At 36.0% G+C, this 120,046-nt stretch overlaps 3 protein-coding genes and 1 non-coding gene across 5 annotated transcripts; 2 read left to right on the top strand and 2 right to left on the bottom strand.

Annotated features, from left to right (window-relative positions):
• Positions 1-34,757: 34,757 nt before the first annotated feature.
• Positions 34,758-34,839, top strand: TRNAS-UGA (transfer RNA serine (anticodon UGA)). The gene has a single exon. It is a non-coding gene; the product is annotated as a tRNA-Ser (tRNA).
• Positions 34,840-53,576: 18,737 nt separating this feature from the next.
• Positions 53,577-63,746, bottom strand: LOC129262586 (E3 ubiquitin-protein ligase TRIM56-like). Of its 2 annotated transcripts, none has more exons than XM_064099609.1 (3): positions 63,420-63,746; positions 58,222-60,161; positions 53,577-58,013 (listed from the first exon to the last, which is right to left on the bottom strand). In XM_064099609.1, exons 2-3 carry the CDS (start codon positions 60,084-60,086, stop codon positions 57,854-57,856), a joined length of 2,025 nt encoding a protein of 674 aa, XP_063955679.1. In that variant the 5' UTR covers positions 60,087-60,161; positions 63,420-63,746; the 3' UTR covers positions 53,577-57,853. The 2 variants fall into 2 exon arrangements, with proteins under 2 accessions (XP_063955679.1, XP_063955680.1); XM_064099610.1 differs by having other exon boundaries at positions 58,222-60,127.
• A 9,809-nt stretch (positions 63,747-73,555) lies between these two features.
• On the top strand, positions 73,556-76,885 carry LOC129260607 (5-hydroxytryptamine receptor 1D-like). Its single transcript, XM_054898570.2, has one exon. The coding sequence runs from the start codon at positions 73,561-73,563 to the stop codon at positions 74,959-74,961; it is 1,401 nt and encodes a 466-aa protein (XP_054754545.2). The 5' UTR covers positions 73,556-73,560; the 3' UTR covers positions 74,962-76,885.
• Positions 76,886-77,568: 683 nt separating this feature from the next.
• Positions 77,569-102,577, bottom strand: LOC129262587 (uncharacterized). The gene is made up of 10 exons (XM_064099295.1): positions 102,560-102,577; positions 97,150-97,375; positions 96,733-96,777; positions 95,859-95,945; positions 94,682-94,965; positions 94,243-94,257; positions 93,116-93,178; positions 91,724-91,796; positions 90,123-90,369; positions 77,569-80,971 (listed from the first exon to the last, which is right to left on the bottom strand). The coding sequence occupies exons 1-10, from the start codon at positions 102,575-102,577 to the stop codon at positions 80,713-80,715; spliced, it is 1,317 nt and encodes a 438-aa protein (XP_063955365.1). The 3' UTR covers positions 77,569-80,712.
• Between the last annotated feature and the right edge of the window lie 17,469 nt (positions 102,578-120,046).

The raw sequence follows: 120,046 nt of genomic DNA, 5'->3' as shown, positions 1-120,046 counted from the left end.
ATAAATGGTCACAAGGCACTCAGGAAGCGAACTACATTGGGAAAATGCACGTATCACATTTCTTATGTCGCATTCTAATGAATATTATGAATTTAAAATAGCCCTTCCATTTTACCCAAACCGTTTCGGATTTCTGGAGCGTGTGGATCGCATCATACATGCACGTACGCCACCACGATGCACTTTTATATAGGAAAGGGTGAGAAGAATCAGAAGATAGTTCGGAAGAGATGATGAGAGAAGAGATGATGATGGAGAATAGAAGAGCTGCTGGTGACCTTTGTAACTTGCAAGAGAAACAAAAATGAAGGAGAGGAAAATGTTTGTTTAAAGTGAGAGAACGATAGAGGTAGATGAATTTGAAAATTCTAGATTAGAAATTCAATCCCAGATAACCGGTGTATGTATAATCATCCGAAATCGATTTTAAATCAGAAAGTATACCAATATGAATAATTTAAGTAGAATATGACGTTACATTGTCCTTATTACATAGATTAAGGATTTTTTTTATAATCTTGGTAATTATGTTGTAATGATAGAAAAGCAAAGAAAAGGGCAAGAAGTATATAATGATTACTAGATGGGGATATATTTTGTAACGTTAGAAAAAGGAAAAAATTATACAAATCATTGAAGGGGGCAACTGTTATATAGTTTATTCAATAAATATTGATAGAAAAATAGATAATGGAGTCTGATAGAGAGAGATTAAAATGTGTGTGTGTGGGGGGGGTAATGGGGAGAGAGATGGGATGAGAGTGGATATAAAAGGAAGAGTAACGGGATGTATAGCATGAAAATAGACATAAGAAAAATATGATAAGTCAACATTTACTTTTAAACATGGAAAGGGCCCAATGGCGGAAAGAATAAGGTTTCACAAATCATTTATATTAACATGATTCAGGCCATGTTTGCTTTAACCAAGGCAACTTTGATTATTAGAGATACAGGTTAGAGACTGGGCTACAAAGGGTGAGATAAAGAAGGTGAGATATAGGAAAGGGGAAGAGGGGAAAGAAGAAGAGATATAGTGGGATAGTGATCATGGGGGTGAGGGGAGAAAGAGATAAATAGATCGTCAACATCGTCAGTGATGTGCGTATAGATACACAAATAGGATGCAAATAGACAGAAAAAATAAAGAGTTAAACTCGAAAATGAGTCGATGATGGAGGAGTAAAAACTAAAAGGAAAACACGTATGGAGAGAAAGGCCGCCATATTGTGACAATCGAGAAAACATAGCAAACATTTGTGTACCAGTGAAATTGTTTGCTGAAACTCAACGTAAAATGGTTTCTGATGAGCTAGGAGAATGATGATAGGAATTGGGACGATGATGAGAATCCTGATGAAGGTGGTGAGAAACATGATAAGGGAGATGATGAGGAGGGGATGATGGGGAGAACGATGAAGAGGCGAATAAAGAGGATGATGAGGAGGGGATGATGGGGAGAACGATGAAGAGGCGAATAAAGAGGATGATGAGGAGGGGATGATGGGGAGAACGATGAAGAGGCGAATGAAGAGGCGAATGAAGAGGATGATGATGAGCCTGATGGAGTATTCCTTGTTGGATGATGATGAGAGAGTGATATAAAATTAGGGTCAAATCGATAGTGATGGAGCAATGAAATCGCTTTCGACATTATGTGAAATAAACACAGCGAGAGAGACTGTATACAGGGCTGGGGATGTAATGGGATGCAGAGGGGTTGGGGATGATAGAAGGGAATAGATATCTTATGAATAATTCCAAGTTGCAGTATATATATTTTTGGTAAAATTATTACGTCTTTGAAATCTGATTATCTTTTTGACAAAAGTGTGAACAGTGACGTCAGCTCTATGCTATTCTAAAAAGTGAAATCTTTCGTAATTTATAGGTCAGACTTCTAATCTACAAAGTGATTGGTGTTACAGTGTTTTGATGTCATTTTGCTTGATGTAATTTCCACATTCGTATACAGAGACTTCATGATATTATAATCAGTAAAGGTAATGAGATCACTTCCACTCACAGTAACACAATCTTACATTTGTCATCCACATTCGTTACCATGACTTGTTTACAGAAAATGGACGCGGAATTAAGCATTTTCTTCTGATGCTTTTTTATGGTTTTTAAGTATGAACATATTGACATTTCAGTAAAATATGATATGTTGTCTCTAGTCGCAAGAACTCTCTTTCTGTAAGCTGGATGAGACCCTTCTACCCAAGGGAACACCGGCGAAAGGTGTGCTGTAAAGTGACTGTAGACGACCGTGAATGTGTTTGATTTAATTATATTATTTGTGGCGCCAAACCGAGACACAAAGCCGTTTTGCTATTTACTTGAGTTCGAAGGACCTTTAATCCATCAAAAGGATTATTTTTGTTATCTCCCGAGACGTACTGTGAACTTGAACTTTTAGAATAAGTGGGGATTTTACAGACAACATGTACTGTTGGGTTATCTTAACATGATATCTGTCAAAACTTGGTCTGAACTTTTAACAAGGTATGTTTATCAAAAAACAAAATCAATTTTTGTGTTTAATTTATCATTTCTTTGGTCATGTTAGTAGAAAAATTTGGCGTTTAGTGGTTCCATTGAACCATCCAATATCTGTAATATATTCATTGAAATAACCATGTCAAACGAAATGACAATTTTTTTTTAACCAAGTCGGATTTTACTTTGTGAGCAAATACTATATTTTAAGAATACCCTAATTACTCTTACTAGTAAAAAAAAATACTTTAACTTTATGTTGATGAATCAGCCAAGATTTTGAATATCACCGAAACGTTACCGAAGGAAACCCATATCATTTTTTCTTCATTTCAATATTTCATATTTTAATTAAACAGATTCAGTAACCACAGTATTTCAGTTACTTTGGGAATTATGGGACTTGTGACCTCCTCTCTGGGACCTCATAATAAACGGTAATATCTAGTTTGTAACCCCATGATGTAACACATCAATTAATTTTGTTCTGCCGATATAGCCTCCGCGGACGAGCCTCGATAAAGAAGCTGCCCCTAAAAGTAATACCGGGGAGCCTCTATTTTAAGGACGGGTGGACTTGAGGGACTACTGAGGAAAAGTCAATGACAGTTTGTACTCAACGAATGTATTCCGATGAGGACACTCCACCAGATAGACGTTAAGTGATGACGTCATAATTTATTATTTGACACGTGACCTGGAAAGTCTGTTTAATGAAAAAAGAGGAATGCTTTACACCTGTTAAAAGAAAGAGGATATAGAGTGACAAAGAAACACAGTGAAACATGCTTTTAAATAGACAAAAAAAATCAAAAAGTGAGGAAAGAAAGTGAAATAAAGAGGACGAGTTGTATGCTTTGAGTTGTTATATAGTTTTGATTTCAGTTTTGTTTTGTCATGGAAGCTTTCTTATGAAAAAAAATGCATCTCTTAATTTAACTGATAAACCAAAAAGCAAAGAAAGGACAAGAGAAAGTGCATTTTGGGGAGGATAGGTTATTTCATTTTTAACAAAATGAACTATATTTCTGATAATAAAACTTTTGTGTTTACTTCGAAACGCATGGTTAACATGTTCTTTCTTATTCCAGTAAATCAGCTGATTAAAAATTTTATCATTTTTGCTATGTTGCTAAATGAAAGAATGTATGGTTTGTACATGGAAACTATAATTACACAAACGTTTGTTTTGTTTAATGATTTTGATTTATGTTCCGTTTTAATGATAGTGGGATTGTTTTAACAGAGGAGTAGTTTTATCTGGGACCTATAATATCAATTTGACGCCAATTTGCAAATAGACTTACATAGTAATAGATGACGAGGTTAAGCTACCTTTATGCTTTGCAAATTAAAAAAATCAAAAGCAGCGAATGTTACCATGCGTTAATTAAAGAGTAATATTGCCAAGCCTCGCCGAGGCCACGTCTTTTCACAAGTAAACACTAGCATAATTGCACAATGAATAGAGGTTTGCTCAAACTACAATCCTTGCCGCTTTACTCGATACAAATCATTAAATAGATTTTGATACTTAATAACTCGGATGCCTTTTTATGTCTATTATTGCAAGTCCGTTTTCCCGTTTGTGTGTGTCCTCCGTGAGCAGGGTGTGTATACAATAATCATGATAAAGCCGAGAGTTTAAAGGAGAGGGACTGAGTGAGAGAGGGGAGGGTGGTGGATGCGAATAGTGAACCTTTAGAGATTTATATGGTAGTTACCTCCAAAAAACGCTTCATTCCAAAACAAGCATTGCTTATTGCAATAATCATCATCATGATAGCCTAAACCGGAAAGGGATATTGCCGTTTAGTGGATAGATTACATGTTGCAAAGTACGAGGTTCAAATCCTACTCCGGCACCATGTAGTTTGTAAAGAAATTTTCGGCCTACTTCTTGCCACACTTGACCCAGGAGAGATAAATGGGTACATCACAGGACTTTACACTTGGGTTTAGAGACCATCATTTCAAGCAATACTCTGTCCATGGGGCCATTTTCATAAAGAGTTGCTATGGAACTATGGATACTATATTATGCGCAGCTTGATTTAGATTGACTGCTGAACCTTGTTACCATGCAATTTACCATAAACACCTGTATCTTTTATGAAACGGGTTCCAGATCATGAACGGGTCCTAGGTCTGCACCTTTACCAGTAAGGTGTAAAATTACACTCGTAAACATGAGTAAAAGCTGCACCCTTGTAACATTGCTATGGAGAGAGATGCTGAAGTTATTTTTTTTCTTATCTTAGTGTAATGATTCATCTCTTATTAAAACCAAGGTAATATGGAGACTTAAGAGTTTAATCTGGTAAATGTAAGCCCCGATGTCAGCGTTATATCAAAGAGTCCACTTATCCTCTTTAAACATGATCAATGAACTTGGACTTACCTGTCTGAACTCAATTTGAATAATCTTTACCATGCTTTTTTTTAGACAATACACTCTAAATCTTAAAAAAAATCCTTGGGAGCATTTCATGAGGCAAATATTGAGGGTTTTTTTCAACGGATATTTGACCACACTAAAAAAAAATATCGAAATTTGCACCCGAAATGCAAAAACTGATATCATTTTCTTGTATGCATTCATGCCGCCCAAATGAAGAAAGTGCAGAAATACATATTTTGTTTCTGTGTGCTTTAAAAAGTGCAACTTCGCACCTTTTAATAGCGCTCAAAGAGATTTAACAGATTCTTAATGTAACTGATTAGCTCAGAGCAAAATGGTAAAAGCACTTAATGATCGGCACTAGCTAGTGACCAGCCCAAATCTTGCTTAGATTGAAACCTTACAGAATTCAATTTAAATCTAAATTTAAATTTAAATCATTTGCGATTTGTTATTAAATAAACATAAGCCAAAAATTCTATTAATCAGGATTTTCTTAAATCCATGTAATTTATAGTGTACTTGCTCAGTCAGTATAAATGGTAATTCTTGAGAATTTGACTTCCCATCCCAGACCTTCAGAGACCCAGACTAGTCATGTCGCACGTAGCCTCTTTTAATTTAACAATTGGTGGAGCACTGCGTTTTCTGACCGTATTTACCCTTCGATCGTCTAAGTTTCTCTGAACTCCTAATTAGATTGGCATGGCGAAAAATAGAACTGAATAAAAGAATGGAAATCTGAGACAGGTCACGTGATCACAGCGAGAGTCACATTAATGTGGGTGGTATGAGTGTGTGTGCGTTAAAGTGGGTGTGGGTGTGTGTGATTTAATTTGTGACTGCCGAAGGGTGAGAAAAGTGCATCGCCTTACGTGCGTGAGTCCACAAGCCTGGAACACGGGAGTGTTTCATAAAACGTCTTGTTAGTGATTTTCACCGAGAACTCTTTTAAGCTACTGAAATCATTGCATCTGATTGGCTTATAGCATGTTTGTCCGTGATCACCGATGAAGAGATGTCTTATGAAACTCATCTACGGTAGATATGAAAATACTATAGCAGGATTGTTGGGTATAGGCATGTTGAATATCTTCTCCGGATATCTGTTTTTTTTTTTTTTTTTTTTTTTTGTGTTTTTTTTGGGGGGTGAATTATGAAAACATTGAATCCCTCAAAGTATCCAGACAATCGGAGTGGGGGTACATACGTATGAGGCGCCGAATGTACCAATATTGTATAGAAAAATTATTTGTTATATAATCATTATTTATTAAATAATAACTATTATTTATATATAATTTACATTTTATTTGTAAATAATAATAGTTCGACATTCCATTATTTATAAATAATGATTATTTGTTTTTCATTATTTATAAATAATGATTATTTGTTTTTCATTATTTATAAATAATGATTATTTGTTTTTCATTATTTATAAATAATGATTATTTGTTTATCATAATTTATAAATAATGATTATTTGTTTTTCATTATTTATAAATAATGATTATTTGTTTTTCATTATTTACAAATAATGATTATTTGTTTTTCATTATTTATAAATAATGATTATTTGTTTTTCATTATTTATAAATAATTTGTTGAGTTTTCCATTTTTTATAAATAATGATTATTTGTTAAATAATGAAAACGTCTACTTCATTATTTATAAATAATTTTTTCGAGTGCACCATTATTCTCATTATTTATAAATAATCATTATTTAATGTTCGAGTTTTCCATTATTTATAAATAAAGATTATTTGTTAAATAATGAAATATCTACTTCATTATTTATAAATAATAATTTTGTTTCAATATCCCATTATTTATAAATAATCATTATTTATAAACAATTTTTACAGTTTGCCATTATATACAAATAATCATTATTTATATACAAATAACCATTATTTATTAAATAATGCCATTATTTATTAAATAATGCCATTATTTATTAAATAATGCCATTATTTATTAAATAATGGAAAACTCGCTATAACATGCAAATGTGGGACCGCCCATGATATGAATATTCATGATGCGATTTCCTTTTTCGTGATTTTTCTTCACAAATTTTTGTCCATTTCCTCTTCATAATGACATTTCTTGAAGCAATTTTCTAGGGATATGGTCTGATTGTAATATTCTTCATTTTCTATATAACTTCGTCTTCGTAGAAATATCAAAAAGTGTAATTTTATACGATTTTTCCTACAGTTCACAATCCCCATAGGCGCGCGTGTACGGTAGGGACAACCGGTGAATCGACGGAGTGCTCTTCATCGAAATACTACGTTGGTTGGTCCCCGGAAGTGGCGGGCGGAATTTAGCCCGAATCCTCGATGGAAGTCGATCAAGTGCATATGAGCTGAGAGAGTGAAATATCAGTGTACTTGTACAGGCCCTTCTACTTTTTATAAATATTTCTTGTTGCTTTTTTTGTTAAGTTAATTTTTCCTGGTGTAGAGATAAGTTTCAGTTCTAATAATGCACTTCAAATACATTTTGGAGTGTCTGTTTGAGGCGTTTGGGGCGATTTCACACTGGCCCCAAAATGCTCGCAACGACAATACGGGGGCATGATGACCCCTAAATTTATTAAAACTTATTTTTCTATTGAAAATTATCACAAAATTCACCAAAAGTGTGCACGAAAGCCTTCGTATTTCACTTTTAAAACTCCGAAAAGTGCCCAAATGACAAGCTTGGTCGCTTCGCTGTGTCGCTTTCAACTTGAGAACGTTTACGCGTCTGCTCCCCCCCCCCCTCCTCCGAAAGAAATTCTGTATACGGCCATGCTCTAAAGAGCCTGGCACATTGATTTATGTATACTTTCATTTTCATTATTTTTATCTCATTATCAACATGGCCTTACGCATAATTTTTTCCAGGGGGGCCGGGGCCGGAGCATGACGCGCGTAAACTTTCTCAAAAAAATCTTGAAAGCGAGACAGCCACGGGACCAAGCCCAAATGACAAGCTTTGTCGCTTCGCTGTCTCGCTTTCAACTTGAGAACGTTTACACGCGTCTGCCCCCACCCCCCGAAAGAAATTCTGTGAACAGCCATGCTCAAAAGAGCATATGGCACATTGATTTATATGTACTTTTCATTTTCATTATTTTTATCACATTATCATCATGGCCTTACACAGAATTTTTACCGGGGGGGGGGGGGGGGGGGCAGCTAGGACGCGCGTAAAGTTTCTCAAAAAAATCTTGAAAGCGAGACAGCGACGCGACCAAGCTCAAATGACAAGCTTGGTCGCTTCGCTTTCTCAAGATTTTTATGAGAAAGTTTACGCGCGTCATGCTCCGGCCCCGGCCCCCCTTGAAAAAATTCTGCGTAAGGCCATGTTGATAATGAGATAAAAATAATGAAAATGAAAGTATACATAAATCAATGTGCCAGGCTCTTTAGAGCATGGCCGTATACAGAATTTCTTTCGGAGGAGGGGGGGGGGAGCAGACGCGTAAACGTTCTCAAGTTGAAAGCGACACAGCGAAGCGACCAAGCTTGTCATTTGGGCACTTTTCGGAGTTTTAAAAGTGAAATACGAAAGCTTTCGTGCACACTTTTGGTGAATTTTGTGATAATTTTCAATAGAAAAATAAGTTTTAAAAAATTTAGGGGTCATCATGCCCCCGTATTGTCGTTGCGAGCATTTTGGGGCCAGGGTGAAATCGCCCCAAACGCCTCAAACAGACACTCCAAAATGTATTTGAAGTGCATTATTAGAACTGAAACTTATCTCTACACCAGGAAAAATTAACTTAACAAAAAAAGCAACAAGAAATATTTATAAAAAGTAGAAGGGCATGTACAAGTACACTGATATTTCACTCTCTCAGCTCATATGCACTTGATCGACTTCCATCGAGGATTCGGGCTAAATTCCGCCCGCCACTTCCGGGGACCAACCAACGTAGTATTTCGATGAAGAGCACTCCGTCGATTCACCGGTTGTCCCTACCGTACACGCGCGCCTATGGGGATTGTGAACTGTAGGAAAAATCGTATAAAATTACACTTTTTGATATTTCTACGAAGACGAAGTTATATAGAAAATGAAGAATATTACAATCAGACCATATCCCTAGAAAATTGCTTCAAGAAATGTCATTATGAAGAGGAAATGGACAAAAATTTGTGAAGAAAAATCACGAAAAAGGAAATCGCATCATGAATATTCATATCATGGGCGGTCCCACATTTGCATGTTATAGCGAGTTTTCCATTATTTAATAAATAATGGCATTATTTAATAAATAATGGTTATTTGTATATAAATAATGATTATTTGTATATAATGGCAAACTGTAAAAATTGTTTATAAATAATGATTATTTATAAATAATGGGATATTGAAACAAAATTATTATTTATAAATAATGAAGTAGATATTTCATTATTTAACAAATAATCTTTATTTATAAATAATGGAAAACTCGAACATTAAATAATGATTATTTATAAATAATGAGAATAATGGTGCACTCGAAAAAATTATTTATAAATAATGAAGTAGACGTTTTCATTATTTAACAAATAATCATTATTTATAAATAATGGAAAACTCAACAAATTATTTATAAATAATGAAAAACAAATAATCATTATTTATAAATAATGAAAAACAAATAATCATTATTTGTAAATAATGAAAAACAAATAATCATTATTTATAAATAATGAAAAACAAATAATCATTATTTATAAATAATGAAAAACAAATAATCATTATTTATAAATAATGAAAAACAAATAATCATTATTTATAAATAATGAAAAACAAATAATCATTATTTATAAATAATGAAAAACAAATAATCATTATTTATAAATAATGGAATGTCGAACTATTATTATTTACAAATAATGAAGTATTACTTGGAATTATATATAAATAATTAGAAATGATATTTTATATAATAGTAGTTATTTACAAATAAAATGTAAATTATATATAAATAATAGTTATTATTTAATAAATAATGATTATATAACAAATAATTGTTCTATATAATATTGGTACATTCGGCGCCTCATACATACGGGTGTATTAGCCTACAACCAAAACTTGATTGCATGCAGTTTTGGATTTCGTCAATTATTACCTTTGAATATTTTCACTTTGGTGATTTTCCTCGACAATGATTCTAAGCTACTGAAATCCTTGCATCTGATTGGCTGAGAACTAATTGGTCAGTGAAGAATCACTCACAAGATGTTTAATGAAACACTCACTAGATTATGGTAGATAATGCCTTCTAGCTCCAATTCAGAGACATGGACATGCTTGTCCCAGAGGTACTAATTTGCAGACGACGACATGAATTCTATATCGCGGAAAGATTTCACCTCCACAACTTTCTTAAAACACACAACTGTTGGTCAATTGATTTAATCGATTATTGCAGTTCGTTATCCTTGGTTAAAACTGGTTGGAATGTATCTAGGGTATTATAAAAGAACATTCAATAATGCGGAAACATGCTTCAAAATAAGATGGGCGCGTATGCAAGCATGTTCAGCAAAGAATCAATGTTTAATGTAGGAAAGGCGCCTTGAATCTGCGTATTGTGCAAAAGATTGAAGCCATGAAATGGAGACGTGGTTGAAATTCGAAAATCTATTAAAAAAATTCTTACGGTTGTTTAAGAAATCATGGGATTTCACAAACTCTAATTTCCAAAATAACTATTTGGTGGTGAATTGGAGAAAAAAATTAAATCTATGAAAAAGAGGTAAAATTTAAAGGGCAAAAGCAGAAAGTACAATTAGCGAGGGGAGTGAAATGGGTATTTAATATTAATATTATAAGGGACACTTTATCTAAGTAACAGATTGTCTGTGTCCCCGAAAAGGTTGTCTAGCAGGCAATTTTTTTCCCCGAAAGTATTGTCAACTCTTGTAAAAAAAAAAAATTGTCCCCTTCCTCCTCCTCCTCCTCCTCCTCCTGCCCCCCCCCCCCTCCATCACACACGTAAGCTAACACGTAGTTTCCGCAAATTGAATAATCAACATCGCATGACTGTTCAAACAATCCTATTTGCGGACGGACCTTTCGTTATCTGAAGTTTGAATGATGACTTGATTGTAGTGGAGAAATAAGTCGCGTACAATCAGGTAAATTGGTGCCATTTAACAAGAATTGGTTAAAACATGATTGATAACAAATTTCAAGAACACGAGATCAATTAAAGGAAAGTCGTGACGCAGCGTTTTGATCACTATACCACCCATCCCCCCAAAAAAGAGAAAAGAATAAGAAAAACCCAAACACACACACACACATACATCGAAAAGAACTATAACAGTATTAGAGCGTATGCCTATCTCTTCCTGTTGTCATGATGTATACCTATTTTTCTTACACGCAAATTTAATCTTCTACAGAAGCTTTTTAGTTAGTAAGAAAAACCCAAACCCAAACACACACACGCACACCCACCCTCAACACACATACATCGAAAAGAACTATAACAGTATTAAAGCGTATGCCTACCTCTTCCTGGTGTCGGGGTGTATACCTTTTTTTCTTACACGCAAATTCAATCTTCTACAGAAGCTTTTTAGTTAGTAACTTGAAACATGTTTTTCAAGATGAGATAGTTCCAAGTCACATTAGATCACTCCGAATAATACCAGGTAGTATCATGTACAATTACGGCTCACCTACATTTTGCTATTAACAATCTGGATTACTGTTTTAAATAAATATAATTAAGAACAGTCAAGTTTATTAATTCACAAGAAAAAAACCGGATACTTACGTATACAGTAGGTGTTAATATTACAGAGTCACGTGGTTCAGTCAGTAAAATGTTGCAATAAGCAGGGAAGTATAAATTGAACCTCACATTACATGAAGGTAAAGATATCCGACAAAATCAAATAATAAATAATAATAGTGACAGGCATTTATAGGCCTATCATGCTTATAGCACATTTTTCTAGAAATCTCGCTATATTGTTACTATTTAGTTTGAGCAGTCGGATACCCGTTCACCTCACCTGATTTGAATGCAGGATAGTGTGGGAATTTTCTCACATAGTCATGTAATATGAAGTATTTACTAAGTTAGGTAATAATTTTTTTTTCACCAAGCAACTTTATCAACTTTATTTATAAACATGATAAAAAGTGCGAATGACATCGGCATTCAGCTTCTCTATTCGTATGATTTAGGCCAGCGCTTCTCAACCGGTGGGCCGCGAAGCTCTCTCAGGTGGGCCGCGCGAAGCTCCAGAGGAAGAAAAAAATAGGGGAAAAATTATAATATATTTGACAAACCTGTCCAAAAATGTTATGTTCGATCGGTCTACGTGGGTCGAACAAAGCTAAAGCACGCTAAGGTATCATGCATGCTATATGCATGCACATGCACATTGTATGATGGTTTCGATCTAACTTTGATGTGAACCTCATGCAGGCCTCATGTGCATGCATAATGTAGTTAATAATATTTTCGCCCATACCGGACCTTTGCAAATGCATTTTAGTTCCCAAACTGTTTGTTTCGAATGTGCTTCAGAGCTTTATGTTCAAATTTCACGAAACAAATTTTCGACAAAATGGACCTTATTTTTAAGCGAAATGGTGGGGGAGGAAACATATCTACTGTTGAAAAGTCTAAGAAAGTAATAATGATCCTGGCTGGATACATTAAATTTGGATTCATCATGACTGGGAGTAATGCAAAACCAAAATCAATGTGTCAAATATGCTGAAGTATTGTCAAAATGAGGCGCTTAAATCATAACGTTACGGACTATTTTACGCTCATTATAATTAGTGTGTATCATTTAGTCGAGACAAGTATAAAGTCATATTTATTCATTTACTTTACTTTGCTTCATTCTATTTGTCAGTAATAAAGTTATAGTGAGTAGTCATGTGAAAAACTGATTACCAACAATAAATATTTGATTATAATAATAATAATGATAACAATATTCAGTTCTTTTATAGCGCATATAAGACATAGTAACATAGCATAGATTATGGGCTAATTAAAGGTGAAAATGTTGTGTGTCGTACGGGACTCAGAAATGTCCTATACGTAGTATACGACACGCACTATTTTTACCTCTAATTCACCCATAGACAGCATGTTTTTGACGGTTGTCATTTTTTATGTGACTACCCAGTGCTACTTTATTATTATCACAAAACAAATTGAAGATCCTCATTTGTTCGGGCAGTAGGTTGATAAATATTGCGAAAATGGCTGATTTTTTCTAGCATGGAATCGCCCTAATTGTTGCATTATGGCAGCTTATAGATGTTTGTTGACTCCCACACGATGCTAAAGAAAAAAAATTACATGATCTACGAAATTTACATTTTCCCAATCATTTTGCTAACCCAGACTAATAACTTCGGTTTCGTAGTGACACATTGTAATTTCATCAGAAAGAATGTTAACGACATATAAACACGACAAAATGTGATTTATGAAGTTATTCGTTTTGGGAGAACGATGGAGAGGCCGGTCGTATTGTTTATTACACTTCCACTCATCTCGTGCTTTATGAAGTTAAAGGACCATTCCATTCAAGATGTCTGACTCACTCTAATGAGTCGAACAATCATGACAATAAACCATCTTAGTTGATAGCATGGTCAACATTGTTCTCAATTTTATTTATTTTTTAATCAAAAGAGCATTAATAAGGATAGGGGGTAGGCTAGTTTCTCATTCAATCATTGACATAGCTTGTTGTTGTTCTCATTATTTTTGTTCGCTCTCTCCATTTTCAGATGAAAAGCAAATGTTATAAGCTCCATTAACATGAAAAAGGTGAAGAATGATATCTGATGATGTGGGATTTTCCAATCTTTTGGTGAAATATGAAACGATTTCATTATTAAATATAACCATTTCGAAGACTATTGAAGGCCGGGTGTACCTACATGAATCGATTATTAAACTGTTCTTATAAAATTTCATAAATTTTTACACTAATATATATACATTTTTTAAAAAGTATCCGCGAAATCCAAATAGCGATTTTTCTTGTTTTTAAAGCAAGTTTCAATGATTCTACCGCTTACTATAATCGATTTATATTACTTATATTTACTATTCGGTTTCGAATTGCATAAAAAAATTATTTTATGGTTTTAAAATCTGTTTTGCATTTTTATTTGTCATTAATATCATGCTGGTTTGGAGACGCTGTATAGGTATATCACAAGACTACAATTGCTACACCGTATTGAGTTGGTTGGATGGCGCAAGATGTCGCCAACTTGGATATAAATATACTGCCAGAGCAATGTATACAACATACTTACTTTAAACGTAACATACTGACATCCTGGTAAATATATACAAGAGTATGTTTACAGTATCTAGGCTTGGCACCAGTCGTTAGCAAATGATATGCTGTCAGGTGAAGAGTACAATTTCAACAAAATCCAGACTAAAGATCCGGTAGATCTATACAGACGCCATTGCAAGTTAAAAGGAGCATTATATTTAGGTGGCTTCTCTACTCATGCTCTCGGTGTTAAGATTTAATTTTTTTTTAGTATTATTGTTGTTTACGAATTGAATAGTTGAGTATAGGATATCCACATGTCTGTCTTATTAACAGTGTTTAAAGATAAAATATAGAATTAAACATCATGATGGAATCAAAATGGAGACGAAAATAAAATGGATGTTATCTGAAATAAAAGCACTGTGACAAGACCAATAAAGATAATCAAACATTATTTAATCCGAAGTTTTGTTTTTTTTAGACATAACGGCTTGATAAAATTATAATAATATCAAAATGAATATCATGTAAAATCGGATGAATCATCACACTTTCAAACAGGTAATCATTTAAGAACGGACACCCACCCCCCCCCCCTTCCCGATCCTATTCCTTCATTGTTTGTATGATGTCGTATGTCGATGACTGCGGTTGTTTGTTTGATGAAGATATATATACACTTTAAAACTGTTTGACCTCTATCTTCAGGCAATGGATGCAAACATGCAAGAGTGTCCATATTGTTCTTATAGACACCTGTATCACCCATACCAGCGGTGACCGTAAAGTGACTGGTCATCAAATCATGCATGACAAATGAGCTTCACTGGCACGGGCAAACTCGTGTAAAAGCTACCTACGTGGGTCATTTTGAAAGAAAAGTCGTGTAGCTAATTTGAAATCATCTATCGGAGGTTGTCTCCTATACCTCTAAAAAAATGCCCAATATTGATTGACGAGATCAGCATGATCGGGGGGGGGGGGGGTCGTTTCATAAATACAGTTTATGGTAACTTTTATCTCATTTCATTTATTGGTTTCCGTTTCACAATTTTGTACATAATATAACGAACATAATATAACAAAGTGATATAACAAAAACATTATGTCATATATAACATAATTATAGATTTGACGAACACAATTAAATAAATTAAGCTTGTTCAGATGATTTTCGTAATTTAGAGTAAAACGGAGGGGCTTGCCAAAATGGTAAAGCTTGTATGAAAGGCAAGCCCCTAAACTTAGTTTCGCTCCATAATTTACACACACATACACAAAAAGTTCATAACAGTAATAGCAATAATTGTCTATATGCACACTATTGCAAAACAAACATTATCTGAAAAGTGCAAAAAATATAAATATTAATAATGATACAATAGGAGAGAGAGGAGGAGTGCAGTGCGAATAATAACGAAAAAGAAGGCGAGCAGCAGGAGCAGGTGCTTTGGCGAAATACATTTTAAAAAATGTAATTGATATATAAATACATATATACACATTATATTCATTGAATATATTTTTGATATTATTGCAACTACGATGGCTACTAAGCAAGGCTCTGGGAACCATTTTTAAGTGGGGATGCTGATGTAAATTTGAAAAAATAGGGTTTTACTACAGAATGTAAGTAAAATTGGGGTCCCGAGAAATTTGAAAAGCAAAAAAAAAAAGGGTTTCAAAATGAAGGTAATTTTGGTTACATTTTACAGTTTTTCTACCTCTCCCTGAATACCAGGGGGTGCTACCTATACACGCAACACCCCCAAGGAAAATAAGGTTAAAAAGGTGAATCAGTAGGTGACAGACACGTCAATAAGAAAAAAAATCATAGTAGAAGCGAACGCATTATTAAACGATGTTTTTTTTTTGGGGGGGGGTTGAATGAAAAAGTATGGCCTCATGAATTTCTGATAAGGTACATATTTAAATAATTGTAAATTAGCCTGGTTCATAATATTGCAAGAAATTACACGAATTTTCATGGTGTTTCCCCCAAATACCAATTTCAACCAGATTCTGGCTGTTTTTTTTTTCATGCTTCACCGAAGCATTGTATTCAAAACGGTGAAATATTATGACATTGCCAAATCTATCTTCTTTCTCCCCTTTCTTCCTCTGAATGATGTTCTTTATCACTTGGGGATTTATGGAGGCGATCGCATCATGATGCTATTCCTGGCACCGCGCCACTGTAGTTCAAACCGACTAACCAGGTCCTTCGGATAGGGTGTAATGCACAGGACATAGTTTCAAAGGCATATTAACTTTTTACGTGATTTGTATCATAATAAGAATAAAGTTTTGAATAACATGAATGATCTTAGTTAAAATCAACCAATAATTCAAAGTACTCGGTATTCATATCTACTGAAGATAGTACAAAATCGCTTAAACCGGTTTTTTCTTCTCTAATTGAAAATATCAAGTTCTTTTTTCCGTCTAGGGCGTTAGTCTCCGATTGCTTGGTGTCCTTTAAGTACAGGATGCAATTCAGGTGACCCGACAATTGCTCCGCCGACATCTGCTCCGCCGACAATCGCTACGCAAAATAAGACAATTGCTCCGCCGACAATTGCTCCGGACAATTGCTCCGCCGATAGTTGCTCCGTCGACACTTGCTCCGCCGATATTTGCTCCGCCGATATTTGCTCCGCCGACATGTGCTCCGCCGACATCTGCTCCGCCGAAAATTGCTCCGCCGACAATTGCTCCGCCGATAATTGCTCCGCCGACATCTGCTCCGATTATACGACAATTGCTCCGCCGATATTTGCTCCGCCGAAAATTGCTCCGATTATACGACAATTGCTCCGCGACAATTGCTCCGCCGATATTTGCTCCGCCGAAAATTGCTCCGATTATAGAACAATTGCTCCGCGACAATTGCTCCGCCGATATTTGCTCCGCCGAAAATTGCTCCGATTATACGGCAATTGCTCCGCGACAATTGCTCCGCCGATATTTGCTCCGCCGACATCTGCTCCGATTATACGACAATCGCATGAACATCTTATTTCTCCATGTTGGTCTAAGAAATTCATCCTGATACAAATTGTTTTGTCGTTGTTTTGTTCTTGTTATTCGTTAAAGGGGAATCCAGCCTTGGCCATAACATGTTGTGTTGGGAAGGAGAAAAATAAATTAAACAGAATGGCAAAAGTTTGAAAGATATCGGACAAGCAATAAGAAAGTTATAGTTGCTTTAAAATTGAGATCACTAATACTATGTAGATTTCAAATTGGCAACTGGGTAAGTAAATTATGACAAGGGGCAAGGACAACTTTCCCATAGGCCATGTACTTTATTATCAGGGATTTGTAGTTTTCTCCTAAGTACCCATTCCCCTGGGGCAGTAATCTAAATATAATCCAGGTAGTATATTGTTTTATGTCCTCATGAAAGAAAAATATAATTTGAAATAAAACTTTTGGGGAAAATGACATTTTAGCCATAATATGTATTGGAGTACATGGAAGAGTAGTCCTTGCCTTACATCACTTTGACATCCCATATGCGGCCAATTTGAAGTCTCCATGGGTATAGTGATTACCAATATTTACAACTTTTAAAAATTCATAACTTTCTTGTTGTTTGTCCAATATTGTTCAAACTTTCACCTATCAACTTGTCTGATTTTTCATTTTCTTATAAAAACAAGTTTTTATTTGGGTTGGGTTGGGTTGGGTTGGGTTTTATTTATTTCATTCTCCCCCTATCATCACAGCTTTCTGCTTAAAAAACAAAACAAATTGTTCTCCCTGCCGCTGGCACTTGACAAATTGTAACGGAGAAGGGGAATGACACACTCCCCATTGAAATTGTGAATCTGGATTTTTGTTCATATATTATTATCATTGGTTTCACTCCGGTCTTGAGCGGGGAGAGAATTTGGGGGGGGGGGGGTGCTGGACACAATATCTCTTCTGCTTTCCACCAACATTCGCGCGGGCTCTCTCTCTCTCTCTTTCTCGTTTTGTTCTTTCACGTTGTTTATTTTTTTGGTGACCGCTTGATTTATTGTATATTTATCAGTATTATAATTATTAATATTTTTATCAATAATTTTTATTTACGTCTTCGGCCTTATCTACCCTTTTTTTCCTTCAATTTGTTTCAAACGAAAGTATGATCATCACTGGCGTACATATGGGGGAGGGCGTGCTAGGGGTCACGGATCCCCCCATTCTCCCTACCAATGAAAAATAAAAGAATAAAGGAAAGGAAAATAAATGTCATCCTTGTCTCGCACGCCCCCTCCATTTTTTGTTGTTGGCTCATTACGCTACTGGTGAGTTACTATAAAACTAGACTTCGGTTGTATTTTTGTTCTATTCTGTGCAATAGCGACAATATAAATATATTATAATAAATAAATATATGTATGGAGTCTCTCTCATTACGTCTAAACAAATAATGTTATTTTTAAAAGACAATAATATATATACCAGCAATAATATAGTTACACATTCATGAAACCCAATACGCATCTCACTGAATTTATAATGCGAGCACAAAGCACGAGCTGTTATTGACATGGAAAGGGGACATTTATACGCCTTTTTTTAATTGTAAACATGAAGCATATCTCGGGGGGGGGGGGAGAGATATATCGTAAAAGAAATGAGAGCACGATGCGTTAATTGAATATTTTTTATATATTTACCAGAGTTACAATTCTATATATTTCTTTTTCTTTGTGTTATTTTTTTCGACAAACTGTAATTGAAGTATTGAAGAGTATATATAATAGGCTGTTATGCCTGCTGATCATGATAGAATGTGGATTATTTTGCTGATTCATTAGATCTTAACATGTGTTCTTTAAATTTGGTAATTTGGGTACATGTTAGAAACACAGGCATTGTGCATTCAGATGCACACTGTGGAAATGAGATTCAGTATTCCTTACAGCTAAGAAAGGTTTTGAAAATGACACTACTCTCAATTACATGTATACTGTGTCCATAGTTGCGAGTGTGTGAAAATGAAGGTGTTTGCAGTCATTAAAGTGTAGTTTTGGTTGGAAAACGTTAATAAAACTGTCGAGAACGTACAGTCTTCATGATTTCATTTATCTCATGTTCTGATCAGTAAATCAAATAAAAAAATGATAATGACAAGAACTTGTTAAGTTTATCCTTCTATTTCAACCCCATGAATAAACAGAAATCGCGATATTCAGAAATAATAAGTCATACACCTCCTTTTTTTCCTCAAGCTCTCACTCACTCCCCCTCTTTCTCTCTCTCTCTCTCTCTTTCCCTCCATCACAATCTTTTCACAATCATGTTTAATTTGATTTCCGCATAAGCAAAACGACGACGACAATGATAATGATGGTGATAATGATGCTGATGATGATAATGGTGATACAATGATAATGATAATAAGTACATGAACACACTTTTTCTTCTCATATAGTTCATTCTTGGAAAATACATAGGCGGCCATATACACATGAAGGTATATCATTTATAGAAGAAAATCTTGTTTGATTGATTTTTTTTATTTTTTGAAACTACGTGTAAAATTATATCCCCCATCAACAACAAATTGTTACTTACATTATAACATCATAATGAATATAATTCGACTATTGGCGGACCATATTTAGATTTAGATTAAGATTTATTCATTTTCCGTTCACAAAGCACAACAAAATCAAAGTAACAATACAGAGTCAAATTTAAAGTACAATATCAATCGGAATAATGCATAAGAATTAGAACGTATAAACAATGAGAACTAATGCGAACTAAAGTAACCTTGACTAATAACTACATAAAACAGAACATATGGATCTTATTTTTGGATTATTTAAAAAAAATTAATTATCCTTTTTCTATCAGTGAAGAAAACAATCATGATCAACATAAAACAAAAAAGCAACTCACATTATATACAGTTTTATCATAATCTAAAAACCTACGGTGTGTATGACATGATGTGGATGTGGAGACCAGAGTCACCAGACTGAGAGCACTGTGTGTACGAGAGGCAGGGGCGTCGATCCATTTTTCAGATTGGGGGGGCAAAATCATGAATCAACTTTCCAAATAAGGCGCTCGATCACACAAACAAACAAACTCACACACACACATATGCATATATATATATATATATATATATATATATGACTCACGAGGTGGAGACATGCACATATCCCACCAACAAATTAATGCGAGCGCGAAGCGCGAGCTGAAATATCTTTATATTCTGACCTAAAAGCTTGATATTCTAAGCATTTTTGGTACCAATAGCTAAGATGGTTATCTAAAAAAACACTAGATGCGAGCGCGGAGCGCGAGCTGAAAATTTTGATATTTCGATCTGAAAAAAATTGAGTTTAATGGACGTTTTTAATAAAGAACAAGATATAAATATCCAACAAAAGATTATTGCAAATCGAAGCGGGAGTTCTTTTGAGGTTTAGAACTGAAAACGGGACATTCTATTCACCTATTTAATCATGAAGAGTATGGGTTTTTGCTACAGAAACGATGCGAGCGCGAAGCGCGAGCTGAAATTATTTTATATTCCAATCTGAAAAGCGGACATTTTGAGCACGATTTTAATTAAACTCAATCTCGCTTACTGATTTCTGTGTAACATTACAATCTTATTTTATTTTTTGCACATGTGGAATTATTGGGGGGCAAAACGATATGTTTGCCCCCCCCCCAATATTTTCATTGGTGGGGCGATCGCCCCCCTGCCCCCCCCCCCCCCCCCCTCAGGATCGACGCCTCTGACGAGAGGATATGGAAACCAGAGTGGAGGGGTGTGCCGAGAAGGTGACACGACATGTAGCCTTTCACAAGTTGGTATTTTCTTGAATATTAATTTTTACTTACTGAATGTCTTGGTCATGTTTGTGTGGCACAAAATTTGCCGACAGTAAACATTTTGCGTGACTACAGTAAGGTGGGGTATACCGTTGAATTTCACCTGGAGCAAATGTCTCCACTTCGGAGCATATTTCGCCAGTTTGAGCGATTTTGACGCTAAGAATGGGGTATGTCTAATTTGTTTCTACTGTTATAACATGGAGCTACATGTATATGGTTATAATAATTACATGAAAACGCGTTTTTTTTTTCATTCTAATCGCCAGGCACGTAATAAAACTTACACAAATGCTCCCCCCCCCCCACCATGAATAAGCATTAAGAATATCTATCCCTCCTTTGTGCTTACCCCTTTTCTTCTATTTCTTTGTATATGCATGTATCAGGGGCCGCGGAGCCGGGGGGCTTTAGCCCCCCAATTTTCCAAAGCCGTGTACAAAAAACGTAAGAATGACCATATGATTGTGATTTTTAGCATGGACAGCCCCCCACTTTTGACTCAGCCCTCACTTTGAAAACCGTTCCGCGGCCCCTGTGTATGACATGTAATATATCATGCAAGCATAGTTTAAGTTTACTTTGTAAATTCATGGAGCTATGCTCCATGGTAAATTGACGCCTTCAGCCTGTGCTACAATTGTTATGCGTATGAAAGTACGAATAAAAAAATAAATAAATAATTGTCGCATTATCGGAGCAATTTACGGCGGAGCAGATGTCGGCGGAGCAATTATCGGCGGAGCAATTGTCGTATAATCGGAGCAGATGTCGGCGGAGCAATTATCGGCGGAGCAATTGTCGGCGGAGCAATTTTCGGCGGAGCAGATGTCGGCGGAGCAGATGTCGGCGTAGCAAATATCGGCGGAGCAAATATCGGCGGAGCAAGTGTCGACGGAGCACATATCGGCGGAGCAAGTGTCGACAGAGCAACTGTCGGCGGAGCAACTGTCCGGAGCAATTGTCGGCGGAGCAGTTGTCGTATTTTGCGTAGCAATTGTCGGCGGAGCAAATGTCGGCGGAGCAATTGTCATGGAACCGCAATTCATGTACAGATAAACTGTTACAATAATTTGTTTATAAAATCCTTCTTGCGATATATGCATTTTTAACGCAGTGTCTGAACCCAAACTTTTCCACATACTGTTTGTTTTCATTATTCATATGAGTTTTCCCAATAGATGATGTCATATACATATGTATACATGTCAATGATTACGTCCAACATGACCTAACCGCGATGTGGCTTTATCTATGTTTAATTATTCGTGGTCGTTAATCATTTTGGCCTTTGTTTAGGCTGGAGACATTTTTTTATTAGTAATGGCACTCCAAGATTAAGTCGCTACGTGCGCCTTTTAACATCAGTTATAGCCATCCGCTCGTTAATTTTCTATTCTTATTCTGTCCATTTTGAAGGAAAGAATATTCTTAGCTCTCCCATTTCCGCTTTGTATTATAATATCTTTCCTCCCTTTCTTTTGTCTATTGTAATACGTTTATTTAATTGAAAATCAAGAGATAAATTGTTAAATTGTTAAAACTTTGTTAAGTTTCCGTGTTCTCAAGTAGTTTTTTTTTTATACACAGTACTTAATTATCACAAATATGATATTCCACTAGTTATGCAATTTGTTTGCATTGAATTTAACGGATAGATTCGATCACTGTATAGTGACTATGGTTTCAAACTCAATACTTTATCTCTAATATCAAATGCTATATTTGTCTGTAAGTGATATTTGATAGGAGATTTCTAAGGAAACAAAATGGCTATATTGCCCAAGGCGAGAATTGTAAAGGCATTCAATCAACTTGTTAATCAATAGCACATTTTTATCCAGATGAAAAAACAAAGCTATAAACAATGTCATGTAATGCTATTATCAGGCACGGATCCAGGGGGGGGGGGGGCACAGGGACAGGGGCACGTGCCCCCCTTTTGAGAAGCAAAATGAAAAATTTGTAATGTAAAAATGCCGTTAAAACAGAGGTGTGCCCCTGTTTCGTAACTGAAGACTTCTTTTTTGCTTGTCAAATTTTTTCGGGTACGAAATACCCTTAATTTGTTTTTGTTTTGTTTTTGCTTGTCACATTTTTTCGGGTACGAAATACCCTTGATTTGTGGTTGAAAACTCTTTTTTTTTTTTGGGGGGGGGGGGCTTGTCAAAATTTTCCTCCGAAAATTTTGCCCCCCCCCTTTGGAAAATCCTGGATCCGCCCCTGGCTATCATTTACAATAGATTTCGAAAGGAAATTAATATCTAATTGTAATGTTAATAAGTTGCTCATATCAAGGTGTCAAACTATCTTTTTCAAAATAAAAGTGAGTACGCCGTGATAGCTCCATCTTCACGCAGACGGTCTATATGCAACGCGTTAAGATCACAATTTATAGCAGGCGTCTAAGTTCGCGTCATTTTTTGTGCTTTCTATACAGTCCGGTCGTTAACCTGTTTATTCAAGCACGCGAAGCATGGGCGTGAAATATGATATCTCTTTAATCGGTCAGCTTTAATCTGGAGAGAACGGGTGTTGAGAGATGATTGTAGACTGGGTGTTGAAATAATATCGACTGGCCCAAATTATGATCATTCTGTAGGAGATAGTTTGTTTGGGGTAGACCTTTGATAAAACATCCTTGGACATTGATGTTTGCTTGTACATCATTGTATGTGGGGGCGTGACGGGCGTCACGTCGTGGTCTAGTAGTTACGACTCTCGTCTTTCAATCAGAGGGACGTGGGTTGAAATCCCAGCCATGGCATGTTTTCCTTCAGCAAGAAATGTACCCACTTTGTGCTGCACTCGACCCATGTGAGGCGAACGGGTACCCGGTAGGATTTATTCCTTAAATGCTTTAGCGCCTATTCGGCGCCTCAGCTATACAGCAGGGGTAATGATACCAAGTATCAAGCGCAGTAGAGTATTATGCAATTACAGTATCTTTGCTATACAAATAGACCATATTATTATAATTATTGTATATCCCCGATGTTCGTTAACTCTGAAGATTTTTTAATCAATTTCACTCAGTGTCCTTGGTTTGGTTATGAACCTATATTTGGTTTAAAAAAGATTGAGGGTTTGGAAATAGGCGGTGTAGCCTAAAATGCATGTTTTATAATAAACTCTATCAGAACATAATAAACACAAAATATACCTACATCAGGATAAAGTAAAATACCTCTTAAACCTGTATATACTGTTGCAGTTTAAGGACATATTTAGTTATGAATATTTTCTGCTCACTGGGTAAAGTATTCCGAATAGACAATAATAAAACAACCTGTACGCCCGCGGGAAGCTTTATTGTAATCGGTTCATCTTCAATGATTGAAACATAAGAACAGGTGTAGGATTATGGGATATGTAATACCATGCATTTGATAGGAAGAATCCTAAAATAACTGAGCTTTGAAAACATTTGTTTCGATTTCATGAGAGAATGATGCTTCACTTTCTTTATTTGTCGTAGTAACTTCATCAAAAGTATGAAAGCAAAAATATATATTAAATCTTATAGAATCCGAGATCTTACCAACTTGCATCCCACCTATACGTAAATCACCTTCCTAAATTTCCGAGTACTTTAAATGCATATTTTTCCTGAGCGTTACCGCAATATTTCTTGTTCAGATAAATAACTTTAAAATTGTTGTGTGGGACTGCTGAATATACTAGATCCCGTATTGTATTAAGTCAACTTCAGTGTTTATATTCCAACATGTCCGATGTTAAGCGCGCAAATGAATTCAAGTTAAAGTTATTATGCGTTTCATAAATCATCGTAAGACTATCAGCCAATGCGAATGTATAATGACAGTGACCTTAATAGACATTAATGAAATGGGAAAAAATGATGCATGAATGAATAGATAAAAAAACGTACAAAAGAATATATGCATTATTGCTGATTAAATGGTTCAACTGATGTTTAAAATAATTATGTTTGCATCTTCACATTCCATGAATTAAGTGTGTGATGATGCACTCTTTTAATCTTCTTTGCTTCAGAAAGTCCCAACAGGCACCAGTAAAGGTTTATCAATGGTGCTAGAAGCGATTTAAACCTCTATTACACCTACTGTATAGGATATTTCTACTTTTCTCCCGTAAAGCATGCCTAGCAAAACAACGATTATTTAAGCTTCTATTTTCTGAGGGCATGAATGGCTCAATAGCCACCCGTAAAGGTGTCCCTGCATGGTCAATCATTTTACAGGAGTTATGGGGTTCTTGTTTACATTATGCATTCCATATCACTTTGTACATAAATTATAAGAGCAATGTCATTTTGGATCTCATATAAATTGTGAAGTCCTCAATGATCATAATGTTATAAAGCAAATATTTAAATTTTGGTCCTCCGTAGTTTCCTGACATGACTAATAGAAATTCCCCTGGTAGTATCTAACAGTTTCACATCTATATAAGATGTGATATAATATTTTTGCAGTTAAAAACAAACCCAGATATAGAGCTAAAGAAATAACTTACACTAAAAAATGAAGTGGTTATTTAGCGCTTACAGTGCTTGTTTATAATAGTGACTGCACTACGAGTGCTGATTTGTTTTATTACGGCCAGGGGAGGGGGGGGGGGGATCCATAAGCTGCTGTGCAAAATTCAAATTCCGGGGGAATCTCATGCCCCCAGGCATATAGTCTGTTATTAGGCGTTAATATAGGAATGTTTGTTCTTTTTTTCTAACTCTGAAAGCCTCTATTCATTTCAAGTATTGATCAAATTTTTTTTTTATCAGAACGAATGTCCTTCGCCGATGTGTAATACAATATGACGATATAGTGTTACAGAGAAAACCACATCAAATATTTAAATCTATCAATGCGAAGCAGCGCAAAATCATTTTAGCTATTAAAATCATTTCGATAACCAAGCCGAGGCCTTGAGGCAATTTAATGTGTCATTCTCATGTTACCTCGGCCTTTCGCGGTCACTTTAACACATTAGTTTGGCGGCTCTTCTATACAAAGAAAATATCATACTGCTTCATGCATTCTCGGCCCGTGGAGGGTGTGGGATCACCCCCATGGAAATTTTCCTTGGATGCCGAGACCATTTTCATCAGTCTAATTGCGTTACTGAAATATCATTGGTGTACCCCCATCGTCTGTCTCAACAGTCACGAAGATTAACACCATGCTTTCATTCCTGCATGTTCACATACATGCCGGCAAAGCTCAGCAGTGCTGTAATCATGTTAGACAGAAGTGTGAAGTCTACATACTTTTGTGCTAAGAATAAACAACATTGATTTGATTTTTATTGTGGAGAAGGCGTGAAGCACCGACTGCTTCTATCAATAATCCACAACCTCTTATAATGGCAAAACACCTTTTGTTCAATCTGTTATATAGCATATTAACCAGTTTACACAGATGGCATGTATGGTGTGAAAAGGTCTATTCCCCATTATTAAATTTTCTAAGAGCACCAACTCATTATACTGAATATATTTTTAACTAATGCGATAGAGGTTTACAAGAATATATTAATTATTCTTAAAGGGGATCTTGGCATAACCTTTGGCACTAAATCAAGTCGTTTGCAAATACTTACAGTTATACTTACAGTTATGTTATTATCAAGTAGCTCCATGAATCCCCACCGCCTTAAAATCTTCAGGGATTCGCGCGAACCACCCCCCCCCCCTTGAAAAGTCAATAATAAACACCGGGGAGGTATCGACATTTTGGGAGTTGATAATCTTTTTATTATATCAATCCTTATTTGTCTTGCTTGTCATTTTGGAGGAAGCTAATGTCGACCTACATTCAGTTTGTAGCATTTTTCGACAAGAACTATTTTTTAACAAAGTGAACCCCAGCCCGTTCAAAGAAAAATGCACGGGCCTGATGTAGTTGGAAATGATAATATAGACCCTTATTATATCAAGTATATCTTCTCGTAGATTGAACTGAATTGTTTGTAATGATATTGCTGTGTACTTTTACAACAGCAATACTCCATGAAGTCATACCGATACGATTTGCTAAACTTGAACAAACTTTGAAGCTCTGCTCATGGGCGGAAATCCCAGGGGGACGCGTCCCCCCTACTCAAAATAGTAGGGGGGACACAATATCAAAAGTCCCCTACTATTTTTGGTCTTTTAAGATGGAAAGAAATACATCATTCAAAATCTAAAACATGTATTTTGGTCGAAATGACCTTGCATTTGGGGTGATAACCTTTTTTTTTTTTTGCTTGTCAAATTCTCCAGCCCCTTGTCCCCCTACCTATTGGAAGAGATTTCCGCCCCTGGCTCTGCTTGAAATTAACAATCTTAGAAAGATGCCTGGAGATAAGAATGTAATCAGTGAATGTAATGTACTTTGCTTTATCAGATTACTCGTCTAATTCGCGCAGTTCAAATCACTTCAATCATGTCAGATGGAATTAACTCATCCAACATAAACACACGCAGTATTACGTTATATCAATCGGATTACGGTCGTGAGTGGCATTCATATAAGACAATTCCTATGTTTTTCAATCTCGTAGAATCACTGCAAAAAGACTGGAATTGTATTTCAAAATGTTAAACATTGAGTGTGATTTTGATGTCTAAATATTCTTTATATAATTTATCTTTAAAGATTTTACACTCTAACTTTCTTAACGTAGCACATGTGCTTGTATTCTTTTTTATCTGAAAATAATATGAAATGGGAAGAAATACATAATAAGTAACTTCTGTTATGAACTGTCCAGGACGAAAAAAATAAAACAAAAAATAAAATGAAATAAAGATATCTTTTCCATTATCTCAATGCATTTTCCTATATTTTTTTATGGTACTTAAATTGTATTTTAAAGCATAACCCTATATATCGTCGACCTCTGCGTGGAATAAGCCATAGAAAAGAAAGTACAAAATCTTATCCTGTCAAAATGGTACTTTGACAATAGAGCAAGTTAAATCCTACACGGACGTTTAGTTCATTATGATAAATTTTGAAAATAAATTTTGGTATGATTAGATAAACATCCATGGATCATTTTGGATTGTCATCGCTAGGATTTTGAAGCTTATCTCTTGTTTATTCAATTGCAGTGACGTATGCATGGAATCAAAGAAAACATGATTATCAATACATCCTGCGGGAATTCATTCATCTAGATGATTTTCAACACAAAATGATTCACAGCAGTCATAATGATTTAGGGGATATTCATATCATGGATGAGGAATTTGAATTGTATGTTTATTGTAAAGATGGTCTTTTAGTATGAATACTACGAATGATAATGCAAGTATAATGATGGTGACCCGACAATTGCTCCGCCGACATCTGCTCCGCCGACAATTGCTACGCAAAATAAGACAGTTGCTCCGCCGACAATTGCTCCGGACAGTTGCTCCGCCGACAGTTGCTCCGTCGACATTTGCTCCGCCGATATGTGCTCCGTCGACACTTGCTCCGCCGATATTTGCTCCGCCGATATTTGCTCCGCCGACATGTGCTCCGCCGACATCTGCTCCGCCGAAAATTGCTCCGCCGACAATTGCTCCGCCGATAATTGCTCCGCCGACATCTGCTCCGATTATACGACAATTGCTCCGCGACAATTGCTCCGCCGATATTTGCTCCGCCGAAAATTGCTCCGATTATACGACAATTGCTCCGCGACAAGTGCTCCGCCGATATTTGCTCCGCCGAAAATAGCTCCGATTATACGACAATTGCTCCGCGACAATTGCTCCGCCGATATTTGCTCCGCCGACATCTGCTCCGATTATACGACAATTGCATGAACATCTTATTTCTCCAAGTTGGTCTATGTTAAATGATAAGAAATTCATCCTGATACAAATTGTTTTGTCGTTGTTTTGTTCTTGTTATTCGTTAATGTTTTATTTATTTTATTCTCCCCCTATCATCACAGCTTTCTGCTTAAAAAACAAAACAAATTGTTCTCCCTGCCGCTGCTACTTGACAAATTGTAACGGAGAAGGGGAATGACACACTCCCCATTGAAATTGTGAATCTGGATTTTTGTTCATATATTATTATCATTGGTTTCACTCCGGTCTTGAGCGGGGAGAGAATTTTTTTTGGGGGGGGGGGTGCTGGACACAATATCTCTTCTGCTTTCCAGCAACTTATACACCATACATTCGCGCGGGCTCTCTCTCTCTCTCTTTCTCGTTTTGTTCTTTCACGTTGTTTATTTTTATTGGTGACCGCTTGATTTATTGTATATTTATCAGTATTATAATTATTAATATTTGTATCAATAATTTTTATTTACGTCTTCGGCCTTATCTACCCTTGCACTTTTTTTCCTTCAATTTGTTTCAAACGAAAGTATGATCATCACTGGCGTACAGATGGGGGAGGGGCGTGCTAGGGGTCACGGATCCCCACATTCTCCCTACCAATGAAAAAAAAGAATAAAGGAAAGGAAAATAAATGTCATCCTTGTCTCGCCCCCTCCATTTTTTGTTGTTGGCTCATTACGCTACTGGTGAGTTACTATAAACTAGACTTCGGTTGTATTTTTGTTCTATTCTGTGCAAAGCGACAATATAAATATATTATAATAAATGAATATATGTATGTATCTCTCTCATTACGTCTAAGCAAATAATGTTATTTTTAAAAGACAATAATATTTATACCAGCAATAATATAGTTACAAATTCATGAAACCCAATACGCATCTCACTGAATTTATAATGCGAGCACAAAGCACGAGCTGTTATTGACATGGAAAGGGGACATTTATACGCCTTTTTTAAATTGTAAACATGAAGCATATCTCGGGGGGGGGGGATATCTCGTAAAAGAAATGAGAGCACGATACGTTAATTTAATATTTTGGATATATTTACCAGAGTTACAATTCTATATATTTCTTTTTCTTTGTGTTATTTCTTTCGACAAACTGTAATTGAAGTATTGAAGAGTATATAGGCTGTTATGCCTGCTGATCATGATAGAATGTGGATTATTTTGCTGATTCATTAGATCTCAACATGTGTTCTTTAAATTGGGTAATTTGGGTACATGTTAGAAACACAGGCATTGTGCATTCAGATCAGATGCACATTGTGGAAATGAGATTTAGTATTCCTTGCAGCTAAGAAAGGTTTTGAAAATGACACTACTCTCAATTACATGTTTACTGTGTCCATAGTTGCGAGTGTGTGAAAATGAAGGTGTTTGCAGTCATTAAAGTGTAGTTTTGGTTGGAAAACGTTAATAAAACTGTCGAGAACGTACAGTCTTCATGATTTCATTTATCTCATGTTCTGATCAGTAAATCAAATAAAAAATTATAATGACAAGAACTTGTTAAGTTTATCCTTCTATTTCAATCCCATGAATAAACAGAAATCGCGATATTCAGAAATAATAAGTCACACACCTCCTTTTTTCCTCAAGCTCTCACTCACTCCCCCTCTTTCTCTCTCTCTCTTTCCCTCCATAACCCTTTTCACAATCATTTTTGTTTGATTTCCGCATAAGCAAAACGACTACGACAATGATAATGATGGTGATGATGAAGATGCTGATAATGATGCTGATGATGATAATGGTGGTACAATGATAATGATAATAAGTACATGAACACACGTTTTCTTCTCATATAGTTCATTCTTGGAAAATACATAGGCGGCCATATACACATGAAGGTATATCATTTATAGAAGAAAATCTTGTTTGATTGATTTTTTTTTTTTTTTGAAACTACGTGTAAAATTATATCCCCCATCAACAACAAATTGTTACTTTACATTATAACATCATAATGAATATAATTCGACTATTGGCGGACCATATTTAGATTTATATTAAGATTTATTCATTTTCCGTTCACAAAGCACAACAAAATCAAAGTAACAATACATATAGTCAACTTTAAAGTACAATATCAATCGGTATAATGCATAAGAATTAGAACGTATAAACAATGAGAACTAATGCGAACTAAAGTAACCTTGACTAATAACTATATAAAACAGAACATATGGATTTTATTTTTTGATTATTTAAAAAAAATTAATTATCCTTTTTCTATCAGTGAAGAAAACAATCATGATCAACATAAAACAAAAAAGCAACTCACTATTATATACAGTATTATCATAATCTAAAAACCTACGGTGTGTATGACATGATGTGGATGTGGAGACCAGACTGAGAGCACTGTGTGTACGAGAGGATATGGAAACCAGAGTGGAGGGGTGTGCCGAGAAGGTGACACGACATGTATAGCCTTTCACAAGTTGGTATTTTCTTGAATATTAATTTTATTTACTGAATGTCTTGGTCATGTTTGTATGGCACAAAATTTGCCGACAGTAAACATTTTGCGTGACTACAGTACAGGTTTTCGACAAAATAAGGTGGGGTATACCGTTGAATTTCACCTGGAGCAAATGTCTCCACTTCGGAGCATATTTCGCCAGTCTGAGCGATTTTGACGCTAAGAATGGGGTATGTCTAATTTGTTTCTACTGTTATAAACATGGAGCTATATGGTTATAATAATTACATGAAAACGCGTTTTTTTTCTTCATTTTAATCGCCAGGCACGTAATAAAACTTACACAAATGCTCCCCCCCCCCCACCATGAATAAGCATTAAGAATATCTATCCCTCCTTTGTGCTTACCCCTTTTTTTCTATTTCTTTCTATATGCATGTATCAGGGGCCGCGGAGCCGGGGGGTTTAGCCCCCCAATTTTCAAAGCCGTGTACAAAAAACGTAAGAATGACCATATGATTGTGATTTTTAGCATGGACAGCCCCAACTTTTGACTCAGCCCTCACTTTGAAAACCGTTCCGCGGCCCCTGTGTATGACATTTAATATATCATGCAAGCATAGTTTAAGTTAACTTTGTAAATTCATGGAGCTATGCTCCATGGTAAATTGACGCCTTCAGCCTGTGCTAAAATTGTTATGCGTATGAAAGTACGAATAAAAAAGTAATAAATAATTGTCGCATTATCGGAGCAATTTACGGCGGAGCAGATGTCGGCGGAGCAATTATCGGCGGAGCAATTGTCGTATAATCGGAGCAGATGTCGGCGGAGCAAATATCGGCGGAGCAATTGTTGTATAATCGGAGCAATTTTCGGTGGAGCAATTATCGGCGGAGCAATTGTCGGCGGAGCAATTTTCGGCGGAGCAGATGTCGGCGGAGCAGATGTCGGCGGAGCAAATATCGGCGGATCAAATATCGGCGGAGCAAGTGTCGACGGAGCACATATCGGCGGAGCAAGTGTCGACGGAGCAACTGTCGGCGGAGCAACTGTCCGGAGCAATTGTCGGCGGAGCAGTTGTCGTATTTTGCGTAGCAATTGTCGGCGGAGCAAATATCGGCGGAGCAATTGTCATGGAACCATAATGATAATCATAATATAGAATTAAAAAATAGTAAAGCTTGATGGCTTATACATGTTATATATGATCACGTTAGTCCATGGAATTTTTGGTGTATGAAAGTAGCACATTAATAGTTGTTTATTTATAAAAATATACAATGATGGAGTATATTAATGTTACTCTCATAACAAGCAATAAATTAATTCCATATTAGCAAATAAACGTAGGCCTACTCATCATGATTTAGTATCAAACAGTAGAGATGAAGTTGATACAAATAAAAAGGTATACTTTACTAATGAATACTGTTCGGTTTTAAAACAGTGAAGTTTATCATTCATTTGGTCTTATTACAACTGAAGAAGACGGGTGTCTCCGTCGAAACGTTGTAGAATCATGAGTTACAAATTTCATTTTGCACCTATTTTTTCGTATAGGAAATGATACCCTTCATGTTCTAGTGGAATAAATCATGGAGCATGATTATCATAGTAGGTTCATCCTATAGTACAATCATATAATTGAGATATAAAGGTTTACTTAATATTCCCAAGATGTCCTAGCCTTTCCATACCGATACTCTTGTGACCCATGTACATTTATTGTCGATTGAAGAAATTGGACCACCGATATTGGCGGAATGCCATACCGCGATATTGACCAATCGTACATGATAGAACTACATGTATATGCTGTATATACATTTTTATCTTTTAAGAGAGCAAACATTTCATTGGCACAGATTTCTTTGATAAACTTCCCTCGTCCCCGAAGACCTTTGTCGGTTTTATTACCTATATTTTACTGATTCAAGATTTGATATCTGGAAGCTATATGTTAGATATATGGCTTGATGGCTGTGCAATGTAGTCTCATGTAACAAACGGATGTCATGGGATTTCATTCCATCGACGAATAAAAAATTGTTTTGAGTAAACCGCCGATCTTAGAAATATGTCAGGTGATATGCACGTGCCAACTGATGACGTCAATATAAAACAAAATTCATACTCACCTAGCTATTATCAACAGCATATCCTGTTCTGTAATATGACACTTCATAACATGAAAAACAAAGAAGAATAATCACAAGCATTGCATATACTCCGGAGAGATCATAATTCTTGCAGAAAGAGCGAGAGGGGGTGGGGGAGGGGGTGCGGGTAGATGAGGTGGGATAAGGAGGAAAAAAAGAACAATCAAGAAAGCGAATAAGAGAGAGGGGGTATAGACGTGATATTTGAGTTCATTTTAATTCATTACATTTCAATTATTTGATTATAGCTGTGGTAGCAAAACCGCACTTCTGTATATTGTATGTGTGATAAAGCTATAAACTGGTACTTCCAAAAAGAAATGCTTTATTTTGGTCATAGGATCAAAATCGGGACAGCGTCCTCCCATGACACTGCTATCGAGTAATTTGTTTAGAATCTTTAAGAAAATAACAGACTTTAGACATTTAAGTAATCACCTTGTACTTAATGTAATCATCGTGATGAATTTTAAGCGTCAGTGACGTTCTATACCATGTATTTGTTTCATATTTACTAATCATTTTCAGTGTGTGTAAAAATAGAAACCTTATGTTTTCTCGGCTGGCGTGTTCAACTTAACACATTGAGAGCTTGCTTTATTAAACTGAGTGGCTGTTATTCTACTTGCATTATTGACAAAAAATAGATTCCAGACAAAGATAATTGAATAAAAGCTATCATATACAAGTTTGAATCTCCTTGATTCCTTGATGAATATAGTGACTAAATAATTTTTTTTCACATCCCAGAACTGAACGCTCTCATGAATAAATTCAGATCATCCACTCTTGTCTTTATTTTAGCCACGTTTACGAAATGAACTCTACACCTGGATTTATTATTATTTTGTTAGAAACCTGTTTGACCTGATGTTAGAAGTCTGCTTATTTGATTTAAACCAAAATTAGGACAACGGCCTCAAATTACACGAAAAAGCTAGACGGTGGACACTTAAGGCCCTGGAGTTGTCTTTGGTCTCATACGATTATGATGATGATCTATTTCGCATACAGTATCTTGTTCCATGCTAATGACTTTTCAACACAATCATGACTACGGAGTGATATAAAAAGATGTCTCTCTATCTTCTTCAGTGTTTTGCTTGTTAATTTCTTAAAAACAACTTGGAAATTATTTTAAGAACTAAAAAAAAGGAAATGGGGGAACAAACTCTAAACTTGACAATTATGGACATCGTAGAATTTGGTTGACATGATTGATAAACAATGGTGCATTGGGTAAAGTACTGGAAATACAAAATTTAAAAAAATGTGACAATTTTGAATAAATAATCATGATAGCGAATTGTTTGTGTGAAGCTGTGATGGCCGAGCGGTTAAGGCGTTGGACTTGAAATCCAATGGGGTCTCCCCGCGCAGGTTCAAATCCTGCTCGCAGCGATTGTCATTACAATTTTATTTTTTGTTCAGTTATATGTTGTCTACTGATACTCATTCAAATTGTAATCCTTTTGTGTTTCGTTGTTTTCAAAGGAGAATTATAAAAATTCTTCCTTGAAATACACACCTTAACAGAACCACAAATTACCCTTGCATAATCTCCTTTGAAAATACGATCTATCCTATGAGATAGTTTCTATTTTCACAATAGGCCTACATTGTTTACCATTATTTCGGTTCCATTCCACGAACCGCACAACGGAGGAGATTTTTTTTCAATCAATAATTTGTTCATCCTAATATCCGCCCAGCAAGTAACTAGTCAAGCAGTCAACGTCTTATGGAGTCACCTCTTGACGATCTGAGTTTGGAGTGTTGCAATTTTAGATGCATTAAAGAATAATTGGGTCAGTCTGTGTTAGAACAAAGAAGTGAACATCAGTGTACATGGTGTATCGATTGCATTGGGAAGGCGCCACAGGCAAAGGGTTGACGAGCGTTGTGTTTCGTGTTGCATTATGGGATCGGTAAGTTGGTACTCGCTTCACCTTTTCGTATCCATTACAATTTGCTCAAAAATGAAGCGAATATTTGGAGGTAGAATTTGGTTGCATCGGTTTTTTTTTATCATACTGGGCCTAAGTGTTATTTGAGATCTGCTATATATAGATATTTAGCTTAAAGTCGAAAGTTCTACTATAATGAAACATATCGCAGACATTAAGCATGCCAAGAGCTACACAGTGCATTCTTTTGTCGAAATATAATGCAAAATTGCATATCCAATCATATTAATTTAATGCTTTATTGTAATTTTATGTCATGCATCATGGTGTATCACACGAAAATGAGATTAAAAGAAGATGATAAAATGACAATAAAACGAAATGGGGGAAAAACTAATTATACCAAATAATGTTCAAATAAAGGAAATCATATCAAATATAGAAGGGAAGGGGAGAAACCAATCAGATAATGTAGAAGAAAACTATATATGGCTGCAAAATAGAATAAAATCCAATCTGCTAATATTTTCTCTAGATTTTTTTCTGAGCGCAAACATTTAGGCGCCCCTTTAATACCTTCCATCCTTCCTAATCATAACATAATGAAAGAGAGCAGATAAACACCCCGATTCGTTTGAAATTATTGTCTATTTTTAGTTATCAGAGATTTGAAGACTAGATTGATTGGAAGTAAATGAATGTTTAATCAACCTAGACAGCTGACTATCTTGAGAGATTAAAGTGATTAAACATTACTTTCTATCATTCATTGTTCAACCATACCTTGATTTAGCTAACAGGCAGGTAACATGTGCTGACCTATTATATCTATTCATCTCAACTCTTGATAACTAATTGATGAATGAGACCATATGTGTAATAATGCGCTCGCAGTATTTACAAGGAAAACGTGGATATAAAGGGGAAAAAAGAAGCTCGTTATTGATGACATTGCACCATCATGTTTTTAAGACAAAATTATCAAAATGATCATGTAGAAGACAGTGCAGTTCGACCACCCGGCACCCCCCCCCCAAAAAAAAAAAAGAAGTTGAAGGAAGGAAAAGGGGTCTGCAATGAAACGTCGTTTTCTGATGTTATTCGTATATTTTCCTGTACAGGTGTGAAATGCAAATACCAAGTCATGTTTGACCCCCGTAGAATTCCCGAAGCTCCTCGCTTTGACCTACACAGCGACCATTGTACACAGATTGTCAAAAATGTCTCCCGAAAAAAATAAGCGAATTATCAGTAAGTGTTTTATAGAATCTGCTTAAAATATACTTTCTTTTTTAAACGAGTTGAATAACAGAAAGTCTACCATACATGTACGTTGACAACATGAAGCTAGTGAAATATTAACCGAAATTATGTTTTTAATGCCTTTTTTCAAATTGATTCATTCTTCTAAGATACATTTCATAGGAAAAAATTATTCTGCTAGAAGATGGCTATAGTTCTACGCATGAATGACACATACAATGATCTGGCTCTTTTTACAGCGTTTAACGTTATTATATTGGATTTATCTTTTTCTTTATGGAACAAAGGTAAAATCGGTAACATTATGTCGTTGTCCACAATATTTTCACATAATATCACTTAAATTAATGTAGGTCTAATCCAGGGCCCTGGGAACGATTTTATTTTTAAACAGGAGGAACTCGTTTAAAAAAAAAATGATATTTAGTATACCTGCAGATTCACAGGGGTGCTGCCTATTGTGAATAACACACGCAGCATCCCCGCTTCCCAGTGCCATGACCTAATCTGAAAGAAAAAAATCACCTCAAGTTGATTGACGTAATGGATTTCATATTGTTCTGTACCGTTTAATTTTATTATTACCTTTCTGTAATATATTGTTTGTTAGTCCGCTCAGATACATTTTTGGACATAATATTTTGGATCTTCTTTTTATCTGTAAGCATGCATGGTGAATATTGACAAATTGTCATATTGAAATTATTTGCTTTATTTTAGGCATTTTAGGGTTCCCATGGGAGATCAACGTTGACTGAGCTTTACCTCTAATTAAATAAAAACGACCAAAACAATTTAAAAAACAAAAATACTCTTCGGGACAAGAAAGAGAGGGGGCAGGGAGGGAGCGAGGGAGGGAGGGGTGTAAGGAAATTTGTAGGTGTTTCTGGATGTATAAGAGAGGGAATGAGAGGGGGAGGAGCAAGGACTAGGGGTGGGATGGTGGAGAAGAGAGTGGTGGGGACTGGAGATTGTGTCTTAAAAAATATAAATTCACAACGACCAATCAATATTGTACCTAAAATATCTTTAGACCACAGGCCTAAACGCTTATGGAAACAATCACCTGGCGATGGAGTAAATAAAAAAAATGATTTTGAAGATAATAGGTTTCTTTAAAAAAAACCTTATTAATAAGAATATCGGAAGCCCCACTACAATACTATTTAAGCTCATGTTGTCTTCATGTAGAATGCTTTTGGCTCTGACCGGTAATCCATGAGCACAATATAGCAATTTTATCGAAATAATCTTCATATTAGTCCCCTTGGCTATCCTTTATTATGTCACATAGTCTATGTTTAATAAGCTAAGATAGTGGTTGTTTCTTTTTCCATTGCCACAGGGGTATGCTACAGTCTCACCAAAGAAACTGGCTCCAAACCGATCGATCGTTTGTCATTTGTGATAACGTACAATAGATTTGATCTGTCTGGAAGCGGTCTGGTTGATGAGGCATGTACTATGATGTTATTTTCTAAAAGCAGATGGACAATGGGAGATAACATTGATACAGTATATGAATAATAAGAAGTTTATGTTTGGTTATTGCGATCATCCTCAAGAAATAATACTACACAAGTCACTCCCTAGAGTTTTGGCTTTAGGCTTATCACTAAACTTTAACAAAGTTCTTCTTCCTCGAAACAACCGTCAAATGCTTAAAAGGTCATGAGATAATAGTTTCATGGAATGATCTGAAAAAACACTATCCAGAATCGCTTTAATTCAAATGTGACTAAAAATAGAAAAAGATGATTCGCATTTGCAGGGAGGCTTTATCTCCTATTTATGTACGACGATGCTTTAGACAAGTGCCAAATGAAAAAAGAAAATGCCAAGAATCAAGTTTATTTTACCATGGACCTATTACGAATGATTTTACCGACTCACATATATCCAAGTTTTAGGTGGAAATCAATAACCAGCCAACATAAAAAAGATCAATATCTGAGGAGCATTTTATAGAAGAGATACTGGTAGACCCATATTTGCTCATTGACCATTGCCGTATCACTTCCTCTGTCACGTTGCTAAATCTATAACCGGATCTTGAATTACTAACAAAGATTAAACAAACAGCAACACTGATCCTTATTCGGGGGATTAAACCAGAATCTCAGAATCTCAGAAAGGGTAATCCAGACATCGCTTAGAAGCACTATCGTCTAGATGTGATGTCGCTTCCGTGCAATGTGCAATTTACTCTGGTGAATGACACCTTTCGAGGTATGATTTGAAGGACTGTGTGGAATTGAGGTTTTTTATCCCTGGTGGGAGATTATTCCAGTCTTTTATTGTATTTGGTAGAAAACTATTGAGGTAAGCTTTTGTTCTACATTGAAGTGGTACCAATCGGCTGGTGTTGGCTCTTACTGATCTTGGCGCTTCCACCACATATTCAGGGATGTTTACAGCGGCTTCCTTATGGTCAGCTTTGTAGAATAAGGTTAGTCTGCTGTCCTTTCTTCGTTGTTTAAGAGAAGGCCATTTAAGTGATCTGATTAATTCAGAGACACTTGTAGTGTGACGATAATCATTGCAGACAAACCGTGCTGCCCTTCTTTGAACCATCTCCAATTTATCTACAAGGCATGCTTGATGTGGATCCCATACGGTTGATGCATATTCAAGTTTGGGAAGTACCAGTGCTTTATACGCAGCAACTTTAACTTTACTATCACATCTGGATAAATTCCTACGAATGAACCCAAGAATCTTGTTTGCATCACTTGCGATATGGTTGACGTGGCTGTTCCAAGACATATCACTAGAAAGATGAACTCCAAGGTAGGTGGTTTGCTTGACAGATGACAAACTAACTCCATTCATTCTGTACCAGTTTCAACTTTGATATTTTATCAAATTATTTTTAAACAGAATAAAGTTACGATTAGATTGTTCCCCTATCATGCCTATGCATGCGTGTGACCTTCACAGTAAAAACGCTGCTCATTTTTTTCCATACACCTCTGTTGACTATACATGAACCTGACATGAGTAGTTAAATAATAATAATGATAAAAACGATATAGAGGATTTCTATATTAAGCGCGTGATAACTAGTATAGTTCTATATGCGTTTAAACGTTTTAAACAAGTGATTAAAATCTTTAAATCTCAATAAATTAAACTTGGATGTTTAAACTCTTAAGAAACTACTGTAAGGTTAATATAGAAAATATGTATAACAAAATTTAACAAAGGTTTTTATTGGGATTTTCCCTGCATAGGCCTATCACGGCCAATTTCCTGACTGTACATCCAGGGGCCGAAGGGGCCTCACTCTCACCCCATTTTTTTTTTGCTAGCTGTTTTTTTAAAACCAATTTCTCTTTTACGGTGGTGATCTTTGGCCACTCTTTTTGCTTAAGAGTAAAATATTTGTACCCCTGCCCCCGATCAACCATGAACAAAGATGTGAAGGAAGATGTGTGTAGGTTTACCTCTATGATTTCATGAAGAGTCCATGATAACCAGACGGATCGAAAGAAATAGGAGTGATCTCATCAAAACACATCACTAAATTGAATTACATCGCCCAGAGGAACTTGTTTTGGGATATCATATAAATCGTCTTTACATATTATTTCTAGATACTATATTGATAGTCCCATGCCAATTTGTTTGACTGATTATTTTTTTCAAAACAGATTTGGTTCAATATCGATTATTTTATTTCCTTATCGAGACTAAAGAGTCGATTTAGTATTGCGGAAAACAACGAAATTCTCAGAATTTGTGCTGGGCTTCTAAAATTAAAAATAAATACAAAACTCTACCTCAGGCTTCCGTTTCTCAACGGAAGAACGTGGAAAAGCAGAAATCTGTAAAGACATAATCGGTTTTTAAATATAGGCCTCCTGTTAAACCATCTACTTTAAATTCAATACACAGTGCCATATGATGGATTGTATAGACTGCGTGAGTGCGTGGATTGTCGGAATAGATATGAAACTATCATATTTCCTTTAAACCGATTTACTATTTCAACAGTATACTTCTACATGATCTCAACCTTTGTGCATTATATCGCTTACTTCTATATACGCTGTAAGTATAATTTAACAATTTCACATTAACCTATATTTTCGATATATTTACGATTCTTAACGGACGGGCAATGGTTGGATTCAAAGAGCTGCAGCACTAAAATATTCTTTGTAACTCTGCGAAAATATTATCACTTATTTGTCTCGAGTTTTGGTGTGGAATCACCTTTTTGTTGAGCTTGGACTTGGCATTAATAATAAGACTAAACTTATCTTGTATTCATACCACATCCCCCAACAAAACATCATTATTATGCATCATCGATACCATTTCGTTTTTAAAGTTCTACGTTGTAAGTATAATCTAGCAATTTCAAATTACAACATCTCTTTCGATATAGATTCTTTTGAAATATTTTTTTTACCCCTAACCCATTATTATGCATTATCGATTGGCATGTTGAAAAAAAATCCCTCTTCTGTCCAGACGAAAATAGGTGTTATTTTTCAGGAGACATGAGAAGAAAATAAATATCTTCCATTCCTGGGTAATTGCCGATGAAGTATTAAGGGAAGGTCGAATGGTAACTCTTCGTCTATCTTAACTTACTAGCATTCATAAGCCTTCGAATACAAGGTCAGTCGTGCTATGTGATGGGTGTTAGTCGTAATGGGATCACAATCACTATAGGTTGAGCTGATAATACTGCTACTGAACTCTGCACAATGATTACCCTCACATCCATGACGTAGTTCTAGACTTTTCCTTCAAGGTCATCTACCTTCACTGTTACCCTACAAGACGGGGGGGGGGTGATTCCGCCCCCACAACACTTACAAGGATAAATGAACGCTCACGCTCTCGATGTCCTTAATAATGTATTTTTGATCGTTCGCATAATGTCAAAATTAATCAAAAATAACAAAAAGTATAAATAATCGTGAAAGTGATCATTTACCATGAGGAAAAAGATGCGAAAGTCTGCATCATTTAGGGAGGAATGTATCATGATGTTGCCTTTAAGCTTTCACAAGCAGGCTATGATTGCTATTGCTGAGTTTGACACAATATCTTTAATAACACAATCATATCGCTGGTATAACTTCTTATTTTCATCCTAATCGTCACATCCTTTGGTGAAATGAGTAAATAGAAATTCGTAAAATATCAGAATTATCACACACTTTTAGGCTAATGGACGCCAATTCCTTTAATGATAATAAATGCTAGCATTCAAAACTTAATGGTAGCCTTTTCTTTGAGACGTAACTAATAATGCGCATGTGCTCGTCAATGGATAGCTGTTCTGCGCAAGCCTACATAGTCATTACACATGGTATAGTTGGGTCTCGAATAAACGCTTCCCACCCGAAATTGGAAAACTTACACTTTTTGTGAAAGAGTGCACGAAATCCTTCACTTTCACTCTAGAAAATGAAAAAGCTCGAGCTCCCTCGACCCCCTATCAAAAAATCTGCATACGACCATGCCGTTTTGTGAAAATAAGTGAAATGCCATGAATTTCTTTTCAAGTATCCGAGTTGTTGAAATATTCAGTGTTTTGCTTACGTGATACATTACTTTTTGTAGTTAAGAGCATTTTTATTACGGACGGACCTGGATTTTTTTTGTCTCGCCTGCATAGCAGAGCGAGACTATATAGGCGCCGCAGCGCCTATATCATGTAAAGCGGCGCGCCGCTTTTCCGACGGCGGCGTCAACATCAAATCTTAACCGAAGGTTAAGTGTTTGAAATGACATCATAACTCAGAAAGTATATAGACTTAGTTCATGAAACTTAGACATAAGGTTAATCAAGTATTACTTAACATTCTGCCTGAGTTCAAGGTCACATGATTAAGGTCATAGGTCATTTAGGGTCAATAAACTTAGACCATGTTGGTGGAATCAACATCTATATCTGAACCTAAGTTTAAGTTTTCGAAATGACATAACTCAGAAAGTATATAAACCTGGATTTTTTTTGTCTCGCCTGCATAGCAGAGCGAGACTATATAGGCGCCGCAGCGCCTATATCATGTAAAGCGGCGCGCCGCTTTTCCGACGGCGGCGTCAACATCAAATCTTAACCGAAGGTTAAGTGTTTGAAATGACATCATAACTCAGAAAGTATATAGACTTAGTTCATGAAACGTGGACATAAAAGTAATAAAGTATTTACTAAACATCCTGCTTGAGCTTCAGGTCACATTACTAAGGTCAAAGGTTATTTAGATTCAATGAACGTTGGCGAAGTAGGGTTGTTGAATTGACATGCATCATAACTTAGAAAGTTTATGGATCTAGCTCATGAAACATAGACACAAGGGTCATCGAGTATGAATGATTGTTTTACACACGTATTATGTCACACGATCATGGTCAAATGTCATTTTGGGTCAATGGACATATAATTTTATGATCAAATGAATGTTTTCTTTTGTGAATAATTATTCAAGAGCTGTTTTCAAAGTCAGCACTGTTGCATTATCGAATCGCTTAATGCAGGCGAAACTGCTACAGGCGTTCCATTTGTTAATAATCCTAGTGCACTCAGTCACGATCTTGTTATTCTAGAGTGATCCTTAATTTGCATGTTTGGCCCGCTTTTTAGGGAATTACCTGTTTTCTTTATTTTAACCCATTGATATGTTTGAAAACATGGGTGGTTGAATCTTTCACAGGATAACTGTTTTCTCTCGTCACTTCCTTTATAAAAGTGAAGTGAAACATTCAATAATACACATCTTCATTGCAAATGTCAAAGTTTGTATGGTGTGTAATGGAAAGAAAGAAAGAGAGAGGCGTAGAGGGACCGAAAGATGGAGTAGGAAGGGGAAACTGGCCGTGGGGCATGTGAGGGGGGGGGGGGGTAGTGAGGGAGATGGGGTACAGTAGTTGGACGTGGCTTTTAAATATGCTTATTTCATAGGTTTTTTTTTAACAACGCTTTTAAAGTCAGCAAGTTTGCATAGCTATTCTCTGAAAGTTTACAAGGCTTGGTGATGGAAGACATAATATTAAATCAAATGGAGACAGGATCTGATACAATATATCTATGGATGCCCCCGTCGTGATGCAACCTTTATAGATGTTGAGACGTAAGTACCGCACCAGCTAAAGGATAATCGACTAAAATAGCGAGAATCTAAAAGGTAGATGGAATCCTCTTCCGTCGACGAGATGGAGCTTAAATCAAACTGTTCAACACCATCTGTCATCAGAATTCATTTCAGAAGGTGGCTGTTCAAGACAATGGCGTAGTCCGAGTTATTCCATTGAGGGGCGGGTGAGGGAGGTGGTTGAACTGAACAGTGGTTTCACGCAGAAAATAAAAACTTATCTTGGCAGAGCTGGAAGCGGCATTTGACGTCCTTTCATCTCATTTTTCCAAACTCAAATAGTTTTCTTATAATTTATTTATGACGGACCTCGATCAAAATGGGAACACCGTTCACTACCCCACCACCCCCCCCCCCTTCGTTGTTGCAGCTACACCACTAGATCGAAGCCCAATAACCCCCATCTCATATGCGGCCTCACCTAGGTTAAACAGACGAGCAAGTCTCTGCTAAATACAGCTTCTTTCAATATTGGATGTTCTTGTTTCCCCCATGAGTTTTGATATCACCATGCCTTCTCTGGTTACCCGGTGAACAGGCAGAGGGCAGGTATGAGGATCATCAATCGGATCAAGAGGTGTTTGTACTCTCTATACCAACTACATTAAAGGTTGGTCACGTCGTATCAAGATAACCCCATTTCCCAGCATTTCATCGTGCGTGTGTATAGTTTGGTCTTACAGACACGTGCTAATCTGATAATGACTATTTACGTCTGAACCGACCTTTAGCGCCTTTGACGCCACCATTTGAAAGACATCATGACCAATGTTTGCATGATATATGAATGTTCTCATAACCCATGGTCGAATTCAGGTCAAGTCGAAACAAAATAAATATGCCGGATTGAAACAGTACGTCATCGCAACCAGTTTTGAATTTGATTTTTACTTTTAGATTTACACTGTATGCCAATATGAACAAATCCTCAAACATGATTATGCAAATAAGAATATCTTACACAGACGAGCGACTATTTGAAAGAACCACTACGGTACAGGTATATAGGGAGAACTGACAAATCAACAAATTTGATTCATGTGAAATAGGAGCATTCGAAGAATCCTGTTAAAGATAAAACAATCCAAAAGTATTAATGATGCATTAGAAAACTGGCATTTCAATCAGTCGCAAAACTCTGATGGTCATTAAAAAAAAAAAGAACTTTTCACGAAATAATTTCATAATTGAACATAGTAATCCAAACTATATTACAGTCTAGTATTCCCCAGTGATATTGTATGATAGCTTGACAAGAGACGCTGGAGATTTACTGGACCGATTCCTATCGCGGCCCTGACGTTCTTTTCAGAGACACTGCGTTGTGGAAAGTCCGTCCGCAAACACAAATCACATCTCAGAAATGGTTATCGGCAGAATTGTGGTTTAGACTGTTATGAACATGATAGAGGGGAATGGGAAAATTATTATTACTGTTTTTCTGAAAGGATGTTTAATTCTACTCCAGGGTATGATATCTACGATATCTGCATTAGATGTTAACGTATTGTGAGTATAAGATGTCCCCTAAAGACTTTAATGAAAGGCAACGCCATGAAGGATATAACATGAACCGCTTATTTGTTGGGACATCAATAAACATGTGAGCATGTTTGTGTATGGAATCATCATAAAGTATTGTGAATTTACTTGATTTCCCATTTCTCAAAAGATTGGTTCCCGTGGATTTTTCGTTCAAAAGGAAGTTGTGTTTGGAGAAAGGAAATCATACCGTTTCAGTAAAGAATATTTCGATAATTTTATGTTCCCTGGAAATAGCTCAAGTGATCTAAGAATTCTATTTAGATGTAGAGTTAGTTGTGAATGGGAGGCAAGAGATCACATGGTGGCGAAAATCTACCTTGTATTATGATCTAACTTAGATGTTGACATATCGAAATAATATATTCCCAGTATGGCTACATTGCAAGATACATTATGGGTAATGGTGGGTAATGATCGCTATGAGAGTGATGAGGAACCCATATTGCGTGGGAGAGGAGCTTTGTGTACAACGTAAATAATAAAAAAATAGATAAAAGTGTGGAGTTTTGGTCACATCACTCGCACAATATGAGATTATCTTAACAATGAAAATACAAATTTTATGAGATAGAGGAGTTCGGTGCTCGAAATCTGTTTTGTAAATCACATGTATTTGGTTACCGTATATTGTGCTCTTCATTGGATAACACTTTTTAGCTTCTAAATCTACTTGACTGTATTTTTCATTTTTTTTCTTCTTTAATAAAAAAAATCTCAGCTGGTCATACCATCGTCCCCGGCCTTTTGGGGGTGCCACTTTGAACTTTAAGATACTAGTTTTTACTTTGCTTTGTTTGATTTTCTTCGACCTCTCCCTCTCATTTTCCTTTTTTCTTAGACAGTCTTCTTGTTTAACATGCATGTACAATATTTAAGCTACTATGAACAGTATATCGCAAAGCACCTGTTTCTCACGGCTATACTGACATTGCATGATATCGACCATGTCTACTCAGATGAACTAGCTCTCCTCACTTATGCGGATCTAGGAAACCTCGCTAGAGGTTGACAAGGGCAAGCTTCTTATGTTGTTTTATCTCCCCCCCTCTTTCTTTCTTCCTTTCTTCCTTCCTTTCTTTCTTTCTTTCTTTTTTTCTTTCTATTTTTCTATCTCCGAGGCTCTTTCTCTCTATCATCCTCTTTGGGAGGTTTAGACCCCTCAGGAGAGGGGAGGGGCAATGAAGTATATACAGTCAATGACAGTCAATTAGAAATGATGTACTGCATGGTTGCCAGTAAGGATGTTCGGTTATGACATGAACAGGATATGAAAATATTGGCTCGCATGGCTGGAGGTGCCGTGGGAAATTCCCGCCAAACTGACAGAACAAATAACATTAATGTGAAATCACTGCAGGGTAGTAATTCTCCCTGGATCAGTTTGAAGCTCATTGAACTCACACAAATACAATGCACAATAATGAATGCAAAAGATAATGAATTGGTTGAAATCTGTATGAGGAAAAAGTTATACTTGGGGGAAACCCCCACCGAAATGTCCATTAGTTCAACTTATTCAAATACAAGTTATATTTAGCCCACACGGGTCTACCAAAAGGTATATTATACTGTCGTCATAACATTTTGAGTTTGAATGGCGCAGAACATGCGAAAGAGACAGAGCAGAGTTGTCAAAATCTTCATTTTCATATTGATTTTGGTCCATAATTCGAAGCATTATAGGTAACCATTTTAAGTAGCGATAGTGACACGACATCATAACTTCATGTCATTTGTTACAGACGAGTCGCGCTTACCCTTTGGGGATCCCCCTTTTCGATAAGGCCGAGAATGATCTTTACAAACAATAACCAAATGAATAACCATAATATTATTAAGAGAATAACAGAAAAATGCTTGAATTTCTGTGGCAATTTGATTATGTTTGCTAAATCAGTCAATTGGAAATGATTGCGATCGTCTAAGGTCCCTGAAGGATTAAGGATTTCTTCTGGCAATTCATCTGCGATTCATCCATGCGTGCGTAAAACATATGAAGGAAGAGAATATATTGTTTATCGGCCATGTTTCTCTTAAATTGAATATCGAATTCATGTTGTTTATTTCGACCGACTGGTCACCATACAATCTTTCTGGACCGTGATGAAAGAAGCGATCTTCTTTTCTTAAACAGGGGAAGTCATAAGGGCTTAACATGATTTTTTTTTTCGCGAGGACCGTACAGTTGAGCTTAAGCTTCAGGGGCGTAAAACTGCATGGGGAAACCCTCTAAAATGTCAAAAGCATGTTTTATGAGACTGATGTATTTCCGAGTGATAACTCCATTTTTTATGAGGTGCCAGTTGCGTATGAGCTAAAAATTTTGAGGGGCAAGATATGGCGCATCGGGCAAAACTTACTTTAAACATTTACGTTCGAGCGGAGCGAGTAAGCAAACATTTTTATAACAAAAATCAAATTTTGTGATAGATTTGACAAAATGTTTAGAAAATAACATCATATTTCATCCTTATCTTTTTCTTTTCTTTCCTTTTCTGTCTCTCTCTTTTTTTTTGGGGGGGGGGGGACAAGTGCTCCCAAAGATCTCCCCCCGCCCTTATACTTGTACGCCACTGTGAGGTACGTTTGAATCTCATATACGGGCTTAAACTTTGTCAAATAGCGGTTTTCCTTGCTACGTTATTTAAAATTCAATTTCAATTGTATGTCTAGAGATCTCGAAGCATTAGGGAGAATTTGGACTTTAAGGACCTATATGCACTGATTGGAGAGCACTGTATTGAAAATTATTTCATTTACCCATTAATTGATTGATGTGCTATAAAACGATAGGATCCTACCAGTAGGATCCATGAAAAATCGAAATTTGATATATTTTCCGTATGTCAGCATGTGTCATATTTCCTAATTCGAATCAACATCATAATGATTGATGGCAGTAAACTATAGCATGATATGGGTATAAATTTTGTGCAATATTAATACAAAATTTATACCCTTTCTAAGAAATTCGTAACAAAATTATACTCGTGGTGTCTAATGGTACTCTTTAAACGTGTCATTTACCTGTTTATAGGTTAGGTAGTTTTCAATTTCACTTGAAAATTAAAGATTGAAAATTATCTATTGTATGAATGAGGTTAATAAGAATGAATGTCAATTTAAAGTGAATCACCTTTCTTGTCTCCATGTTCCCTATTTTATTATAGAAGTCAAATATCCGACCATAAATCAACAACACGGTATTTTGTGATTCTTTGTTCCGCTGTTTCTTTTCTTTCTTATTTCCCCTATTATTCATGTTTATATTGTCTAACTGCTTACTTCCCCTTTTCTGCTACGATACTTTCTTTAGAATATATGAATAATAATAACAATATCAACCGCGTACCCAGCGAAGCTATCGATTCCTGTGCGAAGTTTATATTTCTAAGAAATTCGTAACAATATATATATATTTATATTTGGATCAGTTTCTTGCTGAAGAAACTAACACCACGGCTGACGGCTGGGATTCGAACCCACGACCCTCGATCTGTTTCAAAGTCAGTATTTAATCCAATGGGTTACAACGCTCAACAAAAATGAAATAAGAATTAAGTAAGACATGCCATTAGACATGTAAGACCTACTCCTTTCTCTAATTAATGTCTTCTATGTTTTAAGAATAAGATAAAATCATTAAAATCTACGCCAGAATGAGTTTGATTTTTCCATTTTTTGCCAACTTGTTTACCTAATTACCTGTATGTTCATTTACCTATGCGACTGCTTCATCAATTTTATATTTGAAACAAACAGAAAAGAATGACTATGCTCAACTTTTTGCCTTATTTGAACAATTCGATTTTCATCTTTTCATGCAAGAGTATCCCATATCATGTATAACTTGTTGCTATGACGAAAACTGTGTTTTTATATATCGGGTTGTGAGAAGGTAGTTCCAATGTTCCAAGATGAAGGTAATTTTGTCAGTTCATATTTTACATCCGTTTTTCTTTACGTTTGTTTTATTTTTTCTCTTTTTATTCAAATTATTATTATTATTATTAATTTTTTTGGGGGGGGAGTCTTGACATTTAATTATGCTTTATAAAACCCAGCTCAATTTCTTCTACATATCAATCGATTGCGATATATTCTTGATTCGAATATAGACATTGTTTTTAAATGACGAGAAATTTGGTCATGATATTAAATTAGAACTAATAAAATAATCCTAATTTCACAAAACATGAAACCCTTAAAATATTCAAACATTGATCTATGCTGGTGATGTATACTGATACCCTTTTGATTTTCTTTGTATTAATATTATTTGATAAAAGTGAATAAGAAAAGGACCCATAAAAATGATGGCAATTGAAAGTGAATCGAAATTTCTTTCTTGATAGTCTTAATAGAATCATTTGTTTCTCTTTTGAACATGTAAAAAGGAAAGAATGCTCAACGTTTTGTCTCATTTGAACATTTTTTTCACATGCAGTTTCTTCTTTCCATGCAAGCAGTGGTGTAATTAGCAAAGAGTTTTGAAGGGGCAAGATATGGCGTATAGGGCAAAATTTATATATATAAAAAAAGAAAATGCATGCTAGAGAAAAATTCGACATTTTTAGTACAAAAATCAAATTGTCTAATAGATTTTGACATAATATTCAGAAAATTATATTTCACCCTTCTCTCTTTCATTTTCTCTTGATCGTGATTTTTTTTTTTTGGGGGGGGGGGGCAAGCACCCCAAAGGCCCCCATCTGTACTCCACTGCACGCAAGAGCAATTCAGTTCACTAATAAGTTTAGTTTGCTTTTCCGTAGAAAATGTGTTTTTGTATACCAATTATTGTTCAATAAATGTAGGTTATTGTGTCGGTTCATTTACATCTCGGAAAATATAGCCCTACCTGTTTAATGACTTGGATTTGGGCCACTTACTTATTGGAATAATCTGAAACATACTTCATAAAGCCATGGACTTCTTCAAGAATATAATATGGCCAGCAGGTGTTGAATTTGATTTGATTGGACGGCGTAATAAAGTCAATATACCTCAACGTTTGCACCCTGGTAGGTCTACGCTATAAAACAATGATCTAATATTTGAAAATATGTTTATTCCAGGTGTTCTAATAATGGACGACATCTGTTTAAATGCAATAAGTGGCTTATCATAACTGAACTGAACTAGGTGGAGAATGCTTTCCTTGTAATGAGAGTCAAATTGACAAGCTCCTGGAACTGCTATAGAAGCTACTGTCACTCAGAGTTTCAAAGAAGGGTGTTCGGATTACTTCATAATCAATCAGTCCAATATCTCAATACAATACGATCTACATCCTATACATGGATGTATGTTATATTTGGCTAGCATAAATGTGATATAATCATAAACCATGGTATCTGGGTTATTCAGAATAAATGTTGATCAACACAGTAGGACTGCATTATGTGTATTACCGCCATCCTCCCTGTCAATAAGACCTTCAAACAACACACCAGATCACGGCGGAACAAACCACTAATTTACCTAGATCTCTAACCAGCCCCCCCCCCCTCCCCTTGGACGCGTTAATACATTCTGGCAAGGCATGCTGAGACACAGGTGATCAGAAATTGAGGTAATTCTAATAAATTTGATGCATTTGATTGAAGAGGACATGAAGAGATGCTAATTGAGTATGACCTATATTCATGGCACCATGACAGCACCAGATTCGCAATCTCTCCTGACTTCTTCCCCTTCTGACTTGATTGATATCCTTGGTACGTTTGAAGTGCAAAAAAGAATACAGCTATATTATCATGAGAATCAACAACACTGAAACAAAAACTAAAATACTGTACGATAATTCAGGAAGCGTGAATGTGTGTTGGAGTATCATATACTCGATTCTGTTAACTGAGGGCGCTATCCAGCTATGTCGAGGTTGAGATGTGCTGCCAGAGATTGAGTTTAATAATTAAGCAATATAATGTTTTGAGACTATTTTTTTAAATTGTAATTCATGTTCATTTCAGTTCATAATTTCGAGACGCGATGATTTTTAATGCATTAGGATTGTATGAATAAAGATGATGAAACTGGGAACCAAGAAAATAAAAACATACTTGACAGAACCTTTTATACTTTTATTCACTCCAAGAAGGGTAGCCACTTCAGTTCCGAAAACTGTTCTCCCAGCGGGCCCTGCTATTAGCTGCGCTGCCTAGGCGCTCAAGCATTCAAGGAATTAATCCTGCCTGGTACCCATTCACCTCACCTGGGTCGAGTGCAGCACAGTGTGTGTAAATTTCTTGCTGAAGGAAAACACGTCATGGCTAGGATTCGAACCCACGACCCTCTGTTTGAAAGGCAAGAGTCAGAACCACTTAGATTTAACCCCTTAGATCAACACATTGACCACTTGTTAAGACAAAAATAAATATTGCGATATAATGATTATATGACAATGGAATAGCTTGAGAATTAGTAAGTTTCGATCCAAAAGTGGAAAAATACCTATCACAATAATATGTCATAATATTACGGCAATGTGATCTCATAATCTAAATATGAAGATTTCTCACAGGTTTTAGAAAATGGAAGGGAAACCACCTGGTGTGTATATCACAATGATTCTATGCATTGTATTTTTGTTGTTATTTAATGGTAACAATTGTTGCCATGTGAATGGTGTAAATATTTTGAAACTAATAGAACGGAGTGAGGTTATGTGTGAACAAGGTTCATGCATGCTGGAGCAGACAATGTGATTGAGAAACGATATCCGGTAAGCATAATAAATTAGGAATAGGAAGGCCAAGTCCACACCAAAGATTAAATAAATAAAGACAAAAATTGAAACGAAAGTAAATAGATTGAATCAAATAAGCATGAAGACAAATTTCATTAATATCTTATTCTAAACTGCATGAACATCTTCCTGTATAACAGTAGGCAACAATAACATAAGTTTATACTTTCTACTTTCACCTGATCATAAAGGGTTAAAATGTGATATATCTCATGAGCTCAGTAGTTCATATACAACCTGTGAATATTTTTGCTACTGTTTTTTCAACATCATGCACAACTGTTCTTTTCATTCCCCGTACTTAATTCTCAGAGAGGGGGGCACTTTTATTCCAGAATTCTCTGACAAGCCAATAAAAGTCAAATCCAGGGGGCCAGCCCCCCCCCCCCCCCGTATCCGCACTGGGACTATAACAAGATAATAGAAATATATTTAAAGAAATGTAATGAATATAAAAAAATGCAAGAGCAATGCTTTTTAAAAGGGGGTAATAACAGAGAGGAAGTGATGGCACCCCCTTCCCGCCATCACGTGAGTGGACGATCAATATACTAGTATCAATAAAATATTATATCGTGCTGTCAAAATAGCCATCGTTGTATCCCATTCAACTCATTCAGCCCGTTAACCAAGCATAAAAGATAGGGAAAAGATAGCACGTTTATGACGTAGATGATGTTTACATTTTAGTGTACTTTGTTTGAAAACTTGAGAGAACACTCACCTCATGTAAATATCCGTTTAAAGGGATGATCCGGGCTGAAAGTATGTATAGCTTAATAAATAGAGTAGATTTCACTGAGCAAAATGCCGAAAATTTCATCAAAATCGGATAACAAATAACAAAGTTAAAGTTATTGAATTTTAAAATCTAGCAATATTTTGTGAAAACAGTCGTCATGAACATTCATTAGGTGGGCTGATGATGTCGCATCTCCACTTGTTCTTTTGTATTTTATTATATGAAATTAGGTTTATTCATATGTTTTCCTCCAAGAACTAGAAAAATTGGATTGGCAACTGATTTAGTGCATTAGATATTTATTGCTGCAACTTATTTCATTATAAGGGAGACATATTATGCAAACAAGTATGAGATAATGAAAAAATTATGATTTTATGTAATAACATAAGAAAACGGAAAGTGGAGATGTGACATCATCGGCCCACCTAATGGATATTCATGACGACTGTTTTCACAAAATATTGCTTAACTTTAAACTTCAATAACTTTATTATTTGTTATCCGATTTTGATGAAATATTCGGCATATTACTCAGTGAATTCTACTCTATGTATTATGATATAAATATTTTCAGCCCAGACCATCCCTTTAAAGCTCCCGAATATCTGAACAGAAGCCAAAACATGTGATTAAAAGGAAAAAGTTCTGTGATATAAATGATTATTGTTGTTGCGTGAAATACGAAATTCATAATTCATGAATGAAGGTGGGATGTATGACTCATCAGAGTTTATTCCTTGTGTTCATTCAACCAATAAAAAACGGATATATCAAAATCTAATTCACAAATACCACGCAAACACTTAAACATGTATTTTATCTTCGTTTATTGTTTATGGGTAGGTCTTTACTACCCTTAACGATAAAACTTGAACAAAACACAAACGTTACCAAATAGCGTCTTTTTTTCGAACGACCGTGCGGTGTCCGTTTCTTTACTGGCTAATACAAATTCTAGTTTCTGAACTATCATCACAATGGTAATTATGACTTCCGCTTAATGCATGTACACTTCAACAAATATGAAAGTCCAAGTTATAAAATCTAGTTTGAAGAAACACGAGCACAAAACAGGAACAAATTCATGCATAAACAATTTACTCCAGGGGCACCGCCATGCTATTCTAATGGGGGAAACTTAAAGGTGACCTCATTTTATTTTTCAATTTAAGAATAGGGATATAGGGATACGCGGTCAATTCCTCTCATTTTGAAGCTCCCTTTCTTGGATATTCCCCTTTCCTTCTGTTCTCGTTTTTCCTTTTTTGCCTTAAAAGAAATCGGAATAAAAAAATAGAAGGCGGTCACCCCCACCCCCTTCCGCCGTCCATGAGTGACTTTGTATCACATCTGCTCTGTTTACTCTATTTTGCATAACTGCCAAAATTTACTACACTTATATATTCACTACTTTCCCAGGAAACTGCTTACATATTATTCTTCTTTTAGTGAGATTATACACTAGTTGAAATCATTTTCGGTTCAATTGTTGTACTACACCGAAAATATATTCCAAAGATCATGTTGAATGAAACACTTCAGTATTCCCTTAATTATTTTGACTTTCAACACTCAAAATGTCTGAGTCTGAAAATCAATGATAAGGAAATTGTGGTAAGAGTCAAATCAGCAAGAGACAATTTGAAATCTAATTGTATACATATTTATCAGATCATCAAAATTATGTGGAAAGATTGAAGCAGAGAGAGGGTTAGAGAGAGCATAGACCTAATAGTAGGTCTATGGAGAGAGGAAAGGAAAGGGGGACAGAGGAGGTGGCAGGGAGTGTGAGAGAGAAAAAGTGAGAGAACCGGGATTGTTGCATAACAATATTTGCAAGTGAAGCCATTCTTATGTATAGGTCTACTCTTACCGCAAAAAAAGTCAAAGAGTCTCAATCTTTTAAAGAAAATTATGGATCACGAAACTATGATTTAATGCCAGAAAAGGCGTAACGGTTAAACGAGAAAAAAGGTGATGATTTGAAAGTAGAAAAAGATGGTAAGAATAAAGGAAAACATACGACTACGAGAGACGGGGTAAAAAATATGCATAATTTTGCAATACTTATACACTGTAAAAAAAAACATTGGGTAAAATATTTACCACCACGAGGGTAATTATGTGTCCAATCAATTTGGGGCAGTATTTTACTCAATGCGGGAAGCATATGTCCAGAAAGGTTAAAAAATAAGCAGCAACTACTTTAGAATGGGCAAACTTTTCATCACACTGGACATAAAAATAAAAATTCCCCAAAGAAATGCCCAATGTTGGTTGGATCCATAATTACCCTCATGGAGTACTTGTACCCAATATTTGTTTAGTGTAACTACATGTACGTGTATCAGTATGCATAGAGATAGTACTACCAATCCACCACGGTATCATAATGATTACAATTACAAATATGGTTAACTACGTAATTATTTCAATTACCATGGCAACAGTATTAAGTAGCCAATCACAATCAAGGTTCCCAATTCCCATGCTAGGTTTCTATGGTAATAGTGCCCAGCAAGCTATCACAATTAAGGTTTCCATGCTTGAAACAATACTGACAATGTTACATGTTTATGACAAATAACATATAAAAAGTTGAAACAATCTATTGTACCCTAAATTTTATGTAACAAAGCCAAGTAATATCAGCAGCCCAAGATATAAAGTTGATAACGATTTCTTTCATACCCTTAAAGGGATGCTCAGGGATGAAAATAATATGATTCAAACAGATAACGAAAAATCAGACTAACAAAACACTGAAAATTTGATCAAAATCGAAGTAGGAATAACAAAGTCATGGCATTTTAAAGATTTGCATTATTCCGGTGAAACAGTTCTAGGCATGTCTTCATGAATATTCATTGAGCAACTTGATGATGTCATATCCCCACTTGTTGTTTTGTATTTTATTATATGAAATTAGGTTTATTCCATTTTTTTCTACCAAGAGCTGAAAAAATTAATGTGATTGATAACTGATTTAGTGCATTAGATATTCATTGTTGCAACTTATTTCATTACAAAGGAGACACATTATTCACACATATATGAAAAAATGAAACAAATATGATTTCATGTAATAGCATAAGAAAAAGGAAAGTGGGGATGTGACATCATCAGCCCATCTAATGAATATTCATGACGACGTGCATACAACTGTTTTCACAATATATTGCTAAACTATAAAATTCAATAACTTTGCTATTTGTTATCAGATTTTGATGAAATTTTCAGCATTTTGCTCTGTTAATTTTCCTCTTATTTATTGTGATTATTTGCAGCCTGGACCATCCCTTTAAGTTCAATGCTACACGTCATTAAACAAATTATACAGGGGCCGCGGAACCGTGTACAAAAATGTAAATATGACCATCTGATTGTGATATTTCGCATGTTCAGCCCCCCTTTCAAAACCGTTCCGCGGCTCCTGTTATATTACCTGAATACCGTGTTGAAGACAATGCCATATATTCATTTATTAGGCCTACATTATTGCCTATATATCGTTAGCATCTTAACACCCTATATTGTCGACTCCCTATTTTGATGTTAATATGCCATTATCCAACAAGGAAAGTTTGTATTTTCCTAACAACTCCATTTGTCTATCATTGTTTTAAGTCACCTCACATTTTGTTTCAGTTTCTTTTTGGGTGTTTTTCAATTTCTTTTTTTTTCCATTGCATTAAAAGGACAGAATATAGGAGGACCACACTATAGAGATATTAAATAAACACACTGAATATGCTCAATTCAAAACAATATTCGTTGATCCGACAATAATGTGTTATGATAATAAATAATAATAGTACAATTCTTAATAGACGCATAACATGTACAGGTCTCTATGCACGATAGAGATTGATGATACCCGATTAAACTTTTAAACATTTTAAAAGAAGCTCTTTTGCATTTAACATTTACAATTACAAGAGTCTTTGACTCGTAAAAGGCAGTGTTTCCAATTAAATTTCGCACCGCAATCCCAACTAATTACCGGGGGGGATTAGTTGTCAGAATGCTTTCAAATATTAACAAAACCAGCAAATAATCTGACCTGCCCAACAATTCCCTTTCTACCAGGATTTTCCATGTACTTAACTTACACGCGACTATAAAAGATAATACAGATAATAATACCAGTATTAAAATAAATTCAATAAAAAGTGATTGTGGGAATACCAACTTACTGAATGCGTCATTACGTGGTCATGGTTTTCCTACTCAAAAAGAGCACAGTCACGCAATGATGATAGATAGACCAGTGCTGAATTGGTTGTTTTCATTATATACTACTCTACAAAATGGGGGGGGGGGGGGGGAATGTTGCCTTGGATCAATGCAGTGTCTTTGCTACCTGCAGCTGGTAATATGGTAGATAAATCTTGATTACATTAATGAACAGTAATAACAAAAACACATAATAAAAAAAAAAACATTTTGATATCGACATTACTGAAAGCAGTGAAAAACAAAATCAATGATCATTATTACATATTGTTTGCGGTCCTATTGATATTACAACTTTGGATTTTGTACGGTATGTACTTGTGGTTGAGTAATTTCGTTGCCATTATTGTTTATATTGCCTAGTACTAACACGCAATTGTCCACACGCGATACATTCAGGCAGCTTTTCTTAGAAAAGGGAAATATGGAATTCCCCGATATTTCAAACCCAGTCATGATATCCATATACTACTTCATAGTCTATTGCAAGATCTTACGAAACTATATAAATGATGATACAGTGTATGACTACATTTGCATGCACAGATCTAAGATGTACCGTTGTTAATGACCACTCGAATTCAGGATTTTAATTGAATCCTGAAGATTAATTCTCAGATCTCAAATGATGAGTTAAATTTTTCAGATTTGAAAATAAATCTTCAAACTAAATGGATCTAAAACCTGGTTTATATGTGAATCCTTCAGAATTTTTCAAATCTTGAACGATTTAAATAATCCTTTGATATTCAATTAGGATCTAGAATTCCATTAGAATTTATATCGAATCCATGAAAAATCTCAAAACACGAGGACCGCATATTGCATCCATGATGGGTTAGTATTACCAGACCTAGATGGAGCTGAAGTCACGTTTTCTGTAGATCCACATGTTAGAACCAGTGTATACAGCAATGGTCTTACCCTCATCGTCCGCAGCTAGAAGGGGAGCAACAGCTAGGTTGGACGGCAGCACCTTGTCCTCAAAGACTACATCGTGCTTTGTCCCAAACCTGAAAAGTGAAGAAAGTTACTGTAGTCTTTAACCGTAATAGTATAAGATATTTTTTAGGTTAATCAATGTAAACATTTAGGAATCACAAGTAATTACTCAAACAAGTAAAAAAAATGTCAGTAGCTTGTGGATTCTGTTAGTATAAATGTATCATTTATTCAAATGCTTTTACATCCGTAACGATGTAATTTAAGTAAAAAACTCACCCGTCGTATTCAGCCAAAGATGCAAGTTGACGTCCATCACCCATTAAGTATATCCCCAAGGCAAAGAACCGTCCACCCTTGTTATCATACTCTGCCCTAGACGCAACAGCCGCAGCCTGCCAGTTGTTCTGTTCGAGAACATTCTCCTTCCGGTCATTCATACCAAATATCTTCACAGACACACCTGCTTCATTCCATCGGCTAGAGCTGTTATCATCAATCTTTCCTATGTTACGGCACACAACTGCAAGCTCCCCATTACTGGTGAAGGTCATTTTGATCGGGGAGATGTCTGTCATCCTGCTGAAAACAGCCCGAGAGCACCCGACAATTGTCCGTGCAGCTTGGTCCCCTACTACCACAACGCCATTCTCATTGATGGACAAAGACGACAGGGTGCACTCTCTGCCTTTTTGAGGCACTTCTATCACACCAGAATACTTGCCCCATGACTGGTTTTTGAACAACCTTACACGATTGTCATCAAACAGTACGTAGCTAGTAGTTCCATCTTTACTGAAGGCTATATCCTGCACAGAAAGTCCGTATTCGAACGTGAAAACGTGGCTTGCTTCTCCATCAAGGGAGATAGTACTCAGTGAGTCTTTTGAGAAAGCAACGAAGGACTCAAGTGAAGCATTATAGCACATAGCTTTAAGGTTGTCTTCAAGAAACACCCCAGACACCTCAATATCTTCCCAAACATGAGGGCGGAAAATTTCACCAAGGGAAGCAAGAGATTCGACATTTTCATCAGCAGGGACGGGGTTAAGCTTGACCTTGTCAGCATATTGCTTGATTTGTTTCAGAGAATTTTCAGGTGTTTTGTCCTCTTCTAAACTAGAAACGACACTCTTGAGGTAGTCATTTACTGCAGCTATTTCAGCATGTTGTCCGTCTTTGAGTGCATTGTCTCCAATCGACTTGGCTTCCAAGGTCCTAGACTCCGTATGCCCCAAGCTTTCATCCACTGATGCTATTTTGGCAAGCATGACTTGTTGATCGTCTTCTATTACCTTCACAAGGTCATCATGCTTTTCAGTCATGACCCTCGTAACTGTTCGAATCCTCAAGTCTAGGGTACTCTTCAGCTGGTCCTTCATTGCGCCGTAATGTCTTTTGATGCTGGCCCTCATTCGCTTCACTTCCCCTTGCTGCTCTTCAAGTGAACTCCTTTTTTTAGATAATCTTTCCACCACCTTCTCAATAATTGCTTTCTTCTTCTTGACGATCGACTCTGAATCGTGATTGTGACTAGGCTCTGTGCAGCTATGTCCTTCGCGATTCCGATCCAACATACAGCAAATCTCACATTGGTAGCGTTGACAAGTGTAGCAAAAGCAAATGGTGTCCAACCGATGTACGCTGCAGAACTGAGGGTTCTCTGTACGCAACACCGTCACATTGCCTTTGCGTAGATCCTTGAGAGGAATTACTTCATGCATTTTCATAGCAATCATTTTTGAATGAATCGAATGGCAGTTGGCACATATGAAGTGACAGCAGGATAGACAGTATGAAACGACGAATCCATCCCGACAGTTCTGGCATGTCATGGCATCCTTCTTGGAGTATCCAGCTTCACGTTCTTTGATGCTTTCCTTGAGGCGCGCTACCAGTTTGTTGCTGGTGTAGTCTGTCGACAGTCCACCTACACCATTCTTTCCCAGTGACGTCACTTTCCTACACAGTGGACAATTCATTGAAGCCTTGCCGCCGCGTCCATATGTCTTGTCGCACTTGACAAGACATGATCTACAGAATGAATGCATGCAGGATAAGAAGCATGCATCTGTGAAGTATTCGGCACACACAGGGCATTCTAGTTCCTCACCAATCGCAGTTATGAGCTTTGAATCGGCCATTGCCTCACTGTTGCTGAACCGGAATGTTGCCAACGACAGCCCTGCACATTAAGAATAACGGGATAGCACACCAATCTGTAAGATAAACAACACAAAACAAAGGAAACAATATTGCATCTTCCGGGTTTTCCCCACCATTCATTGCCTTCGCCATCTTCCCCCGGAGTTTTTTTTTCTCGCTGTAACATGTATTTTTGTAAAGAGTCTTGTCATGGCATACCCACAAATTTATTCTGGGGGGGGGGTGAAGACACAATAAAAATGTAATATTCAAAAGCGATCTCCTTTTTTCATTTCCTTTCATTTCTCTCCAATTTTCCCTCACTACTTGAAAATAATGGGAGTGCGGTCGCTATCCGCCCTTCAGTATATATATAGCGCTGCCCAAATATTGGTCAACTCACGGATCAATTAAAGGGATGGTCCATGCTGGAGATATTTATATCTCATAATAAAAATAGAGTAAATTTCACAAAGCAAAATGCTGAAAATGTGATCAAAATCTGATAACAAACAACGAAGCTATTGAATTTTAAAGATTTGCATTATTCCGGTGAAACAATTCTAGGCATGTCTTTTTTTATGAATATCCATTAGGTAGGCTGATGATGTCATTTCCCCACTTGTTCTTTGGTATTTTATTATGTTAAAATTAGGTTTATTCAAAAATTTTCTACCAAAAACTAAAACAATTGGATTGACAACTGATTAAGTGCATTAGTTATTTATTGCAACTTATTTCATCATAGTGGATACACATCACTTACACATGTGAGAAAAAAGGAACATTTATTATTTCATGACTTGTAATAACATAAGAAAAAGGGGAGTGGGGATGTGACATCATCAGCCCACCTAATGAATATTCATGACGATGTGCATATAATGTTTTCACAAAATGTTGATAAACTTTAAAATTCAATAACTTCGTTATTTGTTATCAAATTTTGATGAGATTTTCAACATTTTGCTCTGTGAATTTTACTCTATTTATTTAGATATAAATATTTTCAGCTCGGACCATCCCTTTAAGTTCAGGAAGTTGCGTAAGATTAGTTTATAAACATACAGGAATTTCAAACAACGAGTAGTCCAATATTTATACAAGCAGAATGTGTGCTTTAGTATTAAACTCTAACGAATAACAGCTCGTAATACTGATGGCATTTTGTGAGCGGAGATTTTAAATGGTAAATGGGAGGGCAAAGACTGGTCGTCTTTATGTGTGTAGGCCTATATATTGATTTCTGTGTTTTTTTGTGGAAAGAGCCAACGCAGAATGGTTAAGGAAGTAAACTCCCAATTGATAGTTTCATGCAGTCATTGCCAATATAAACATGATAAAGGAGAAAAAACACAGCTGTATGGAATATCATCTATTTCCGACTCGACATGAATAAAATTTCTCGGTAGTCCATGTTTGTTCACATCCCATGAATAGGAAATATTTCGCACGATTTCCGAAGTACAATCGTTATCTATAAAGTAACAACTGCACCCACGTTGCAGTAAAGGAGGTCACATACCATGGGCCTACAATCTCCCACCTAAAATGACAATGCCTTGTGTCTAGATCTTGTGACAAGCACGGTTAATGGTGGGGTCTTTTCCCGGGGAAATTGGGGGGAGGGCTTCTACACTGCCAATATATTTCCTCAAAGGAGATTTAAACGAAATTATAACAAGTTCCTGAAATAAAATTTTGATGACCAAGCAGAATGATGTTTGTTATCCCTGCACCGAGACTGTAAATGCAATCTGATTGCTATAATATATTATAGCAATCAGATAAATGTAGCTTGATCTAGGTCTACTTGCGTTTTAGCAATCTCAAAACATGCGCTTTATATAGCACTTTCTAATCATTGCGTGTAGATAGGTAGACATACACAAGACTACTCCCCTCCCCACTGAGTACATTTTCACTGTCATGCATGTGGTATATGAATAATGTATTCCTAATAATAGTCTAATTTCGCTGAACAGTACTACATCGCCCCCCCCCCCCCCGTCCTCCTCATTCGCCATATGTCGCAGCGAATTGACGATGTATATGAACGCCTATACGAATGATATGGGTTTTTCCCCATTCCGTCATTGGTAAACTGCCAATAAATTCAATTCTAACGATCAAACACGTCAAGGCAACATATGCATGAATTCCCTCATGGAGTGAACCTATACAATAGACCCCACGACAAGACAATTGTACATGTTTGATGGTTCTGACGCGCTTCCTGCTTTAAGAAATACTCATATACCCCGGGTGGGGGGCACTTCCATTGACGAGTGCAGTGGCGTACCGTGGGTCACAGCATGGGGGAGGGCACCAGCAAAAAAAATTGAGTCACTTAGTGGGCGCGCGAAGCGCGCTCAATTGGTATACTGATCTAATAGAGACATTTTAAGGACTGTGCCATTAAACGGATATGTATGTCACTGATCAAATAATGCGAGCGCGAAGCGCGAACTGAAAATTTGATATTCAGACCTAAAAAGGGACATTTAATATTATAATTTTTTTGAAATCATGATACGTATGTCTCGCTAAACAAACGATGCGAGATTCGGTGGACCGAATATATTGCTCTCTGGTTTTGGCGGGTGGTGGTTGGTCGGAGAGTTGTGACTAATAGTGTAACCATGCAATATTGACTTTAACTTTGCAACATACATGCCATTTCGGTTTTTCTGTCCTTAATCCGATTTGTTTCATAATTTAATTTCACTTTGTTTTAATGTTAATGTATTTTAGAACATATTTTCTTTGTAATTGGTTTTATTATGATCACTGCATGTTATATACATATTTTATCCGTCACATTTTATGCTTTTGATTGTGAGCTCACATTATTAGTATTCGGGCTTTTTGATCAGTATATTTTAATAAAACCGAATTGAATTTGAATTTGAACATTTGAAGCGCGAGCTGAAATTTTTGTATACATTGACCCTAAACAATGACATTTTAAGGACTATTTTTTAGGGATCCATTTAGAGTATACATATCTCACAATAGTCATATAATGCGAGTGGCAAGCGCTTGCTGATTTTGTTAGAATTACATCTAAACACGTGAAGCACTTTTTGTAGTCATTGTAATCATGATTATCATACGCAACTCACTAATCAAAAAATGCGGCTATCAACGGGCTATCAAGAGACAACAGTCCGTTTAGAGCCATGTCCATGTATAAAAGCCAACGTTACCTTCATATCAGATCATGGACCTACAGAGTAGTAGGTGCATGGTCCGATTAATAAACATTGATTAGCAATGGTTGCATAGTAAAATGACATCGAGTACTACCCATCAATAAAATGTCGGTTTACCTCTGTTGTGCAAGTTCTGACTCCGGGCTCTGACTGTACTTTAGGCCTGGTCCGATCCGCTATGCGTTGTTTCACATCGAAGCTCAAACAGCAACTAAACTAAACATGCATGGAGAATGCTTCGCTTTGCAGTGCAGGGAACTTTTCGGAAGACCTCTGTTATAATGTTTACCTATGGAATATCGTGGGAGTAAGTTACTGTGGTAACTGGTAAAAAGTACACCCATTCATATCACAATGGCGAGGTGGTTACGAAGGATCCTCTACCCCGCCAGGCTCATACAAGAATACACTGAATACGTTTTCACAACCTAAACATGACACACAACTACTATTATATCACGTGCACGCGCGCGCGAAGAACAGGAGAGAGAGAGAGAGAGGGGGAGAGAGAAAGAGAGAGAGAGCCATGGCGAGGGAATTCCCCTGGCCCTGTTCACATTGCGCAATATAGCATACTGCGTGCAAACTTTTTGCACTGATGGTCTATGAGCTTTTCTTTCTTTGGAATTTAATTTTGACATTATTGATATTATTGACGCAAACAAGCGATTTCAAAAGATAATGAATACAGTAAGCGAGTAATTAAGGGGCGAATGAATACAATTTACGATAGTGACAAAAAAGAAACATACAAAATAATGTGTCATATGTATTATAATTATAATTATTACAAATATGATGTTTCCATAATAATAACAATATATAATATACATTTATATTAACAACATATTGCAGTGTCACGTATTGGCTTCAATGATAACACGAGTTATGGCGTTTTAAGCCGATTAAGTAGCTACTGTATGACGCCTTACGTCTTTCTAAAGGGGTGGATTTAATGATCAGATCAATCACAATCAGATAGCGCGTCCTCAGGCAAAAAAAAAAAAAAAAATCATCGGCAAAAATGCTTCAATGAAGGGAGGGGGGCTACATGAAAGCCATACAAATATTTATGGTTCTTTATGTGATGCCAGTTATATTACTTAGAAATGGAGAGAAAGAAAAAAAGGCGAGATTGAAAATAAGTGTGTGAGCAATGTCATGAATGTGGAAATGCAGCTCACAAGCGGCGGCTTGTTCAATATCATTAGGTAAATAATTGTCCTAAACATCAAGGCCTTGCATGACGTCATATTGTTGTGTGAGTAATTATTTGTTTTGGACTTGTTAAATGAAAGTCAGATGGATGTCGTGTATATAGTGTTGATGGAGAATATTATAATATCATTTTGATAAGTATGAATATCGTATATTTCCAATCTTTTTAATTGTGAAATAAAGTATCAACGAGTATGAACACAATATGCCTAATCAATGGGAGTATAATAACCAATACAAAGTACTGGTTTTTGAAGGTTGTTTTGAAGGCGCAATGATAATTTTATTTTGGTACCATTTCCTAACCAGTTAGATGTAACTTGACGACCGTGGCTCCAGGGCCCCGGGAACGATTTCTTGACAGGGGGTGCTGATATAAATTTGAAAAGAAAAAAGAAAAAGGTTCACTTCAAAATTAAGGCTATTTCGTCCCGAGAAATTTGACAAGAAGGGAAAAAAAGGGGGATTCACTCCAAAATGCAAGTCATTGTTTCGTCAAAAAAGGGTTTCTGTACAAAATTTAGGTGATTTGGGTTATATTTCTCCATTTTGTCACACTTTTCAGAATTCCAGGGGGTGCTGCCTATTGAAGAATGATACACGCACCGCCCCCGCTTCTCAGGGCCATGCTTAGCTCCCTCCATCTTACCCACTTAACCCCCCCCCCCCCTTCCCTGACAATCTTCGGTATTTAGTATTTCATGTACCGTCTACTCAAATGACTCTGAAGAACTCCGCCAATGATTGAAAAATTTACAAATTTTCAGGGTATTCCACCATGTCCACAGCACACACATAGAGAAGAGGGTTTATTGCAAGTTAGATACAATTGCAAAGTTGCAATTCATCAACCATTTTTAATGATAACTTTTTTCTGTTACAAGAGGCAGACTTATAACATTCACGCACAATAATGTTTGCAATCCCCCATCTGCTGATTCAATTACAGTAATTGCGGCAACCGTGTGGTTGTCGTGGTAGATCTGGTAAATTGCCAATTCGTCCACTCCAAACTCGACCACTCACCACATGGTCTACTTTCATTCAGTCTAATGCCATTCCGTCCATCAACATTTCGTCCATCAACATTTCGTCTACAACTATTTGGTCCAATAATCATTTGGTCCAATCATCACTTCGTCTAATCACCATTTTGTTTATGACCATTTCGTCTCATAACCAGAAGGTCTAATACCTCCTTCATATTCATTCATTTTGCACAATTAACACTTAGTACAATTATTAGATCAAATGGTACATGGACTACATGTAAATGGCTATTGGACCAACTGGTTATTAGACGAAATGGTGAGTGGACGAAATGGCAATTAGACCATGTGGATAGTGGGCGAACTGATGGTAGACTAAATGATAGTAGACGATAGACCAATTAGAAATAAACCTTTGATCTTACCAGTCACGCAGGTGGCGAATCGGAAGGGGGGGGGGCTGGATGGAAAATGTATTTTCTTAAGACAATAAAAACAGATACTCCCCTCCCTCCCCCTTCCTGTTCAAGTAGGTGGGATTGGATTAATTACCTTTTTCTTCTCTTTTAAGAAAAAAAAGGTTGGCCCCATTTTCCCTCCCCACCAAGATTTCTCAAGCAAATCTATCCCCCCTCACTCTCTCTCTCTCTCTCTCTCTCTCTCAATGTAGTAATTTCTGTTCATGTTTCACGGCGCGATCTGTGAATAAATATAATCTTGATCCATGACATGCATGACACTACTACCCTTGTCAATAATAATATATTTTCCTGCTTTAAAATATATTATTTTAATATCACCTTCCGTAAAATTCCAGAAGGTACTTATTCTATTGGAAGAGCCGTGATGTAATGGTTCTGACTCTCGCCTTGTAAACAGGGGTCGGTGGCCAGGGGGGGGGGGGGGGGGGCAGGAGCCAACATTTTCCCGGTCATATCATGGTATGAACAGGATGTTATTTTATGATTGTGTCCCAAGCATTAGGGCGAAGCTCAATGCGTGATTAGGATTAGTACAAAAAAGAGGAGGGCACACAGGAGGCACAGCATGGTGCACCCAGCAAAAAGTTGATTAATATAAGTCCCGAGCAGTGGTGGCACCAGCATTTTTAACCTAAGGAGAGCTAGGCAAAAAAACATTTGGAAGCAACACACAAATATTTTGCCTATTTCTCAAAATCGAGCGAGAAGCGCGAGCTATTTTTTTAAATGAAGACCCTACTGACTTGAAAAGGGACCTGTTAAGAACTAGCTGTTCGCATTGGGTCATGAATATGATATCTCACCAAATAAATAATGCAAGCGCGAAGCGCGAGCTGAACATTTTTGATATCCTGAGATGATGACTGGACGTTCTAAGCACTTTTTGTAATCATGAACTGGATGGCTATCTAATACAATTGATGCGAGCGCGTAGCGCGAGCTAAAAAATTTTCAAGTATGAAAATTATGAATACGCAGGATGTGTATCTCGCTAAAACGAATAATGAAAACTCTAATCGCGAGAAGCATATTGACTTGAAGATTGGATTCTTAAGCACCATGTGAACATATAATTTATTTATCTCAGTCAATAGTTACTGCCAGCGCGTAGCGCGAGCGACATTTTTAATTTTATACAATGACCTGAAAGATTTATGTTAGTGACAAAAATTGTTGGGAGCTAACAGTGAAGGGATAAGAAAATGTTCGCAATTTAAAATCGAAAAAGCTGTTTTGAAACACTGTGCAGCTTTAGTAGGATGCGTATGACAACATTTACTATACTTTTTTTAATTGTCAAAATTTCGGGGGGGGGGGCTCACTCCCCCGTACCCCCTCCCCCCTTGGTGCCGCCACTGGTCTGGGGCGGAGCACCCGGAACCTCGTGATATTTTTAAATATTGCAGATGGCAACTTTTTATCAAATCGCGGGTACATACACAACACATATTAACTTCAACCCAGTTTCGGATAATAAACGAAATATTTTGAGGCAGCACAACATAGCAAATGTGGAAAAATTTGTAACAGTCGCCAGCGAGCGAAGCGAGCCAGAAAAATTTGGCCTTTTAAAATGACTGTTAAATTAAATTCTAATTATTGTGATAGTAGCTTTGGAAATTTAGCCAAAGTAAATATTAAGAGGCTTTTTACGGTAATTTTTTTTCAGCGTAAATCTTTACTTAGGTTAGAACATAATATAGGGGAATATAGCTAGCCCCTGGCTAACTCTTGGGTAAGGATTTTTTTTGTCCTGATTGCGACAATTATTGCATAAAATTAAGCAAGCTTATAATATACGCCATCCACCTTTTTCCCGGTCTTTATATTTTTCAATCCTCGGCAGCCCGGTCGTGTTCTTGTCCCTTTTCTTCATATTCTAATTTTTCAATTTAGGCTTTGTCTCTACCTTCATTTCGCGTTTCTGTTTGCCTCTTTCTCCCATTTTCCCGCCATTCTTGCCTGTGCCATTGAGATATTATCTTTTGATTTCATATCCCTCTCTTGCTAATGACGCTAATGTATTCTCATGATATTTTATATTTCCTCACATGTTCTTCTTTCCTTCCGTTTTCCCTATTTATGTTCTTTCTTTCTTTCCCTTTCTTTTCATGTTTTCCTTTTCCCTTTCAATTTTTCCCCTTTCCTCTTTTTCTTTCTCTCTCTCTCTCTCTCTCTCTTTCTTTCTTTCTTTCTTTCTTTCCTTTTCTCTCTTTCTCCCTTTTTTCTTTTTCCCGTTTTTTTATTTTCCCGGTGAAATCCGCCAGGGAGGGCAGCTTGCCCCCCGCCTGTTACGCCACTGTACTGCTTGATCCATGACACGCATGACACTACCCTTGTCAATAATAATATTTTTCCTGCTTAAAAAATATATTATTTTAATATCACCTTCCGTAAAATTCGAAAAGGTACTTATTCTATTGGAAGAGCCGTGGTGTAATGGTTCTGACTCTCGCCTTGAAAACAGAAAATCGTGTGTTCGAATCCCACCGCGGTCCAACGTCTTTGGCAAGGCGTTTATCTACACTTTGTCACTCTCGACTCAGGTGCTAAATGGCTACCCGGTAGGATGCGAAAGTTATTGTATGTTTGAATTTGCCAGCGTCATTATAAGCCGGGCTGCGATGAATACAAGGAATGCTCCCCAGGGAGTGGAAATTGCATTTTTCTTGCGGGATTGAAATGAATCTAATGACGGAGTAATGGTTTACTGACGGATGGTCTATTATCACTTGGTCTAATCATCAGATGGGCTAACAACATTCGGGCTAAACCCACTTATTCCAATTCTCTTTTGGTCTAATGACCACTTGGTCTAATAGCCAATTAGTCTAATGACCACTTGGTCTAATATCCACTTAGTCTAATGGCCACTTGGTCTAATAGCCAATTGGTATAATGCCCAGTTGGGCTAATCGTCTCTTGGTCTAATTTTCATTTGGTCTAATTGCCATTTCGTCTAATGTATTTTATTGTCACTTGGTCTAATTGCATTTGGTCTAATACCAGTTCGTCTAATAGTCGGTTGGTCTAATACTAGTTGGTCTAATACCAGTTGGTCTAATCCTCACTTGGTCTATTATTTATTTAGTCTAATGTGCAGTTAGTCTAATGTGCAGTTGGTCTAATTTCCATTTCGGCTAATTTCCACTTGGTCTAATTTCCACTTCGGCTAATTTCCACTTGGTCTAATTTCCAGATAGTCTAACATTCATTTCGTCTACATGCCATTTGGTCTAATTTGTAAAGTCTGCATGGAGACTTCTTTTCAATTTTCTGGTGAAATTTTTAAAGTTACTTTCCGCGCGCCGGCTTCGAATCTTCACACGCGCGCCCCTCGATATTGGAGTTCAGTTAGAGTGACGTATATTTCGTCCCCAACTGAATTTTGAAAATATGGGGATTTTCGAAAGCCTGTGGGGACGAAAAAAATTATTTGGGGATTAAACAAACTTTGGGGATTTTTTTGTCTGTTTCAGGGGATTTTTGAAGGTTTTGGTGAAAACAACAAACTTTGCTATTTTTCTGTAAAATAATGCTAATATAGAGGTGAAAAAATATTTTTATTTTTCATTTATTGGCTTAAATCATGGTTCCCAACTTTTCAAGAAAACAAAAATCCTTGATATCTCTGATGAAGTTTAAAAATTCCTTGATAATTATTTAAACCCATTCCCAGTTTCTCATGTTTTCTAAGTTGTTGCAGTGAATTACATGTATTATTATTGTTTTAGTTATGCATGTATAAGTAATGTACCAGTAAGCCTATACTTGTATTGTAGTAGAAGAGGCTACACTAAAAAAAAACACCATAACATGTCATTCAATGAATGTTGTTTTAATATACAACGAAATATAACAGAGTCTCACTGACTATCATGCTTTCGACTTTTGGGCCGATCAAAATTCCCTGATTTTGCCCTCATTTGAGGCATTTTCCCCGGATTTGAGGCAATCCCTGACTGGAAAAACGTTTTAAAAAATCCCTGATTTCCCTGATTCCCCTGATGGGGTGGGAACCTTGCCAATCCATTTTAAGGAAGAGGCGAAGAAGTAGAACAAAAACAGAATGAGAAGATATATAAGATGAATGACTACTGTGGTGATAACTGATAAAGGTCTGCAAGCGTAGACTACATGTATACTATGTTATTACACGTCAGAATGATGTGGCTGCTACCAAGATGGTCGCAGTGATGTTGTCGCAGCTAACCCAATAGACCTGTATAGTGTTATCAAACTATATCTAACTGGTATGTTATTTGCCTCCAAACTTACTATTGAAATAACTAAACAAATATTCATAACAAAATTGCATGATCTGATGGCTTTGTAAGTTTTGGAATCCCCCAAAACTGCATCAAGTTCAAGTATCGTCCGTAATGGTGCTTAACAATGATTTAAAAGAGGCATAAAAAAGGGGCAAAAACATGTTTACCAGATACGTATCCACGCAATCAATTACATTATATTTTCGTTCCTTTCTTCATAATAATTTTATTCTGATGAAACCCCGCCATTCGACCATTATAAGCTACAAGGTCTCCAACTTATTGTTCTGTAAATGTGCATGCGGTGATGTAATGATTATGAGTATGATATAATTTTTATCATCATCTTATAATCGATATACAGGCCTAATTATGAGAATTATTTTATTAGAATAATTAATTTGATGAGCGACTAGCTATCTTGTCATCGATAGTCCTTCACGGTGAGGTTTTGCGCCCACCAGCTCTACCCCTCCGGATCCTGGCGATATGTCATGGTATTTATCCATTACGTACCATATTTGCTAATTCTAGATAAAATGAATAATAATGATGCTATATTAGAATAAGTGGACATTAGACCAAGTGTGAATTAGACCAAATGGAAATTAGACCAAGTGACGATAAGCCCAACTGGTCATTAGACCATTTTGCTATTAGACCAAGTGGTCATTAGACCAATTGGATATTAGACCAAGTTGAAATTAGACTGAATGGAAATTAGACCAAGTGGAAATTAGACCAAACGGTCATTAGACCATGTGGCAATTAGACAAAGTGATAATTAGACCAAGTGGAAATTAGCCAAAGTGGAAATTAGACCAAGTGGTGTTAGACCAACTGAAAATTAGACTAAATGATTTTAGCCCAACTGCTCATTAGACCAATTGGATATTAGACCAAGTGGGAATTAGACGAATTGGATATTAGACCAAGTGGAAATTAGCCCAACTGGTTATTAGCCCAAATGGAAATTAGACGAATTGGATATTAGACCAAGTGGGAATTAGACGAATTGGATATTAGACCAAGTGGAAATTAGCCCAACTGGTTATTAGCCCAAATGGAAATTAGACGAATTTGATATTAGACGAAGTGGGAATTAGACGAATTGGATATTAGACGAACTGGTTGTAGACGAAATGAGCTTAGACTATGTGAAGTTAGACGAACTGAACATAGACCATGTGGTATTAGACCATCCGATAATTCATCGGAGTAATAATATGCTGTAGCATGGGAAAAGCGCTATATAAAAACTAGCAATCATTATTATTTATTATTATTATTATTATTATTATTATTCCTCTAAACAGGATCAAGTCCGTATTTTTTCTTGAATAACTTTGCTCTAACAAAAAGCACCAAGTAATTTCAAGTGCAATTAGGAACTTTACACTACTAATGTCCGAGAGTCTTTCTTATCAATCTGGTTGTACCCAAGATAGCTGCCTTCTGAATGTCGTACATCCGAAGGTGAGGAGAGATCTTGGTTATGCAGGCTTCCATTCCCTTTTTATTATTCTTATTCTTATTCTTATTCTTATTCTTATTCTTATTCTTATTCTTATTCTTATTCTTATTCTTATTCTTATTCTTATTCTTATTCTTATTCTTATTCTTATTCTTATTCTTATTATTATTATTATTATTAGTATTATTATCATTATTATTATCATTATTACTATCATTATTATTATTATCATTATTATTATTATTGGGATATGTACTAATTGTGAGCCTTTGACATTTTAGTTGACAGAAGACATAGCATATTCTTTTTTTTAATTGTTATTAATTTATTTTTAGTTGCTGTGATATCATTCTCGATCTTTTTAATCGCTTGAAAATATTGTTATTTTTTTATTCATTATGCCCAATGCCTCTTAACATTTTATTGCAATATACATTGGCTTCAATAAGAATGGAATTACTTTTTAGTTTACCTCCCCCGCCTCTCCCTTTCTCGATTCATCTATTCATTATCTCTCCTCTTTTATCTCTGAATTTCTTTTACCTTTACCCTCCTCTTCCTCTATCAAACTCTTTTATCGACCCCAGTTCGCTGACCCATCTCCTATAGTGGAGACATCAACAGCAGCAATCATTGGGTGCAATGTTCGGTGTCTTCACGGGAATCAATCAGCTTCATATGCTCCTGGTTGTCATAATGATTTCCAAAGACAGTTGGATGTCAAAGCCATGCTGGCTAAACAATGTCCTCTTGGTATGCTTGGTGTCACAAAAAGGAGGATGTTTTTGTGACGCACTACGTGACAATATCCATTCCCGTCGTGAACGGAGTAACGATAGAGCAGCGATGTTCTTTTTGGAAGAGTTTTGTCAACACGTTCTTATCATGTGCAACATGCCCAAGGTTATCCAAAATGAGTTGTTGTTAGAATCACAGAGTACTGGATATAGTTGTTAATTCATGAATTCCTATGTGTACACTTCATGCAGTGCATTCTTCATAAACACATTTCGTTTCAAGATTTCCATTAATGCACTCTTTTCAATCTCAGCACGAGATAAAAGAAGTTGGTAGCAAATACAATTAGAGTTTAACGTTGACGTTTGTTGGTAAAATGAGCCAGAATGGATATCGGTCTTTTCGTGACCCGTCGGTTTCTACTGAAGAAAACATGGAAGAAGATATGTTTAAAGAATATCACTCGCAGTACATTGCCGATGTCAGATTCTGTGAAACTTCGGATAAGGAATTCTATTTTCTTAATTTTGGAATTGTTTCTTCCAAACCTTCTACATGCATTGACCATGGTAGCAGAATATTGCAAGTTGTACCAAGACACGTCGAAAATTCAAATTTTCCTTTGCTTAAAATAAAATAGTCCCTAATTATCAAAATATGAATGTATAAATGATTTTTAATGTCATTTTATTTATTTCCACAAAATTAAAATATATGCAAAGTAATATACAAATACAATTTAAAATAGTGGTGGACCAAATGGAAGCCATCAGGCTTGCTTGGATGGCCCAAAATAACATTCATAAGCATAATACATAAAACATAAGACAAACATAATCATAAAAAATATATATGGCATTAGATAGGACAGGAAAGAAGAAAGAAAAAAACAGAGCGGCTAAGATTATTTGTCGAGAGAAACGGGTTGCTGATTGTAATAATGTCGTTTGTAATCAAAATTGACAAGTTTACATGTCACTCTGCTAATTTGGTAATTGAGTAATAATAATTAATGGATTACAAATTAGTTCGAACTTTAACAATATTCCTTTTTCATTGTATTTGTCTTCCATGCAGTTTGTTGAAATGCAATGGACTACACAGCTACCGGAGTCGGGTTACGCCAATGACAATATACTCCTACACCTTAACATGAGTGTCAAGGGAACAGCAGAAGGCACAGTCGTCGAGCAAGGAGCTTCCCTGCCAACGAAAATAGCAGCATTGTCACTTTTACCTGTCGTGATCATCTGTGGACTATTCGGAAATGGGCTGGTGTGTCGAGCAGTGTTCCGCTACCAGAAGCTACGATGCGTCGCCAATACTTTTATCGTATCTCTGGCGGTCTGTGACCTTGGTGTTTGTGGGATCATCATGCCCTTTGCAGCGTATCAGGAACTGACCAACGACAAGCAATGGCATCTCGGTCCGGTCATCTGCAACATATGGGTAGCACTGGACGTGCTACTCTGCACAGCATCTATCTGGAACATGTGTGTGATTGCTCTGGACCGTTGTATGGCCATCACCAATCCCGTGTGGTATGTGAACAGACGGACACCCTTCATGGCGACGGTAGCCATAGCTTCGGCATGGTGTCTCTCTATTCTACTCAGTGTCATGTTCCTCTTGCTCATGGATAACTTTGCGGATAGTGCTGACTACTCGTGTCAAGTCGCACCTAAACCAGCCATAGCAGTCGTCTCTTCATCGGTGACGTTCTATATCCCTTGTTTGATTGTAGTCGCGGTATACATCAAGATCTTTCTGGCTGCACGACGCCATCTACGGAAGAAGGCAATTAGGGCTGCTATCTCTACATTGCACATGAGAAGGCCATCAGAACCTTGCGTGGAGAAACAGCAAAAGTCTAGCAGCTCGGAAACACAGGGTAATGGCCATACCCAACCCCTCTGTACGTCCCCAGATGAAAACAAAAATCAAATGAAATCTGTCAGAGAAAACCTTGAACTACAACTTCCCAACGTAGCGTCTTCATCAAACAATGGACTCTCCCCGAATAATCTTCGAATTCCCGATGCGTCAGTCACATCAATAAGTACCTCCAAAAAGACATCATTCAACCTCAGCGTACCTGAACCGTCGTTTTCTCCCGAAGACGGTATTTCAGGCACCGAAAATTCTGACATCAACGAAGTTCCGCGTTCGCCCCGTAGATCGTTGACACCATTTTCATTCAACTACCCCAGGCCGAAGATACACCGTATTTCAGTGACTCGGGAACGACGTGCCGCTGCCGTGCTCGCTGTGGTCATCGGCGTCTTCATATGTTGTTGGCTTCCGTTTTTCATTGTTTACGTCATCATTGGAATGTGCGAATGGTGTCACGTGACAAACCTTACGTTTCAAGTACTCACGTGGTTAGGTTGGTGTAATTCTATTCTCAATCCTCTAATCTATACCATATTCAATCTCGACTTCAGACACGCGTTTAGAAAAATTCTCCTTGATGTTCCGTGCCAATAAGAAAAAAACACCAACTAATGAATATATTACATGTGAATCATGGAGCGTATATCCACATGCCTTATACCATGTGTTTGATTTATTCTAAAATCCACTGCTTCCTTCGACTGACCACCTTCAATTACTGTTTACATGGATAAGAATTGAAAAAAACCTCATTCTAATGAACCGGACGGCTTTGGACATTGCTGATCCTTCGTTACACATAACTTTGTGCACGACTGCAGGAGCCATTCAGGATGCTAACTCACATCCTCTCTCTCTCTTTTAAAAATTCCTATCGGCTGAAGATGAAGTCCAACCCTCGTACTCGTAGAACAAAATGTTATTGTTAATATCATTGCTTCGGTTAAGATTTGTCAAAATTGTAGGCCTACTATTGGACTATAAAAAAAAAACCCATAATGTCTGGACAAAGATTTAGCACAATAACAGTTCCACAATCAATCGTAAAGTTGTGTGTGTCCCCCTAACAGTTTTATAAAAACAGCTCTCCCAGTCTTGTTTCTTAATTTCATCTCGATGGTGAGATATCAATTTTTCATGACGCCACGCTTTTTGCCTCTGTCGCACTGACATCATTTTTCAATTAAGAAAGTGTGCATTTAACTCCAAGTGGGGATGGGGCTTTCTTAATTCAATAATTCATAATTCAGAGTTAAGATGGGCAATGTGGATTGACGCTCATAAATATTCGGCTCTGCGGTCATTTCAGCAGAAAGATGAATTATTAAAAGGGACGATATCCTCTTATTTATCTTGAATTAAATTTTGTTTCTTGCTTGAATTGTTAAAGTGAACTTTATGTTTCAAGAAATACATAATGGCGTAATTGCTGGTCACTAGCGTCAAGTGTGAACTTAAAGTACATAATGTTATGAAAATGTTTGCTTAATTTTCAAACATGCAGTGTGTTTACATAACCAGTTTCTTTCCAACTGATAAAATAATAAAATGGAGATCAAACTGATCTACAAGCAGCCCCATAAAATATTAAAGAAATATAGGAGTGAGAGGAAGAAACGGGAATACTCCTATATTGGAGAGTGAAACTACAACACTTTTCTTAGGACCTATACACCGATGTATTTTGCTTATAGTTGTCACAATATGCAAAAAAAGAATAGCACATTATGCGGCAAACATTTTATAGTTTTTAGGTCTATTTAGTGATTTTTGTTGTAATATCTAATTTGACACAACGTCCATACAGTATTATGTCACTTTATAAGAGAGAAAGACACGAGAGCCGAGGTCGACCAAAAAAAAAGTTATGACACGGTGAATCTGAGAATTTACAATATTATCAAACCATTTGAAACTTGTGGCCTATTACAAAATGGAATTACGTGGGAAATATGAATACGTGCATGGCGCTTCATTTTTGGAAACCAATTTCATAGTGTGGCAGTTTTGTGTAATTGCTCTGAAATGGAAATCTATTTATCTATCTATCTATCTAAAACCTATTTTGTAGATCGATGACAAAACGCGCTCCCCTTCATGAAACGAGTCAATGATTCGAGTAAAGTCATTCATGTTTGCTGCCACCTCAGTTCTCCACCACACAGTGTCATAAAATAACGTCACAGTTTCAACGGAATAATTGGCATGATTAGGTTTGTATTCAAGAGATCAAAAAATCGTGAATGAATTGTACTTTGATTTAATCCCTTATTCCCTTATTACTAAGATCAATTCTTCTCCTTTAGTATTTTACCTTATTTTGTGTGATTTTCTCAGCATTGTTATTATAACATTACCTAAATTGAATAATATTAATTGCCTTTGTAAAACATAAAACAAAAATAAAACATATTTGAATGTTTAGTATTCGTTGCTTTCTTGTTTGTTCTTAACATTTTTAGCCAATATGAATCACATTCTTAAAAATATCGTTTAAGACAAACAAATCTTTTATTTTATTGACATTGAAGGCTGTGAAGTTCGTTGGAATATAAAATTTTATAAAAGGAGTCAGGAGAAAGGGGGAAGGTGATAGAGAAAGAGTGGGACTGGAGAGAGAGGAGGGGGGTATGGAGAGAGAGATAGACGAGTTGGGGTTTTCGAGTAGTGGCCCTTTTAATTGTGTTTTCACTTGTCTCAACCAATAAAACTCAGTCTTATTTCATATTTAAGGCAAGAACCTCTTGTGTGACACAACAGTATTTGAAGTGTGTCAAAAGATATTTCGTTTTGATGCTTGAATCAAATGAGAAAATAAAATACAGGACATATTTTTTTACTATAAAGGGGCCTTCCCTCCTAAAATCTGAGTCATTTATTGAAATATCATGCATAAGAAATATATAATTTGGCTTATCAAATAACCGCTCACCTTTTCTTTTTTCCCCTCTTTGATTTTTCATGAGTCCGATTCAAATTAATATCATGGTTCTGTTGCACAAATTCTTGCAATCAATTGCAAATTTTTAACAGTCCTGGTTTCCTTATTGTCTTCACACCAACCTATCCCTTCCCCACATCTTACCTATCACTGTTTCTCTATTTTCGTCTTCAAACGTCATTCCTTTCTTTCTCGTAATCCGAGTCAAATCAAACCGTCCCATGATGGACCGCACAAACCAACTCTGATAGAATGACAGCTTTGTTTGATTATCGTTATGATTATTTTTATTGCGTTCTCAGCACACATACACATGCAGTTGATTGATAGAATTAGTGATTACATTTAATCGTTAAATGATTGCAAACAAGTTGAAAATATGATCTATGAAAAATAGAGGTACGCAAACGTGACTGTTCAAAGTGAAAAAAAAACAGTCGATATGAAATTTCCATATATACTGTTGTAGATGGCGCGCAGACAACTTTCGAAAGTTACTTGATTGGATACGTTTGAGAAAATGTCAATTTTTATGACTTCTGTTATCTGTTATTTTTTCATGTAAAAATGGAATTTAGGTGACCGATGTTCCTCATTCTTATGTTGTCAAACTGTTTGTAATTTAATACAAATTCAGGGAGTCAATAAAATTTATCTAGAGACAACTCCTGTTTATACCTGTTATAAGGGTAATATTTTTCATGTTCTTGGGATGAGCAAGTAATATATAACTATATATATATATAACTCCTAAAACGAAAACTCCCAGACGTATTCAACGCGTTATTATCTCAAAACTGTAATAACTCGTCTGAAAAATACAAGCATATTCATATAATTATAAGAAATTATTTCCAGCATTCAATTAGATAATTGTTTTCTTTCACACACGTTTGTGACTTTGCAGATGATATTCTACAGTAATTCATCATAATGGTAAATACTCGATTTAGTGATGTTTAATGATAATAGGTACTCTTTTTCTTTACAAGCGTGTATATGCTCTTGAATTTGCAAGAAAGTAGAAGAAACCAGCTTCTACATAATAACATCCATTATAAACATTGATCAAAGCTCTTGTACCAACATGAGATAATGACATTATGATTATTTCAAACGCATTTGACTTTTTAAAGTTTATATTATCACAAATGTTATAAGAAAATGATAAAGCCATGAAGATCATCACGTTCATTTCGATGGTCATGGTTTTGAGGGTTTGTTGAAAGCATTTGATTATGTATAACCATGAAAGTATATCAATTCTAACAAAAGTGATCTACACTTATCCATCTGCACAAATTTGTTACACTCTGTAGAGTATGTAAACTTAGTTCGTACTTCATTTTGCTCTCAATTTTGTCGTTCAAATACTCAGACAAGTAAATGAATTGCAAGAACAGAAATTTGTTAGTTGTTAAAATATTGATTTGTAAAACTTTTAGAAGAGTTACCGTGCAAAGGTATTTATCTATATTAGCGAAGGCTTATTGAAAGAAAGGAAAAGATGAACTTTCAGGTTAGATAATTTTAACAAAACAAACTCAATTATACTTTTCATTCTATTACTATAACTCATCTTGCATAGTCTATTCTCAAGTGATTTTCTGCTAGTTCTCAAGAACTAAATGCAGAATATTAATTAAGCAATTTATTTCTCAATTACAATTATAACAATGTATTCGTACAAAAATAAAAATGACATGTTTACAATAAAGCATGATATATACATAAAATAGACGATATTCTCTCTTGTATCTCAAAATAATATATGCTCATCGAGAATGCAGTTTTCTGTCTTTCGAATTAAGAAAAATACATTAAGTCATATCGATAACAATTTAAATGAGAAATATGTTTTCCTGTTTTAAAGTATGTAAGAAATGAAAGATATACGAAAGAATGACTCCATAATTATTTCGAATACAATACAGCAAAATATGAAATCAATTTAAATATGTTTCACACACTACAAATATTTGCTCTCACTGTTAAGTCTCTTCTTGGTTTAATCATCATTAAACTGCTAATACTTTTTTTCTCATTTCAGGTGTTACTTGATAAATACAAATTATACTTAATAACTAAAAAAATTGAAAGATCAGGTAAAGATTGCGTATATTCAGAAAAGGACGGAGTTTGATACTGTATAAGGTTATTAAATACCATAATATAAAGTATACAATCCTTAAATATGAAAAAAAAATACATTGAAATTCATTCATTCACTCATAATTAATTAGTTAGAGGACGATATGGCAGTATTTTGATTTATGATTTTAATGATTTTCCAGGTGATTTTTCCAGATTTACATGATAAATTGGCGACTAAACATTGCACTCAATTTATTTGATATTTTTGATGACTTGTAGATCAAGACCTGCTGGTAACAAAATGGCATCGGTCAATTAAGATTACAGTTCCACTCGCAGTTTTCTCAAACGACAATTATGTTTCATATTTCACATTGATTTAAGATAAAACCGTTGTTTTACTGGCCCATTTTTTTTTGGCAGCGACATGCTGTCTGTTTTTCCGTCACCATATTCACATGGTAAAGAGCAGTAACCCCCTCCCCATTTGCCCAACATGACATAATTCAATAAATGATCACAAAAGTTAAGTTCAACCACACTCCATTGGAGCGAAAAAAATAATCTTGTAATTGAAGAGGTCTACAACTTGGTTTATCACCCAAAATTACAACGCCTTGCGAATGAAAATACACCCTAAGTTATTTACCACAACACAAAGGAGCAGAGAAACAATACAATTATCACTACCCCAAACCGAAATGCTATTCCTTCGCTTTGTACTCTCGCATTTTGGGAACATTTCCCATCAATGATTGTTCTATCCACCACAACCTCTAGCCTCTCCTATCAAATTTCCGAAATAAATTCCGTTGTCTCATTCCAAAATTTGCCGCTTTAAGGGTAACGCAAGAAAACAAAAGTAAAACCAGTATGAATTACTGTAAACAAAATAAGTGCCATGACACAATCAAACTGCACGCTATGCAATCACTTTCAAAGGCCGCAATCAAAATAATACCATTCGACTACGAATTGCATACCGAATAATAACCGGTTTCCCTGTAGCCAGGTCCGATCCCATTTTAGCATTTGTAAATTTTAGAGTTTATGTGTCATGATACTCAATTACAACATTATCGTATAACAGAGAATAACATCGATGGAGACCTCAGTCACACCAACAGGAGTTAAACCAGACCACCAACTTCACAATGCCTTGGTTTTACATAGTAATTGTGGGTTTGGTGGTGCCCATTTGACCGAAGGTAATACTCAGTGCAGTTATAACTTTATAACGTTATCATTTTTATCGGTTTGTAGTTGGCTTGTTTAGTGTGACTGAGATCTTAGGATGTTAAACCGTTGATTCAATAGCCTACACCTTGACTACCGATTCGGTTCTTTCTGGCCCAGCCCTGCTGTTGAAGTCGACGATGAGATGTCCTCTCAGAGACCCAATCAGGTGCGATGATAAAATGACGTCGGTATGTCGGCTTCGTCATCATAAAATGGCTATTCTCATGCCGATACTCCTCGGGGAGAGTGACCCTCTTCTTCCGAGGGGCTTGTGGGTGGGATGCTGCTAAGGACTTGGGGAGCTGGCGGATGTCCAGACCTGGTTGTTGCCTGGGTTTACAGAGGATAAAGAAAACATTTGCCGCTAAATTAGATTTATGGAAATGAGTATCTTTTGAGTATTCTGTAAGGGTTATGGAGGAAGATCAAAGTTGTCGAAAAAAATGACCGAATTTTACTTGATAACGAAAAGACTTCCGATCTTCATCATGTTCATAATAAAGGTGAGCGAATAGATAGTGACAGTTTTAACATATTCAAGCTATCAATAAACTAGCAAAATAGTAATAAAGATATAAACAAAATCAATCATATACGATATTTGACATTCGACCATAATCATTTCCATGACGTAGTTCAAATTACATAATTATGAAATGGTCTGAACAGTTTATTATTTTATTTATGATAATGATGTGCGTCCTTCGATAGCAAAGACGACCTAAATTCACAATTTCATACTTTTTAAGTGCCTACAATTCCTTTTCGTCTTGCTGAACAACTTAATAACATGATATGAAATGCGTGTCATAAAGTGACAGTGAACGATATCTCATTACAACAAAACAAACATGGAAAGAACTGTCCCAGATAATAATTAAAAAAACATTCAGCCATTCATCAACCAAAGATTGTAGGTTCAAAGAGTTCAAGACGCGTGTAGGTAAAGAGTCAGACAAAGAAAGCGATCAATAGATTTGATTATCCATTATGGTCCCTGGTTGAAATCGATTGTCTGGCTGACTGCAAACATGATTCTTTCTGCTCTACTTCTAGAATACATTTCTTCTTCCTAAGGGGGAGGTCTACCCTCGGGGTCTACCTAGTCTACAACTGTAGACCCACATCTGCAGTGTGTGTATCACAGCTGATTCAAGGAGTCTGCATAGCAGACTAGGTCTACTAGAGCCTGCAGATCTGGGTCTACAACATGTTTGACCAATGTACACGAAACGTGTACACAAGGCGGAGCTTGCTGAAACCCTCCGTTGCCAGTAGATACCATGATTGACAGCAGATTTGTGGAAGTAGGGGCAAGAGAGGGATTAGGATCCAGCTGTTCTGACCATTACTTATCTTGTGGAATTTAAACAAATAGGGTATACTCCTCTTTCACTTTTGGGGCTTGCTACATACACATAGGATCCATATACATGCATATACCCTTTTTACACACGCTAAAATTTCCTTAACCCCGTACTATAGGTGGGGCCAAATTGCCATTTAGCCCCACCTATAGTACGGGGTTAAGCTTAGCCCACTTTCTTTTTACACAGCATTTTTGCAAAGTGGGCTAACCCCACCTTTAGTACGGGATTATTTGGCCCTGCAAAAAAGCAGGGTTATCCCAGCAATTGCGGTGCTAAGAGCGATAGTACGGGGTTAAGATCGCTAGTGTAAAACGAAAGTGGGTTAAGCTTAACCCCGTACTATAGGTGGGGCTAAATTGCCATTTAGCCCCACCTATAGTACGGGGTTAAGGAAATTTTAGCGTGTGTAAAAAGGTACGAGTGAAGTACTTGTACTACGAATGATCGACAAAAACCACTTGTCCGGGGTTAGCAAGTTTCGTGTGTGAAAAGCAAGCATTCCTTATCCGGGGTTAGCGATAACAATTTGGCATGTGTGAAAAGGAAAAAAAATAGTACGGGGTTAAGGATAGTACGGGGTTAGCGATAGTCCGGGGTTAAGAAAATCCTGTGTAAAAAGGGCTATAGATACATATGAATGTACTCGAGTAGTCAGGAGATGGAATGGTTTGGATGATAGGTCCATGATGATACCAAAGTCTGTAATAGCTCATGGTTATAATAGCATAGGGCATATTTTGAAACATTTTTTGTTACAGCAAGGAACGTGTATGGAACTAATACAGTATATGAATGTGTAGAAGATGCCCTGATCACCCCCCCCCCCGGGTCTTTTATAAGTGACATGGAATAAACCTTGTCTTTTTCTCTCTTTCTCTTCCTTTCTTTCCTTTTTTTCTTTTTTCCTCTTTTCTTCTCTTTTGTTTTCTTTCTTTTTTCTCTCTTCTTTTTCTCTTTATATCTTCCTTTCTTTCCTTTCCTTTCTTCCTTTTTCTTTCTTTCATTCATTCATTTTTCCCTTCCTTTTTTTAATTTTTATCTCTTTCTCTCTCTCTCTCTTTCTTTCTTTCATTCTTTCCCTTCCTCCTCCTTTCTTATTTTTTCTAATTTTATTTTCATTTTTATTTCATTTGCTCTCTCATTCTTCTTCCTTTCCTCCAATGTCCTGTTTTTTTTAATGTTATTAGTTTATCATCCTACGTGTATCTTTATCATTTCTACAATATAATGGAACTGATTGATTAAAGGACAAGTCCACCCTAACAAAACTTGATTTGAATAAAAAGAGAAAAAATCAACAAGCATAACACTGAAAATTTCATCAAAATCGGATGTAAAATAAGAAAGTTATGACATTTAAAGTTTCGCTTCATTTCACAAAACAGTTTGATATGCACATCTCGGTCGGTATGCAAATGAGGGAACTGATGACATCACTCACTCACTATTTCTTTTGTATTTTATTATATGAAATTTGAAATATTTTTATTTTCTTGTCATTGTCATGGTGAAATGAAGTTTCATTCCTCCCTGAACACGTTTAACATTTTATGCTTCAGGCAATGAGGTCCTAATCATCAAATTCGTAAAAATTGAAATATTGTGTAATTCAAACAATAAAAAACAAAAGAAATATTGAGTGAGTGACATCATCGACTCTCTCATTTGGATGTAACTGGCTCGTTCATATAACTATTTTGTTAAAAATAAGCGAAACTTGGAAATGTCATAACTTTCTTATTTTACATCCGATTTTGATGAAATTTTCAGCATTGTGCTTGTCTGATCTTTCTCTATTGATTCAAATCAACATTTTTCTGAGGTAGACTTGACCTTTAATGAACCAAACCGTTTTCTAAAGTACAAAATAAGAAATTATATGAAATTTTAGCGTGCAACATTAACCTTATGTACTACTCACATAAGATATGACTTGTTCTCCTTTCTTATACCCTCTTTATTTCTTCCCCTTCCTTTCCTTCTTGTTATCTTTTCTTTCTCTTTCTCTTTGTCTCTTTTCTTCTTTTCCGTTCCTTCTTCTTACATCTTAATAAATTAAGTTTTGTTTGCCCTGCCATTAGCATTTAGTTTCACATTTTCTTTATAATTCTATTCTTTCGACTTCAATGTTTCCTTCTTCATTAAGCCTATTGTGAATGTTTTGTTTTATGGCTAATATCAAATAAAGATAAATTATATATATTTCATTTACAGATGAGATTCAGACATCCCCATTGCACATGAAATACAGGGGCCGCGGAAGCGGGGGGGGGGGTGACCCCACTTTCAAAGCCGTGTACATAATCGTAAAAATGACCATATGATTGTGATTTTTTGCGTCATCAGCCCCCCCCCCCCCCCTACTTTGAAAACCATTTCCACGGCCCCTGAAATATACACTGTTCATCATCACACCGGACACCTCGGGCCCACCCTGGATCCGCCTATGAAATGCATTTTTTTTTAGAAGAAGTAGCATACACTACAGCAGTGGCGTACCTAGGATTTTCCACAGGAGGGGAAAATTTGCCCGCCAAAAAATTTGACAAGCAAAAGAAAAAAGAAAGAAAAGGTCCTCAATCGAAAATAAAGGTTTTCGTACCAGAAAAAATATTGACATGCAAAAAAAAAGAAAAAGGCCTTCAAGTTTGTCAGGGGGGGGGGCAATAAAGGTCTTTCAAGCTCGTCAGGGGGGGCAGATTGCCCCCCCCCCGTAGGTACGCTAGTGCACTACAGCCAATATAACTGGTAAGCACATATTTAACAGACAACAAAAAAAAATTACCTACTTTCCACAATTCAAATACAACAAATTAATATTTTGAAACAAAATAATTATCCTTCAAAGCAATGGGGCATAGTACATGTAAGCAGTTTGCACTAATGAGTAAAGCATCAAGGCATATAGCTCCCGGGCATACCAATATGCAACTTTCACATCTTTGGCATCGACATTGCATGTGTTGACAAAGCTAATTGTTTTCATATTCAGTTCATTCAGCAGGATTGGCTGATTTAAATCACGTTGATTTTAATCGCGATTTAAATCGCGATTTAAATCACTGTGATCATTTTTTTCAAATCATTGATTTAAAGGTCATATCCACCCCAGAAAAAAAGAGTTTAATTGAATAAACATAGAGAAAAATCAAACAAGAATAACGCTGGAAACTACATCAAAATCGGATGTAAAATAGTTTATGATAACATTTTAAAGTTTCGCTTATTTTTCACAAAACAGATGGGTGTTTTATAAAGCTGTTCGTAAGTTAAGAGCGACTTTAAGAACGATTTGAGATCCTTTCTTGTGGTAAATTGTATATACATTGGCGATGGTTTATCGCGTAAGAAGTGTTCACCAGTCGTTCTTTAAATCGCTCTTAACTTGTGAACAGCTTTATGAAACGGCCCCCAGTTATAATGACAATTCAGTGATATGAAAATTAGAGAGTCGATGATGTCACTCACTCACTATTGCTTTTGCATTTTTACTGTTTGAATTATACAACATTTCAATTTTTACGAATTTAACAAATAGGACCCTCTTGTTTGAACTACAAAATGTTAAAACAATGTAATCCCACATGGTCAGGGAGGAATGATTTTTTTTTCATAAAAATATTTCATATTTCACATAATAAAATACAAAAAAAAAATGAGTGATGTCATCGCCCTAATTTGCATACCGACAAGGATTTGCATATAACCACGGTTTTGTGAAATTAAGCAAAAATTTTAAACGTCATTACTTTCTTCTTTTAGATCGGATTTTGATGAAATTTTCAGCGTTATGCTTGTCTGATTTTCTCTTACTATTCAAAGCAGCTTTTTGTTGGGGTGCATGACTTTTCCTTTAAATCACTTCCATTGAAACATGTACAAATTATTTGGGATTTTTTATTGTTTGTGGCAGTTTTACTTTTTAAATTAAAAAGAGAAAGATTTTACCAACTTTATATCATGAGAACAGGAATAAATCCTTCATATCTACTCAGAACAATTGAAATCAAATCAATGAAATCAAGTCAATCTTGCAAAACCAAAGATGAACATGTAGCCTACATTATATACGACCCCTACTTTGTTAATAGTAAAACAAATTTCTTGTTTCTTTATGTCAAAATTCAAAAGTGTTTTAGAGGGCAGTTTTCAAGAAAGTAAAGGAACTCTGAACTTATTAGGCTGAATCTCAACATGATAGATTTTTGCCAGGATGGGTTATAACCATGGATCCTATACTAGAAAAAGCCTGTTCAGACATTCTGAGTAGGATTGTGCTTCATTCAGCCAGTTCACTGAAAAAGGTTCAGTAATTAAGTACATGTACATTTATTTTAAAATATGTATGAATGTTCTTGGCAAAGGGCACTAACATGACTAAATCATAACAACTATACATTTTAGTGCCCTTTGCCAAAATGATTTATGTTTGTACATCTTTAAGTGAATATTTTGAATTGAGTACAATAAAAGTAAAAATCGGCAACGTCCCTGCTTACCCAATACACCGATATTTTAACATTTCTATTCCTTTACATGTTCCTGTATTCAAATAAATAGGCCGACACAGTAGTATAAGGGAACCCGTTTTCTTATTTTAGCAAAACTGCTGCTAAAATACTAGTTTTCCAGTTTATTGTAAACGAAATCATTTAAATCAACTTGCAAGTTTGTCAAAACTTTGCAAGCCAAAGCTTTGAAACAGTCAAATAGTTCCAACTATGGCTCAAAGAAGAACTTAAAGGAATTGTCCAGGCTGGAGAAATTATGATACATGTATCAATAAATAAAGTAAAATTCAGAGTAAAATACTGAAATTTGATCAAAATCGGATAACAAATAACAAAGTTATTGAATTTTAAAGATTTATTTTCGATTATTCCGGTAAAACATTTCTAGGCATGTCTTCATGAATATCCGTTAGTTGGGCTTATGATGGCATATCTCCACTTGTTCTTTTGATTATGATTATGTGAAATTAGGTTTATTAAAAAGGAATTTACCAAGAACTAAAAACAATTGAATTGGCAACTAATTAAGTACATTAGTTATTTATTGCCGCAACTTATTTCATCATAATGGAGACACATTATTTACACATGTATAAAAAAATGAAACAATTATGATTTCATGTTATAAGAAAAAGGAAAGAGGGGATGTGACATCATCAACCCACCAAATGAACATTCATGACGATGTAAATATAACTGTTTTCACAAAATACTGATAAACTTTAAAATACAATAACTTTGTTATTTGTCATCCAATTTTGGTGAAATTTTCATCATTTTACTCTATTTATTTAGATCTGAATATTTTCAGCCCGGTCCATTCCTTTAAGGTTGATACAAACAAAAATAAATGCAGTCGGTCAAAGCTTTGAAAGCCAATGCTTTGAAACAGTCGTTCCAACTGTGGCTCAAAGAACAACTTGGGGTTGAAACAAACAAAAGATAAATGCAGTTTTCCTTAACATGTATGATCTTCAATCCTTGACCTGAAAATAAAATTTAAAAAATATATCTCTTTGGAGAACTTGAATCTCTGAGTCATGGAATTCTTCCAAATAAACTGATCCTCATTAAATACCAAGAGCTTTGAAAATGAGCACCAACTTTGCATGTTTGCAGCATTAGCTGTACCAAGACAGTTCCTTTGAACCAATAAGTAGAAGCTCTCTACATGTACTTTAGACACAGCAGAAAATGTCAGCTTCTTTATGGCTTTGATATTTTCTATAAATTATATTTTGACTGGATTTGATTATGAAATAGTTAAGAATAATTTTGGTGGTGAAATGCATAATTTTAAAATTGATGTCAGTGTGAAGGGTTATATTTTGGGTGTATGCACTTTGTTAAAAAAAATTTGTTAGAAAAAATCAGATTGAAATTTTAAAAAATCTGATTTAAATCAAATAGATCCGATTTAGGTTTATATAAAAAAATTGCCAACATTTTCATTCAGCATACTTTTGAGTTTGAAAGTACCTGATTATCACATACATTATGGCTGGCATAAAAACACTTTTAATACAAAGGTGAACGAATGTTGCTGGGCATGACAACTTACACAAGGCTAATTAAGGCTAATTAATATCAAACTGAGCTAACATAACAGTAAAACAGGTTGAATACAGTAGCATGGAGAAGTGACTACAAATACAAGGTCCAATCAAGAAACTATGGTTAGAAGTTAATTCCAAACAGGAACAAAATAAAACATAGCTATCCTGTTTGATTAAAAGTATGATAGTTTACAAACTTACAATCGTGAAATTTAAGATTTTCATTTTGTAAACTATCATATTTAATATTTAAGTTCTGAATTTTATGAGAATGGTGTTTTTGAGTTTGATATTTTGGGTTTTAAGTACCATATGATAAATGTTTTAAGGAATACTGGTTTAATTTACAAACTTAAGCTTAGTTTGCTTCATAAAAATCTGATAACTTTATACCATTCCATGACTTTCTCTTATTTAAAATATTGCAATACCAATGTAACCTCATATAAATTGGACTCAATATTCAAAAGAAATGTTTAAGAATAATTACCTATTCTAATAGCACCATCCGCACCTTCATTTAATAAGCGAGAACTCACAATATTTATCTATAAGTTCAAGAAGAGGTAGTTGTTACCCATGTAGTTTTCAGATCTTTTTCAATGCAATAATCAAGTTCATAACCATAATACCCGTTCTTCCAATAAATTTCATTTATGGTCTATTAGGTCTATAGTCACGAAGCTGAGTTATGTAGGCCCCAAACAATGGAATGAGATTCCCCAAATAATAACTAATTCACAATTTATATATTCTTTTAGAAAACAGTATTCAAATTTTCTAGTAAATTATTATTAATTCTCACACATGATATCAATGCATACTTGTAACGTATCTACCCCCCTCAACTCGTGTTTTTTTCTCCTTTTTATATACACTATTAACTATAATGATATGATATTCTGTTTTGTATTAATGTTGTTTTGTTTTTACTATGTTTTGGCGAGCCTCACATGTTTCTTATTACCTTCATGGGAAGCCACGCAATTTATTTTTATTATCTAATCACATTATTTGATGTTTCCTTGTATTTTTATCCTATTTGCGAAATAAAGATTGAATTGAATTGAATATATATATAGAGCTATGATAAAACCATCCACTATTTTGGGCCATGGAGCAAGGTTTTGGCCATACATGCAGCTGCTCAGTGGAATGTCATATGTAAACACTGTCTGATGGCCTGAGCAAGGGTATTACATAATAACCCTGCTCATGGCTCTGTGGTTGAAGTAGGGGATTATCTATACTCCTCAGTGGTCATAAAATTTGGTTTACAGACAGATGAAGTTATCCAATGAAAGCTCTCTGAAATTTTGGGTGGGTGGGACTTATTTTGACCGTGGGAACAAGATTTCCAAAGAAGAAGCAGACTCTGAAATGGCTCGCTTCGCTCGCCCTTTCAGGCTGGTTTGCTTCGCAAACCAGCTGCAGATCCCACTTCACGAGCCATTCAGAGTCTGCATAGCAGACTAGGGTCTACCAGGTGTTATGACAATCACCCTAAACTGAATGTTGACGGGGGGAAAATGATGATCCTGATGAGATTTCTACAATATGAAGTTCTTGAGTTTCACTTCAAGTCCGTAAAGTAATTCAAAACATTATCTTTAATAAAAATCTGAACTGCTAAAAGGAAAAAGAAAATCATCAGGCATTCTAATTACAATTTGAAAAAAAAATTAGTTATCAATATTGTTACTATCGCCTCTGCAATCGAAAATCATAACGAAGAATATGAAGTCATCAAATTTACTTTTTTTTTGCCGAGAATTAAGTATATTATATCAAGAACTTGTTGAACATTTTCATCTTTATGATTCAAGTAAACAAATTTGTCAGTTTCGAATTTTATCTCATTCCTTTGGACGGAAACAATGAAGAATAAAGGCTATGAACTAAGTTTACAAATCGTGCATAATCAAGTTATCCTATCGTCTCGTCACGCTAGAATAAAATGTGAATTTCGAATCGAGACACATGCAAGCAACATTACAAACCTTTACAATAATTACCAGGCATATATATAGAAAGAAATACTCACAGCTCTAGCTTCTCTCTTAGTTGTTTCATCCAGGCCTGGACTTGGGTGTCATCTCTTCCATTTCTGTTAGGTACTGGTTGTCTAGGGGCTGGTGACGGTGGAACATAGACATGCGTGGCTGCTGGGACTCTGCTGTTAGCTGGTCCCATCCGACCCTGATTCATCATAGAGGTTGCAGGAGCTGCTGGCCGAGGAACAGGTTGGTTGCCGTTGAGAGATTGAAGCATGTTGTATGCCACGTCTTTTTCTGCAAGAAAAAAGGAGAGGCGATGGACAGTAAGCTAAAATGAACATCTTTAATGTAATTCATGAAATAAAATGAAACAAACGATATGTTCACCTAGTGAATGATCCTTCTAACATGTCTAAGTGATGAAAAACATTAACAGATCATTAACAAATTATAAGTATTACAACAGAATTATTACTTATTTGCCTTTGCATGGAATCCTACCTTTAATTGGAATAACTTTGACACGTTGGAACGGCATTTTTGTTTAAATCCTTCCCGACTAACCCAGAAAAATACTTGTGTTGACTTGGTGGTAGTTGATAAGGTAATAACTCCTAAGCAACACCAACAAGAATAAGGGACCCTTCACCTGCGGTATGGTATTGACTAACAACTTAGGACAAAGGAAAGATGTCATTGTCATGTCGTTCGCGGTAATGGAATGGTTGTTGGTCTATTGTTTCTTGAACTGGTCACAGAAGGGGTACGATTGTCAAAAGAGAATCATCAAGGACGCAACATCGATAACCAATCCACATGGAGGGCGCCCTCTTGGCTCAAACCCAAAGATTTAATTCTACACTTGCTGGAAATATGAAAGACGAAGTGACATCGATTGGTTCATGATTTTGAAAATTCAAACAAACCCCTAAAACTAAAGCGATGGTTATTTGTTACACTAGAAGTTTCATTGAAGTTTACTTATATCACAACGACTTTACGAGGCGAACAAAAATAAATGTTTAAAAATATTTTTTTTTTCATGATAAATAGCCACGATACACCGTTACCGCGGTATTATATCGATCAATACATGCTCGAGTGTCTAAATTCCGAAACAATTATCAATCATCAAGAGTTACCATGGTTCATTTGCATGTGTTGTTACCACAGCAACGCATCACCCCACCCCCCCCCCCCCCCCCCCACCTAACCCAACGTATATTTCAGCTCATTCTCATGATAGGACAAACTCTCTGTCATGTCTGTCCATTATAATTTGTGATATGTCTATTACTGCATGTCCTCCATTGAAAAGAACACCTGATGTACGGATGGACTTGATAAAAGTAAGAATTTAAGTAAAAACATGCCACAAAAGTAATGGGGGAGATGTACAAGTGTGGTATCATACATCTTGGTCGCAATGCCCATATAGGATGTCGATAACATTAGCGATCTAAAAATTACAATGCTCATAACGTTCTTATTGTTTTCCATATACGGTTCATTGATCTTGTGATTTTTTTCTGTTTTCACACAAGATCTCGTCCGAATTGTTTCATTTTCCCTTTAACCTGCTAGATGCCTATTTGGGTTTAGATGGATTATTGTAGTTACTTATTTCAAAGATGGAGTTCAAACCTACCGAAATCTGTGGCTCCCTCGACCCAAGCCTTCATTCTTGGGGCTAGATTGTCAGATTGTTGTGCAACCGGAAGCTGAAATAATGAAAAAAAATTATGGATAAATTTTAGGAAAGCTATAACGATACTTATTGTAAGAAAGGTAAAATAAAAAAATATAAAATGAACCTTAACTTAAAGAATGGGTATTTTAAGAAGGTAAAACGCTGTCAAGCACACTAAAGCTATGAACCGTTACAGCGTACAGTGGCGTATCGAGTCACAAAAATACGGGAATCAATATGGCGTACGAGGAAAATTTCAACAGTCTAGAAGAAGCAAAAAGAGCGAGCAAAAAATATTATTTAGTGATAAAAATGAAATATTATAACGTATTTGAACGCAACGTTCACCATTCTATCCGCATCTTGTAACCTTTTCCATTTCGTTTTCTTTGTTTTACTTCTTATTTTCATTATTTCTCGCTCGTGCATTTTTTTGGGGGATCAAGTAATTAACCCTAAGCCCCCCCCCAAGCTGCACGCCAGTGACGAAAACATCAACGGACTTCATGTATATCAATCTAAATGCTGATTCTAATAACGTGAATCATCTCATTACATGACATAAGAGAAAACATCGCATTGATGTGGGTTTTTTTTCTTGATCCTTTCAATTTCTCGATATTTATAAGAGCGATGGAATAACAATAAACTGCAGGAACTGTATACAGTCGGAAACTATTCTGAATGTTACATTATACTAAGAATCATGAAGTGAAAGTAGTAAATTTGTTAATGTTATCCTGAGCGACAACAAAGCGCTCAAATTGATGACAATATTGATTAGGAAAACCTCACAATAGACAATGACTAATAATATTGATTGATACACATAGAAGGAAAATCTCAGTAGCGGAATGTTTTTGCCATGTTGTTGTTGATATAGGGAAATAATAATTCGAAAGATGGTAGGTTCAATTCATCGTTTGCATTACAACTGCTAGTCTTACATAATCATATGGATAAAATTTAATGGGGAGAAATACAAATATTTGAGGTTGTCGATCTAGCGGAACATGACTTGAGTTGAAAATGAAATGAAGAAAACAATTTGAATTTTGAAATATTTAGAAACGAAACTGCTATGGGTTATTTCATACTTTAGATATACTTATAGAACGTCAAAGGCGCCATCTTAAGCACAACTTTATCCAGTTCCATAAGAAATAACCATTAATTTACATTAATCTTAACGTCTATCGAACATTAAGTTGGCTGAGAAAGATCAGCATGGCATAGGCCTATATAAAGTTTATTAGGTTTCCATTTAGATAAATGCATCAGTAAGTTTTGGGCAACAGACCCTAAATAGTTCTCTTTGGATTCTGACATTGTTGATACTTCATAACTTACCGATTCTTTAACCGCCTTTTCGTCTTCTTTTTTATTTCTGTTCTCTTTACCAATCATTTCAGCCTGTTAGTAGAGTGCAAGTTAAAACACACACACACAAACGAGGAATGTTAAGATCAAAGAAGAATTCGTCACCACCATGCCCATAAACCTGCATCCTTCATAATGTACTCCTGGACCCCGTCTTACAAAGAGTTTCGATTTATCCATTCAACCATAACTATGGAAAGCCAGCAACATCAACATCTAAAATGCATGTTTGTTCAAATATTTTCTAGACATGATGTATCTTCATACATCTATCATTTTCTTAAAAATTCAATGTGCTTCTCTCTGCTTATAAAGGACATTGTGCAAATTTCCTGCAGAAAAAATTATGACATGGATGATTTCCATAGAGTTACAATTTATTGGATCAATCGTAACTCTTTGTAAAACGGGGCCCTGTTTGTCTCAAATTAAATATATTCTTTAGGAAAATTCCTTTACGTATATTATTGTTCAAGTTATAACTGATGAAAAACGTTTGGATATTGAATGATCCAGACTTACAAAACATAATGACGCTTTAATTCTATTCTGATTTGGTTTTATTCATATGAAATCTACCTTTGCCTATGTGAGCATCATGATGTATGATACCTGTACCCGGTTGTATATCAAATCTTACAGTAAATTGGGTTTTTTGATTAATAGTGACTCAGTGATTCGAATTAATTGAAGGTCTTCATGAACCGATAGTGTCCTGATAAGATTTGAATTATTTTAATATTTTGTGAAATAGACATCCAATATATTGCTTTTAAGATTTTAACACAATATAGTTTTCAAGAGTGATTTTAAGTCCCATCACCACGAAAGACTTCAGACAACTGCAGCAAGAACAATCACATTGTCAGGATAGTTCATTAAAAAGATTATGTAGCCCATCACACTTTTGAGAATGTGGTTATTAATTTTTAGGAATGTTCTACAAAGTACCAAAAGAAAAAGGGCAAGTGCCTATATAGGTGAAACAACTCCCCGTTTATAGACCAATAATTTACAAGAATGCATATACCGAAAAGGGAATGATCGCACCAAATTCATAAAAAGCAAACAAGAAAAATTTAGAAAAAAAAAATTACCAATAAGAATTTTCCCTGTGAGGACCAAAGTTTTGGAGACAATAAAAAGAGAAGATATAAGAACGTGAATGTGGATTAATGGTCAATGATTAATTTGATGAGGAAACATGGGATAACATATACGATAAAAGTATATTTTGTCAACCATAATTATATTGTAAATTATTTCTTGAATTGATATCGACGGATAAAATTGTGATAGAAGTTATTTAACAAATGTAATAGGGTAACATTAAGATTATTATGTTTCTATTCTAAAGGGTATGAATGATAAGAAATAAATAATGTGAATATGCCTAAACGTTATTGGTCAATCACTAATTATGTGCTTTGATTTACATGATTTATCCACAGCAAAGTGTAGGTGTTGTTAATGTTAGAATATCATAATTCATCAATTTGTTTTCTAGTTTGTGTTTGAATCGTTGTCTTGCTTTACCTTTCCAGGAGCTGTCTTTGATCTAGAGAGCACCGGTCTCTGTTCATCTGACCCAGCCAATGCAGCAGCTTGAGCCTCGTATGCAACTGATTTCGATCTTCTTGCCTGTAGGGGTGGGGTGGGTGGTGTATGGGTGCGTTTTGTCTTCCCTCCTGTCATGGATTGTGTGCTGAGGTTTAGGAGGGGTTTGCGAGGGGTAGTGCTCTGGAATTTGACTGATGGGGGACGGGGCGTGGCAGGTATTTGCCCGTAAGTCTTTGAAGCAGCTTTGTAATGGTTCCCTCCTATGATGAAAACAAGATAAGTCAATAAGTTTTCATCAATTCATCACTTTCGTGAGCATTTCAATAGTCAATATGATAACACTGAAATTATAAGCTTGAGACGACGCGACGGTCAATGAATTCTTATATAATTAACAGAAATCTGCTCATAATACACTCTAAAAAATGAAGTGCTCATCTAGCACTTAATGGGTTGTATAATGATTGCACTCTGAGTGCTGATTTAGTTATTCAAATTTGAACTAGAAAATCAGCACTCAAAGTGCAGTCACTATACAAGCCCATTAAGTGCTAAATTAGCACTTTATTTTTAGGGTCTACTTTTACAGAGAGACCCTTTAACAGGAATTTCGGTTATTTAGTCACATTTTTATAACAATGCTGGTATAAGTCGTTTATGATTTTCGAAATGGGTGTTGTTATGTTCATCTTTGACTAGGAATGGCAGAGTACAGTGTCGATCATCAAAGATAATTACGGCAGCCAATTATTTTTATCTCTCTTAAAAAGCTTTCAAAATTCTCTTAACCATGATATTGTGTGGAGACAAAACTTTTTTGGGGTAAATTGGTGGCTAAAAGACACGTCCCGTTAAAGATGTCAAAGAGCTCATAATATTTTCAATTTTTTTAAATGGAAAATATTGGATAGGATGGGCCAAAATCTTTTACAAAATCAAAACAGAAAAAGATAGAAAATAGTTAAATAAGATAAGTGCGAGAGAAAGGCGAGAGATTGTATTTGCTTCACACCCTTGCCTTGATTGTTTCGTTAAACTTGCTTTTCCAATATAATCAAAGATAGTGGAATATATTGTGAGCAATTATCTGAGCGTATTCACCCTATGACAGCTATACATAGTGATTCGTCATGTTCGTGATGATGTTACTTACTTTCTCTTTTCAATTCTTTCTTATCAGCACGTTGACCCTCTTCAAGAATGTTCAGTGATGATGTGATGAACCCATCCAGATCTATATCTAAAATAAAATAGGAAAAAATACAGTATATTATTTACAATACCACCAGTCGAGACCAATAAAATTTACTGGGGGAGAATGAGCAGAGACCCACGGAGCGACAACACCATCAAATCCGAATACCCGAATCCACTAAGAAACAAAGGTTCAGATTAGCACCCTATAATTAAAAGGGTCCGAAAATGCACACTTTGCCTGCTACATGTATTTGCACTAGAAATACTCGTTTGCTCCCAATAGGTACAACTTTGCACTTTTAAGGGTGCATGTTATTTTACGACTCATTAAAATGGTTTTGCTCTACATCCTTGCATAATTATGCACAATTTTACTCATCAGCAACCCTTATGGTGCTACTATGGTACCAACCCTTGGCGTTCAAATCTGATTATCTAAGTGTGCAGGTGCATTTGGTCCAGAACAAACATTTTGCTCAACGTTTCAGAGCCCATTTTCATATTTTAAGAACAAATTTGATGACATTGAATCGTAAATATGTCTCTAAAATGAGATATGTGCTCCCCTTGTATATCACCAGTGTCAGTGTCAGTAACCGTCCAAACTCATTCATGAAAGTTCGATGATAGTGAAAAAGTAGTGTGCATGTCTCCCCATCATAATGCCCCATTTTTTATGCATATTTTTATTCATTTTGTGACCAGATAGTTAATGCATGTGATTCGCGTTTCAAAGAAACTAGAATAAAGCAGAGAAGGGTCTTTAACCGTGCGTGACTGTGCTGATCCAAGTTTTATCCACAGACTTCATGCTATAATTTTTATCTTACCACGAGAATATCTTCTAGTCCTCATAATCCATTGTTTGAAATTATCTTTCGGAAAAAAATAAAAAGTCATAAACATAAATATTTTCAAAGACTCAAGCATAAACAACTCATTCATCATGTACCCGACTAAAGTTATAAATCGATTGAGCAGAATTTGAAATCGTTCGTTCCCGTGCTTGTAGAACCCAAGACATTATTTTTAGACGCGTTTTTTTTTAAACATCATTCGACGGTCAACGAAGGCAGGACTCGAAAAGGTAGTGGACTTCTACACGCTTTGAGGTATAACATTTAAGAACGACTGTATTTGCAATATTTCTCCAAAGAAAGTCGATTAGGAAAAAAAACCAAATACATACTCCCAGGGTTAACCCCCATCTTCCTCATCTATTCTGAGTGCTATGAGATGTTCCTTACGTTTTGGCTGATTGGGATGTATACTAATCCCAGGTCCTTGACCAGGTCTAGCTGGGAGAGACTGGGTGAGTTGTGGGTACTCTCTGTGTTCCATTATCCTCTTGATGTTGCTGAGCTTGCCTTCTCCGATGGACTTGAGGACATAGTCCTGGACCGCCCTCTGGACCCGATGCTGCAAAGCCGTCTGTGCATCCTGTTCCTTTATGTTCTTGGGCTCAAGAAAGTCCTACAGACGATAATAAAATAGGAAGAAAGAAACAAATTAAGGTTATGATCATTGGAACGACAGTGATAAGTGGGGCTGAGAGTATACTCCAACCTCTAAGCATATCCACCGATTATATTTTCGTACTATTGTTGTTTATGTTACGTTATGTGGTATTGTTTACTTGATATAAACATATTGGAATCATTGTTATGAAATGATTTATAGAGTTGAATGATAATGAAGGTAATGTTCTGCTTTTACATCAGAGAGACGTCTCTGAGTGTGTGTTAAGCCCGGTAATTGGATCATGGCTCTCCCGCACATAATGATTATTTCATGATAACTTCATTATTTTAAGTGAAATTTCATGGAAACGGGATTAGTGTATACTGCTTTCATTATCCATACATATAATGTATCCAATCATCAAAACCATCACTCAATGACAAAATTCTACCACAACTAGAACATTTTGTAATGCAAGTAGCACGGTGGACAAGAAATCGAAGTCTTGTCAAAATATTATCCTGGCTAGTTAATTTACAAGGGGTGTATAGACATTCGGATGGCTCTACGATCCGGAAAGCATCACTTGTTGCTAGGCAACGTATTCTCCCCCTGAGTTCACACAAACCCCGACCGATATTTCATCAATACTCAACGAACTATCGAAAATGGATCGTAGCTGGGGTGTTTGCACTGTTAAATTGAAATTGATCAAGGTTTAATCGGTTGAGGTTCAAGCCATACACAGTCATGATTGAGATGCGGAGAAAGCAATATTGCAGAGAGGGTATATAGCGTTATCCAATTTGCATCTGCTGTGTACCGAGACCTATCGCTACTTGATTAATTTGATTAATTTTCATCGATTTTCGCGTCTGGCTTTGACTAAACTTTTAGTTGACCTTGGTTCGATTGTTATACATTTCCACCTCTTCAGGTTCGTCGTTCCCGGTATGAATGCATGACAATACCTTACTGAAATGTAAAAGAATTTTATTGACCGTCTCTATGTCATGTAAATCGATATCTAATGTACTTGCTCTGACAGTTTGACAGATCGGAAAGTACCTGAATGAATTTGACATTTTTTGTTGTATTGAACGAGTTTTGATGGATCGTATTTGTCAATGAACATCAATATTGTATGATCCCGTCATTAATGAAATAAAATAATGCAAATGTATAACTGAACAAGCCAACAACTTCTGGTATCTAAGACCCATAAGGGACTCATTAACAATATTTGATTTGAAATAAGAAAATTCTAGAAAAAAAAAGATCGACCAAAATGTACATGATATACTTAAACGCATAATACCTAATATTTGAAACTAAGTATCGGACATCTGCCCAGAGGTGTCATGAGGCAGATATATTGATAGGGGATGAGTTTCGGATATGCCCCCTTGTAAAAAAGAATGTTACATAGCAAAGCGAGCCAGCCGAAAACCAATTTCGCTGGTAAAGAATAATTATGATACTAAAGGAACAACACAATGATTTAGCAAATATACCAATGTCGTGATTTTTTTTTTTTTGGGGGGGGGGGGCAGCAGTCCCGTATCATACTCCCAAAAGTACCCACGCCCATACATTTTTGGTATGAATCAGAATAAAGAAATTACTGTAGCTAACGACAACTTATCGCGTGTGTGATTTGTTTGTTGGTGTGGTATCTTAGCGCACACGATTTGCCATTTTTCTTGAGTACTTGTCAAACAAAGCGGTTAATATTTTATGATTCTTAATTGTGATGTCCTGGCCACTTATATGGGTACATATTTTCATATATCGTAAGAAATTTTTGAAACCAATAAAATGGCGCCGATGACCTTATCCTGCTTTATAGTGGATGTTTGACTAAACAAAAGACAGCAACTAGTAAGTATTCAGATTAACTAAAGAACAACCGAAATCCGACCTGTAACCAAGTGAGCGTATACATTTCAATATTTTTCATGGAAATAAAAAAAGTCCAGTGAGTTTCATTCATTGTAGGTATTTTTACCACTTACAAGAACATTTTAATTCAATATGATCGATGAAATACCAAATACATGTAGTAAGCAATTATGAAATTAAGGGTGAACATGGTGTATGGGGAGAGTTCAAAATAATCGCGAGCGACAAATTATCTTTTAACTTTTTCAAAGTTAAAATCTAGTTTTGGGATAGATTCTGATATGATATTAAGGAAACTATATCACATTTCAACTTCTCCATTTCCATTTTTATCCTTCCTTTTCCCTTTGTTTTTCTTGGTATAAATCTTTATTTCATTTTTAGGGATGATTGGTAGGTGGCAAGTCCCCCTCCCCCGGGTGCCCTCATCTCTTCGCTAGTGCTAGTGAGAAATATTCAAAATAAATAAGGGTATATTCTACGAATATACAGAATACAAACTTGTGAATATTACCAATCCATCTACTCATCAACCCCGATTCATATGACCCCCATCTACCCGCAGAGCATTATAATTGCAAAAACGTCATTGTTAGGTCAGAGTGTCAATTCCAACTAAACATTTAATTATTTATCACAAATTTCATTAGAATTTATGACGTACTTTATTTTCTGCCGTATCCATTAAAAGCTTTGGGATAATAGGGTTAATGCGTGTGCAGCTGCTGATAATAAGTGATAAAACTACTCGATGGTGCCGTTGTTCATAATGAATAAAACACAACTTTATTCAATAAACTAAATGGTAGGAATCCAACATAATTATGTTTTGATTTATGGATCCTTGCATGAGAGACCAAAAGTCAACTTTGTGTACGATACCTTAGGCCAAAATGTTGTTATATAAGATATATGAATTTTATTTAAAAAATATACGAAAAACTTTGATGCAATTGCTTAGGTTTATTTTTCTCCCAATTTCAAGAATTGAAAGAGGATTATCAGTATGTAGAAAGAACGCGTTCACTAATTCCTCTTTTCTGTGAAATAAAACATCGCAGGGTTTAATGATGATAAGCCGAATTTAGAGAAGATTAGACACCCTCTAAAGCTGAATACAGAGAATAAGAGGGGCACTTTGAAATTATGTAATTTTGTAAAAAGTTCTGGAGCACTGCACACTTGGACCCCTGTTACATCTGAAAGTTTCCTACCCGAGACCCGACCGAGTCCACTTGCAACCTTGACTGGATTATTGGTGGATTAGCTTCGCGAACTGACCGAGTCCGAAATGTGGTCTGTTTACATCACAGCTTTCATTCCCTCCCCTATCGGTACGGTTTCGAGCAGTATCCAATTGCTGACACCAAAGGGCGCTCTCGATCTAGGCTCTGAATAATTTGCGCGCGCTAATTGAAGTTGTTTACATTTCGTTACACTCGTACTCGTCAGCTGCTAGCTCGCCATTTGGTTACGATCGGATAGCGTCCGTTAGTTGTTATTTCTAGATATTTAAAACCCCGAAAAGTACAGACCCTCGAATACATTATGAAGAATATTAATGTGTATTCCCTGATTCGGGAAAGTCGTAAGCAATTTCTTCGGGAAAGGATACGTTTAAAATGCTTCCTTCTTTCCACTCAAATCAAAGACTTTATCAATCACAATTCACATGTCGCATGCCGCAAAACATTCGAAGAACGACGGGGCTGGGGAAGGGATAGCGCGCGCTATGACGTAATTTGACAGCTGGCGAACGGACCGAGATAGGTTCGAAAGCTTGTGTGCGTTTACATCTACGAATCGGTGGACCGGGGCCGGCCCGATACCTACCCGAGACTACCTCTGGATGTGGTCTCGGGTAGGTTCGCTAAAAGGTGGCCCGAGGTAGGTTTGGGATGTTTACATCTGATTTCTTTCCGACCCGAGGTAGGCCCCGGGCCGGCCCGAGGTAGGGAATCTCTCAGATGTAACATATTTGCATGTGTATTTTGTTGGAATACGAGAAAATGGTAGCCGGGGGATACCTATGTATGTAGAATGGTGTTTTGTTTATTATAGTTCATACAGGATCGGCGCCAGGGTATTTAGATGCATGTAGGAGGGAGGGGGCGGCGAGACAACCCTTTTTTTCTCAGTTGAATTACAGGGGTAATATAGACGTACACGACCTATATCCCCCCTCTTTATGCTCTTCTTTCTTTTATTTTCCATTTTTTCATTTTTTTTTTCTTTTTCTATCACTACTTGAATAAAAATCAATCATAGGGGGCAGTCATCCCTGTCCCCTGCAGTGCGGCCCCTTGATATTTGGAATTCGCTTACTCCCCTCCCCTCACTCCCTTACGTTACAGAGTGTATAGTGTTTTCATTGAATGTTTAGATTTTACCTTTTTCTCAATAAATTTGTCACCAGACGTCGCCAAATTTTATTTTTGTCAATTAAATTACTAAGGTGAAGCGAGTTGGCTTGGGGTCTTATCTCACATACGAATTTCAGATTACTCTGTTCAACCATCAACGTAAGTCAAAATAAAATAATGTACTGCGGTGGCACACGTATTATGAATGCAACAATTTGAAATGTTTAATGTGTACCAGGGTATGGATTGCTTCCATTGATAGGAAATGTATCCATCTATTCAAAGACAATTGGCCACTGTGAAGCTAAATATTACCTGCCGGAATACATATTCTCTGACAGTTTTCATTAAAATGTGATTAATGTGGAGTCGTTTATATTTCGTTTAACAATGTTAAAACCAGGATGATGGGTGATTGTGAAGATCAATGGTGTCCTAGTTTTCAGGAATTAATCATTCCATTACGAGTTGGCATATACTAAACAAAAGAGGTTTAACAGCAGAATCGAACAAAAAAATAATTATTTAAAAAATTACTCAAAGAGCTACACAGCATGATTGGTCATGTGACACGAAGAGCAGAAGAGATGATATATATATTTTTTTTGAAACATAGGGATATTATAGTTATTTCAGTTTATCATGATTCACTCATAAGATGGAATATTTATAATACATTTCGGGTGGAATACTTATAGACTTATCGTTATAGTAAGAACTGGCATAGAATACTGAATTGAAAAATAGTATAATTTGAAATAACTTGTTTGTTATAATTGAAAAACAATATGTGTACACGTATACCCCCCCCCCCTCTTCTTCAATTTATTCTCTCACGTCCATACTTCATTATGCGTTGCCGTTTTTTTATCCATCCCTCTCATCATGGCGGTAAATTGCGAATTCGTCTACTGTCCACTCATCCACTCACCACATGGTCTACTTTCATTTAGTCTAATGCCATTACGTCCATCAACATTTCGCCTAACAACCATTTGGTCCAATCATCACTTCCTCTAATCACCATTTCGTCTATGATCATTTCGTCTCATAACCAGTTGGTTTAATGTCCATTTCATTTTCATTAATTTTGCACAATTTAGCCCTTAGTCCATTTAGACCAAATGGTATGTGGACTAAATGGCTATTGGACCAACTGGTTATTGACGGAATGGCAATAGACTAACCATGATGGTAGACCATGATAATAGACGAGTTAGCGATTGGACGAATTGACATTAGACGAATTGGAAATAAACCATCATGGCTGTCAGCGCAGAGGACTATCCTTCGTTCATGGGGGGGGGGGCATTTTGACGTCATGCCTCTAATCCCAGTTTGTACTCTCTCTAAAACAAAGAGTGAATTTCTCTCACTTTTGGTAGTGGCATTTAGAATAACATAAATTTCACTTTAAAAACGAGTTAAAGTTACTGTTAATATAGTGAAATTCATTCACCCTCCCGAGGAGTATATCATTTACTAGATATTTCTTGAGGGAATACCATATAGGCATCACTCCTTGTCTTCTTTATTATTATCGACAATATATTCATCATCTTCTCTTGATCCTCTTTCACATCACCTTTATTACCACCATGCACAGATGCATGGCTATCATTACCATAGGAGCAAAGTTGAAAGTGGGGGGCACAGGGGGAAAGGGGCACCTCTTCTTTCGAAAAGAGCACTGTCTTAAAACAAAGAATAAATTATCTACAGTAGTGTAATGAGCCAAAGAATTATGAGGGGGCTAGATATGTCGTATCACGTAAAATTTATGAGAAGCTGCGAGCGAAGCGAGCGAGCTAAAAATTGACATTTTAACAACGGAAATCAAATTCTGTGATAGATTTTGAAATATATTAAGAAGAAAATATCCTATTTCACCCTGCTTCTTCTAAGCCAGTTCGTAGTTCCTTTCTGCGCATGATCAAAAGATTCTACGCATGATCAGAGGAAGGTCATTTGTACTAAAGTGACATGGTGGTTTAAAATCTAATGAGATAAGCACCAACTTTGATGTCTTGATTATTCATATATTCTTTTGAATTGTGGTTGTCATTACATCCACAAAAAACAACAATGCGTCCACGAACGACTGGTATTTCACAGTTTGCCAAGTACATTGTGCAACATGCTATGATATGCATTCAAAATAGGAATGCAACAAATACCTTCATAAAGCGTTCATTGATGTGCTATTCTAGTCACATGGTCTTTTCAATTTCTTCATCCTGCAATGTAAGGCAAGCTTACGTAATATCTTGCTTTGAAATCTGCCTATCATAATGAAAGAAATGAAAGGTCATTTGACCAAAATTGTCCATAAATTAACTACGAACTGGTCTATTCTTTCCTTTTCTCTTTTTTTCTTGGTTGTGATCTTTATTCTTTTTTTTTTTTTTTTTTTTTTTTTTGGGGGGGGGGGGTGTTGCACCCACAAATGTAATAACGCCCACAAATGTAATAACACTTTACCCACAAATGTAATAACGCCCACAAATGTAATAACACTTTACCCACAAATGTAATAATTTTTGATCGCCCACAAATGTAATAATGACTTTACCCACAATGTAATAAATTTGAAGGGATTTTTGGCGAATCCGTTCTAAACTGAAATCCTATAGTAATGCGTTCATATAGCACAAAAGTGTAAAGTCTTTTTTCCAGACCCGATTAATTCAAAAATTATAATATGATTTAAAGTCTTTTTGCCAGACCCGGTTGTTTAAAAAATTATAATATAAGTCCAAAGTCCTTTTTTTCCAGACACGGTTATTTAAAAAAATATAAAATAAATCCAAACTAGGATACGATAATGATATTCCAGTGGAATGAAAATGAGAATCGAGCTTAGTCTTTTCTCCAGACCCAGTTAATTAAAACTGATGGAATTAATGTCTTTGTTGTTGTTTGAACTTACACGGTGCGTATTGTGAATATATGCGCTAAGAGTAAATTGAGAATCAAGCGTAGTCTTTCTCCACACCCGGTTACTTAAAACTAAAAACTACATCCTTATAGTAATGCGTTCATATAGCACAAAAGTGCAAAGTATTTTTTCCAGACCTGGTTAATTTAATATTTATGACATAAGTCTAAATTAAGTCTTTTTTCAAGACCCGGTTGTTTAAAAAAATAAAATATAAGTCCAAAGTCTTTTTCCAGACCCGGTTGTTTCAAACATTACAACATAAAAGTCCAAAGTCTTTTTTCCAGACCCAGTTATTTCAAAAATTGTAATATAAGTCCAAACTAAGATACCATAATGATATTCCAGTGGAATAAAAATAAAAATCGAGCTTAGTCTTTTCTCCAAACCCTGTTATTCGAAAATTATAAATAACAATACAACAACAACAAAAACAGTATAAAGACCCCACAATCCTATTAATGCTGGATAACATGGACATATAGCATAGTCTTTCAGCCAGACCCAGTTTTTTTTTCAAAATAACAGTAATAATAAGAAAATTCCAAATCTAAGACCAAACAATCCTTCAACCTAAGAACCTGTTTTAAAAAGAGGTTTAGAGCATTGTCTTTATTCCAGACCTAATCATTAAAAAATTACAATTTTTTTTTTCTAACGTAAGACTATATCATATTCTTATTCTTCTGGAATAACACGAGTTTTAAAACGTACTCTTTTCTCCAGACCCGGTTATTTAAAAAAAATGAATAAAAAAAAACTTCAACAGTTCAAATCTAAGACCAATCTTCAAAAGTTACACCCTTACTGGGTTTAAAAATATGTATTTACCCCGCACCCAGTTTTTTTTTAAATAATACTAAGACCCTTACAAAACATTGTAATAATGCATGGGTAAAGCAAACATCCTTTCTCCAGACTTGGTTATTATTTGAAAAAAAAATAGTTTTTACAAATATTCTAAAACGAATACCCAATAATCTAATTACTGTGGAATAACATGAAGATCGATTGTAGACTTTCCTCCAGACACAGTTATTTCAAGAATAAAAAAGCAATAAAACCCAACCCCAACAACGAATCTAAGAACCAACAATCCTCCAAATTAAGACCATGTAGAAAAGCACATGTTTAGAGCGTGGTCTTTATTCCAGACCCAGTCATTTAAAAAATAATTCAAACAGTCTTAAAAACACAAGACTTTGTCATATTCTTATTCCTGTGGAATAACACGAGTATTATGCTTAGTCTTTCGTCTAGACCCGGTTATTTAAAAAATAAAGAAATATTGAGAAAAAAAAAACTAAGACCAAATTTCAAAATTAAGCCTAGTTAAAATGCTTGGGTTTAGAGTGTTGTCTGTACCCCACACCCAGTTTTCTGAAAAAATACAAATTAAGCGAAACTTAAATCTTAAAACTTAACCCCAGTATCTTCTAAACTATTAAAACCCTGTGGTAACGCATACCACAAAAACGACAAATTAATCATAGGCGTAAATGTTCATATCTGAATGATACGCACCTTAAAACCCAAGATAACAATAACAACGTTATTCTACGTCAATGATATTGTGGGGTCTTTGTTGATATAGTTTGTTTGTTTTTATTGTTTCGTATAATTTCCTATTTTGAAATAACTGAGTCTGGAGCAAAGACTACACCATAGGTCTTTGTTTTGTTGTTTTAGTTTGGACTTATATTATAATTTTTGAAGCAACCGGATCTGGAAAAAAGACTTTGAAATTATATTATAATTTTTGAAACAACCGGGTCTGGAAAAAAGGCTTTGAACTTACAGTATAATTTTTGAAACAACCGGGTCTGGAAAAAAGAAATTGGACTTATATTATAATTATTGAAACAACCGGGTCTGGAAGAAAAGACTTTGGATTATATTATACTTTCTTTATTAACCGGGTCTGGAAAAAAAGACTGCACTTTTGTGCTATATGAACGTATTACTATAGGATTTCAGTTTAGAACGGATTCGCCAAAAATCCCTTCAAATTTATTACATTTGTGGGTAAAGTCATTATTACATTTGTGGGCGATCAAAATTATTACATTTGTGGGTAAAGTGTTATTACATTTGTGGGCGTTATTACATTTGTGGGTAAAGTGTTATTACATTTGTGGGCGATTATTACATTTGTGTGTGTAACAGGGGGGGGGGGGGGCCATCTGTACGCCACTGCTTATCTACCCCACTCACATGACTCATGAAACTTAAGGCACGTAGGATTATTCTTACAAGTTTTTTTTTCCTTCATAAGTAGTAACATAATAAAAATGAGGATATTGTTTTCTTGTTTCAAAGGAGCACTCGTTAACACATAAAACGGGTCCTTCTCGGGAGAAAGGGGCACTAATACGAGAAAGGGCACCTATAAGAAGGCAAAAGTGCACGTGATAACGGCATAAAACGGGTCCTTCTCAGGTATGAAAGGGGCACATAACACATTCGTGAGGGGCACTTGTCTTGGGTAAAAAGGGGCACTGATTCGAGAAAGGGCACTTACAGGAAGGTAAGGGGCACTTGCTCACACATAAAACGGGTCCTTCTCAGATGAAAGGGGTACAGAACATGTTCGTGAGGGGCATTTTTGGTTAAAATTGGCACTGATACGAGAAATGGCACTTGCTAAAACATTACACGGGTCCTTCTCGGAAAGGGGCACAGAAGACCTTCGAGAGGGGGCATTTTTTGGTAAAAAGGGCACGCTTTCAGTGCTTCAAAAAGTAGGGGGCACTGTGCCCCCCCCCCCAGGATCGCCGCCCCTGATCACCAACAAGTCGTCTTTATCATCATCACCATCATCTCACGCAGACATACCATCACGGTATGATAAAGTGCACCACATACAAGTAATGTAATAACACGATCAGTGTCGATAAAGCAATAGTTTTTCGATTATAAATACAAAAAACATGTGAATATAACCTGTCTTTCTTTAGTTAAACGTTCTAAAATCCCACTCCTTATGTAAGCAAGACTTTATATACATTAAAAACACACGAGAAGGGGTTAAGGTTGTATTACCGATTGGGGATGGGGGTTGTTCCTCCGATGGGCTGAGCTGGGCCGCATGCCAGTCTGAACTAACTTTCTCTTTCCTTTCCGATAATCATCGTAATACTGAGTAGTGAAGAGCTTCTTCTTAGCTAAAATAGGCATGGTGATGATTGCCGTTTAGAACCCCAGGTAAACTCCTTCTTATACCTCAAAGCATAGATACATCAAGTCGCAGTTGGGACGTTGACTACATGTACATGGTTCCAATGAAAGCATCAACAGATGTTTCTCTTTCAATCAACAGGGGCGATGGTCCAAATACTTTGATCTCACAACGGACCTATTGGAAGACAGTCTTCGTTGACCAGAAGTTCAAGTTCAGGTATATCCAACCTTAAAATCTCTGAAACCTGGGAGGGGACTAACCTTACCCCCTACCACAATTAAGTGAAATCTGAAACCCACAACACAGACGGTACTACATAGCACATGTACGAGTCTTATGCGGGACCGCGTCCGTTGCTAAGGCAGCCATGGCCGACCCCATTGTTATCGTCCTGAAAGGGATTTAACAATAACCCCTCCTCGTTTTGATGCTCTATTATCCTTCTCTACTCTCCATTTCAATCAATTCTTCATGCCGCCAAGTCGAGTGTGACGTAACAATTGACTAATGTTTGAGAATGCAGGGCTGGAAGGGGGTATATGGTTGAGGGTAATCCTTCACCATCACCTCTTTCTATTATAGACGCTCATAAAAAATCTTGTTCGTGCTGTAAAAGAAGGAGTTTGGGTTATAATGAGTCTCTCCCCCTCCATCCACTTTCAACACCCCCCCCCCCCATATCGGTGAAACGGCATTTGCTCGAGTCATTATATCTCAAAGGGCGTAGTGTTATAGTTCGGATCATAATAAAGTTTTTTGTTCTGAATAATGTGAATAATAAGGATTGGGGTTTATTTAGTTTTTTAGGTTATATTTTATGTATGGCTTAACGTGCAAATTTTCCATCGGAGCAAAAAATTATTGTCGCCGGAGCAAATTTAATGGAACCCGCATCTCACTCCGTCTTCCAAATTCAATTCCCGTCCCCTTGTTATGCCCTCTGTAGATTCAGAATTTCAAAACTACTTTACCTAATTGCAAACTTTAAAATAGTAATTAATTTCACTCAAGTCGTTTCTCCGTCGGCGAATTACTCAACCGAGCAAAGCTACTCTTTCTAAATGAAATTATTTAATGTACATATTGGTTCATGGTTGAGAGCTCTTCTTCAAGAGGGGTTTTGTTGTTGTTGTTGTTGTTGTTAATTTTCATGCCCGATATACATGGCTCTATTATGTAAAAGCTAACGAGGCCACAGACCTAGCAGCATAAATATTACATGTAATCTAATGCCTACAATCAATCTATTCCAGGAAAACAGTTATTAATAAATCATTTTCTCTTGATCATGGTGATCAGATGGCTACAGCTTTTTAACAGGTGTGATATACAGACCTTTTTTCTTTGAAACTGTTATAACAGAATATGATTGGAATCATTTAATTGATTGGTTTTATAAATTCAATTTCTAGAAATATAAAATGGGGGTGTGGAAGACCTGTGGTGTTTATAGTGTCGCTGAATAAGCATATCCGCCAATATGTCACCAGTTGACTTAATATCAAAATATAGTCTCTTTTCAAGCAAGCAAGTATGATTATAGTTTATGCTTGTATAATGCAGTAAATTTAAAATGATTGCAAATCTTCACAAAACGTGTACGCAGTGGAGCTAAATAGATTATTATCCTGCTCTATAGACCCTCTTTTATTGCCTTCCGTGTTTTGCAAAAACAATCATTTTAATACATCCAACTCCAAGTATCATTAGTCAGTCATCGGCATGAAAAATAAAGATATCATGACGAGGTAGGTGTCGAACAGGAAAAGACAACACTCGAATCATGGCGGAGATGTAGGTTGAATATTGGATCTCGTCTCTGAGCATTTTTTTTAATTTTATTTTTTTATAAATATATATATATATTTTTTTAACAAGTTCACACCTAGTTACCAATAATGCATATAGCATTTCCATTTATTTGAAAGCAGGATAAAAGAGCATTGTAGATTAAATGCCTTGCTCACGGGCATAGCTGCCGCGGCCGGGGATCGAACCCCGGACTTTTTCCTGTATAGCCAGGCGCCTTAGACCATTCGGCCACGGCACCTCCACATGCTAAGAGCAGACGATCAGCTCACAAAAAAATAATAATCAAGACATCAGCAGTTGATGATACAGGAATAATTCATATATCTTTTGCGTCAGAAGTGCACCCGAAGCAGATGTTTTCAAAGAATCATAAGGTGTTAATATGTTCGCCTACACACAGTCGAGTTATTTTCCCTCGTAAGACTACATCGGCGCTTCATACAATTATTTTGGCGGGTAAAAAGATTTCTCTTATCGGTAATGGTGATATCGGTACATTATCGTTTGTCGATCTCGTGTAAAACACGTTTGTATGAATAACATTGATCTGTTTGACCTCGATGCGACCAAGAAAGATCGATAATATTCGATGTTACAATTGGTTTTCGATAATATTTGTATAACATCATATGTCTATATATCATGTTCGACAGTGGTATATAGAAAAAATATTGTTGTAGAAGCATTTTACACGATATAATATGGTTGCTAAATCAATATTATAAACGTTCACCAGAATCGCTATTCAACCAAAACAAAATGGCATTACAAAATGCCAATTACAATTTTACACACGATTGAATCTTATATGGCTCTATCTACATTCTTGATAAAAATGCTGAAATATTCGCAGGCAGTTAAAATATTTGTTAGTTAATTGACTCTATAGGCATTATGTTTTTTAAAGAATGATGCACACACTGAAAAAAACTCAGGTGTTGATTTACCACCAGCCCGGAATCTATTATGTCCACATCAGAGAAGTATTGAAACAACATCAGTTTGGAATCAAACCGATGCTGTTATAATATTAATGTAATTGGTGTTGTACAAACATGATGTTAGACCAAAACCAAACGGGTGCTAACACTTCTCTGGTGTTGGCATATACATGTACATGTATATATTCCGGGCTGGTGGTAAATAAACACCGGAGTTTTTGCAGTGTACTTTTATACAGACTGATGCATCTGCTCACGTTAGATGAATTTTAAATAATTTGCATAAAAGATCAATAAATATATCATCACGACAATGCATTATGTTATTATAGTTACTAAAAAATATGAAGATCCTTTCGTTCGTTGTGTGTTTATTCTATTTCCTTATATCGGAGAAGCATTTTCCCATCCCATCTTTAATTTTATTTCCCTTTTTTATAGTTATTTATGTATTCACTGCAATCAGTTGGATTATACAATTCTATACTACAGTGGAATACAAATACACAAAATAGAAACAACGAAGATTTTACTTCATTTACACGCGAAATACCGCCCCATCCCCCTTTTAAGCACGGATACAAAATGGGAAACTAATCAGCTAGAAAGCAGAGCAACAAGTAGCCAAGGTAGAGCAAAGAATTAATATGTCCTATCTGTTCACTTCATTATCTTAATAACATTTGTTCCTTAAACATTAACATCATGAATGAAAAAAAATATTGCTATGAAGCAAAAATTTCTATTGCTACAGGTTTGCTGTACAACGACTGTATCGTTTTCTTTTGAAAACCATACAATAGCAAGATATATCAAACTAATTTTAATGAAAACGAGGAGAACATTTTCAGAGTAATTAATCATTGGCCTTGGACGAAACTTAGCCATGGTAGGATTACTCCATTAATGATGATTATACTTACCGACAGGGTCTATTATATTATCATTAATGTATATAGCCCTTTACGTTTGTGCGTCGATGCAAATGATTATAGCTCGGGTTCGTGAAAATTTAATGAAATGTTCGCTGTACTTTATATTCTAAATTCAAGAGAATAGCAATTGAACTTGATTTGTGCAGTTCGTGTTTGCCGAATGGTTCAATACATCTTATAGCACTAGGAATAGCTTTTTCTTTCATGTCTTTTGTGATTAGTTTGTTCACTGTACTTTGGAAGGCCAAATCTTGTTGGTGAACCGTATATATTTGCTTGTCATGAAAATGATGCGTTAATCTCCATCATAACAATCCAGAATATGATTAATGTCCTTGATTTTTGAGTTTTTTTAACAAAAAGGATAAATGTGATGAAAATCTCGGAACAATTCGTCTATTTCCTAATGAAATTTATCAAAATATGTAACTGGGCATTGTGGTGCATGAGGGAAGTTTTAGGAATTGATGCAGAGGTTCGAGGTTCGACCCACGGTCGCGTCTTTTGGATGGTGAGACGTGAAAGGTCTATTTCAGACGTAAATAATCATAATCTGATTTATATGCTTCATTACTAAAAACCCCCAAATAACTCAAATTCGCTCATAATGTGCTTCCAACAAGGGTGAACAAGATAAAACATTATAGTAATATCAACAGATTTAACGAATTAAAGCATAATCATAGAAATGAAAAAAAGCTAAATGCATATCACAGGACAGCTGCTATATCATAATGTGAAGAAAAGTATGAAAGAGGTAAAACACAAATATAATTGGCTAATTCATTCTTAACAATTGATTGGAGGGTATATCAAAAAGTAAATTATATAAACTGCAAATGTGATATCAGTCTTAAAAGAAAACTTTTGAAAGAATGGAAAGGTAATACGCTGTGCCCCCTTCAATTTCTATTTTTTCACAACAGGCTATGGGAGAGTGCTGTCACCCTCCCCCAAACAAATAAAGGGCCCCCAAAATCTCACAAAAATCACCGCGCATACAATGTCGTTTTATTTGAACAGGTAGGGCTTCTGTGGCAACACTGCCCAGATCAAGGTAAATATGTGTTTTACGTTTATGTCGTTTAGATACTTGACTTGCCTTTGAAAATCCTTTCGTCAACAAATAAAAAAAAACTGTTTTAAGATGTCACGATGTCGCGTTCAACATTAGGGACAAGCTATACGAAACTATCTGTGGGACAACTTGTTGCTAGGAACGTCTGCGTCCTTGGTAACATGCATTGGGTGTCTGTGATAGAACAGTATCCACAATGCTAAACAGGCACTGGATCATTAATGTTCTCATTTTTTAAACACCTTTTATCTTTGCTTTGTATACATTCCTTGTGTCTGATCTATTATACACTATACTATCCTAAACTACATCGATATATTATATTATAATAATCTTTCTTTGTCCTATCTCCAGCAACCACCCCAATATCACACACTGTCAAACCGATGCTGTTTTAACTAATTGTTGTTGTATAAACACCTATCTGGTGTTAGACCAAAACCGAAACTGGCGTTGTTTAACACTTCTCTGGTGTGGACATATATAGATTCCAGGCTGGTGTTAAATCAACACCGGAGTTTTTGCAGTGTTCCAACCTGAATCAGCCAAATAGCAATGGCATACGTCAATTATACAGACTTCCGACATGTCCGATTTTAATCGATCTGCTCAATTCTTACCCCCATTCAACCTTTCATTCCTTCCTAAACATGACTTTCATCTTTAGATGTACTTACTTGAGAGCCAGTGGTTGGGTAAGAGTTCAGTATCGGGAGTCTGGGGGTTCTTTCCTAAAATGGCAACCAAATTGGAACAAGTAACCTCAAGTTGACTCATACATGACGCCAATTCAGCAGCCATTCTGCAATGTTCTGTAAATTCCTGCTCTTCCGACTTAAATACGATTCAGACCTTGCAGCATAATCATTCGAGTTCAAATTTGCAACTCAACTGCTTTTCGATACAAGTGCCTTACATATTCAACAAACCATTTCCAAGTGATAGGTCTGTGCTTTCTCCTCCACTTGATTAATTCTTTCATCTTCATTTTAACCATTGTTGATTATACTCGGCAAACAAAATGACAAAACAAAATAATATGCGATTATGTCGTGGCTTTATTCAATAGAGATGAACACTTTTCCGAATCTGGTGTCACAATCACATAAGTATAAAACATGGATATGAATACCTCTGATTAGAGACTTACATTCATGTATGTCTGGAACCAACCGATAGCCTTGGTTTAGCTCCCCGAAGGGGGGTTAAACCCCCGGCTAGAAGGCCCCCCTCCCAGAAAATTCAACGTTAAATTTCACGGCTGCTTTCCCACTGGTTCTCTGCTAGCCGGACAGGAATACCAGCACAGCTATTAACTACATGTATGAGCTATCGGCAAATCGGTGGATTACAGATGGCATACTTATATCATATAATATACATATATATACCAGCCTTCCCGCATGAGAACTTGGGTGAGGCCAAAATTTCACGAAAAATATAAATGTATACAGAATACCAGCCTCCCCGCCTATGAGATCAGGTGAGGCCTAAACTGAAAGTTCGAGCGTGACACCCTTACATTCAAATTACAATTGCGTTCCTAAAGTACTATGTAAAGTTATAAATAAATCCCCTTCGTCTAGGTACCGAATGAGGACCCGATTCAATATGAAATATTAATCAACGTACATGGCATCAAAGTGGAAAATCTAATAACTAGAGGCTAAAATATCATTCACTGCTTTACACACCTTGCAAAAGTGACCATTGTGGATTAAATAACATATGCCATGCCAATAATATGAGAACTCAATTCATGTGAATTACCAAAATATAACGAACACCCAGTCCCAAAAACGGGTAAGGGCGAAAACCCACCTGACCACAGACCAAAATAGATCAGAAGGATAAAATTCCCTTACGGCCCACATTTCTAAATACACGACGATCTTTATATTGTTTTGATGTGCGACCAGGCAAACTGCCCCCGGATTTGAATTCGTGTTTCGTTATATAAATCAACATTAAATTCATATAAGTAAAATAATTCAAATGTCCATATATTAAATAACAATTCCACATCCGTTATTCCATTCATAACGAGCTATACACTCCAATAAAACACAAATCAACTCTGAATGATACCTAGAGTATCTTCATTCTCGACCTTCCCCATTGCATGTGTTTAAACAACATTCCAACATTGTTTGACCCAAACGTAACATTTACATGGATGGTTGTTGGGGAGGAGGTGGGAAAATTACAAGCGAATATTTTGGACGTTCATCTCCGTTGAAAGCCAAGACTAAAATGAAGGATTTTTCGCGCCTTCACCTAGGCGCGCGCGCCAAAATATCGCGCTCCTTGCGCCCAGTATAAATTATTGTCAATGGGCGCATAAACAATACCGTCTGGCGCGCCATTGTGACGTATCACCTCGTCAACCGCGCCATTCCAAATTACAAACACCTTCATGACCTGGCTTTGTTCGCCGACCTATAAATCATTTTAAATCGCCGAGTCGTCTTTAAAATACATTATACTCGGCAAACAAAATGACAAAACAAAATAATATGCGATTATGTCGTGGCTTTATTCAATAGAGATGAACACTTTTCCGAATCTGGTGTCACAATCACATAAGTATAAAACATGGATATGAATACCTCTGATTAGAGACTTACATTCATGTATGTCTGGAACCAACCGATAGCCTTGGTTTAGCTCCCCGAAGGGGGGTTAAACCCCCGGCTAGAAGGCCCCCCTCCCAGAAAATTCAACGTTAAATTTCACGGCTGCTTTCCCACTGGTTCTCTGCTAGCCGGACAGGAATACCAGCACAGCTATTAACTACATGTATGAGCTATCGGCAAATCGGTGGATTACAGATGGCATACTTATATCATATAATATACATATATATACCAGCCTTCCCGCATGAGAACTTGGGTGAGGCCAAAATTTCACGAAAAATATAAATGTATACAGAATACCAGCCTCCCCGCCTATGAGATCAGGTGAGGCCTAAACTGAAAGTTCGAGCGTGACACCCTTACATTCAAATTACAATTGCGTTCCTAAAGTACTATGTAAAGTTATAAATAAATCCCCTTCGTCTAGGTACCGAATGAGGACCCGATTCAATATGAAATATTAATCAACGTACATGGCATCAAAGTGGAAAATCTAATAACTAGAGGCTAAAATATCATTCACTGCTTTACACACCTTGCAAAAGTGACCATTGTGGATTAAATAACATATTCCATGCCAATATATCTTATGACATCAGTGTTTAGGCGGCATAATTTGACAAATTACCGCCAAACGAGAATATATTTTATATATATGATCGGCCGCCAAAACACTTCATTTATTTTAAGCCTTCGTTCATAATTTACCCCAGTTTTGTGTTAGCTGGCCAAGCTAAATCAGTTATGCATAACAGGCCTCCAAGCCCTCCATCAATAAATTTAAATGAATCAAAATTATACATCTTTTTACAGCCCTTGACGTCGCTGTCTTCCATGACACAATTACCTGAAGGCTTGCATTCTTTGCCTCTATACCTGCTTTCTACCCATGACCAACATACCAGCCCCCTTTTAAACCAGCATGAAATGACATTTAAAAACCAGATAGAAATATTCAATTCAAGTATATGAAGAAATATCCATCTCAAGTTTAATGAGAGCATGGAAAACACTTCTACAGGTATGTATTCAGTTGTTGGAAACAATCTCCCAATAGAAATACAATAAACATAAACCGTGTCAGAACTTCCTTCACAATTAAAATCTGATTACCATGCACAAAACTAAACAAAACATATGAAGGAAGACAAGATAATATGCAACTTTAAGTTTCATGGTTTTGATACAAACCTATTGCAAGCTTCAAAATTGAAATTCATTGCATCACTAATTTTTGATAAGTTATCAATGGTGGCCGAACGCCATCGGTTTGACCTTATAATTAACAAATACTAGCATCCCAACATTGCTAAACTAGCAATGCATGCCGCACTGAGGTACTGCCTCTTTCTTGTTTCCCCATTTGCCATAAATTTATAACAGTGCATGATTTAACCCTATGCACACAAATAATTCAATTGTGGACAATCGATCAATAAAATCCAACCACGGCATTTAGCTAGTCACCTCACACTTAATTCCAACAAATACATATCATACCATTCCTGAGTTATAAATTTTTTTTTTTTTTTTTTTTTTTTTTTTTTTTTTTTTTTTTTTTTTTAATGTATTTTATAAATTATAAATTAAAATCTGAAACTGAAAACTTGAGTAACATCCACAGAATAACCCCATTGAATAATGGGGTATAACCATGATATTACTGAAGGCACTAAAACTAATTTGATGGCCGAACGCCATCAGTTTGACCATATAGTTAACACATAGTAGCATCCCAACATTGCTAAACCAGCAATGCATGCCGCACTGAGGTACTGCCATTTTCTTGTTGCCCCATTTGCCATTTATAACAGTGCATGATTTAACCCTATGCACAAATATAATTCAATCGCAGACAATCGATCAATTAAATCCAACCACAGCATTTAGTTAGTTACCTCACACTTAATTCCAACAAATACATAATTATACCCTTCCTGTGTTATAATGTATTTAGTAAATTGTTATGTTGAAATGAGATAAAATAAAAACTGAAAGCTTGCGTAACATCCACAGAATAACCCCATATAACCCATGGAGTATAATCATGATAATTGAAGGCACTAAAACTAATTTGAATATGAAACCTTCCCGATCAGGACTATTCGGTTAGAGCTACACTCCTCAATTAAATATGCTGTTAAACTAAGAACCAGTTAACATAAACTGGAATTTTACCCGGGATGAATCATTTCGATAATGTTTTCACATATCAACGTAAAACATGACTGCCTTTTTATTGTTTAATCATCCTCACCACATCCATGAAATAATTATTTATTTCAAAAATTAAATAACATCCGAACGAGTAGTCCTTCAAACGATAATGAATAAAATTTGAAGTGCCCTATACATTGATACATTCATATATGCTTATCCTGAATAATATGTTCCATTCTTGTTGGCAAAAGCATACGTACAAAGGGCTTTCTTCATATGTTCCACATGTTCAAGTTCCAATCCCATCCAAGTGAACAATATGGGGGACCTCATTAAAAGTCTGAAACTGAAAGCATGTCGAATTCATCCTCATATTATATGAACTCATCATTCAAGACAGCCCACTGTATCATGATGTTTCAAATATGATATTTCCCTGTTGCTTGAAGGCTAAAATGTTTGTTCACCAGTTTTTTGACTGAAGAAAAACCTCTATTCCTTGAATACGTGTTAAAACCACCTTGTCGGTAAATTAGTTCTATGAAGATGAAGACGTTGACCACTGCTCCAATTAGTGTCATTGCTGGCATCAATACCCAGTCAGTTCTATTTATTATAAGAGCGTATTAATGCCCCAAATGACATCCTTTACTATGGACTCTAAGCTAACTGGTCAGGAAATAGATCCAACCAAAGAGCAACTCTTTGGCAGCCAGACTTGGAGCGTTCTAGATCATACTATACAGTAGTAGGTCTAATTGTCATCAGACTTTCCTGTCAGCCTACTTTGCCTCGCAGTAGCCCACTTGAATCCCTTTCATCCAAGGATCCGGCACTGCAAAAGAAAAGAAGAAAAAAGCCTGGGCAGAACACCAAATTCTATATCTAGAAACATTTCTTCATCTACTGCAAACACACAAGCACTAGTGAAAATCCTATTAAATAATTTGGAAGATTACAATCCTCACCAGTATTGGGGGGGGGGGGGGCTCAATTGAACCCCCTAAATGCCTATGGGGTTGTACCATTTATTCAGAAACAACTTGTAAAATATATATATCCTTCGCCCTCTTTATCGTAGCCTGCAATATACGCGTACTTAAATTTTGAGCTTTATACGAAACGAGCAGCTTCCCGAAACATCTGAAACCGCCTTAACAGAGTAATCATTAGTCCCGCTCCTTATGTTTCATTTATAACTGCTATTTTCCAATTCCTTACATTATAACCCCAACCAGCGATGCAATATCATCTGCATATATGTGCGTGTTGCAACTTCGACAATATTTCAAAACCAGATTCAATAAGCTTCAAATAATCTGTTTAATTGTAGACTATAACTTCTCTTATCATTTTTATTATTTGTTATTCTTATTTCAGTATTCGGTTTTACCTCTAGACCACTGCAGACATAATCAAGCCAAATTACTGCATCCAGCCCATTATATACATTTTCATAATCAACAGGCCACCAACACGAATATTTCACACGCTGTCCAATTCCAAGAAGAAGATATACTTTTTGGAACCTGGTTTCTGATTGAGCAATCGGTAAATTTCGTTTGATTGGCTAGTATACCTATATGGCTTATTGCATTATTAGGGCATCCGTATATTGTGTCCCCCGAAGCAACAAAGGGAAATGACAGTATGGTACAAGATTTCAGACACTTTCCAACACAGGCCCATGTCAATCGACTACATCAATTTCCACTGAATGCCTTCAAGGAATTAGCTCATAATTATAAGCTCATCATCATTATTTATTATTTTATTTGCCGCCTTGATCATGTATACCGATTACCGGTACCAAATCTATAATATATTATCATTATTTTGAATGATACTATCGATATTATCTCAGCTCAAATCAGTGACCAGTCAAATAGGCCTATTTGATATATATATATTGAACCATGAGGTGTAAGGTTCAATTCTGAAGCGCTTTGAGCGGTTAGAGGTTGATAAAGCGCTTTATAAAAACAAGTAATTCAATTCCAATAGGGCCTAAGCATTTATATTCTTTTATTTCCACAAGATATAAACCATACAAATTCATAAGAAATCAAGGTATCTTTTTAGGAGGCCCATACTACTAGTATTATAACAACTGCTCGTTGAACCCCTTGACTTCAATCTAAACTAAATTGGGGATTCCAAGCTAATTCGAAATTACATCCGATTTAATATTATGTGCATGGTAAGTTTACTTTTACCTGTACCATGTTTCCTCGAACTTCGAGCTCACAGTTCTACCAAGCATCGGCATTTAATTCATGCAAAGTGAATTCCCAAAATCAACCTCCTTTCAAGGCGTACATGTTTAAACAGAACTGCTTGGTGCAAGTGGAGGTATTTATATTTATAATGATTATCAAAGTGTATTATTACAAAATGCTAATCACACAATCATAATGATAAGCATCATCTGCTACTTTCCAAAATAATGACTGATTCAACAATAACATTTGAAAGCTGAGTAGAATCTATAATTATTACCACTACCGGTCTATCCACATAATTTTGCGACCAAGAACACAGCTCTCGCTGGCCAATAATCCAGAAAATGTCAGAGGTCAAATACTACTTTTACTTTTATAGGCCAAACTGAACCATCTGATAATAGGGTCTATCCCCAAACAGACATGTAAAACCGCGTCTACTGTAAGTAGATCTAACGTTAGGCCGAGCCTAGTTTTACTCTGTGGTGTCACCATGCACTGCTGCAGTGCAGTAG

This window comes from Lytechinus pictus, chromosome 5 (genome assembly GCF_037042905.1).
Source record: "Lytechinus pictus isolate F3 Inbred chromosome 5, Lp3.0, whole genome shotgun sequence".
NCBI classification, from domain to species: Eukaryota; Metazoa; Echinodermata; class Echinoidea; order Temnopleuroida; family Toxopneustidae; genus Lytechinus; species Lytechinus pictus.
The sequence above is the reverse complement of the archived record's forward strand: the minus strand, read 5'-3'. Positions and strand labels throughout refer to the sequence as shown.

Bases quoted from the DNA above. Each gene is read 5' to 3' on its own strand.
- LOC129262587 (XM_064099295.1), bottom strand. The intron at 91,797-93,115 runs GTAAGTTATGAA...TCATTATTTCAG, and splicing joins AAAAGGCGGTTAAAGAATCG to CTTCCGGTTGCACAACAATC. The intron at 80,972-90,122 runs GTGAGTATTTCT...CTGTAAACCCAG, and splicing joins CTAAGAGAGAAGCTAGAGCT to GCAACAACCAGGTCTGGACA.
- LOC129262586 (XM_064099609.1), bottom strand. From the start codon at position 60,086: ATGGCCGATTCAAAGCTCATAACTGCGATTGGTGAGGAACTAGAATGC. The intron at 58,014-58,221 runs GTGAGTTTTTTA...TTCACTTTTCAG, and splicing joins TCTTTGGCTGAATACGACGG to GTTTGGGACAAAGCACGATG.
- LOC129260607 (XM_054898570.2), top strand. From the start codon at position 73,561: ATGCAATGGACTACACAGCTACCGGAGTCGGGTTACGCCAATGACAAT.